General features: G+C 42.3%; 4 protein-coding genes and 1 long non-coding RNA gene across 6 annotated transcripts in view; all 5 read left to right on the top strand.

Moving 5' to 3' along the window:
• LOC124285215 (succinate dehydrogenase cytochrome b560 subunit, mitochondrial-like) overlaps positions 1-2,629 on the top strand; it is a 9,081-nt gene extending 6,452 nt beyond the window's left edge. The window contains exons 5-6 of the mRNA XM_046721406.1: positions 325-488; positions 1,626-2,629. Of these exons, the coding sequence (XP_046577362.1) occupies positions 325-488; positions 1,626-1,733 (272 nt within the window). The 3' untranslated portion in view covers positions 1,734-2,629. The remainder of the gene's footprint in view (positions 1-324; positions 489-1,625) is intronic.
• Positions 2,630-7,944: 5,315 nt separating this feature from the next.
• On the top strand, positions 7,945-15,445 carry LOC124285207 (succinate dehydrogenase cytochrome b560 subunit, mitochondrial-like). The gene is made up of 3 exons (XM_046721394.1): positions 7,945-8,061; positions 14,718-14,882; positions 15,338-15,445. The coding sequence occupies exons 1-3, from the start codon at positions 7,945-7,947 to the stop codon at positions 15,443-15,445; spliced, it is 390 nt and encodes a 129-aa protein (XP_046577350.1).
• An 11,314-nt stretch (positions 15,446-26,759) lies between these two features.
• Positions 26,760-76,055, top strand: LOC124285216 (protein capicua homolog). Its single transcript, XM_046721407.1, is given in 21 exon segments — positions 26,760-26,846; positions 31,761-32,376; positions 32,378-32,808; positions 32,810-33,182; positions 33,184-34,441; positions 54,013-54,198; positions 55,378-55,538; positions 56,247-56,432; positions 56,732-56,885; positions 59,230-59,429; positions 59,739-59,997; positions 61,084-62,866; positions 63,096-63,214; positions 63,505-63,675; positions 65,530-65,700; positions 66,368-66,903; positions 67,205-67,344; positions 68,582-68,727; positions 70,701-70,862; positions 71,245-71,388; positions 72,158-76,055. Coding segments are annotated over 20 exon segments (7,473 nt in total). The 5' UTR covers positions 26,760-26,846; positions 31,761-31,773; the 3' UTR covers positions 72,448-76,055.
• Positions 76,056-78,158: 2,103 nt separating this feature from the next.
• Positions 78,159-95,131, top strand: LOC124285226. Of its 2 annotated transcripts, XR_006900755.1 has the most exons (3): positions 78,159-78,291; positions 79,751-79,945; positions 94,304-95,131. XR_006900755.1 is itself a non-coding variant. In XM_046721426.1 (2 exons), exon 2 carries the CDS (start codon positions 79,751-79,753, stop codon positions 80,714-80,716), a length of 966 nt encoding a protein of 321 aa, XP_046577382.1. In that variant the 5' UTR covers positions 78,159-78,291; the 3' UTR covers positions 80,717-80,780. The 2 variants fall into 2 exon arrangements, 1 of the variants encoding a protein (XP_046577382.1); XM_046721426.1 differs by lacking the exon at positions 94,304-95,131 and having other exon boundaries at positions 79,751-80,780.
• Positions 95,132-98,042: 2,911 nt separating this feature from the next.
• Positions 98,043-113,620, top strand: LOC124285220. Its single transcript, XR_006900754.1, has 3 exons — positions 98,043-98,054; positions 103,324-103,327; positions 113,136-113,620. It is a non-coding gene; the product is annotated as an uncharacterized LOC124285220 (long non-coding RNA).
• The last annotated feature ends 4,382 nt before the right edge of the window (positions 113,621-118,002 follow it).

The raw sequence follows: 118,002 nt of genomic DNA on the forward strand, positions 1-118,002 counted from the left end.
TACCCCTACTCTCTGTCTGTCTGACCTCACTGTGTTGTGTTACAGTTGTGTCGGGGGTCTCTATCCTGCTGTTGTGTCTCCCAGGGGGCTACCCTTACTGTCTGTCTGTGTCTGTCTGACCTCACTGTGTTGTGTTACAGTTGTGTCGGGGGTCTCTATCCTGCTGTTGTGTCTCCCAGGGGGCTACCCTTACTGTCTGTCTGTGTCTGTCTGACCTCACTGTGTTGTGTTACAGTTGTGTCGGGGGTATCTGTCCTGCTGTTATGTCTCCCAGAGGGCTATCCCTACTCTCTGTCTGTCTGACCTCACTGTGTTGTGTTACAGTTGTGTCGGGGGTCTCTGTCCTGCTGTTGTGTCTCCCAGAGGGCTACCCCTACTATCTACAGATGATCAAGGACTTGTCCCTGGGCCCGGCTATCATCACTGGGATGAAGTACACACTAGCTCTGCCTGTCACATACCACTTCCTTAATGGAATCAGGCATTTGGTGAGTCATATGAGGCTTGAATTCAAGTAATTATAATTATATGTATTTTTGTCAGCATCAGTTTGTAGTAGAATAAATGGATCTTTAGACATGTATAACACATACAGTTTGACTTGTGTTAGCCCCTGTATAACACATACAGTTTGACTTGTGTTAGCCCTTGTATAACACATACAGCTTGACTTGTGTTAGCCCCTGTATAACACATACAGTTTGACTTGTGTTAGCCCCTGTATAACACATACAGCTTGACTTGTGTTAGCCCCTGTATAACACATACAGCCTGACTTACATTAGCCCCAGTATAACACATACAGCTTGACTTGTGTTAGCCCCTGTATAACACATACAGTTTGACTTGCATTAGCCCCTGTATAACACATAAAGCTTGACTTACATTAGCCCCTGTATAACACATACAGCCTGACTTACATTAGCCCCTGTATAACACATACAGTTTGACTTACATTAGCCCCTGTATAACACATACAGCCTGACTTACATTAGCCCCTGTATAACACATACAGCTTGACTTACATCAGCCCCAGTATAACATACAGTTTGACTTGCATTAGCCCCTGTATAACACATAAAGCTTGACTTACATTAGCCCCTGTATAACACATACAGCCTGACTTACATTAGCCCCTGTATAACACCCGTGAAGATCCGGATTAGAATGAACCTTCAGTAACCCATGTTTGTCGTAAGAGGCAACTAATGGGATCAGGTGGTCAGGCTCGCTGGCTTGGTTGACACATGTCATCGGTTCCCAATTGCGCAGATCGATGCTCATGCTGTTGATCACTGGATTGTCTGGTCCAGACTCAATTATTTACAGATCGCCACCATACAGCTGGAATATTGCTGAGTGAGGTGTAAAACTAAACTCACTCACTCACTCCCCTGTATAACACATACAGTTTGACTTACATTAACCCCTGTGTAACACATACAGCCTGACTGGTTTGAGTATGCTGGATAAAAGATAGTGTATTTGGTTTTAACTTGCATGTGATGACTGTGTTATCGATTTTGTTCTGTTGCTGTCAGCCACTGATCTGTCTGCTGTGCATTCCATACCAACATGCAGTCTAAAACAACATTCATTCACAGAATCAATATTGTGTTTTGCAGGCATGGGATGCTGGATATGGTTTTGCCCTGAAAAATCTGTACCAGTCTGGCTACTTTGTAATGGCCCTCTCCCTGCTCGTATCCTCAGGATTTGTTTTTGGAATGTGAAATCAACAGTAGGTTTTCATCTCAAGCAGCTGAGTTGACAAGTCATCACCGTAACATCGCTAGCAGCTTCACCAGATCTCAGCATTAAGTCATGCTTGCCTGCATGAAGACCAACCGAATACCGCCAGTTTGTTGAAAACAGATTGTATGTGTGATATGACCTGTGACAGATCTGTGTGCTGGACAGAACATGATGGGCACATGAAACCACTTGTGAAGTCAGTTTCGTTTAAACATAAGGTTTTGTCAGGGTTATTTTACACTGAAAACATTAATCATGGCACAAAATCTCTGAGTTTACTCAAACAGTGTGAATTCAGTAGAGACCAACTGTATGATGTGTCCATCATGCTCGTGTTAATGTGCAATTGATCAGACCTAAGATGGTATTGTGCCCTGCAATCTTCTTTATCAGTGAAGCTGTGTTTTGCTGTATTAATGTATTGCATGTTGTGTGTGGTTGAAGGCGAATGTATGCAAGGTAAGGCAGGTGATAGTATTCGGTAATTACATGTACATGTACACAGTAGTGCAATGTGCTTGTATCATAAAGGTGGGAAATGGTTTTCACAGCAGCTGTCTACGTTAAGTGATTTCAAAAGAAATTTGATTAAAGAAATTTGTGGCTATGTGAAATTTTCGTTTGTGCCTATTTGTCTTTTCGAATAATGTTCGAGGCTCTTATGGAATTCCATTTTGTGGAAATGTTGCTTTATGGTTTCAAAAACAGTGCCAATCATGGCCAAATATAGAAACACAGATTGCTTGAACAGAACAGATAGAATTCGACTGCGTTGAATAAAGTTAATTCACATGTGTGAGAAACATATGTAACATACGTGCTTACATTAAAATATATGTTTTGTTAAATATTTCCAGTAAATATATAATGGTTATTGAGTGTTATGTTATATTTTCTGCCATGTTCTTTGTGCAACAAAAGGAACTGTCCTAATACATGCAATAATTCAACACTACCATGCCACAGCCGGAATTAAGCTCAGGGAGCTGCAGACCAAGGTGCAATATTCTGGTTTTCCAGAACCATAAATACTTGCACTGCACAGCATGCTACATCGCTGTTTATCATTATTCTTCAGATATTCCCTGTGCATGGATTGGCCCATTATATCATGCGCCTACATTTGTATGTACAGATCACAGTTGGATATCATCAAACATGAAATTTACAAGCCCTGTTCAGCACTGATCCACATGTACTGAGGGAAACAAATAAAGGATCACAGGAAAATTCAAGCGTTCCTTTAATATTTTACTGTTTTCATCACCAGCTCTGAATAGCTGTGTCGATGAAAACTGGACAATTTTAAAGGAACGCTTGCATTTTCCCGTGATCCTTTATTTGTTGCTCTCAGTATATTTTCCCTATCAGTGATACGTAAGATCAGTCTCCATACTATACATACCAACAAGGGATCACAAAACGAATCTGAACAAGTGATTTAGTGTAAAACTGGTGGCTTTTACAGCTGTACCCATGCTTGTCGTAGGAGGCAACTAACGGGATCAGGTGGTCAGGCCGGCTGACTTGGTTGACGTATGTCATCGTATCCCAGTTGAGTAGATCGATGCTCATGCTGTTGTCTGGTCCAGACTTGATCAGTTACAGACCGCCGCCATAGAGCTGGAATATTGCAGAGTTTGGCGTAAAACTAAACTCACTCACTCACCCAAATGGTGGTCACACCCAGTTTCGATTGTGTTGAATTGATTAGACGATTGACCAACTATTATGTTATCTGTTCAAGAGCGTAAACTTACACCATTATATGTGAAGCACAATTTTCTTTTCAGAAGTGTTTATTAATGCGTTTTATATCAACAAAATAGAACTACAGCGTTGCTGCAATGTTGGAACATGACTTGCTTCCATATCTTAGTCAGCGACTGCTGAGCATCAATATTTGGTAGGCTAAAGGAACATTTTATTGACGTTTGATACACACCCCTACATACATTTACGTATGGTTTTATAAAACAAGGGACTGATTTAGCAAGAACAAGTGGGGCCATATGCCAGCTTTATTGGATTAAGAAGACATCTACTGTCATGATGCTCATTCTCAGACATTTTAAGACTATTCTAGTGAGATATTTCAGTTTTAGCCTACCAGCGATACTCTAAGCTTTGTGTCTGTTCCTAACAAAAACGGATATTTCTGATGCCAGTAACACGCCGTGTAGTTCACCACAGAACCTTGCAGGCGGCAAACAGAAGACCTACAATGCGTGTTTACATCGTTAGTGTACCACAGTAGTAGTATAGGGAGTGGGGAGAAAAAGACGTATAGGTACACCTTGCTTAGAAGCTTCCATACGGGCTAATTCTGCTACCAGCTTAGTAAAAATGAGTGTTTGCCCAAAAACTTCGACAAGACCACTTTCGTCTCTCCCAACGCAAGTGCACTCCCAATTAGAGCTAAGCGGGTGCATGGGTATAGAAACATGCCAGGAACCAAGCTATCGCGCGAAACCTATGCCGAGATCCGATCTGGTCGTTTGTCCCTTCCGGAAGCGAAGAGGAAGTACCACATATCACAAGCCCAATACACGCGAATCCGAGGTGGTATAGACCCCAAGCCACAGACGCCGAGTACTCCCGGCATATCCGAAGACTTCGAGGCCCTGCTGCAGAAGTGTCGCCCTGTGTTGATTTCCGACCGAGAGAAACAAATTCTGGAGCAATCCGGACACACCTTCTACGAGCGCTACCAGATCCCTCGTCAGTTTCTCGAACTCTACTTGCTGTGCTTTCGCCCACTAGTCATAGCCGGCAAAATAGTCAATTTCGTCTACATCTACCCACCCCACCAATTTCGCCCCTCGGCGGGCAAACTCCGAATCATTCTCGCCGACGACTGCTATCCAGGACCTAAGGACAGACACAACCGATGCACTGACTGCCTCGCCGCTCTATCAGAACTGCCTGCTCTCTTCGCACCCGACAACTCTACATGCAAGTGTTGTGCCATCGACCACTGCGTCGACAGCAAGAAATGCGTTCTCTGGGAAAAGAAAGCGATAGACTACACACCCCAGGAGTGACTCCCACTCGAGGTTCCAGAAGAAATCATGGGCGACAGCTGGGGTGTGTAGTCTATCGCTTTCTTTTCCCAGAGAACGCATTTCTTGCTGTCGACGTTGTGTCTGTCCTTAGGTCCTGGATAGCAGTCGTCGGCGAGAATGATTCGGAGTTTGCCCGCCGAGGGGCGAAATTGGTGGGGTGGGTAGATGTAGACGAAATTGACTATTTTGCCGGCTATAACTAGTGGGCGAAAGCACAGCAAGTAGAGTTCGAGAAACTGACGAGGGATCTGGTAGCGCTCGTAGAAGGTGTGTCCGGATTGCTCCAGGATTTGTTTCTCTCGGTCGGAAATCAACACAGGGCGACACTTCTGCAGCAGGGCCTCGAAGTCTTCGGATATGCCGGGAGTACTCGGCGTCTGTGGCTTGGGGTCTGTACCACATCGGATTCGCGTGTATCGGGCTTGTGATATGTGGTACTTCCTCTTCGCTTCCGGAAGGGACAAACGACCAGATCGGATCTCGGCATAGGTTTCGCGCGATAGCTTGGTTCCTGGCATGTTTCTATACCCATGCACCCGCTTAGCTCTAATTGGGAGTGCACTTGCGTTGGGAGAGACGAAAGTGGTCTTGTCGAAGTTTTTGGGCAAACACTCATTTTTACTAGGCTGGTAGCAGAATTAGCCCGTATGGAAGCTTCTAAGCAAGGTGTACCTATACGTCTTTTTCTCCCCACTCCCTATACTACTACAGTTCAAACAATGCTTGTCACATTCACACAAACATGACCACCGCAGCTTTTGTAGGTCGTTGTTCACTATTTCAACCTCTATCTTGTTTGCCAAAGCCTCTTTCGTTAAATATTGGAAGTCTTGTTTTCGATACATTCAAAATGGCGACACTACTGAGGTACAGTAGATTATTCATCGGATTAATTGCGAAAATCAACATACGTTGTTGAGCGTAAATTTTATGTTCAAAGACTTTTATTGCACTGACTTTGTGAATGATTGTTCTGCTAATCGGTAATACTTACACCATGAATAATAGGCTATAGTGGCATATTTTTGGTAGACTCAAGCAAAAGTGTAACACCGTAAGACCATATTAGATGAAAAGTGATTTGATTCTTCCAGTGATAAACAAAGCCAGTCTTACTGATGAATCTTATTTGCGTTAGATAAATCACTATTCACATTTTCAGTACGTTATCGTTTAAGAAATGCACGACTTCCCCTCTGAACAACCTTGACCAGTGAAGATAACTCTAAAACAGTTCCTCACAAACGGCTGTGTTCTAAGTTTTAAGCATGGCTCTGACGCGCATAGATAGCCGGAAATCAGCTTGTAAAAGCCGTTCGGCCTAACGCAAGTTACATGGTATTGTTCAACCCTTTATCGTCGGCCAAATTTCCTTGTTAGTTCCAAAATGTTCGGAAATTGAAGTTTAAAGAAGCAGAGAAGAGTTAAAAACGAAACTTTCATTTCTTCACCTTAGTACTTGTTGAGAAAATGTATCCCAATTGAAAAGCAGACAAGATGGACGAAAGAAATCCGTTCCTATCGGCCTTGCCCCAAATCGTAACGGCAGATAATAATTAACTGTACCAGTCATCGCCATCGTCTAAACACTTTTGTCTGAGGCACGGTAATGGAAGATGTACAGTAGAGTTACTTCCATCAGCCGTGTCAGGATCTGCTGCTCGTTAAACTGACTCCACGTAATAGTGTTCAATCTGACGCAAATGTTAAGTGGTAATTGTTGCTAGTGACACATGCACATCATTCTGAATTCATTAATTACAAGGAAGCCTTTTTTCCAATGTTTGTGTGATTCTACAACTATATAAGTCCCCCATATCGGACTGTGTATAGTTACACCATCAGAAGGCGGTGGCGTGATGTACCAGCGAGTGGTCAGTCAGTGACCAGTAATAATGACAGTCCGTCCCAACCAGGAATGGATGTATCCAAGCAATAACTTTGGAATCGGGTAGTGTGATTATGATTAACAGTTGATAACCCATGCTGTTTTCAAGACAACACTAGTTACCAGTAGTAGAGGACAGTCACCGGCGATCCTGATCTCCGCAAGGAGTCGTTATTCGTTTTTCTTTCTCTTTTTTTTGTACACTATCTTCTGTTTTGAGTAGACTAATAGTTCATTGAGTATAGAAATGGGTGTACTTCGTTGATTCAAACACCCCAAGCTATCTTAAAATTGGTTGGAGAAGTGAGGACTTCAGTCAATTTGGTCTACATCACCACTGCCACGGCTCTGAATGACTGTTTGTAACGATGCCTCTTTGTTTGTAACGTCATCAGAGCACTGAACAGACACAACCTTCTGAGTCTGCGGCTGCTTAGTATCAACACTTGGTAAGTTAACGGGACATTTTATGTAGAGGGTAATGTCCGAGTAACTCTCCATTCTCCATGGAGAGTTACGAGGATATTACCCTACTTAAATTACATTGAAAGTATTGGGAATACTTCTGTTATCAAAATAAAATGACAAAATGAAGGTTTTAATCTGAAACTGGTACACATTGCCCCATTCCTGAAAAGTAATGGAGCTAGCAGACAATGAAATGATGTCACAAATGTAATTTAAAGTAAGATGTTTCTTTTTTAAATCTACCAGTGACACTCCGGGCTTTGTTTCTGTTCAAAACTAAAACATATATTTATGTTGCATGAAACATGCCCTCAACAGATTTTATAAGCGTTATTTTTTCCAACAGCCACCGTCAAGGTGTTTTGCTTCCAGTAGCACCCTGTCGTCATAGAAGTAAATAGTCTAAGGTACATTCACGAGGCTATATTTCATATGTTGGCTGTTGACTGTATAGTAGGCTTTCTGGGAATCATTCCTTGGACCCCTTGATAATATCTCCCACAAACAGGGAGACCCAGGTAAATGCTGGATACGTGGTGTGTCATTGGACAGTCGCATTTAGTTGTGGGTCAAAGCCTAAGTTGTTTGAGCTAAACGCCCATGATTGTAAGTGTACAGGGCAACGGTGCAGAAACAACAGCATGCATCTTTCAGATCGACTGACTGGTTATTTGAAAACAATATCAGTTAATGTTTTCACATTTACCATTGGGGTTAACGAAATTAAAATATCTTGACTGATGTTTAAGTTACTATGGTGATGACAGGATGTCCATGACGTCATCGCGAGGATACGAGGAAATGAAGCAATACTGGGACAAAAACAGAGAGTTGAGACGCCCGCTGTCTCCCTTCCTAAGATACAAGCGAGTCCAAAGTGTGCATGTAATGATGTTACATCGAGGTATGTTACTGTGTCGGGGGTCTCTATCCTGCTGTTGTGTCTCCCAGAGGGCTACCCCTACTCTCTGTCTGTCTGACCTCACTGTGTTGTGTTACAGTTGTGTCGGGGTCTCTATCCTGCTGTTGTGTCTCCCAGGGGCTACCCCTACTCTCTGTCTGTCTGACCTCACTGTGTTGTGTTACAGTTGTGTCGGGGTCTCTATCCTGCTGTTGTGTCTCCCAGGGGGCTACCCCTACTCTCTGTCTGTCTGACCTCACTGTGTTGTGTTACAGTTGTGTCGGGGTCTCTGTCCTGCTGTTGTGTCTCCTAGAGGGCTACCCCTACTCTCTGTCTGTCTGACCTCACTGTGTTGTGTTACAGTTGTGTCGGGGTCTCTGTCCTGCTGTTGTGTCTCCCAGGGGGCTACCCCTACTCTCTGTCTGTCTGACCTCACTGTGTTGTGTTACAGTTGTGTCGGGGTCTCTGTCCTGCTGTTGTGTCTCCCAGGGGGCTACCCCTACTTTCTGTCTGTCTGACCTCACTGTGTTGTGTTACAGTTGTGTCGGGGTCTCTGTCCTGCTGTTGTGTCTCCTAGAGGGCTACCCCTACTCTCTGTCTGTCTGACCTCACTGTGTTGTGTTACAGTTGTGTCGGGGGTCTCTGTCCTGCTGTTGTGTCTCCCAGGGGGCTACCCCTACTCTCTGTCTGTCTGACCTCACTGTGTTGTGTTACAGTTGTGTCGGGGTCTCTGTCCTGCTGTTGTGTCTCCTAGAGGGCTACCCCTACTCTCTGTCTGTCTGACCTCACTGTGTTGTGTTACAGTTGTGTCGGGGTCTCTGTCCTGCTGTTGTGTCTCCCAGAGGGCTACCCCTACTCTCTGTCTGTCTGACCTCACTGTGTTGTGTTACAGTTGTGTCGGGGGTCTCTGTCCTGCTGTTGTGTCTCCCAGGGGGCTACCCCTACTCTCTCTGTCTGTCTGACCTCACTGTGTTGTGTTACAGTTGTGTCGGGGTCTCTGTCCTGCTGTTGTGTCTCCCAGAGGGCTACCCCTACTCTCTGTCTGTCTGACCTCACTGTGTTGTGTTACAGTTGTGTCGGGGTCTCTGTCCTGCTTGTTGTGTCTCCCAGAGGGTTACCCCTACTATCTGTCTGTCTGACCTCACTGTGTTGTGTTACAGTTGTGTCGGGGGTATCTGTCCTGCTGTTGTGTCTCCCAGGGGGCTACCCCTACTCTCTGTCTGTCTGACCTCACTGTGTTGTGTTACAGTTGTGTCGGGGGTATCTGTCCTGTTGTTGTGTCTCCCAGAGGGCTACCCCTACTCTGTCTGTCTGACCTCACTGTGTTGTGTTACAGTTGTGTCGGGGTCTCTGTCCTGCTGTTGTGTCTCCCAGAGGGCTACCCCTACTCTCTGTCTGTCTGACCTCACTGTGTTGTGTTACAGTTGTGTCGGGGTCTCTGTCCTGCTGTTGTGTCTCCCAGGGGCTACCCCTACTCTCTGTCTGTCTGACCTCACTGTGTTGTGTTACAGTTGTGTCGGGGTCTCTGTCCTGCTGTTGTGTCTCCCAGGGGGCTACCCTACTCTCTGTCTGTCTGACCTCACTGTGTTGTGTTACAGTTGTGTCGGGGTCTCTGTCCTGCTGTTGTGTCTCCCAGAGGGCTACCCCTACTCTCTGTCTGTCTGACCTCACTGTGTTGTGTTACAGTTGTGTCGGGGTCTCTGTCCTGCTGTTGTGTCTCCCAGGGGCTACCCTACTCTCTGTCTGTCTGACCTCACTGTGTTGTGTTACAGTTGTGTCGGGGGTCTCTGTCCTGCTGTTGTGTCTCCCAGGGGCTACCCCTACTCTCTGTCTGTCTGACCTCACTGTGTTGTGTTACAGTTGTGTCAGGGGTCTCTGTCCTGCTGTTGTGTCTCCCAGAGGGCTACCCCTACTCTCTGTCTGTCTGACCTCACTGTGTTGTGTTTACAGTTGTGTCGGGGGTCTCTATCCTGCTGTTGTGTCTCCCAGGGGCTACCCCTACTCTCTGTCTGTCTGACCTCACTGTGTTGTGTTACAGTTGTGTCGGGGTCTCTGTCCTGCTGTTGTGTCTCCTAGAGGGCTACCCCTACTCTCTGTCTGTCTGACCTCACTGTGTTGTGTTACAGTTGTGTCGGGGTCTCTGTCCTGCTGTTGTGTCTCCCAGGGGGCTACCCCTACTCTCTGTCTGTCTGACCTCACTGTGTTGTGTTACAGTTGTGTCAGGGGTCTCTGTCCTGCTGTTGTGTCTCCCAGGGGCTACCCCTACTCTCTGTCTGTCTGACCTCACTGTGTTGTGTTACAGTTGTGTCAGGGGTCTCTGTCCTGCTGTTGTGTCTCCCCAGAGGGCTACCCCTACTCTCTGTCTGTCTGACCTCACTGTGTTGTGTTACAGTTGTGTCGGGGTCTCTGTCCTGCTGTTGTGTCTCCCAGAGGGTTACCCCTACTATCTGTCTGTCTGACCTCACTGTGTTGTGTTACAGTTGTGTCGGGGGTCTCTGTCCTGCTGTTGTGTCTCCCAGGGGGCTACCCCTACTCTCTGTCTGTCTGACCTCACTGTGTTGTGTTACAGTTGTGTCGGGGGTCTCTGTCCTGTTGTTGTGTCTCCCAGAGGGGCTACCCCTACTCTCTGTCTGTCTGACCTCACTGTGTTGTGTTACAGTTGTGTCGGGGTCTCTGTCCTGCTGTTGTGTCTCCCAGAGGGCTACCCCTACTATCTGTCTGTCTGACCTCACTGTGTTGTGTTACAGTTGTGTCGGGGTCTCTGTCCTGCTGTTGTGTCTCCCAGGGGCTACCCCTACTCTCTGTCTGTCTGACCTCACTGTGTTGTGTTACAGTTGTGTCGGGGTCTCTGTCCTGTTGTTGTGTCTCCCAGAGGGCTACCCCTACTCTGTCTGTCTGACCTCACTGTGTTGTGTTACAGTTGTGTCGGGGGTCTCTGTCCCGCTGTTGTGTCTACCAGAGGGCTATCCCTACTATCTGTCTGTCTGACCTCACTGTGTTGTGTTACAGTTGTGTCGGGGTCTCTGTCCTGCTGTTGTGTCTCCCAGGGGGCTACCCCTACTCTCTGTCTGTCTGACCTCACTGTGTTGTGTTACAGTTGTGTCGGGGTCTCTGTCCTGCTGTTGTGTCTCCTAGAGGGCTACCCCTACTCTCTGTCTGTCTGACCTCACTGTGTTGTGTTACAGTTGTGTCGGGGTCTCTATCCTGTTGTTGTGTCTCCCAGGGGGCTACCCCTACTCTCTGTCTGTCTGACCTCACTGTGTTGTGTTACAGTTGTGTCGGGGTCTCTGTCCTGCTGTTGTGTCTCCTAGAGGGCTACCCCTACTCTCTGTCTGTCTGACCTCACTGTGTTGTGTTACAGTTGTGTCGGGGTCTCTGTCCTGCTGTTGTGTCTCCCAGGGGGCTACCCCTACTCTCTGTCTGTCTGACCTCACTGTGTTGTGTTACAGTTGTGTCGGGGTCTCTGTCCTGCTGTTGTGTCTCCCAGGGGGCTACCCCTACTCTCTGTCTGTCTGACCTCACTGTGTTGTGTTACAGTTGTGTCGGGGGTCTCTGTCCTGCTGTTGTGTCTCCTAGAGGGCTACCCCTACTCTCTGTCTGTCTGACCTCACTGTGTTGTGTTACAGTTGTGTCGGGGTCTCTGTCCTGCTGTTGTGTCTCCCAGGGGGCTACCCCTACTCTCTGTCTGTCTGACCTCACTGTGTTGTGTTACAGTTGTGTCGGGGGTCTCTGTCCTGCTGTTGTGTCTCCCAGGGGGCTACCCCTACTCTCTGTCTGTCTGACCTCACTGTGTTGTGTTACAGTTGTGTCGGGGTCTCTCTGTCCTGCTGTTGTGTCTCCCAGGGGCTACCCCTACTCTCTGTCTGTCTGACCTCACTGTGTTGTGTTACAGTTGTGTCGGGGTCTCTGTCCTGCTGTTGTGTCTCCCAGGGGGCTACCCCTACTCTCTGTCTGTCTGACCTCACTGTGTTGTGTTACAGTTGTGTCGGGGTCTCTGTCCTCCTGCTGTTGTGTCTCCTAGAGGGCTACCCCTACTCTCTGTCTGTCTGACCTCACTGTGTTGTGTTACAGTTGTGTCGGGGTCTCTGTCCTGCTTGTTGTGTCTCCCAGGGGCTACCCCTACTATCTGTCTGTCTGACCTCACTGTGTTGTGTTACAGTTGTGTCGGGGGTCTCTGTCCTGCTGTTGTGTCTCCCAGGGGGCTACCCCTACTCTCTGTCTGTCTGACCTCACTGTGTTGTGTTACAGTTGTGTCGGGGTCTCTGTCCTGCTGTTGTGTCTCCCAGGGGGGCCTACCCCTACTCTCTGTCTGTCTGACCTCACTGTGTTGTGTTTACAGTTGTGTCGGGGTCTCTGTCCTGCTGTTGTGTCTCCCAGGGGCTACCCCTACTCTCTGTCTGTCTGACCTCACTGTGTTGTGTTACAGTTGTGTCAGGGTCTCTGTCCTGCTGTTGTGTCTCCTAGGGGGCTACCCCTACTCTCTGTCTGTCTGACCTCACTGTGTTGTGTTACAGTTGTGTCGGGGTCTCTGTCCTGCTGTTGTGTCTCTCCCAGAGGGCTACCCCTACTCTCTGTCTGTCTGACCTCACTGTGTTGTGTTACAGTTGTGTCGGGGGTCTCTGTCCTGCTGTTGTGTCTCCCAGAGGGCTACCCCTACTCTCTGTCTGTCTGACCTCACTGTGTTGTGTTACAGTTGTGTCGGGGTCTCTGTCCTGCTGTTGTGTCTCCCAGGGGGCTACCCCTACTCTCTGTCTGTCTGACCTCACTGTGTTGTGTTACAGTTGTGTCGGGGGTCTCTGTCCTGCTGTTGTGTCTCCTAGAGGGCTACCCCTACTCTCTGTCTGTCTGACCTCACTGTGTTGTGTTACAGTTGTGTCGGGGTCTCTGTCCTGCTTGTTGTGTCTCCCAGAGGGTTACCCCTACTATCTGTCTGTCTGACCTCACTGTGTTGTGTTACAGTTGTGTCGGGGGTATCTGTCCCACTGTTGTGTCTCCCAGGGGGCTACCCCTACTCTCTGTCTGTCTGACCTCACTGTGTTGTGTTACAGTTGTGTCGGGGGTATCTGTCCTGTTGTTGTGTCTCCCAGAGGGCTACCCCTACTCTGTCTGTCTGACCTCACTGTGTTGTGTTACAGTTGTGTCGGCGGTCTCTGTCCCGCTGTTGTGTCTACCAGAGGGCTATCCCTACTATCTGTCTGTCTGACCTCACTGTGTTGTGTTACAGTTGTGTCGGGGTCTCTGTCCTGCTGCTGTGTCTCCCAGGGGGCTACCCCTACTCTCTGTCTGTCTGACCTCACTGTGTTGTGTTACAGTTGTGTCGGGGGTCTCTGTCCTGCTGCTGTGTCTCCCAGGGGGCTACCCCTACTCTCTGTCTGTCTGACCTCACTGTGTTGTGTTACAGTTGTGTCGGGGGTCTCTGTCCTGCTGTTGTGCCTCCCAGAGGGCTACCCCTACTCTCTGTCTGTCTGACCTCACTGTGTTGTGTTACAGTTGTGTCGGGGTCTCTGTCCCACTGCTGTGTCTACAAGAGGGCTATCCCTACTCTCTGTCTGTCTGACCTCACTGTGTTGTGTTACAGTTGTGTCGGGGTATCTGTCCTGCTGCTGTGTCTCCCAGGGGGCTACCCCTACTCTCTGTCTGTCTGACCTCACTGTGTTGTGTTACAGTTGTGTCGGGGTCTCTGTCCCACTGCTGTGTCTACAAGAGGGCTATCCCTAGTCTCTGTCTGTCTGACCTCACTGTGTTGTGTTACAGTTGTGTCGGGGTATCTGTCCTGCTGTTGTGTCTCCCAGAGGGCTACCCCTACTCTGTCTGTCTGACCTCACTGTGTTGTGTTACAGTTGTGTCGGGGGTATCTGTCCTGCTATTGTGCCTCCCAAAGGGCTACCCCTACTCTCTGTCTGTCTGACCTCACTGTGTTGTGTTACAGTTGTGTCGGGGGTCTCTGTCCTGCTGTTGTGTCTCCCAGAGGGCTACCCCTACTCTCTGTCTGTTTGACCTCACTGTGTTGTGTTACAGTTGTGTCGGGGGTCTCTGTCCTGCTGCTGTGTCTCCCAGGGGGCTACCCCTACTCTCTGTCTGTCTGACCTCACTGTGTTGTGTTACAGTTGTGTCGGGGTCTCTGTCCTGCTGTTGTGCCTCCCAGAGGGCTACCCCTACTCTCTGTCTGTCTGACCTCACTGTGTTGTGTTACAGTTGTGTCGGGGGTCTCTGTCCTGCTGTTGTGCCTCCCAGAGGGCTACCCCTACTCTCTGTCTGTCTGACCTCACTGTGTTGTGTTACAGTTGTGTCAGGGTCTCTGTCCTGCTGTTGTGCCTCCCAGAGGGCTACCCTACTCTCTGTCTGTCTGACCTCACTGTGTTGTGTGTTGTGTTACAGTTGTGTCGGGGTCTCTATCCTGCTGTTGTGTCTCCCAGAGGGCTACCCCTACTCTCTGTCTGTCTGACCTCACTGTGTTGTGTTACAGTTGTGTCGGGGTCTCTGTCCCACTGCTGTGTCTACAAGAGGGCTATCCCTACTCTCTGTCTGTCTGACCTCACTGTGTTGTGTTACAGTTGTGTCGGGGTATCTGTCCTGCTGTTGTGTCTCCCAGAGGGCTACCCCTACTCTGTCTGTCTGACCTCACTGTGTTGTGTTACAGTTGTGTCAGGGGGTATCTGTCCTGCTGTTGTGTCTCCCAGAGGGCTACCCCTACTATCTACAGATGATCAAGGACTTGTCCCTGGGCCCGGCTATCATCACTGGGATGAAATACACACTAGCTCTGCCTGTCACATACCACTTCCTTAATGGAATCAGGCATTTGGTGAGTACTCATGGAAGACTTTGTCGAATTCTGATTTCAGTCTTGCGAAACTTGTTCCGATGGGTCAAATCAACTGGCCAAATGCCACCCAACTCTTCCACCAACCTTCATCAAAATTGGGGCATTGATAAAACTACTTCTTCATAGGTCAGGCCCAGGGCGTCATCTTGTATAATAATGTCCCTCCCTTACTTGCCATGTTGACCTGAAATCAACAAAAACAATTGCGAGGTGATCACTGAATTGATGTTAACATACGCTTAAACTAGTGTGTTATGTATATAGTCAAAGAACCATTTATGAACTCTTTAAATCTGCCCAGTCTTATAACAAAATGTGTTTAAATATATACATAATGTTATAGATGCCTTACGAGGGTACAATAGTCTATTTACATAAAACAAGATAGTTTCACCGAATTGATGACAGTAAGACATAATACACATTTGTTCCAGGTTTGGGACGCTGGTTATGGATTTGGGAAGAAAGACATGTACACCTCGGGTCACCTCGTTTTAGTGCTGTCCCTCGCTATATCATCCATGTTGGTGTTTATGCTTTGATGTTGCCACCCCATCGCCTTCCGGCACAGCGCTGGCTTACTTCAAGTCGTGTACAGTAGGACACCAGACGTCGAAGGACATTAACTGCATGTGCTAAAATAAAATGTTCATAAATACTACTCGTTTTAGAAACCTGTCACACAGACTATCATAGTATGTAAACATATAGGACACATAATTGTGGTGACGATCCGTTTTGGAATTGATCTTCAGCAACCCATGCTTGTCGTAAGAGGCGACTAACGGGATCGGCTGGTCAGGCTGGGTTGACACATGTCGTCGTATCCCAATTGCGTAGGTCGATGCTCATGCTGTTGATCGCTGGATTGTCTAGTCCAGACGCGACTATTTACAGCCCGCCGCCACATAGCTGGAATATTGCTGAGTGCGGTGTAAAACTAAACTCACTCACTCACCTTAGGGTTAAAACGTCTCCCTACTCCTCCATCCAGCTTGGGTGACAAACTGTACAAACAGTTGGGTGTGAAAGCCAACAGTATATTCCAGGTGTACTGGACGACCAACACCCCGGCTGATGCTGGACTCAGGTCGGGATACTGACGGTCTGTGCTGTCAGGGCACGAAGACATCGGTTTCCCCAGGTCGCTCATTATAAGTACATGTATCTCTCAACACAATTGGTCTTTCATGAGTGAGTTTACCGCAACGTCGTCAACCATGAAAAGAGGCCTTATTCTCGAAAAAGACTCAAAGATATGAATACACAATGCCATTTAGTAAGTGGTCAAATGTAACGTATGTTATACTTGAGTTTACACTTTCTTAGTAAAGTACAGATTCTAGTACCGGATGGGACTCAACCCAATAAAAGTACTAGAATATGTACTTTAATGAGAAAGTGTAATCACAAAATATATATACAGTAGAACATGGTTATAGCGAACACGGATATAGCGTACAAACGGATATAGCGAACAAATTTAAAAGTCCCGTATATATATAAGTCACAAAGGCGTTTACGGTTTTGCAACAAAGTGGGGTAACTCGTGAAAAGAATGTCGTTTATTGATACGCACATAAAATATACTTTTCACCCGTTCTTTGTTCCGTCAGATGGAAACAGACCACAGACCTTCATCTGAAATGACGTGAATGCACACATTTGAAAGCCGCTGGGAACAGTTATACCATAGGGGTGGGGGGTTCAGACTGATATGATAGAAGAGCGGGGACTAATGCAGGTGTTAGACCTACACCACTTGGAGGAAATCCACCAACTAACTCGTATTCAAACACATGATATGGTTTCCAGCACGATTACGTCAGTCAGATCGTTTTACGCTCACAAAGGAGTATACCAACAAGAGGCTTTGCATATTTTACCGGAATCTTTGCTTTCGTCGTGACAAAGTTAAATTCCATTTCAGTCCTACTCTTATCCCATTTCAGAACTGTTTTCCAAGCACATAACTTAAAACTTCACTTTCTAAAACTTATGTTTGAATGTGCACTTGTCTACAATATGCACGAACATTGGTGGCTCTGACTACTGAAACTCAAATAAATTCAATTTCTACTAAGTTTTGTGTTTTCATGTCTGAACATCAGGTTGTTATGATTCTCCGCTAGAGCAATATCAACTGAAAGGGGAATTCGATTTGTGAATTCCCTTTTTATCAAAATACTAAAGAACATCATGTTGGTAACCGTTGCAGGGTTGTCGTGTACGTGTGCAGCAGCTTGTAAATCATAACAATCACTCGTATCTTAACGATATCATCAACAATGTTCGGTTGCGAGTTACTTTATTTCTAACAGTTAGCCTTTGAGTATGTGACGAAACCGCCGCCAGATGATTCAAGCGGTCTTTGCATATAACTGTACTGAGCCGACGTCCAGCTTTTCTATAAGAAAGTCATCAAAACCAAGCCATAAGTGTGTTTCCACTTGTGTGTCCCGCCATGCCTATCTGATAGGGCTGGATATTGCCCTGATTCTCATATTGTGATATATTGCAATAATTTAAGAGATATTGCAATATATATTGTGATATATTTTATGGAGGGTTTCTGCCCAAGTGCGTACATCATAACTTCATAATAGCTCTCTCTGTGCGACATTATCTTCTTAGTTGCTGTTACACCATACTTTCAGGCTCCGAGTCCTCATTGTGCATGGCTGTACGCCAATTATTTACAGATAAAAAAATGATATAGAACCTTAATGTGGAATGTTTAATTGAGGTATTGCAACAAAGGTTTGAGAACATAATGATACAGTATAGTAATAGTATAACATAAGTTTCATGGTCAGTGCTTCAACAGAATGCACTTCAATGCAGCTTGCAATTATTGTTACTGTATGTCAGTGATAAATTCAGATTCAACTCCAATATAAACATGTGTTGACATAAACTATTGCAAAATGAAACAAAAACAAGATTTAGGTGAACTACGTTGAGCTTAAACATCTCATGTGACCTCCAATAACTGTCATCCTTGACTACGATGTCATTATACAGTTAGTAAGGCTTAAATCTTTAGAAAGACTTTGTGATAAATTGACAACATATGTTTTATTATGAAACAAACAAAAAATAACAAAATAGTGGGAATCGTGAAATGGTCACTCAGAGCCAGAGCCTTTACTGAAGAATTGGTTAATTTGAGGCCACTTTGGGACCGTTCATAATTTATGGCTAGGGAGGGTGATGATGTTTTAATTTGGGGGCCACTTTGGGAGCTAAGGGGGCAGCAATTTTGTACACTATTGGGTGGGATGGGGTTTGTATATAATTTTGATTAAGATTATGCTAAGAAATTAGGTGAATGGGAGAGGGGGGGTGTCATTGATTTGTACATGACATATCAACGGGTTTTACTTTTAGTGGTGGGGCGGTGGGGTAGCCTAGTGGTTAAAGCGTTCGTTCTTCATGCTAAAGATTCCCCACATGGATACAATGTGTGAAACCACTTGTTTGGTGTTCCCCGCTTGGATATTGCTGGAACATTGCAAACAGCGGCGTAGAACCAAACTAATGTACTCACTACTTTTAGTGGTACTCGTACATGTTCAAGGCTGCTTGGGGAGGGTGATGATGATTTTGATTTTAGGGGTTGGGGGGTGTCCCACCCATTTACTGGGGAGCTAAGGGGGGCAGCAATTTTGTACACACGCATTGGGTGGGGTGGGGTTTGTATATAACAGTATGTTTAAGATTATGCTAAGAAATTAGGTGAATGGGAGAGTGGGGGTGTCATTGATTTGTACATGACATGCGGGGGGGTTGACTTATTTTGTACAAACATTTTACGGGTGGGGGGCTGGGGCATTCACTTGTTCATGCTTCTCCATACAAATCATCATCACCCCCAAGCCATAAAATATGAGCGGTCCTTTCATTCCTCCAAAATGTCACATATGAAACCATTCAAACCCACAAAACGTAACACATTTGGTAGATTTGGCACTTTTGGAGCCACTTATAAAGATTATCCCACTTGTAAAATGTTACATGAAACCAACAGAAATAAAAGTATATTTGGCACTTTTAGAGCACATTGTTTTGCTTTGGAAATCAAGGGCAGATAATGCAAAGGGAGCTAACTCTGGATGACCCAATATATTGCAGATTCTGAACAATATATCGCGATAATCGTATCGCGAGATACTGCACCGGTATATACCGGTAATATTGCACAGCCCTACTATCTGACCATTATGCTGTGACCCGTCATATTCTGAACATTTCAGTGTACACATCTTAAAACAACACCACTGTTTTGGTGTTCCCCGCTTGGATATTGCTGGAACATTGCAAACAGCGGCGTAGAACCAAACTAACGTACTCACGTACTCACTACTTTTAGTGGTACTCGTACATGTTCAAGGCTGCTTCAACAGTTACATGTACATAGGATCCTCGAAATCAAACAGATTTTGTTTTATTGCCCTGTTACTTCCAATAACAGGCTAGGTCTTGATGGTAATGTATTTATTTATCCACTGTCATTATTTTGTTTTCATGTCTGAAATATAGTCTTCAAATATACCAAATGATGCCACAACATTTTGTGCATGAATTCTCAAGCATGTATTCCCTATTGGTGCTGTGTGGTCCTGTGCATTGAGCTTAAGTCACAAGTTAAAGGTCACATGCAACGTAAAACACAACTTTGCAGATTCTGATACCTTTCGGTATGGACTTACCGAAACAAATCGTCAAAAATGCAAATTCAACTTATAAAGTTGAAAAATAACGTGATGAAAAAACCGCGCGAAATCGGAGTTCAAACGTTTCACTAATTTTCCCCCGACTTTTCGGGGGAAAACTGGTTTCAACAGCTGGACTGCGCTCATAGCACGTGCGCAGTGAAATAGGTTCGCGCAGCTTGGAAGCGGGTTGTCCGGTGAATACTCGGTGAAGGCTTTGGTGTGAGCTATTTTTCTAATGTTTCGTTGATATCTCACAGGCGCGAGCTTTTTATATGTTATGATAGTAAATTAACTGTTTATATAATTTCATTTGTCTATTTCACCACACGTTCTTCTTACCGAGTCACTTTCTCAGTTCGATACTTGAAAGCAATGTCATTATTTAGCGTTGACAGAATTTCTAACTGTGATATAGATATGTCGTTGTCACAGACAAAACTCAATGTCTTGTTTTATTGACACCTGTGTGTCTGCCTGTCTGTCTGCTAATGACAATATTCAATACACAGCTGCTATACACCATAAACAAAATGCATTGATTTATGGCCCGAGTTCGGTCTCTGTCACATTATGTGATTACACATACAGGCAGGTGTGATACTTGAACACATGACATGTTATGATGTCTGTTGATTGTAAAATGTTATACACAAAAAAATGAGCATGTATTTACAAAACCCAACATCTCTATATATACACACACAATGAGCCGTGAGGGCATCTGCAAATGAACCAGCCGTTACACTTGAGTGCACACCCACCCACTCTGACTGGGTTCGGTATCCCGGCTGCTTCGTTTCTTGGGAAGTAAACCCAAGTACACAATATTGCACTTTTGATTTGCGATTGTACGCTTATAATTTTGTTGATATGTTTTTTCATAACCAGCAATGTATATTATATGTCATGAATAAGTGATAATTGTGTTTTAATTATGTTTGATTTTTTTGGTTGCATGTGACCTTTAAGCAACGTTGAACGCGGAGAGTCCTTGGATGGGTGACCGTGTTTGGCAGGTTGAGAGTTTCTAGGACCTCAGCCCTGAACCACAACGAAGCACATGTGATACATGTGGTCTCACCTTAGGCAAGTGAGTTTGTTAAGAAAATGCCTCTGTTCACCAAGTAGAAATGGGTACCCGGTGGGATAAGTCATGTGACTATCAACCTTCTAGCGCCTCACAGGCAGTTTGGGTTATCTGGGATAATAGTGATCAGCTTCTTAGCGCTATGAGCATTCACGCAGTGAATGGAGTTTAGCCCATTATAAATGCACCTCTTATCACTTCAACAGACGATATAATATTAAAGGGTGGTAACTCGTGAAGGACTACGTTAAAGATTTCAAGTTTTACACAAAACAACACACATTAGTTTCTTCGAATGATGGGTGGGGGAAAACAGAAACAGATTGTGTTGGATACAGGGTATCCATTGCCGTGTATCGCTTTGCCATTTAAAAGACTATGTGGTTCTCAGGTACTTTTCAATCCATCATTCTCATTTAGTGGCAACCAGACTGCCATTTACTGACGCGCACATAAAATACTTCCGTGTGCCCCTGGCGTTGTCCGTTGAAACTACCGGTATCCGTATTCATCTGACTGACTGACTGAGTTTGGTTTTACGCCGCTTTTAGCAATATTCCAGCAACATCACGGCGGGGACACCAGAAATGGGTTTCACACATTGTACCCATGTGGGGATTCGAACCCGGGTCTTCGGCGTGACGAGCCAACGCTTTAACCATTAGGCTACCCCACCGCCCCGTATTCATCTGAGGTGAGTTATTGGATGTTCTGAACAGCATGTTAGTATCACGGCTGGGCAGCCTGGTGTGGGCGGACAGCAACAAGAGAAGAAAACACACGATCATCAGAACCTAGATTTTCAAAGCTCTCTTAGAGCTAAGATAGTCGTAAGTGCCATACATTAACATTAACTTACGACTATCTTAGCTCTAAGAAAGCTTAAGAAATCTAGGCCCTGATTACCAAACAACACGATACTAGCTTTGATTGTTTCCTCAATGTAATCATCACCAGGGGCGTGTCCCGGTTACCAAGGTAAATAATCGTCATGTTGACATCTGGTTTTCTTTGCAATAAAGAGATGTTACACAAATAAGACGCTTTGCACTTTAATGCTGAAGGGGTCGTTGTCGGCACGGATACTACAGATGTGTACCCTAGGTACGTTTCTGCATACAGACATGTACCCTAGTTGAAATCAGAATACAGAAACGTACCCTAGGACGATTCATTTCCGCATTGTATCGTTATCTTGATCAGAACTGTCATACGGTTGCATTAGATGCATTGATTGCTTTTACAAGAAACGACCATACACAACACCACTCGCAGTCGGCGGAACGGGAACAACTACATACCGTTTCAGTTTAGGGTTGCGGAATATGGACTCGTCCGCCGTGTAGGGTACCTGGTACATTTCTGTGGTACCTTTGCCGACAACGACCCCTTTAGTCTAACTGGTCAGGAAGTTGTCTTGGCAGAGCAAGGGACGTAATTCTATAATTCTAATTCTCCAATTTGTTTTATTACAGTGAATACGACTTGTGATTGCTAACACTTGCTTAATACCTATATCTGCACCGAAGGATCGTCCTAATAAGTTTCGGAATTAGACATTGTATATCCCTAGAGTTATCTCCCTTGTTCACTATAATCACCACTAAATGCTTCTACATTAAAAAACATTCGAGGAAGCGCGATCCGAAAGACAATCGACTTTCCTGAAGAAGCAAATTATAACCCATAATTAAGTCAATTCTATAGCTGCACACATTCTAATATGTTGGCATCGGGAACCAGTGACTGGATTACCTCCCTTTGTACTCGTGCAGTGAATCAAGTTCCTGAAACTTGCCAGTCGGGTTTTCAAACACATGTTCTCGAGTCTATCGTGTAAAGCTTCAAAACATAAGTATGCTTCAAACCTGGGTATATGCGCACTCATACCACTCATCCCTCAATCGGGCTTTTGGGGTCGTACCACAGATGTGTACCCAAGGTATCTAGGACGAGTCCATTCCGCATTGTGCCGTTTTCTTGATAGGAACTATCATGTTGTTGTATGGGATACATTTGATTGCGTGATGAAAGAAACGGGCAGTAAAGAAAATTTCGCGATGAACAATACTACTCACACAAGCTAACGGAAACAACTGCATACGGTTTTGGGTTGAAGAATGGACTCGTCCGCCGTCTAGGGTACCGGGTACGTTTCTGTATTTTGAGGGAGTAAGGGGAGTAACTCTGTACAGAGAAGTGCAGAGCCCATGTACATACCAACATGTGTCCGTCCAGCTCGGCATACAGAATGGGCACCCAGTACCGTAAGTCGCATGGACGAAAGTCTGGCCGCACAGTGCTCAAAGGGGAAGATAAACACGGCTTAGTTCAAAGGCTCTAACAAAGGGTCAAATGTTGCGCTGAATTTAGCGACATCCCAACCCTATGACGGCAGGGAGGGGAGGAAGGGCATTTTTCGATTGAGACACTGTTTGTGTTTGTTGGTTTTGAGACCGCAGTTAGCAGTGTGACTGAAACTGTTCGAGTCTGGACCAGACACACCAGTGATTTTATGATCTGGAAATGATAACACACAACCAAGTGACAAAGTCTCACCATCGGGGCCATGTAATCACTCGTATGACAAAATAGAGGTTACATTGATGGGCGCCTGCTGTAGTGTGGCATGGCGATTGAACGCTGTGGTCACAAGGCTACTTTATTCGCTACTTGGATATTTAAAAATATCACGTTTTGAAGTCAAAACGGTATGTTGATTAATCATTATGTTAGCGTTATTTGTGTGGATTATATCAACGTGTTGTTTCGTACATAGGCCTGTGATTGATCACGTGGTAAGTACATGTTTATTTCAGTGTGTTTCCCTCGTCCTTCCTTTGCGCGAAAGATGCACATGAACTCACCAGCATAGTTTTTTGGCGTGTCCCATGGGAAAATGTGCGTGTTTGCGTGCGTGCGTGTGTGTGTGCGTGCGTGCGAGCGAGCCTGCGAACGTGAGCGAGTGTCTGTGTCGCATAGAATTAAATACAATGATAGTAGTGGTATAATATGCCATCAGTAACGTGACAGTTTTAACTCCAGAAAAAATATAAGTTGAAGTAATATTTGTGTGTTAATGGTACCTCATTCACTCAATGTTCATTGGAGTCTAAGCCATATATTTTGCCAGCAAACAAGATTTCGCCGTAATGGTCCTAATCCATCCAAACTGTAAGATACGCATTCATACACCTTCCAGCTGCTATCCGTCAAATCAGTAGTTGATCTGTACAGGTTTACGCCGCACTCAGCAATATTCTCTGTAGCTATGTGAGGGCGTACTGGGAATAATGTAGTTTGGACCAGATTGGTATCACGACCAACGATCAACACCTCGCGATCAAGATATCCCGATCCAGTTGGTTGTAAAGGTAGTAACTTAGTAGACCTACTTAATATCACTGTATTCATAATGCTGTACCCGGAGAGCGGAAGGTCGCGGGTTCGATCCCCGACCGCGTCATGCCAAAAGAATAAAATACAACAAGGACCGGTAGGCACGGAATCAGTATAATGTGTCTGAGTGGGGTATTCATGCTTAACTGCGGCATGGTATCTCAGTGACCTAGCATTATCAATTCTGGGCTAGTCCAAGCATCCACACATACACGCGCATGCACGTCGTCATATGAGCGAAATATTCGTTAAAACCCCATTTTACCTCACCTATAATACTGTATCATACTTATACTCACCAACATATTAGGGATCACGCAATATTAATTTTCGAGCGGTCTTCTGAAGAAGGATCAGCTTTGTAAAATGATCACCAGAGATTATGAAACCAAAACCCTACACCCATTACAGCCGAAACATTGCTCTAGACTCCAGCAGCTCGCCCGTGCGTCTGTGTGAGGGGTCACTCTTGATTTGACGCTTTAGAGAAGGCTCGTGGAACAGCTCTGTAGCATTAGTACTTCCAGCAGCACGTACACTACATGGGCGGATCCAAAAAGCTGTATCCGCCCCTTCACTATCTAACAACGCTAGCATTAGTGGTCAGTTTGGTGTTGCATTGTCTACAACGTGATGACAATCTAAAGGCAAACTAATTGAAGAAGTTGGCGAGTTGCAGCCAATATGTTCAGTTTGTCTGTAACTTGTAAACTTTGAAACATGTTTCTGCAGTTAATGATGGGCACATGAAAGAGCACCACGGGTCAAGAAAGAAAAGCGACAAACTCATTCTATCAAATATATTTGAAAACAAAACCGAGTCAATTGTGAATCCACTGGGAACAGTCCAGGTTCGTGTGAGAAACCAGGTCATAGAGTATTGAGCCAATCAAATCGTCGTTCACTTGCGCCATATACGCAGAGTTCAAGAAACCGCCTGCATGTTCATTCCGGTGACCACATGCATGGTGTGCCAGCGTTAAACATTTGGGCACATTTGACCTTATACGGTGTTGCTATGGAAAAGATCGTCTATCGTCTCCTGTGACGTCTTCAGATGAGTCCAAAGACATTCCGGAAAGTGAGCGAGTTTAGTTAAACTAAATATCAGCAACATCATGGCGGGAGACATCAGACATGGTCTTCACACATTGTACCAATGTGGGGAATCGAACCCGGGTTTTCAGTGACGAGCGGAAACTTTAACCACCAGGCTAATAAAATGTAATAAAATCAGCCCAAAATATTTACTGGAGACATATCTTAATCATCTATCAACTGTCAATACCTCCTTAATTGGAACTAATATTTAAACAGGAAGGCATTTGGATACTTCCTCGTTGGTGATTGTCTTTTCAAAATAGCGTAACGTACCGGAAGCAAGCGAGAGACACCGAATGTAGTCACGTACTGTGATTCACGTTGTAAACAATCAGAATAACTCGGTATGATTTTTTCTTACTTTTTAGGTGGAGTACGTTGAGTGGTATAAATATAGACACTCGTGCATTGAACATGACCTAGGGTTTATCGTCCCTTCCCGCAAACTTCCATCTCTTGCGTTGGCGTCCGTGATAAAGACTTTCTCGTGGCTAAAAATAGATGTTTTAATATAAACTACGTTCCGCAGTTCGTACGTGGTGTGTTTGGGTCTTTCAAGAGATTATATATTTTGAGATTTACATTCTTAGCCGATGTAATTTGTTACAACATTATCAAACACGGCAGTGGTGGTTTGAAAGTTATTAGCATAAGTTTTGTTTCCAAGGTATTGATGAAAGCAAGAAAGGCCCTATCAAGCCACGTCACGATATATTTACGGTTACACGAGAACCGCCGTCATCGTTGTTGTTGAGAAAACTGTTAATAATCAGACAACATGTATCAACTGCCTGTCGGCGGCGTATCATCGGCTACTCTTATCCTCCCTGATCGTGTCCAGCTTTCAGGTAATATAATCAGGACACGGGGAAAAGACGTGTAGTGGATTTGTAATCATTACTTATTCGCCGCTAAATACTGTGAAAGTGGCATTTCATCATGTAATATGTTTTATCGCCATAGGAGGCACGCTATCTGCCTCAATACGACTGAGTCACTGCGTTTTGCAATCCTGTCCAGGAGAACGTGGGCCCGGATCGAGCCCAGCCAACAAGTGTAGTAACTCTCATAGTAACTGCATACAAATACACACAAATGTGCGTCCCGTGTTTCCATTTACAGCTGTTGACCCACATAGCTGTTATTTGATTGGCTAATGACGAGAACCCTGGATATGATCGTGCGCTCATTGGCTCTATCCAGTGTGACGTATTCATTATAACCCTTTGTTCGATAAATGGATTATAACCCTGGATTTCACGAGGACTATATTTTTGATACTGCAGCATATACTTGCATTTGCATATGTTCCAATATAAATGCACACTGTGTGTCTGCAATTTGCACCTACGTTAGAATGCAACGCTAATGCAAAATGTTGTTGTGGTAGTCTCTTCGCTGATAGTAAATCCCAGATAGTAAACGATGAATGTCAGCCACAACATTAGCTAGCCAATCAATGCAGTGGAATCCATCTATGAAAGGTCACGTGACTGGTTGGGGCTCCCAATTCAACCAATCAAACGAGAGGGCATAAGCTCATTCACCTTTTTTAGCTCAAGCCAGTTTCCCAGCTTCGAGTGCTGTGGAAATGGTCAACTCGAAGAAAGACTGCCTGTAATATGGTGACCGTTCAAGGTAAACCAATTGTCTTTTCTTCATCGTTGACTCATTTCGTAACAGTACTGTTACAATTTGTTTAGTTGTCTATTCAATCTTCGGCTCAAATTCCATGTACTTCCCAACTGAAAGGGTATGAAAGTTGCCGGAATGTTACAAACGCCTGTCCTCGATTCGTGATAAGGCGTTCACCGAAGACGCAATTTGTGGCAAATTTAGTCATATTATTGCCCGAACCATAAATCTCGTTCGAGCTGAGACCATTCAAAATGAATCATAGTTACATGTCCGTGAACAAAATATGAACTTGTGGTTCTAATAAGTCCAACTTTGGAGATCAAACGTGTCGCATATTTCCCTACCGGCGAAGCCATTTTGTTGTCATCGGTAAAGCTGAGCGAGGTCAGCGATTTGCACGGAGGCGAACCAACTGGGGTGACCGCTCTCTTTGTTGAAATGTTTCTCCCGATTTAGGCGACGCCTTAAGATGTCACTCGCATAAACTGTCATGTTGTCATTTTTTATATGTAAAAGTTGCGTTCTCTTATTGTAGTATTTACACAGGCATTTGAAACACCACTACTCCACTGTCTATGACAGTGCACACGACCTATTTGACAGTGAACTGGGTGAAGAAGGGTGGCTGGAGTTATGAACGACCAAATCACAGGCAGTCATAGGCGAATAAAATAGTCTGTCATGTTAAAACCTGAAATACGTTAATGTATGTTTATAATATTTACAGAAATATAACACCTTTTCAGTGATTATTAATATACTTTTACATCGATTATTTCTTGACTGAAACAGTTGATGGAGGAATAGATACTGCAGAATATATGTTTATAAACATGAGGTGAGGTGAAATGGGGTTTAACATTGTACTTGAGATTATTTCACTCATATGATGACGTGCATGCATGTGTATGTGTGGCTGCTTGTACTTGCCCAGACTGAAGCTGGTTTTACAGTACTAGCTCACTGATATACCGTGCCGTAGTTAAGCATGAATACCCCACTCAGACACATTATACTGACTCCGAGCCGAACAGTCCTTGTTGTATCCATTAATGCTGAGCGCCAGACGGGGACCAACAAGTACCATGTTCTAACGTCTTTTGGCATGGCGAGGCTTGGTATCGAACCTGCAACCTTCCATTCTCTGGGCGGACACTTAAGCCACTGCCCCAGAGAGGCGGTCTCATAAACATGAGAAGCTGGATTAACAGAAAGGTCTTTCTATATAGAGTATAGATATACACTAGATGTAATCAGTGATGGGTTAGTACGGTATTGTTTTTGAGCTTAGAAATACAAAGAGGTGGCATCATGTCTTGTATTGCGCTTTTCTACAGGATGAAGAAGGATGGTTTTAAGAGACTATTTAAGCCCACTCGATGTCAATTTTGGAAATACTGGTTTTAAAATTAACAGTTATGTTCATATGGCTGACAGCTAACCCTTTAATGGCTACATACTTGGCATTAGTATAAAATTATATGTGTACCTTGTTAGCATTCCCAGACCAACTTCTAGCACCATCTCACTGTTATCATTTTAGAGCCCAGAGCTTGACAATTTTGATGACAGTCCCAATTTTTTTCTGTGTAATTTGCTTAGTAACTGTTACGACATATTTGACTAGTTGTGTTTGGTTTTAATAAGCTACTACATTTTGTCAACTTTGTCAAATGATAGATCTTTTCTTTTATGATTGTTCCTAACATTACAAGCTTGGGTGAAAGACTTTAGCAGGTTCAAATTGTACAAAAGCTCTTCCAGAAAGTCGCTTAGATTGTCTGTTTTGTCACATTTTTACCCCACCTTAATATTGATATTTTCATTTTAAAGTATTGAGATAAACATGATAATTATCATGATTATCAGACATTCAAACAGCGACACAGTTGCTGTAGTGTGCTTGTATGTCTGTATGTATGCCAAGGGCCAAACAGCACTAATCACACATTAACCTATTTGGGCCTATTTGAAATGGACTTCTGTGTTATTAATATAGACTAATGCTTAGTTTCTGAAAAAAAATATAATTTGGATCAGAATCAATCACTGTTAAAATGAAAAGAGTCCCAGTGAGGGCTCCATACATTGTACCCATGGGGGTTTTGAACCCGGTTCTTCAGTGTGACAAGTGAATGCCTTAACGACTAGGCTACATCACCGCCCCACCTAGCTGGGATGGGATACACCATGTTACAGTAAAGGACTGAATTACTCTAAACATGAAGTATTTACCTTACATATGAGCAACCCCACTGTAAAGCATGTTCACTTACCCAGCTGTTGCAAATACACTATCGAGTTACTCTGTCTCACAACACAGATTGTAATCCTGTGGTGCTGTGGATCTGTCCTTAACTGGGTAACATGGCAACCACCCTACCCCATTGTAATCCTGTGATCTGTCCTTAACTGGGCAACATGGTAACCACCCTACCCCATTGTAATCCTGTGATCTGTCCTTAACTGGGCAACATGGTAACCACCCTACCCCATTGTAATCCTGTGATCTGTCCTTAACTGGACAACATGGTAACCATCCTACCCCATTGTAATCCTGTGGATCTGTCCTTAACTGGGCAACATGGTAACCACCCTACCCCATTGTAATCCTGTGGATCTGTCTTTAACTGGGCAACATGGTAACCACCCTACCCCATTGTAATCCTGTGATCTGTCCTTAACTGGGCAACATGGTAACCACCCTACCCCATTGTAATCCTGTGGATCTGTCCTTAACTGGGCAACATGGTAACCACCCTACCCCATTGTAATCCTGTGGATCTGTCCTTAACTGGACAACATGGTAACCTCCCTACCCCATTGTAATCCTGTGGATATGCCCTGAACCGGACATCTACATGATCCCAGAGATGCTGTTCTAATTAGGTCTGAAATCTTGTTTTCACTTTTCATGCAGTGTAGATAACTGTCATCCAGTCATCCAGGGGTTAATTCATTCTGACGTTTTTGTGATGGGCTGGATGAATTTTATTTTTGTTTGTTTGTTCTTTAATGCCCCACTCCGCAACATTCCAGCTATATGAAGGGGGTCTATAAATAACTTAGGCTGGACCAGACAAACCAGTGATCAACATCATGAGCATCACTCGACACAAATGGGTCAGCGAACCTGAACACTCGATCCCATTATTAGCCTCTTATGACAAGTATCGACTGGGAGAGTACGTGACTAGTACTAGTACACTGTCACAGCGTGCAAGACACACCACGACAGACACCATCACAGTGTACATGACACAACATGGGGGAGACACCATCACAGTGTACATGACACAACACATGGAGGGAGACACCATCACAGTGTACATGACACATCACATGGAGGACACACCATCACAGTGTACATGACACAACACATGGAGGGAGACACCATCACAGTGTACATGACACAACACATGGAGGGAGACACCATCACAGTGTACATGACACCACATGGAGGGAGACACCATCACAGTGTACATGACACAACACATGGAGGGAGACACCATCACAGTGTACATGACACCACACAGAGGGACAACACATCACCATCACAGTGTACATGACACCATCACAGTGTACATGACACAACACATGGAGGAGACACCATCACAGTGTACATGACACCACAAGGAGGGGAGACACATCACAGTGGACATGACACCATCACAGTGTACATGACACAACACATGGAGGGAGACACCATCACAGTGTACATGACACACAACATGGAGGGAGAGATACCATCACAGTGTACATGACACAACACATGGAGGAGACACCATCACAGTGTACATGACACCACAAGGAGGAGACACCATCACAGTGTACATGACACAACACATGGAGGGGAGACACCATCACAGTGTACATGACACAACACAGGAGGGGAGACACCATCACAGTGTACACCATCACAGTGTACATGACACAACACATGGAGGAGACACCATCACAGTGTATATGACACCACAAGGAGGGGACACCATCACGGTGTACATGACACAACACATGACACCATCACAGTGTACATGACACCATCACAGTGTACATGACACCACAAGGAGGGAGACATGACCATCACAGTGTACATGACACAACACAAGGAGGGAGACACCATCACAGTGTACACACATCACAGTGTACATGACACAACACATGGAGGGGAGATACCATCACAGTGTACATGACACAACACATGGAGGAGACACCATCACAGTGTACATGACACAACACATGGAGGGAGACACCATCACAGGTAAATGACACAACACACAGAGGGGACACCATCACAGTGTACATGACACAACACATGGAGGGAGATACCATCACAGTGTATATGACACAACACATGGAGGGAGATACCATCACAGTGTAAATGACACAACACATGGAGGGAGACACCATCACAGTGTACAAGACACCACAAGGAGGGAGATACCATCACAGTGTACATGACACAACACATGGTGGGGAGACACCATCACAGTGTAAATGACACAACACATGGAGGGGAGACACCATCACAGTGTAAATGACACAACACATGGAGGGGTGACACCATCACAGTGTACATGACACAACACATGGAGGAGAGACACCATCACAGTGTACATCACTACATGACACAGCATCGGGTTGGTGTGGGTGTGTGCAAAATGTTCCCTGATGAGCATTTCCCACTAACCTTTGGACTTGATGATTTATGTGCAAACACCCCACCCCCATTCTCCAAAATCCTGGATCCGCCCCTGCACAACACATGGAGGGGACATATTTTATTATAGTATGTATACATGCACACTACACAGAGGGGAGACACCATCACAGTTTACATCATAAGTTCTATGAATGATGTGTTGTGTTTAAATTATTCAACTGACTTTTGATGATATATTTTTTGCATTGCAGATCATGCCTAAAGATGACAAGACGTAGCGACAGTCGCCCTAGGCGTGGTCGATCTAACAGCTCTTCACCAACAGGCCCAAGACAAACCAAATCCAGGCGCAGAAATGCAAATCAGACATCAGAAAGCCCGGCCCCTGTTCCTGAGGAGTCTCCTGTTCAGGAAAACAGCACTGAAGTAGACACAAAAGTCAAAGACGAACAAATGGAGCAGACGGCCAAACGCCAAAGTCAAAGGAATGCTGGCAAAGATTCTGAGGCAAAGAAGCCAACTCCTGCAGCAAGTCTTAAAAGTACACGCACTCCTCGGGCTGGGAAGAAAGTTGGTACGGAGCTTGATCAGGAGGCAGCTTCTGAAATGCCGAAGCCGTCGTCTTCTGTGTCATTGGCCACCAGCTTGCCTGTCACCCCCAGCAACATGCCCAAACCAGAGCCCATGGATACCCCTGGCGATTCAGGTATCGAGAAGTCTCCAACTGAGCTGCAGGTTGTGAGAGCAATAGCCAAGCCTCCCAAAAAACGTAAAGCAAATGATATTGAACCAGAACTTGTGGTGTCTCCTCCACCCAAACGACCTGCTATAGACTTAAATGAATGGAAGAATCAACGTGTTCTTGCAAAAAAGAGAGACTGTGTTCCAGCCAGGTGTTGTGAAACAGATTCGCCAGAATCGACACATTGGAATTTGTTTTGATGATAAAACTTTAATCTATTACAACGATATCTTGAATGCCCCATTGTGTGACATCATATCAGACAACTCCCCAATGGGGATGCTGGTTTCCATAGGAACAAAAGTGTGTGTGAGAATCAGTTCTGAAGAAAATGTATTCTATGAAGGTTTTGTGATGGAGAAAAAAAATGCACCTGTTATGTATAAAATACACTTGGATAACAAACCTGAGAACAAGCCCGAAGACTGCTGGGTGACTCGAGCCAATATCCGGCTTCTCCAGCCTCCATGGTACGAGGATATGGAGGACACCTTCTCTGAGCCGGAACACATGTATCAACCCATCCCTGGTGGAGGAGTCTATAGACTAGAGAGACCTGCTTCAAGTGTTGCAAGTATTGCAAGCTTTGATAAAAAATGACTCATCTGAAGATGAAATGACGGCAGAGAATCTGAGCTTTGACTCTTCTGGAATGAGTACTCCTCGATCGGGCAGTGCAACACCAGGTGCTCGTTCTCAGAATGGACGCGAACGCAATAAGCAGCCTCCTAAAAAGCGTGAATCTGCTCGCAGTCGGAGTGCCCAATCTACAGAAAGTAGTCGGTCGAGTACTCCTCGATCTCCTCTGACTACAAAATACAAGAAAGGTGATGTTGTGTCCACTCCCAATGGAATACGAAAAAAATTCAATGGAAAGCAATGGAGACGGTTGTGCTCTAAAGAAGGGTGTACAAAAGAGTCTCAGAGGCGGGGGTTTCTGTTCAAGACATTTATCACTGAAAGGCAAAAGCCTTCGTCAAGCTCCAACTTTTCCAGGGTGTCGGAAAGGAGAGATGAAAGAGGGTCAGATTCAATGGACGGACCAGTCGAGAGAAGGTGAATTAGAACACGATAGACTGCATCAGCATCAGTTTGATATGGATGAGAAGGAGGCAGCCAATATGTTAGTCTCATTGGGAAACTCCCGATCAACAACGCCAGCCTTCTCTCCAACGCCACAGACACCCATCTCGCCCCGTTTGTCGGCCCAATCACCCCCAGGGTCAGCCATTTATAGAAGTGGGTCAACATCCTTCACCCCTATCTCCCCGCACACGAATCCCCAGAACCCTGGCTTCATCACCTCGCCCTCCCGATCATGGAGTGCTGGCACCTCCAAGTCCAGCACCTCATCCGAACATGTATCCCCGGTCACTCCCAGATTTCCTCCATCTTCAGGTGGCCCTTCAGCCTTCCAGCCCAAGATTAATGTCATTGACCCGAATGTTTTACCCAAACCCAGGAGTCTGACCATTGCTGCAAGACAAGACTCCATTGTGAATGAAGAGTCCGGAATCGAGATTCAACCCCCAAAGACACCAGAGCTGCATTCTGCACATACTTCACATACAAGACAAAACTTGTATCCAACTGGAGCATGTTCCATTCTCACCTCAACAATACAGCAGCGTCTTGCTGCCCACAATGCTGAGATGGCCCGGGAAACAGCTTTTGTGACAGTGTCTCAGCAGCAGGCCCACGCAGGGAGGGAACAGAGAGCATATTCTGAGACTGGAGTCAGGAACTATTCTGGTCTGGTTTCAGGAAAGAGTCACTCCATGGACCATGTGACTGATAGACATGTTGCCATATTGCCTGACCATATCAATGGTGGGAGACTGCCTCGACCTTCGCACCAGGAATATGAACAACAGATGCATCACGGGATGCAGGAACGTGTCCTTGATGCACATTCTAATGTTCCAATGGAACTGACCAGTCGGGCGAGTGTGAGTGTGGCCCGTAACACCCTTTCTCAGAATACGGTTGTTAGCCAAGCACATACCGGCCTGCAACAACAGCTCCATCAAGCTACACAAAATACTGCTCAACAGCAGGCTTCAAGTTACCACTCTGGAGCTGTACATCCAACAGCATCAACGCTGTTGCCAGTGTTACCAGTGAATGACCATCCAAAGGAGGCCGCCCCAGCAGAGCGAACCAATCATATGAGGGACGACCATTCAGAAAGTAAGTGTTCAGTGTTTCAGAGATTCACCTGACAGTGTAGTTGTCATTGTCAGTTTTTTACTGACTCAGCATGTCTTACTGCGCTGAGATGCATCTAGGATTGAAAACTCAATGCCGGTTAGAGCGGGTTATCGTTACATTTTGTCAGATCGATAATCGCTAGTGTCAGATCGATAATCGATCGATTATTTTCGTTTGGACGGTCATTTCATAGTCAAATACCTACGTTAGCGAACTAACTTCCGGGATGTTGTCAGCATGTGTCAATTGTTAACGCTTGCAAGGTACTTACATTTGCAGCGTATTTGGATCATCAAGTGTCCTATCGTGTTTCGTTTCCAATTGTTATATGTTTTTGATCGGCGATTACAATTCCCGATTATAGCGCAAAAATGCGAGAAAATCCATGAGAAGCATTCCGAATGACAACAAGGCGATCTCCGCTATCTTTCTGCCATTGATATGCTATGAATCAATCAAGTTTCCATGCGTAGGCAACAGTATAAAAAACCCACAAAAAGATTAATTTTAACTCAGGGATCCTTAATGCAATATCTACCTCATGATCAAATGCACAAAAATCCTAAATCTTTACTCCAAATATGCCATTAATGTTTCATCTGCTTAGTTGACATCCCACCTTACAAGATCACGCTACTAGTCATGTGACCTCGTTGGTAGATTTATTTTCATGGCATACCATTTTTTTAAAAACTATTAGTTTATGTTGAAGGGTGAACAAAGACATTTCCTTAAGGTTGAAACACAAAAATTATTCTGGGAAGTATTATGATTAAAAACTGTAACGAAAGAAAATAGCTCTATTTTTCCCGCCTCCCGTAAGTCACGTGTTTGTATGCAAATGCAACTCAAGGAATTCCCTTTTTCAGCCAATTAGAAAGTAGCTAACCTGTAATACCTGGGTCGTAATTGTGACATTTTGTTGCATGATTGGACGAATGAGTTTTTCTATAAACCACTATACAACTCATAGTATTTCAATGACGAAATAGGGCACCCCAATCTAAATATATCTAGCATTGCCATTGGCTGACAGGGGAGGCATGCGTACTTGTGTACTACACAGCTTCCGTTTAAGAGGTAAACAAGCAATGACAACCAGAGTGTTCAGTATAAGAAAACATGACAAGGTAGAATAAAATGTTTTAATGCATGTGCATCCAAATAATGATTATTTCCGATTATCGATCTGCAGTTTATTTGTAATCGACAATCGTTTATTTTGACTTAGATTGAACGATTAACCGATTCTACGATTAATCGCTCCAGCACTAATGCCGGATGTGGGCAAACAGGGGAAAACATTATTTTTTCTTCAAAATTAGAAATATTTGTTATTCTTGTGTTCCTAGATTTGCATATGAAAGGTATACATTCTCAGTCAAAATGTATAATAACTGAAACGGCTATTCCAGTACAGCAGCCTTTGAGAATGTCTAAATCAATCTCTTCCACGTTACTGTTGCTACATTTCTTCCCAAGCATAGGGAATTAACTAACATTAGCATGATTAGTGTCCAGTTTCTACTCTTGCCAAACAAGGCTGGAGTTTTTTGGCTCAAATTTTGTGCTCTTTTGAATTCTTGTCCCTACTTAGTCCCCAACTTGACCAACTTTTGTATCACCTGCATTTTCTTCAAATAAGATGGCTAAGCCCAGTCCAGATAGTGATATGATAGAAAATTAAGATCTTTATCACCATAAATGGGTCATACTTGACAAATTGTATCACACCATCTGAGCACCTTGATATTAAACACAAATAAAGGTGTGCAATTATTTATGTCTGGTTCAAGGTAGATATGATCTCCAAATTCCAGCAATCTACCTAAATCTCCAAGACATTTGCCATGTTTCTTATTATCAGATGTCATTTTGTAATGCAAAAATGTAACTCTACAATTCCAGCCTGTTCATCAAGGGAAGAAACTGGACTTTTGAAGTCAGTGAACTCCCTTGCGTTAGGAAGCTGGAGTGGACTATGCTGTCAGAAATAGGAAATAGTACACTGTATTGACCATATAGTATGATTTGTACCTAAATCTGATTTCAAACAGTGTTCTGTGTTAAGGGGATCCTGGGGTCGTTGTTGATGTCTTTTATCTGAACAGATTCCCCACATCTGTACAGTATGTGAAGCCCATTTCTGGTGTTCCCCACCATGATATTGCTGGAATATTGCTGAAAGAGGCGTAAAACCATACTCACTCTGTCTGAACACAGGGACACCCTAAGTCTTTCACTTTTAACATAAAGGGACATCTTATCTGCTTTTGCCTAATTTTGAAAACTGTCAGTGAAGAAAGTATAGCACCAGCTGTGGGCGTTAACCAGTGTCCGGTTGAAGAAATCCACTGAGGACAAGACTAGTGATACCTAGTTGACTCTTGTAGACTCAAGTAATTATAATTGTGAAACTACTATGTGTTTAAACAGTCACTGACTTTCAGTACCATATCCATGTTCTGACATGAGATGTATACAAAACATGTCAGTGACCTCCACTGGTCATGTTGCATTTGATGGACATGTTCATAAATCATGTCAAACGTTCAGGGTCAGAGTGATCAGTGGGCTAGCAACAATGGACATGGTTGAATACTTAAAAAACAGAACATTTCGGGACTAGACAGAATTACTTGTCTGTTATTTTGAGAGTAGTGAAACACTGGCGGGACAACTTGTTTTCTCCTGTTATCTAGATATACAAAATAAGCCATTTGTCAAAAATCTGCTGTGGACTATCTTCTGTGACCAGTGATGTTTAAGACAGCAAAATATTGTGTTTTTATCATGTTCATCAAAAACATGGCATCGCTTAATTGTAACAGTAACAGTGCCATTATTTCACTGGGATTAGTTCATCTTATTATGTGTGGGAAGATGGCCACTTGTTTTGAAATGTTTGCACAGATAGCCATGAATCTGTCATGGAATTCTTACAATGTTGATATGAATGGGTTGTGCCTTGCTGACTATTTGACTATGCAGCCCGACTGGTCTGCATCATAGACTGTATTGATGAAGCCATTCATCCAGTGCTTTGTGTACTGGAGCTGACTGCTCCAGTGTTGTAGGTTCTCGTCCCTGAATGAGCTCATCTCCAGTGCACTGTGGGCGAACTACTGCTCCAGACCTGGCATACAGCACCATGCTGTCCTCATTCCATTCTTAGTCCCCAGCAATTGATTATCTAGGATACTTTACTGGAAGATTCAGTTATATTGACAAAACCTCACATGTTAACATGTCAAACTGAACATAATTAGTGTCAGTTTACAAGCTTGTGGGAAGGCATAAGGACTGAGGACCTCAGATCCATGCCATGTAGATGCTGTATGTTATTGATGTGGGTTCTCTTGTGAGGATTCAGAGGACATTTCAGACCTATGTCTGTAGTAGTTGATCAAACTAGAGATATGTGAAGTTTGGTGTCCACCCTCAGTGGAACCATCTGGGGCTAAGAGGTGCAGTGCTGGTCGTTGCACTGCTGTTTGTTGTACTGCATCTGCATGTTCATGTATAATCATGGCAACAGAGACCATATAATAGAGCAGGGATTGGGAAAGACAACTTTGACAATGGTCCATTTTCAGGATTATTAGCCATTTTCTGAATTTATAATCGGCCACTGCCCTTGTATCAATAGTAAACTTCAAAATTTTAATGGGCCATTTTTTATTGTAATGTGCAAAATTGCCCATGACTCCTGCCTTTCCCAATCCCTGATCATGGTGATCTGACAACTGGAAGATCACAAATCAAAGTATTATATATTTAATGTTAAATTGTTGCCTTCAAGGCTAGCAATCTGAGCACGTCGAGCATGAGTGGGCCAAGATTTAGCTGTAGTTTTACTGCCACATCAACATTGTTGTTGCTATGCAAGACTGAGACAAGAAAATGAATTTTCTAGAATGTCACTCGTGATTGAAAACACATTTTATGTTACACATGTAGTTAATGAAAATGTCCAGTTACCACTATATGCCATATTTGTGCATTTTTGGATGAGACAGCATTTCAGTATTCTACTTCCTTATAGGAAACTGCATCAACGCAACAGTCATATTGAGGAATCCATCCTATATATTCAGGGGAAGCATCACTAATCACAGTCGTGTGCACGTATTGCGCAGGTTATGACTGCTGCTACAGGGGGGCTTGTCCTTGTGCTCACATAATCCAGTGTGATTTTTAAGCAAGTTGGTGTGAAATCTAACACTGCAGTTAGCCTCGTCTCTCCACAGATTCACAATTAGAGTGACCTAAATAACTGGTGAACACCATTTTCAGCAGTAGTTCCACCCTTGCTAATGTTTGTGTTTATTGAGTGTTATTTGTATCATAATACATTGTAAATGCACACGTCTTTGTTTTAGTTCAGTCTTTTGATTTGGTTGTGAAAATATGAGAGCTTGGTTAGCTGGCTCTGGCTGTAGTGGCTGAGATCAGCTGGGAAGACTCCATGCATTTCATTATCCTCACTCAGGGCTATCCTGTCACTTGATTGGCTGCTATATGCTGACATCACACTTTTCACTTGAGGGCTGAGTGCACAAGTGTAACCTGATTGGTCAGTTGTGTTCAAAGAACTCTTTTGATTGGCTGTTGATGATGTAGTCAGTGTTTCAGTGAGAATGCAGTTTGTAATCTACATAAGCCATCAGCAGGATGTGCAGACATTGCATCGCAGCTTAGGACTGGCCTAGTTACTGCTGCAGTGTAATTTTGCACTTACAGTGTGCATTGGTGCATCATTTGCACAACACTGGTGCTGCATCTGTCCAAATGCTTACAATAATTAGAGACATGTAGGTTTCAGCAGGCAGTTTTGCAAGGCACATTGAAACTAAAGGCATGTGTTAGACTGGGTTCCATGTAGAAAGTTGAAGCAGCCCACAACAAAAAACCACCTGACCCCAAATCACAATATACCTAAAGCACAGCAAATCACAGTTAATTACTTTAATAGATATTTTGGTAATCCTTGTTTGGTGAATGTTAGGCCTCCTGAAGCTTTGTGTTCAAGTCAACGATTCAAGTCATCCATGTACACAAAATGTGTAGCAGGTTTGAGCTCGTGTCAGCCCCTGTCATCTTGAGCAGTTTCAGAGAAGATACTATCAACATGACGGAAGTCTGAAGTGACGTTAGTTTGTGTTATGTTATTATTAAACAAGGAAATGCAAAATGTCAGATTAATGTATTACAAATGCGCACTTGAAATTCTTTTGGAAGTAGAAACAAGAATTGTTCGATTCCTAGTTAAACTTCCTCATGCCTCAGACCTGGTGTGTTTGATTAACATATTTGAAAAATCAAAACACTCTTGTAAACTTGATAAAATCCAATAATTTCAACAATTCATTCTACTCTTTATGAGCAACAAATTCATGTGGGTAATCAACTCTTTTTGAGATTGTGTTTGGTAGCCTTTAATACATTTTACTTGCTTTAGTTACTTTACACTTTATTGATTGAGTAAACGTTAGTTTGTACGAGTGATTGCTAATTAAAACTGCTGATGTACCTTGTTTATCCTGATGTATACACATAATGAGAATCAGACTGACGACAGACATGTCAAGTGTCGCCAGAACTAGGACAAGACATATGGACAGACTTGTCCACACCATACTCCACCTTCATGATGCTAACAGAACCACTGTCTGGTCATGTCTTGGCAGACTCGAAAAGTGCTTTACATTTAGAATGCAGGACTGTGCAGACACCATTGACTGTGTGAAATACAGAAGTCATTTTGAATCAGAATGTGGCCCTTGTTTTCAAATAAAATAAATAAATTCTACAGGAAATAATGCAACAATTGCTGTAAGGTTAAGAGTTTTAGATCTTCATTTATTCCTGTTTATATGCATAATATGACAAGACTCGGGTGAAATTCTGTAATTGTCCCTCTAGATCTGTTATTGATGACTTGTGACCTGTGGCCTTATCAGTCACTGGTGTAAGACTGTTTTCATGTAAGGATGACACAGATATAGGTGGAATTATATAGGTAATTGTCTCTGTTTATGAGCATTGTTTTTATGTTTACTGACTGGTGTGTTCCAGCTGTTCCTCTGTTCTCATTGTTTGTGGTGAGGCGAACTCATGGTCACAAACAGTTTGAGCTGACATCATACACTGGTTGATATCAGTCTTTGTGGGCTTGTTTGTCCTTCGTGGAGCAGTGTTTGATGTACCTTCCATCAATGATGTACCTTCCATCAATGATGTACCTTCCATCAACATCCCCCTGACAATAAAGCTAAAACAAGTTTCTCATCTGTCCATGTTCATCATTTACTGCAATTATGATGATGTGACATGGAGGGTACAGAGTGAGTGAGTGAGGTTAGTTTTACGCCGCACTCAGCAATATTCCTGCTATAAGGCGGCAGACTGTAAATAATTGAGTCTGGACCAGACAATTCAGGGATCAACAGCATGAGCATCGATCTACGACAAGCATGGGTGGTCTACTCCCATTTGTGAGAACTCCCAGTTGTGAGACTCCCAGTTATGAGACAGTGGAGTAGGTAATTAACAACGAAAACACACCATACTCCCCTGTCTGATAGAATGGATTCACCCTAGCTAATTACTGATTTGCTATGTAACTGAATCTTGTGGAGGTAACTTAATGAAACTTTAAATTGAGTAACATACTCATGTAAATGTCTTTAATAATACTAGTAATTGGTTTATTCAATAAAGGGGCCACAGGCCCATTATACAGTTACATGAGTCATATCATGAAAGTGGAAATCTGGAGCGCCATAACACTGTACAAGGTCAATAAATATACACTTAATGGGTTGTACAAGTTTTGTTAAGGTAATTGTTACGTTGTTTGAATGCAAGGAACAAAAACTTCGCTAAACGATTTAAAATACATGTACCTGAATCGTGTGATGTGCAAAGTAATACAAGTTTATCATAAGAAGGATGAGTACAATAGAACTCAGGCAAAATTGTATGTCTGAGATTATAGTAAAAAGGACATTCCAAACATATGTGATATTCTGTCGCAATTACAGGTATAACACAAAATGGACATAATCTAGAATTTCTTGTCAGACTCTTGTTTTTGTCAAATCGTTCATTGCTGCCTCAGGCTCGGATCTAGCGACTCAAACGCCGATATGTATAACATACATTTAATAGACAGTGCATGTTGCTCTTGTGGATATCAACTACCCGTTATAACCTGGATAATTTTCTGAACGGAAACAAAGAATTTACTCCTTGTGTAAACCAGAAAATAGTTGAATCCGTCCGACGATTATATCATCAAGACACAACCTTCAAATTTTCACAGGGAAATACTGAAATTAACTCAACAACCTTCTCGTGATTGAATTATATTTCTACAATAGCTTGTTAGACACACACAACTGTAAGTCTCTAATTATGACTACTAAGAGAATAGTTGAATTTGATGCAATCTGTATATGTTTATATGTACTTAAAAATATATTTATGCAATAGTCAATATCGATGACGTCAAATCCTCCATTTCATTATATATTTTACGTTGCATGGGAGCAGTGTTAACATAAGCAGTAATGCTTCACCAATCCCAATTCATTTTCATAAATAATAATAAAATATGTTTAAACCAAAATGACTTTCAAACTTCATAATAGTCAATAAAAATGTGTTATCATAATTACATATTCTTCTGAATAAATAAAATATTCAATGAACTATTTCTTCTGTGTAAATATAATCTTTGATAATCTACTTCATTAATCAACTCATCAATGAACTATGCCTCATCTGGGTACTGGGCTGGGGTGATCCCACTTTCATTGTAGGGATGTGGAAACACCACCTATGTGCACTGAACCATTAATTAATGTGTCTCACAAGTGGGAGTTCTCACAAATGGGAGTTCTCACAAATGGGAGGACACCAGCATGGGTTACTGAATACCAATTCTAACCTGGATCTTCATGGGTCTGGAGAGTACAGAGCTATATCTTGTGTAATTATGTGGCATGAAGGGTACAGAGCTAGATCAGGGGTAATTATGTGTCCTTGTTAACGTACTTTATACATTACATTTCCAAGATTGTTTTCAAGTAAACACAAAGTTCTAAATCCTCCTCAAACCAAACTGATCGTGGAGACAGTTGAAACACACCCTGGAACTGTGTGTGTGTACATGATGTTGCTGCAGAGGTCATCTGCTTCACTGATGCTGTTGTCACTCAGGTGAATCTGGTGACCATGTGAAACCTGTATCAGATACTACAGGTCTTTACAGCATGAAGTGTTGCAGGCCTACCAAAGAAAACTTTCCCACTGTGCAGAAAAAAGGAGAAAAGACCACATTAATCGTGGAAATAGCAACATAAACATAATACCTCGCTACTGAAACAGTAAAAAAGGCAACTTTAAATCGATAAAACTGCATAAAAAGACGAAGAGCCTGCAACTTCGATTTTGCGCATGCGCTCATGGAAGAGGAAGTCTCGATCGCATGTTGACATTTTCCAGCTTGGACAAAAGTTACATTCCCTTTTTAAGTATTTCTGTTGTGTTATTTGGCATTTATCATCATGATACTTGTGTGCACACTTGTTTAGTTTACTTTCCATTCATATGAAATGACTGACAGCAATTATTCCGACATATTTAATACTTTTTCTACGAGAGGCGATTTATGGTTGCTTGGAAATTGGAAAGAAGCACTGATCGTAATGCGCATGTGCAGTAGAAGTCAAAATTCGCTTATATAAAAATGTTGCAGTTTCATAGTTTTTCGTTGCCGTTTTTACTGTTTCAGTAGCGAGGTATTATGTTTATGTTGCTATTTCCACGATTAATGTGGGCTTTTCTGCATTTGTCTGCACAGTGGGAAAGTTTTCTTTGGTAGGCCTGTGTTGGGTTTGAGGACGACGTGATCTAGGGACACAAGATTGTACAGTTGTACTGTGATGTAGAGACACAAGACTGTACAGTTGTACTGTGATGTAGAGACACAAGACTGTACAGTTGTACTGTGATGTAGAGACACAAGACTGTATAGTTGTACTGTGATGTAGAGACACAAGACTGTACAGTTGTACTGTGATGTAGAGACACAAGACTGTACAGTTGTACTGTGATGTAGAGACACAAGACTGTATAGTTGTACTGTGATGTAGAGGCACAAGACTGTACAGTTGTACTGTGTAGAGACACAAGACTGTACAGTTGTACTGTGATGTAGAGACACAAGAATGTACAGTTGTACTGTGATGTAGAGACACAAGATTGTACAGTTGTACTGTGATGTAGAGACACAAGACTGTACAGTTGTACTGTGATGTAGAGACACAAGACTGTATAGTTGTACTGTGATGTAGAGAAACAAGACTGTATAGTTGTACTGTGATGTAGAGACACAAGAATGTACAGTTGTACTGTATTGTAGAGACACAAGATTGTACAGTTGTACTGTGAGGTACTGTGACTTCAAATGTACATACTTGGCCCTCTGATTTGATGTGAATGTAGTGGAGTGTAAGCAAGGTGGTTGTGGTGGCCCTGCTGGTTGACACTGCTGTTGCTACCTATATCCTGGTCACCACATGGTCTGGTAGACACGCCTGGCAACTGTGTGGCTTCCTCTTCACCTCAACAATGTGGCGTCACTAAACATCATCATAAACAACTGCTGACCATGTTTAATTGGTATAAACACCTGATAACAAGGGTGGCTTAGCGTTATCCCCTTGGTGGCAATTGATCTGAACAGCTGATCACCAGGCAGTGGTTGATTTCAGCAGAGAACATATATCAGTATATGGTCTCTGATTCAGTTAACAGTTAAAACAGAAGGTGTGCCCTTTCGATGTTTACGTTTGAATTACTCTCAGTTTTAATATGCTTCTGGTGTGAATACTGCAAATGTTATTGCTTTTCATTTCTTGAACCCTTTGGGTTAGTCAGTGTCATTGACCTTTAATGTGTACAGTTGTGTAAGGAATGTTAAATCAATGACCAGCATCACTAGGTGATAACTGTCGTACGTTACAGTGATATATTGTCCCATATCACATGGTGGCTGTAGCTGCCACTAATCAATAGCTCGCAGATTACACGTCAATAGCACACTGACATCACTTTCAGCCCATCTCATTGGCTGCTTCTTGCGTCATTCACAAGTATATTTGTATCCTTACATCACCGATGGCATTATCATACCTTTTTCCATAGATTGCAAATGTCTTTCAGGCTCATTCAGTCTTAATTTGTTACTGGACAAAATTTCATGTGCCCAAATCATGTTCAATAAATCTGTTAATTTAAAGAAGTTTATGATTGTTAAAAAACTGATTGTTAGTCAGTTCATGAGTTTAACTCCATAGTTTCATTGCTGCTTGGCAGTACTTGCTTCATTTCAAGTCAGTGCATGCATTTAGGTCTTGTTTTTTAATCCAGTGCACGTCGTTGAATCACTGAATAGTTGCTCAGACATTCATAAACCCCAAATAGGAATATGTAAGTGTATTGTATTACTAATCATTCTATAAACCCCAAATAGGAATATGTAAGTGTATTGTATTACTAATCATTCTATAAAGAATTTATTTTTCTTGCAGTAATTAATTCTCACAGGAGATTTGTACCTTAGTTGTAATTTCACATCGGATGATCAATATGTGTTAGCATTTAGCAGCCTCCCTGTGCTTCAATAATTGTTAGTGATTACCATGGTGATGGCTGCACATGTAACTTGGTGATGTTACTTCAAAGTATTTATTTAAATTCAACTTAACCGAGTGGACACAGTTCAGTTGAAGTAAAGTACTGTTGGAACATTTTCTCTCTTTATCATTCATACACATGTACGTGTCTGTCTTTGTGTTGGCTAGTAATATGTCTGTCTTGATAATTAGGGTTTGGATGATATTTAGGAATGGTTAAAAAGGAAGGAATTGCCATTTATGTGACAATGTCAGATTATGTGTAGTGGTTCATTAGCATTGATTAATTTTTAACAACAGACATTTTTGTGTGGAAAAAACTTTAGGGTTGTTACTGTTGCCATGGTTACAGGGTAATGAAAAAATTGACATTAAATAATAAAATATTGAGTGCTTTTACCATGTTTACTGGTTTTGGTTGGGTTTTTTTTCACTTAGTTTGTGAAAAAAATGTTGCATTACGTGATGAGGGTCATCCTGAAATCTGGCAAGCATTAAGTGATGGTAGTTGTGTTCAGTTCAATCAGTGCATGAAGAACTTCTCACCCCACTCCTGTTATAAATAAACGCTATTTGACAAATAATTTACAAATGGATGACACTGAATGTCTTGAGAAGACCTTTGAATATGACCACACACATACTAATGAACTGCAAGACACAGCATTGTTCATATCATTCACCACAGCCACTGGGGAACTCACAAAGATTAACTACCCAAGGTCTGTTCCTAAGTCAACCGTGTCTAGTCAATTTTTCATTGAAGCAAGGAAGCATGTTGAAGGCTCTGATTCTAGTGGTAGCAAGTGTTGACAAAACATTTTGGAGTAACCGAATGCTGCATCAAAATTTGACAGCAATGTTCTTGTCCCCTGTAAGAAATAGTCCAGGATTTCCATCAGCAGGGCTCCAGATAAGGGCCATATCGGTGTATGTACGAATATAAAATAAGCACGATACGGTAGGAAATAATTTAGAAAACGTAGCAGATACACAACAGCAGTGGTGTATGGTCTTAGAATCATTTACAGACGTATTTGTCTGAAAAAGTATTGTTTTATTGTTTATTGACCTGTTTACACAAGACTAGCAATGTTGTGGTGCATAAACGAAACACAAGATTACTGATACTCCATTAAATTCCATTCAGTACTCTAAATGTACTCTTATTGTTTTCCAGTACTCCTATATTGAAAAAATAAGGAGTACGTACTCCTGATCATGAAAAATTATCTGGAGCCCTGCATCAGCCACACATTTCTTGTGTCCCTGAATGTTGCTAAAACCGTAGAGCTGAACTCATTCATCCGCTCACTCACTAACTGACTAGTCACAAGGCATTGGCGTTGTGTTTATCTTTTACATTGTTAAATCTGTACAAATCCTCAAAATTTGTCACATGCTGAACATCTTAAAGGAAAAATGAAATAAAAATGACATGTTGCTAATGCCATTTTCAAATTAGCTTTGACCTGCAGACAAATATAAGTCCTTCAGCAACCCACTGACCCCTTTTCTAGCACATGCAAATGCCGGGGTTCTTGACCCGCTTGGCCCCAGGTTGGTGCCAGTAATAGTAGGAGATGAGACTCCATCTCACTGGAGTGGGCAGGCCCAGGAGCAGGGCTTGGCAGCCTCATCACATGTATTTATGGATGTCAGATGACGTCTATTTTCTTAAAATATATTTAAGAATGAGGACAGAAAAAGGCTTGTTAAATATGGAACCTGAGCTATAAAGAATGGCTGACGTTTTTGAGTTTATATGACTAGTGTGGATGGCAGCAGCCAGAGGACTGACGTATGATATGATCATCTGTATTGACATTCTAATTGGTTCATTAGATAAGAATAGAAGATATCAAGCGTTATAGACCAGATATTGATGGGGAAATGTTCTGTGGGAAGCAGTGGAACTGTGGAGAAGAGCAGTGTGGTGTCAACTGGCCTGTGTGTTGGCTTGTGTGTGTTGGCCTGTGTGTGTTGGCTTGTGTGTGTTGTCCTGTGTGTGTTGGCCTGTGTGTGTTGGCCTGTGTGTGTTGGCTTGTGTGTGTGTTGGCCTGTGTGTGTTGGCCTGTGTGTGTGTGTTGGCTGTGTGTGTGTGGCCTTGTGCTTGGGCTTGTGTGTGTTGTGTGTGTGTTGGCTTGTGTGTGTTGGCCTGTGTGTGTTGGCCTGTGTGTGTTGGCTGTGTGTGTTGGCCTGTGTGTGTTGGCTTGTGTGTGTTGGCTTGTGTGTGTTGGCCTGTGTGTGTTGGCCTGTGTGTGTTGGCTTGTGTGTGTGTTGGCCTGTGTGTGTTGGCTTGTGTGTGTTGGCTTGTGTGTGTTGGCTTGTGTGTGTTGGCTTGTGTGTGTTGGCTTGTGTGTGTTGGCCTGTGTGTGTTGGCTTGTGTGTGTTGGCCTGTGTGTGTTGCCTGTGTGTGTTGGCTTGTGTGTGTTGGCTTGTGAGTGTTGGCCTGTGTGTGTTGGCTTGTGAGTGTTGGCTTGTGTGTGTTGGCCTGTGTGTGTTGGCTTGTGTGTGTTGGCCTGTGTGTGCAGAATGTGTAGTGAGGCTACTGATAGGGGAAACTGGTTCTCATAAAAAGTGTAAAAAAAGTCATAAACATACAAATAAAACATTTTTTGCAATGTCCATAAACACTGTATTGTGCAAGTTAAACATATGATCCCAATCTTGTTCAAATCAAATAAAGGTCATTTATGACTGATTTATCAAATGACCTAACAGTCAGTGTGTAGTATATGAAAACATCAGTTGTTACCAAACCAAATCTGAACTAGCTGTCCTCATGATTCATACTGACTCCTGTGTGTACTGTGTGTAAGATCTAATGTGTGTGAGATGTGTGTGTGTGAGAGAGAGAGAGAGAGAGAGAGAGAGAGAGAGAGAGAGAGAGAGAGAGAGGCTGCTGTACCAATATTTCAGACAGTGATGATTGTGTGTATGTTGTGTGCTGTGTAGTGTGTCTGTGTGTGGTGTGCCATTTCTCTTGTGTGTACCTAAGTAGTTTCACTCCTAGAGTAAGTTCCACACATAGGAATCTACCCCTGACCATAGCAGGAAGTCAGTGTTGCTGACACTGATGTGAGGTGGTCATAGAGTTGACTGTCACATTGTGGTGTACTCAAACCTGCTTGTCATCAACACTGGTGAAATATCATATACATCTGCGACAAGTGCAGACTGGAGCCATGGCTTCTGTGTCCTCATGAGGACAACACCTGGCTGTGGAGTGAGGAGTGTACCTGGATGTTCCTCCAAGTGGTCCCCTGTCCATTAACTGTCCCCACATGCAATCCCTATAAGATGAAGCTCTGTTGCCAGCCATTCTCAGTTTCCTCTCTTGGTGACTGGAATAAAATAAATAGAACCTGTAGACACCCTCAGGCCCAGACAGAAAGACATGGATTGGCTTGGGTTGTTGCTGTGCTTGTTGGGGTGCCATCCATGAAGTCACCAGGGGGTGTGTGTGTGGGTGATCCTCTTTTTTGTGGGGTGATCCTTCTCTGTTGGGTGATCCTTTTTTGATTGAGTAATCCTTATCTATTGGGTGATCGCTCCCTACTGGTAAATCCTTCTCTGTTGGATGATCTTTCCCTGTTGAGTGACCATGTGCATGAGGTTGGATAGTGCTCCACCTGAGAAGAGAGGGTGGCCCACCCTTCATCTGAGGGATGGGAGACAATCATATACAAAGAACACGATGTATGTTTGCCTAATAAACCCCCTCCCAACTATGTACATGTAATCTTAGAAAGATGAATAGACCTAGAGCTAATTCAGTTCATGTGGGGTTACCTAAATTATATGAATTATGGTCTTTTGAGGATTGCACTTTCGGTGCTAAATGTAATGGAACTTGGTCTAGCCCAGATGCAGTGAGTTTTCCCTTGATAAACTAGGTTAACCTGATGCATTGTGTGCATATTCAGCTGATCATACCCTCAACTACAATATGTGTGTCCATGTTATATTCAGCTGATCATACCCTCAACTACAATACGTGTGTCCATGTTATATTCCAGCTGATCATACCCTCAACTACAATACGTGTGTCCATGTTATATTCAGCTGATCATACCCTCAATGACAATATGTGTGTCACAGTTGTGTTCCTCTTCTCTCCAGCGATAAATGATTTTTATTCAGTCTAAATATATTCATTTTGAATGTATGGTACTTGTCACGATACAGCTGAAATATTGCTGGTGTGGTTCAGTTTGAACTCACTCACTCACGGCACCACCACAGACTAGGCATCATTTATGTCTGTAGCACCTGTCTGCAATGAGAATAGTTGTGATTAAACCCTAGTATGGTATATTTATCACCAGAGGCTTGAATAACTGCTGTCACCATGTTTCTAGACATGAATTAAGTCACAAGTTTACTGAAACATCAATTCATGAATCCATATTGTGAACAGGTTAAATAACTGGACGCTACTGTTCATATAATGTAATAAAGGAATTTTAGTTTTCAAGTTATGTTTTGACAAATTGAACTCTCCCTGAACCTGCTTTCATCATGGCCAGTCTCCCTCCGGCCTACAGACCACCACCCAGTATTGTATGTGTCAATGTACAGTTATAAATACACTACTACCTGACTGCCATCCCTGGCCAGGTGTTGAATGTACATAGTCGTGATCACTCAAGTTGCTATGCTATTTATAGATCTGACCTGCCGAAAAGCCCATATCCAGTATAGAGCTGATGAAAGCTTTTAGGCTGATATTGCTGTGAAAGTGGCAAATGAATAATTATAATTTAGTAATAAGTTGTTTGAGAGGCATTCAGAAGTTAGAGTACTAAGACAGGATGAGGTACATGGATGAACAACTTCTTTATTATGACATTGCTCCAAACTGTAAGAGAAAACTTGTACATCCAGATATCTTTCCCTTCATTACATTTGGTTCTATATTCCCAGCTCTGCACATGGCTATTTGCTCTCTACCAACACCTTATATTTTGATTTGTTTTCTTGCTTTCAGTTTTAGTAGATCTGAGTCATAGATATACAGGCTGTTATTGACTACAATTATTAGGAAATTGATCTTGATGTAGCTGTTGAATTAGTCTGTCATACAGACCCTGAAGCAAATATATCCAAGAAAGCCCACGCAAGTCTAGAAAAAGTGGCAAGTCTAGATTTCCTCTGAAAATGAAGAAAGTCTCAGGGCTCATTTTCATTATATATTATTATTTTTTTACTATGAATTTTTTTTCAGTAAAATATGTTCATTTCAGAGACACGTTGTTAGTCTACTGTTGAATATGTTAATGTGGTATTAACAGTTTGATCCAATTTGATATTTCCAAGATTTCTAAGATTCTAATTGAATTATGTTGCAACATCTTGTCTGTGATATTGAAAAAATATTTTGAATGGTGGTTGTTGTGACTACAATTTATTAGAACATGTAAATACATTGAGTCATTAGACATAACTGCAGGTACATTACTATAATTATAGGTGTCTAACAATAGTAATGTAACATTTACTAGTTGGAGTTACGATACTATGGAGATGGTTGTCAGTGCAGAGCTGGGTTACCAGCTACTTAACTGCATCAAATGAAATTTAGGACCCAACTTGCAGGTTTGAAACATTGTTGGGAGTGAGTCTGAATTATGGACTTATTACAACAGCCTCTGAACAGCATGTGGGCTGTATGTCTTTTGCACCATGTTACTTCACTGGAACATATGATAGGCATTGAAAGCTTGTAACACAACATAAACAGCCCTGAGGAAAACTAAACAAGCCATATGACGTTTACACTGCTCGTCATGGTATCATCGAGCTCAGTGTGGCAAATGATAGTGCAGGGTTTTATGCGACACAGATGTGCGTCCAGTATGCCCAAATGTACAGAATGGATGCAGAAAACCTTAAATCTCGCATCCAGAGACACATACAAAAATACCGAGAGTGTACCTACAGCAAATCAACAGTAGTTATCTGTGTGTGTTATTTCCCCCCATCAGTCATGACCCGTGACTGTCCACGTGACCACTGATTCATTCCAGACACTACACTACTGTAGTACACTATTTCAGTCCTTTACAGGACTCTCATCATTACCAGCAAGCCGCCGCCATATATAGCTGGAATATTGCTGAGTGCGGCGTAAAACTAAACTCACTCACTCATTACCAGCAAGCCATCGCCATGTAGCTGGAATATTGCTGAGTGCGGCGTAAAACTAAACTCACTCACTCATTACCCGCAAGGACCTGTTAGATTTATTGACGAGGGTCCCCTGGCCCCCCACTGTTGTAAGGCCCTGTAAAGACCCACTGTCCATGACTGAGGGGCGGTGGGGTAGCCTAATTTGTTCAAGTGTCTGCTCGTTACACTGATGACCCTGGTTCGATTCCCCACATAGGTACAATGAGTGAAGGCCATTTCTGGTGTCCCCTGCCATGATATTGCTGGAATATTGCTCAAAGGGGCGTAAAACCAAACTGACTCACTCGCTCCATGGCTGAAAAAGACCTGCTTTTCTGTAAACATTAGCATTAGTGGAGATGTGTGTCTGATTTGCCAACCTCTAACTGACCAATCAGGATTCAAATTAATGTCCAAATTCCTTGTAGAATGATGTGTCCAAATTCCTTGTAGAATGATGATGTGTCCAAATTCCTCTTAGAATGATTATGTGTCCAAATTCCTCATAGAATGATGTTGTGCCCAAATTCCTTGTAGTATGATGTGTCCAAATTCCTTGTAGAATGATGTGCCCAAATTCCTTGTAGAATGATGTGCCCAAATTGTAGAATGATGTGTCCAAATTCCTTGTAGAATGATGCCGTGTTCATCACGTACATGAAGGTGGGGTAGGACTGTTTGGACTGTAGACAGGGGAAGGTTTGTCCTGGCTGACACTGGTTGTAGGCCATGGAACAGTCAGTACATTGTTAGGGCCGGGTTTGTTCCGTATGGCTGTGAAGGTGCTTGTCATGCTGCTGGAGGAAACACTTGAGGCCATACTGGTAGGATGATACTCTCCACTGCAGTGCTCAGAATAGCTACATTAACTGCGTCATTCCCTCTGAACCCGTCCCAATTACCACTAGTATGACTTTAGATTGGATTTCACTGGGAAGTTTGAATACATAGAGATGGCTGTTGAGGCTCCAAGCTTCATGGCAAGTTGATTTGAAATGTAATAAAGTGACTTTATCTTTGGCTGGTATGTGGAGTTGTTTACAATACTGACCAGGTTCACATGTGTGTAATGACTGCAAGGCTGGGACACACTTCTACAAGGCTGTCATCACACTCTGGGTGGCAGAAAACATATAATTTGGTGACGTGTAGCTAATGAAAGATGAAATGGATGGTTCATTTACACGTTTCTTCTACAAACTATCATAATGGTTGGTAGAACTGCAGTGCAACCAAATTATAATGCCCTAATGTCTCCATGGCCAGGTGTTTCAGTTGAATGCCAGACATGAATGTTTATTAGCTTATCTGTATTGAGCACAACGATCGTAAAAATTAGAGTTTCTCGTCAGCCACCCATGCTTGTTGTAAGAAGCAACTGATGGGATGGTCTGACTAGATGACTTGGTTAATGGTGCAGACAGATGCTCATGATGTCAATCACTAGACTGTCTGTTCAGAGTCGGTTATTTACACACCGCCTTCATAAAGCTGGAATATTGCTGACCGCCTTCATAAAGCTGGAATATTGCTGACCGCCTTCATAAAGCTGGAATATTGCTGACCGCCTTCATAAAGCTGGAATATTGCTGACCGCCTTCATAAAGCTGGAATATTGCTGACCGCCTTCATAAAGCTGGAATATTGCTGACTGCAACAAACACACAAACAGACATGCAAACAAATCATTGAGTACGGCGTGTACATGTCTGCATAGACTATAGCCTGGCCAAACACAAAAGTTCAATAGTATCTTGAAACAAATCTGTTATGTTCATATACTGTTCCTGAAAGCAGTGCTTGCATAAGTAAAGAATGAGAATTATCATGTGGAGACAACAGTGCCTTCACAGATGTCCTCAGTTGAACCAGTTGAGGTCTTTGTTGTAGCGTGTAATAAACATTAATGGTTGTGGAGACAACAGTGCCTTCACACATGGCCTCAGTTGAACCAGTTGAGGTCTTTGTTGTAGCGTGTAGTAAACATTAATGGTTGTGGAGACAACAGTGCCTTCACACATGGCCTCAGTTGAACCAGTTGAGGTCTTTGTTGTAGCTTGTAGTAAACATTAATGGTTGTGGAGATATTTGCAATTTGTATTTTTGTGAAAACTATTTGAAGTAATGTTTCAGATGGCAGAAACATTTTACGTACATTGGTGAAATAATAGCTATATTATATAGGATTTATTAGGAGTATTGTAGTAAGTGCTGACTTCACTGTGATCATCTCCCTCTAGCTGGCTGATTGTGTCAGCTTGACAACATCCATGCTACTTGTGTATGTACTTCAAGAGGGGAACTGGATGGCCTAGCTAATGTTTCTCCCAGGCCGGGGTCTGATGGCCTCAAACTGAATTTGACAGAGACATGATTTAGCATGAAGAGGAGTTTTTATAATTTTATCATCTTTTTATAGGAGACTTCGTCTTTACCTGTGTCTTTACCAAAACTGAAAAAAACCTCTCTAGTATATTTTCATGATTTCAGCACATTTTGATACTTTTGTAAAGTTATTAAAACAAAACAATGAAATGTCAATATCTTTAATGTGCACTAATGTCTACTGTAGAATAGCACAATGACATTCAACTCCGATATAGAAGCAATATTTCATGGTTCTCAGTATTTCAATTTTCATGGCAAATAACTTCTTTTTTTATCTTTCAGCATCTCGGAATGAGATCCGTGTATACCCTTGGCACTCACTCGTTCCTTTTCTGACCAATACGGGACCAGCTGTTCCAGCAACCCCCCCCAATGGAGCAAGTCACTCACCCCCTCAGCCAGCCACTCCACCCCCTGTTGTCAGCAAACAGGAACCTCCTCAAACAACGCAAGGAGTCGGGGAAACTTGTGAGTAATTCACTTGATTATCTCTTTTATTGTCAGCTACATAGCTGCTCAGGATGTTGAGATGGTAGAAAGTAGAGATGGGTATCTCAAGACAAGTACCTGATAATACCTGAGAATTGTTGAAGTGATCTTTTTTGGTCAGTATTGGTCAGTGCTGCTCGTGCTGATTGTATTCAGTGAGACCGGACCAGTGGTCCGTGATGCTGGTGTTGATTGTATTCAGTGAGACCTGATCAGTGGTCCGTGGTGCTGGTGTTGATTGTATTCAGTGAGACCTGATCAGTGGTCCGTGGTGCTGGTGCTGATTGTATTCAGTGAGACCGGATCAGTGCTGCTGGTGCTGATTGTATTCAGTGAGACCGGATCAGTGGTCCATGCTGCTGGTGCCGATTGTATTCAGTGAGACCGGATCAGTGGTCAGTGATGCCTGTCCCTAATTCCTGTCTGACGCCGGTCATGGATGCTGGTCGGTGAGGCTCGGTCACCTGCAAAGCGAAATCAAACATCCTGCTCAGTGCTACAACCGGGGCGGTATGGTAGCCTAGTAGTTAAAGCGTTCGCTCATCACGCCAAAGACCCGGGTTCGAATCCCCACATGGGTACAACGTGTGAAGCCTATTTCTGGTGTCCCCCGCCGTGATATTGCTGGAAGATTGCTAAAAGTGGCGTAAAACCATACTCAGTCAGTCAGTCAGTGCTACAACCAAGCAATTTCTTTGATTAGCCATTGAGCAATATCCTTGAATTGTTTGCTTCCATAGCTTTGCCTTCAAGTCAAAGTACACTGTTCTTTCATTTTATTGAAATGTAAGTACAGTCCTTGACATGCCTGGCGGACCACATCCCTAATACTGCTGCATCCACCAAGCAGCAGAAATAAGTCCTCCTGTCTCAGTACTCACATGCCAGGCGGACCACATCCCTAATACTGCTGCATCCACCAAGCAGCAGAAATAAGTCCTCCTGTCTCAGGACTCACAAATATGTCTCCACCAAGCAGCAGAAATAAGTCCTCTCCTTCTTGACTTTCATTCCGAAGACCATTTTGATCCATTAGACAGCTTCCATTAGAAGCAGAAAGTGTGTTTATTGTACTCCTGGCAAGTATCCAATAGCAACAGTAAGTATTTGTTGTGGGTATATGACTGAAATTGTATACTGTCCACACTTTGCTTCCAGCTTTCAAGGTGGATGATGACATTGATGAGGATGATGACGATGTATTTGAACCTGCACCAACTGATTCACCAAAGAAGTCGAATGCCAGGTCCCCAACCAAGAGGCGAACACAGTCCCTGAGTGCTCTGAAGGACAAGGAGGAGCCGCGGAGCCCACGCAAGGTAGGTGTACACAACATTTCCCCCAAAGAAGGAAACGAAACCTAATTGTAGTTTCTGGACTGGACTGAGTATGTTGTTTCTATGGACAAAACACCAAGGTTTGTGACAGCCATGTTTGAGAAAGTATGCTTCAACTGAAGGTAATAAGAATATCCTGATATTGTTGGGCAAGGACTTAAATGTTTCTTCAAATCATGCCCAGAGTTTTTCTCAAGCTTTGTTCATGATTACAGAATTGACTGATGAAATCTAAACAATCAGAAAATATGTAAAAAATGTCTGAAAATTAGAGTCATGAACCAAAACAAAAGGAATGATAGAATGTATCACATGCATTGTGGCTAATCTCTCTCCACTGCACTTGCCTGTCACACAAAGATGGGGGCGGTGGGGTAGCCTAGTGGTTAAAGCGTCCGCTCGTCACGCCGAAGGCCCGGGTTCGAATCCCCACATTGGCACAATGTGTTAAGCCCATTTCTGGTGTCCCCCGCCGTGATATTGCTGGAATATTGCTAAAAGCGGCGTAAAGCCATACTCACTCACTCACTCACACAAAGATGACCAACCCTCACAACTTAAGGCCAGGTAGAATTGTTTGATTAGTATTGAGTCAGCTAATCAGATTTTTATTCCCACATACCCAGGCTAATATCAGTAAACCATGAAATGTGTAGAATGTAACCTCACTGTATGCATCCTTGTGTCCAGTCTCGGGACAAAGACCACATCCGCCGGCCGATGAATGCCTTCATGATCTTCAGCAAGCGGCATCGAGCTCTGGTTCACCAGCGCCATCCTAACCAGGACAACCGCACAGTCAGCAAGATCCTCGGGGAGTGGTGGTATGCCCTCGGGCCCAAGGAGAAGCAGAAGTATCATGATCTTGCATCACAGGTAGGCACTCTCACCGTGATTACGGGGAATAGAAGAAATTTGTTACTTTGTAACAAAGAAGTTTGTTACAGGGCCCTGTCATTCTCACTACTGATTCTGGCCATGTTCATTGGAGACTGGTGTAGTTGGAACGTTTGAGTAAAGGTCTTGTGTGGATTTGTGTGTACAATTTGCTGATGCAATTGGTTGTGCTTCAGCAACACCAAATGTTTCAAGCAGGTGACTGAACACAAAATCTTTGGTTGGAGGATATTCATCATCCCATTTAAAAGTAGTCACCATTATGTTGTGTTTTCCAGGTGAAAGAGGCCCACTTCAAGGCCCATCCTGACTGGAAGTGGTGTTCCAAAGACAGAAAGCGGTCAAGTACAATTGCAGCAACATTGAAGCAAAGGGGAGGTAACCGACGTCTGAGTTCAACTGATGACCTGTCTGAAGCAGTTGGGGACATAGGTGAATATTGGAATTTGTGTCCTGGGGAATGATTGTTGGTAACTGTAATGGAATAAGAGATCATATGTTCCACAGTAAGCCAGTTGATGATACCATATTGTACATCAATCACTTAACTACAATATTGTATTCGTGAATAATTATTCGTATTTGTTACCCAATATTCATGATACGTATCATATTCACCACATAGTGTATTCATTGCAGCCCTAGTGTACAGCTGTGTGGGTGTAGTGTGTACAGGTGTGTGTGGGTGTAGTGTGTACAGGTGGGTGTAGTGTGTACAGGTGTATGTGGGGGGGGTAGCGTGTACAGCTGTATGTGGGGGAAGTGTGTACAGCTGTATGTGGGGCAGTGTGTACAGCTGTATGTGGGTGCAGTGTGTACAGGTGTATGTGGGTGTAGTGTACAGGTGTACAGCTGTAGTGTGTACAGCTGTATGTGGGTGTAGTGTGTACAGCTGTATGTGAGTGGAATGTGTACAGCTGTATGTGGGTGTAGTGTACAGGTATATGTGGGTGTAGTGTGTACAGGTGTATGTGGGTGTAGTGTGTACAGGTGTGTGGGTGTGGGTGTCTACAGGTGTGTGGGTGAGTGTAGTGTGTATGTGGGGGAGTGTGTATGTGGGGGTAGTGTGTATAGGTGTATGTGGGGGTGTAGTGTGTGTGTATGTGGGGTGTAACATGTGTGCAGCTGTATGTGGGGGTACTGTGTGCAGCTGTATGTGGGTGTAGCTTGTACAGCTGTATGTGGGTGTAGCATTACAGCTGTATGTGAAGTAGTGTGTACAGCTGTATGTGATAGTGTACAGCTGTGGGTGTAGCTACAGCTGTATGTGGTGTAGCATGTACAGCTGTATGTGGGTGTAGCATGTACAGCTGTATGTGGGTGTAGTGCGTACAGCTGTATGTGGGTGTAGCAATGTACAGCTGTATGTGGGTGTAAATGCACAGCTGTATGTGGGTGTAGCATGTACAGCTGTATGTGGGTGTAGTGTACAGCTGTATGTGGGTGTAGCGTGTACAGCTGTATGTGGGTGTAAAGTACAGGCTGTACAGCTGTATGTGGGTGTAAGCATGTACAGCTGTATGTGGGTGTGCATGGTATGTGGGGTAGCATGTACAGCTGTATGTGGAGTGTCAGCTGTATGTGGGTGTAGCGCGTAGCTGTATGTGGGGTGTGAGTGTGTACAGCTGTATGTGGGTGTAGCGTGTACAGCTGTATGTGGGTGTAGCATGTACAGCTGTATGTGGGTGTAGCATGTACAGCTGTATGTGGGTGTAGCATGTACAGCTGTATGTGGGTAGCATGTACAGCTGTATGTGGGTGTAGCGTGTACAGCTGTATGTGGGTGTAGCGTGTACAGCTGTATGTGGGTGTAGTGTGTACAGCTGTATGTGGGTGTAGCATGTACAGCTGTATGTGGGTGTAGCATGTACAGCTGTATGTGGGTGTTAGGGTACAGTATGTGCAGTGTAAGTACAGCTGTATGTGGGTGTAGCGTGTACAGCTGTATGTGTGGTGTACAGTACAGCGTAAGTACAGCTGTATGTGGGTGTAATAGCGTGTACAGCTGTATGTGGGTGTAGTGTGTACAGCTGTATGTGGGTGTAGCGTGTACAGCTGTATGTGGGTGTAGCGTGTACAGCTGTATGTGGGTGTAGCGTGTACAGCTGTATGTGTGGGTGTAAGCGTGTACAGCTGTATGTGGTGTAGCATGTAAGCGCAGTATAGCGTGTACAGCTGTATGTGGGTGTAGCTTGTATGTGGGTGTAGCATGTATGCTGGGTGTAGATAGCATGTACAGCTGTATGTGGGTGTAGCGCGTGTACAGCTGTATGTGGGTGTAGCGTGTACAGCTGTATGTGGGCGTAGTGTGTACAACTTTATGTGGGGTAGTGTGTGTACAGCTGTGTGTGAATGCTGTGTACAACTTTTGGTGGGGGTAGTGTGTACAGTTGTAGGTGTGGGTATGGTGTACAGTTGCATTTGGGGTTAGTGTGTACAGCTGTGTGTGGATGCTGTGTACAACTTTTGTGGGGGTAGTGTGTACAGTTGTAGGTGTGGGTATGGTGTACAGTTGCATTTGGGGTTAGTGTGTACAGCTGTGTGTGGATGCTGTGTACAACTTTTGGTGGGGGTAGTGTGTACAGTTGTAGGTGTGGGTATGGTGTACAGTTGCATTTGGGGTTAGTGTGTACAGCTGTGTGTGGATGCTGTGTACAACTTTTGGTGGGGGTAGTGTGTACAGTTGTAGGTGTGGGTATGGTGTACAGTTGCATTTGGGGTTAGTGTGTACAGCTGTGTGTGGATGCTGTGTACAGCTGTCTGGTGTGTCCTGCAGATGACAAGCTGGACCCAGAGGTGCTGGACCTGGAGGAGCTCGATGCAGTCAGCAGTCTGGAACCTGAGTCCTCCATGCCTCTTCCCCAAGGAGCCATCAGCAGCTTAATGAAACAGAGATCTCTCAGCTTCTCAGCTGTGCCACAGGACGAGGTCCGTGGCTTCCTGCCTCCTACCTGCAAGTCCTACCAGCAGCCAGAGGTCAGTGTTCACGCTAGGACAAAATTCTCCATGTTTGTGTTTTATGTGACTAGAATGATGATTGATTGGCCACAGATGCCTCTGAGAATCACAAATTGCTTAAGAATGTTAGGGTCTTTAATGTAAGGATTAAAAATGAAAACGATTTGAAGAAGGGTTGCCCCAAGTTATGACGTTGACAAATATCAACCAGGCTTCATCACACATTCTGAAGAATAATGACAATGTTATTTTGATTCCCATGGCTAAAAAAGAACATCTGAAGAACAACACAAATGAAATAAATGTGTTCCTTCCATGTTTCTGCAGACCATGGCAGTGGAATCGGGGGGCATCTCAGTGGGCAGACCACATCAGCTGTACCAGCAACCAGGCTCTTCCAGCAAACCCCCTCGCACCACTGTACCATTTCATGATGGCCCTTCCACACACACCTCGCAGCCATCCCAGATGACCCAGCAGCATTACAACTTCACGCAGGAACAGGTGCGGCAGTTTCATCGCAGCCTGGGCTCAAAGGGGGATGATGATGACAGCGATGATGAGAAGATGGTTATATGTGAGGACGGTAAGAAACTTTTCTTTCCATTTTGAATCTTGGCAGGATGAAGTGTTGACTGAATAATGTTGCTGAACATAAGTACACTGTTTTTGCCCTACAACTGTACACATTACCAGAATCAGATTTGAAATGGAAACAGATGCCGGTGATCCACAGCTTGTTTATTTCTGTATCTATATGTAACACTGGATTTTTGTTAGAACGATCTGGATTTTAGAAGGTTTACAAAGTACAGCTGAACCACATTTTTGCAGTGTCTTGTCATGCAGTTAGTTCTAAAGTGTGATCATGTATGTGTATTGTCGGGAGACAACATGAACAGCAAAATTAAAAATCATTGTTTGGAGTAATACTCTTAAAGCAAAATGTTACCGCTGTACATGGTATAATGAATCATGTTGCATTGGGATTTTGTTGTGAAGGTCCCCAATTAATACATGGTATTGGAGACAACGTAATTCCCATGGTCCCGTTTCACAACGCGATCGTAGTGCTAAGGTGATTGTAACTCCCATACTTTAACATATACTTACGACTGTCGTAGCGCTAAGGTGATCTTAACTCCCATACTTTAACATAGACTTACGACTGTCGTAGCGCTAAGGTGATCTTAACTCCCATACTTTAACATAGACTTACGACTGTCGTAGCTCTAAGGTGATCTTAACTCCCATACTTTAACATATACTAACGACTGTCGTAGCTCTAAGGTGATCTTAACTCCCATACTTTAACATAGACTTACGACTGTCATAGTGCTAAGGTGATCTTAACTCCCATACTTTAACATATACTTACGACTGTCGTAGCGCTAAGGTGATCTTAACTCCCATACTTTAACATAGACTTACGACTGTCATAGTGCTAAGGTGATCGTAACTCCCATACCTTAACATAGCCTTACGACTGTCGTAGCGCTAAGGTGATTGTAACTCCCATACTTTAACATAGATTTACGACAGTTGCTACGATCGCTTTGTGAAACGGGCCCCAGAAGATTATTTCTATTTTGCTTTGCTGTGCTGAGGATACTGGTATAAGCTGATGATTGCTTGATCTCTGAATCTTACAAGCTGTTTTCTGTGTGCCCAGAAGGTGGCGGCAATGCTGGTGGTGAGATGGGCGGAATTGACCTCAACTGTAAGGAGCATGTGTCTGACAGCGAGACAGACAGTCAGACAGAGGAAGACACACTCATCGAGAACAAGGCCTTCCCCCAACAGCGCTTCTCCCCAGTCATGAAGAACATCACCCCTGCAGACATTGCTTACCGTCCCAAACCCATCCGTCGCATGCCCGATCCTCAGATGGAGATGGATGTGAGCTTCCCCATCAACAAGCAGCTGGCTGAAGGGCTGCTTATGCCAAGACCCTCAAGCACAGGCTCCAGCTTTCAGCCAAAGGGAGCCGTGTTTAAAGCCAAGTCTCGTGATGGCCGACTTATGTCGGCCAGTTCTCTGGACATACTCACTGAAGCCCGTGAGGACGACGGGGGCATGTACAGCTCTAGTTCGCGTATGCCTGGCACACAGCAGCAGACTGTCAAGCTTGGTCAGATGAAAATCCACAACATCACCATGACCCAGGACAAGCAGCAGCTGATTGTGTCCTCCAACATGCAGACCACTCTCGGCAAGCAGAACGGGCGGGGTCCAGTGATGGGGAAGATGACGCAGAAGTCCCGAGCTGCGAAACCCGTGCCTCAGAGTCCTCTTTCATATTCTCCAAGCCAGGCATCTCCCGTGTCCTCACATCATGCCACACGGCCGCCCATGGCCAGTACTGTCCAGTTTCCCTCCACACCGCAGGTGATGGTAACTCATGCAGGGCATGTTGGTGGAAGTGTGGCACCAACCTTTTCCACAACGGACAAACCCATCACAACTCCCATCCCCATTGCCTCAAAGCCTATTCACAATCTACCGCAGACAACATCATCTAAAACTGCCTCTGTTAACAATGTATGTATCCCCCAACAGACTCTCTTGACCAGCAACAATTCTAATGGCAGCATGAAAAACGTGAGCACAATTCTGTTACAGAGCATTCCAAGCAGCCCCTATGGTATGACAATTCTCAACTCCCCAGCTGTTAGTGCTGTCACAGCAAATAAACTCAACAATAGTGCTAGTGTGCAGACTTCGGTCAACTCAGGTGGATATGTTACAACATTACGCAACATCGCGCCTCCCCAGAGCGTGCAGCAGCAGCCGCAGCAGCAAGTGCAGAACCTGGCCTCTCCAGCGTTGCTGACTAATGTGGTACTGAAGACGAACCAGTCAAGTCCTGGCACTGCCACCATGGCCATCCAGCAGCCCCAGACACCCACACAGCCCACCCTGCAACCCACGCACGTCCAGTACATCCTACCGTCAGTCCGAGTCCAGCCTGCTCCCCTTGGGGGCAAGGTACAGAATGTTCTGCAGATGGCGCTGCCAGGAGGTGCTGTGCAGCAGAACATTGTTGCTGTGGCCAGCAATAATGTGGCCCAGCCTGCACAGGTTCAGACCAGTAACTTCCAGATCAGCACAGCACCTGGAGGACTTCGAATGACAAACTCTCCTCAAAACAAGATGTTGCCACAGCAACAAACACAGACTTTGATGGCAGCACCCAAACAGCACCCTCAGCAAACAAAGGCTGTTGCCATGGTTACACAACTCGTGACTGTGAATCCGTCGCCAGCAGTGCTGGCCACATCCCCGCATCACGTACAGCTGGGTCAGCCCGTAGTGTCCCTCACTGTGCCACATCCCTCGGTGCAGCATCAGATGCAGCCCACACAGTCGCAGAGTGTCATATCACAACAACTACAGCAACAGCAACAGCAGCAGCAGCAGCAACAACAGCGTATTCTCTTGCCTTCTACACAGAAGTGAGTAAATTCCAAACTTCAATAAAAATGTCGAGCATGTTGATGCGGTAAAGTGTTGCCCATAAAGTTACTGAGTATAACATGCACAAGGAACAGCATAAGCAGACATTTGTTATCAGGATGATAATATTTTAAATAAATACAAAACATATTTTCAAATTTTCCAAATCAAATCTTGACACTTTTGTGTAATGTTGCTGTTATCAGGTCATCTTTGATTTCCTTCCAGAATTGCGTACGTCCAGCAAGGGACGGGCCTAGCCGTGCCTGTGGCAACAACTCCCCCAGGAAACAAAACTGAGGTGTCCCATGCGTACATCCCTGCCTATGTTGGCTCTGTGCCTCAAGGTAGGTCACAACACTTGACCGAAACCCACACCAGCCAAGTAATTTGTGACCTCTGCAATCATTGATAGTTCAGATGGGAAGTAGTGAAATAAACGTTAACCCCCATGTTGTTAGGTCTGGTGGATACAGCTTGCTTCCTGCTTTCTTTCCAGCTGTGACCTTTCTCATTTGGCAAGGCCAACACATTGTGTGTCCGAGGTTTAGGAGCCTCTAAAGCATACTTCTCAACAAATGTTTAGTTACCTTCCCTTCCTATAATTCTTAAAGAAATGGTCTGGTTTCGCCAACAGTGAACCAGAGCACCGTACAACAGGTCCTGATTCAACCACAAGCAGTCCGATCTCCATCACTGGCCACCAGTCCAGCACCTGCTGCCCAGCCAAACATTGCCCCCAAACCTCAGCTGTCTGCGCACAAGACACAGCAGAGCCCACCACAGGCTCAGAGTCCCATGTATTACGGTATGTAGACCAAGTGACTCGGGTGTCATGTCATGTAGACCTAGTGACTCGGGTGTCATGTCATGTAGACCTAGTGACTCGGGTGTCATGTCATGTAGACCTAGTGACTCGGGTGTCATGTCATGTAGACCTAGTGACTCGGGTGTCATGTCATGTAGACCTAGTGCCATGTGTGTCATGTCATGTAGACCTAGTGACTCGGGGGTCATGTCATGTAGACCTTCTGATTTGGGTGTCATGTCATGTAGACCTTCTGACTCGGGTGTCATGTCATGTAGACCTGATTCGGGTGTCATGTCATGTAGACCTAGTGACTCGGGTGTCATGTCATGTAGACCAAGTGCCATGGGTGTCATGTCATGTAGACCTAGTGACTCGGGTGTCATGTCATGTAGACCAAGTGCCATGGGTGTCATGTCATGTAGACCTTCTGATTCGGGGGTCATGTCATGTAGACCTTCTGATTCGGGTGTCATGTCATGTAGACCTAGTGACTCGGGTGTCATGTCATGTAGACCTAGTGACTCGGATGTCATGTAGACCTTCTGATTCGGGTGTCATGTCATGTAGACCTTCTGATTCGGGTGTCATGTCATGTAGACCTGATTCGGGGGTCATGTCATGTAGACCTAGTGACTCGGGGGTCATGTCATGTAGACCACGTGCCATGGGTGTCATGTCATGTAGACCTAGTGATTCGATGTCATGTAGACCTTCTGACTCGGGTGTCATGTCATGTAGACCTAGTGACTCGGGTGTCATGTCATGTAGACCTTCTGATTCGGGTGTCATGTCATGTAGACCTAGTGACTCGGGTGTCATATCATGTAGACCAAGTGCCATGGGTGTCATGTCATGTAGACCTAGTGACTCGGGTGTCATGTCATGTAGACCAAGTGCCATGGGTGTCATGTCATGTAGACCTTCTGATTTGGGTGTCATGTCATGTTGACCTTCTGATTCGGGTGTCATGTCATGTAGACCTAGTGACTCGGGTGTCATGTCATGTAGACCTAGTGACTCGGGTGTCATGTCATGTAGACCTAATGATTTGGATGTCATGTAGACCTTCTGACTCGGGTGTCATGTCATGTAGACCTAATGATTCGGGTGTCATGTCATGTAGACCTAATGACTTGGTTGCAGTTGCATTACTGCATGTATTAATTCATTACTGAGCAGGTCATGCATACATGTATGTATCATAAAATGTTAATTTATCAATTGAATAAATAAAATATATATAAGATGTATAACATATATTCATTAATTCTATCACACTGAGTATGTCATTCTTTTTCTCCGACATAGTTGCAAAACCCCCTCTGATCACAATATATGGACTCATACCCACTTCACCTAATCCTGAGTAATCAACAAGGCATGACATACCCACTTCACCTAATCCTGAGTAATCAACAAGGCATGACATACCCACATCACCTAATCCTGAGTAATCAACAAGGCATGACATACCCACTTCACCTAATCCTGAGTAATCAACAAGGCATGACATACCCACATCACCTAATCCTGAGTAATCAACAAGGCATGACATACCCACATCACCTAATCCTGAGTAATCAACAAGGCATGACATACCCACATCACCTAATCCTGAGTAATCAACAAGGCATGACATACCCACATCACCTAATCCTGAGTAATCAACAAGGTATGACATACCCACTTCACCTAATCCTGAGTAATCAACAAGGCATGACATACCCAGATCACCTAATTAATTTCCGAACCAAATGGGTAAAAGTGGATGTTGGAGGTGAAGTGGGAGGACACTGTCCAAGAGTGAGTCTTGCCCAGTTTGTATTTGTCTTTATTTCTCATTGTTTCCAGGTGTGATGAATGTGCGGTCTTCCAGCTACATCACTTTCCCCACAGATGGGAAGGGAGAGATAGGCTACATCAGCAACCCTAACTTCCAGACTCGACCTACTAAGGTGAAGGCCACCCTTGCCAGCATCCCCGTTGCCACGGAGAGTCTGCAGAGACCACCGGTCTCTCAAGGTCAGCCATACTTGATAATTTACCCAAAGATGTACTCCTTGAGAATTCAGTAATTCTAAGTGTTCTGTACCAGTGTTCTGTATCAGTGTTCTGTATCCTGATTTTCTTTTCCTGGGGCGTTTTTTTAGCCTAGTTGTTAGAGCGTTCGCTTATCATGCCAAAGACTGGGTTCTAATCCTCACACGGGGATAATGTGTAAAGACCATTTCTTGACCCCCAATGTGATATTGCTGGAATATTGCTATAAGCGGCGTAAAACCCTTCTTGCTCACTTTCTTTTACAGGGCGTTGGGGTAGCCTAGTGGTTAAAGCATTCACTTGTCATGCCGGGTTCAATTCCCCACATGGGTACACTTTGTGAAGCCCATGTCTGGTGTCCCACCCCGTCATATGGCGGGAATATTGCTAAAAGCGGCGTAAAACTGATCTCGCACACTCACACTCTTTTACTTGTGGAGCGGTGGGGTAGCCTAGTGGTTAAAGCGTTCGCTCGTCACGCTGAAGACCGGGGTTCGATTCCCTACATGGGTGCAATATGTGAAGCCTATATCTGGTGTCCCCCGCCGTGATATTGCTGGAATATTGCTAAAAGCGGCGTAAAACTAAACTCACTCACTCACTCACTCTTTACTTGTATCATTGTAAATAGTTACCTTCATGTCCACAGGTCGCCAGGTGTCGGTCAGCTCTCCACGCCCCTCCCCCTCCCCAGGATATCACCTGTCTCCTAGTCCTGGTACCCCAATACACTGCAGCCCTGCCCCTTCCCCTACCCCCATCCACAGACCACCTCCACCCCCACAGCCTGTCATGACGCAGGTAGAGACTCAGCCGCCACCACCACCTCCTCAGCCTCTGCAGTCAGCCATGAGCCAGGGGCGGACAACTGTGGACACCCGTGAGGTCACATTCAGCTTTGATGTAATGAAGGACTCGGACAGTGGGGAGAAACCACAACGGGCCTGTAAGGGGAAGAAATACAGTCAGCTTCGCGAGTCTGAGATGAGGGTGAAGAGGAAGAAGCCGAGCCCCCTGTCTGACGTCCATGAAGACCAGGGGATGCTGTCACAAGAGTCCTCCCCCAACAGAGACCAGGGTGAGGGGGATCACCCATTGATGGAAGCCATGTCTGAGACACAGTCCAGTCCTGCGCCATCAGCAGCATCAGCAGCAGCAGCAGCATCACCGGAAACACCGTCACAGGTGGGGCATCATCATCATCATCATCATTATCATCATCATCAATCCAGTGTTGATAATTGGTTTGCAGAAGCAGTTGATGAAATTGTAAAATTGATTATTTGTACTATTCTTCAAATCGGAATGCAAGGCTATATTCTCCACTAAAAGGGAGTATCAACAAATTCATGAGATATTTTCAACATCAATACCCTTGTCAGAAATACAGTTTCTTTCAGGAAAACTGATATGTATGATTCCACTTATATAGCAGACATTTTAAAGATTTCTTTTGCTGTTGACATCCTTGTTGTGTTTGCTCCAGCCCAAAGCCAAGCACAAGCCCCCACCTCTGTCCGTCCCTCCACATGTACTGCAGACCTCCAGCGCCCCGATGCCTTCACCCAGTCTCAACAGCCCACGCAGGAGCTTCTTCAAGAAGACGGTGGATGATGGCATGGACAAGTAAGTGTTGAAACATGGCTCAGGTGCCGCAACACAGGTCACCTGTACATGGTTCCCTGGGGAGCAGGACAATTGCCACCCGGACAATTGCTACCCACGACAAAAATGAATTATTATTTTATGTTGTGGGTGGCAATCTCCGGGTGGCAATTGTCCTAGACCTGGTTCCCTGTAGTACTAGGGTCTGTTTTAGGATCTGTTCACTATATTCACCTGTAGTACTACAGAGGGACAGTGCACACATGACACTTCTCTGTACAAAATATTTCATGAGAGTTGATTTTTTGTGTCTTCCAAGAGAGGTTTTCATTTTATTCTTGACCAGACTGCTGTGCTGTTACTATTTACAATAATGCTGTGCAGTAGCTATTTACAATAATGCTGTGCTGTTACTATTTACAATAATGCTGTGCAGTAACTATTTACAATAATGCTGTGCTGTTACTATTTACAATAATGCAGTGCAGTTACTATTTACAATAATGCTGTGCAGTAACTATTTACAATAATGCTGTGCAGTAACTATTTACAATAATGCTGTGCAGTAACTATTTACAATAATGCTGTGCAGTAACTATTTACAATAATGCTGTGCAGTAACTATTGACCAGACTGCTGTGCTGTTACTATTTACAATAATGCTGTGCAGTAACTATTTACAATAATGCTGTGCAGTTACTATTTACAATAATGCTGTGCAGTTACTATTTACACCTGTGCAGTAACTGCAATAATGCTGCAGTTACTATTTACAATAATGCTGTGCTGTAACTATTTACTATTGCAGTAACAATTTAAATAATGCTGTGCAGTAACTATTTACAATAATGCTGTGCTGTTACTATTTACAATAATGCTGTGCAGTAACTATTTACAATAATGCTGTGCAGTTAACTATTTACAATAATGCTGTGCAGTAACTGCTGTGCAGTAACTATTTACAATAATGCTGTGCAGTAACTATTTACAATAATGCTGTGCAGTAACTATTTACAATAATGCTGTGCTGTTACTATTTACAATAATGCTGTGCAGTAACTATTTACAATAATGCTGTGCAGTAACTATTGACCAGACTGCTGTGCAGTAGTTGTTGACCAGATTACGATGTATAGATTGTTTTACCGGCAGGCAGGATAACAAGGCTAATGAAAGGGGATGATTCCTTTGTGGCATCCCTCTGTCAACATAGTATGTAAGCAGCTGAGTAATAAGTATTTTCTAAACGGTCCCTCAGGGTGCTGGAAACCGTCAACTTCGAGAGGAAGTTTGAATCCCTTCCTCAGTTTGTGCCTGAAGAGACCGAGTCGAAGACTCCCATCCCCCAGAGTCCCAGGGCGATCATCAATGTCTACAGGAAGAGGAGGAAGGTCTCCGGACTGGGTGTGTACTTCATGTTGTCCACAAAGTTTATTTGGCCTATACTGTGGGGGGATATAGCAGTGTTAAAAAACTCCCAAAATTTCAAGCCAGACAGACGGACTGGTAACTTAAAAAAATTGCCAGTCTGGATACAAACTTGCCTGTCCGGTTTTCAACAATTAAAAACTGTGAGTGCCATTTCCAACTCGCACAAGCTCCATTCACTGTTTGTAGGCATCGCAATGAACTACATAGCACTAACAAGCAATGCACCGAGTTTAGGTAAACTGAATGTACATGATTGTGATTGGTTATCGTAACATGAACTGTCCAATCGGAAGTAGTTTAACACAATGATCATAATACCTTAATCACCTCAAACTGACGACAAGAGAACCTGTCTGATATTATGAAATATTTACTCTTAGGTGGGTAAAAATATCTACCAAACCACCGGACAGGCTGCTTTTGAAATTTGACCGTCCGAGATGAAAATAGACCGTTCCTGACGGTCGGGCAGACGGGAATTTTAAACGCTGGATATAATCACCGCCTCGTCCGTCTGTCCGTAATCATTTGTTTCCGGAGCATAACTAAAAAGACATTCCATATTTTTCAACAAAAGTGGTGCTTTTTGTTATTTACAGATTTTTGGCATTTTGGTTTTTCTGGATTTTCATGGAAACAATTTGGACACATTTAGGGGGTGGATTTCGTTTCTGGAGCTTAAGTAAAATCTTGCTCAATATCTGTCAATAAAACTTGGCAGATATATGAGACAGATCCCAAAGTGGTGCCTTTTGCTCTTTCTGGATTTTGACTTAGTTACTCTCAGATGATTTGTCTTTCAAATTAATGGGGGATTTGTCATCTTCTGATGACTTTTGTTATTAAAACCTATAGCATGGATTTTGTTTTGATTTTATATAAACTACTACAGTAGAACACGGATATAACGAACTCCAAGGGACCAAGAAATTTAGTTCGCTATATCCGTTGTTCGTTATTCACATTTGACCGCCATCTTGGATTGCTGAGATGTAGACATTCACAGACATTACCTATATCATGTTGATAAATATGAAGTTTATTTTTATAATAAAATTGAAATAATACAACTACAACTTAAATAAATTTATTTTATTTTTTAATGAAAATGCAAGCTTACATTTATAGTGTCCAGATAAACCACGAAAGAAGCAAAAACTGTAGCGATTTTTTTTTCCATTTGTGACATGTCCTAACATGCCCGTGGCTTTTTCTTTTATATTTTCATTTTTATGTAATCAGGCTTTCCGTTCGTTAACATGACACAACAACGGGAAATACCTCCGTTTTCGAAGCTTCGTATGAATAACATGCGAGGCGAATCGTTGGTGTCTGGTATCGTTCGACAGCTCTGGAACATCAACAATATCACTGTACCCTCGCCGAGAGTATTTTCACAGTTGTAAAAAGCGATTTTATTGGATAAAGATTGGTTTTTAATGAGGCTTTTTCGCCACAGTATGCTATAAGGCTCGTGATTGGTGAAAATCAGACAAGTGACCTAAGGCAGCCAATCATACTACGGTTGTTGAATGGGTTAAACACGATATGTTTGTTTTGTTAATTAATTAATGACCATCAATCAATGTTGATTCACCGCCAACAAGATTGATGTATACTGTACCGCTAAGTGGCTGAGCTGACACTGAGTGAGTTCGCTAATCACGTCCTTAATTGGGTCTTGGGGGTAGTAAATCAGTTCGCTATAGCCGTTAATTCGCTACTCACGAGTTCGTTATTCGCGTATAATTTAATGATATTATAAAGGACTGTTGACGGGACTTTTAAATTTGTTCGCTATATCCGTTTGTACGCTATATCCGTGCTAGCTATATCCATGTTCTACTGTATATGATATATCTAATGCTTTCCAGTTTTTATACTTGTGCTCTATGACTCTTGTTGAATGTTGCGGTGCTCATTGATGTATGTGTTTCTGTGTCCAGTCAAAGGGGACATTGGGGAGACTGACAGTAACAAGTTCTCCAGCGAGTCCGAGACGACCACACCCAAGACTCCTCACAGTGCCAGATTTGAAGACACCAAATTCTTTGGGTCCAACTTTAATCTTGAAGCTTTAAAAGATCCAGATTTTGTGAACAAAATGAGTGAGTGTATGTTTTTTCTAGATCTTATTTCTTAAATTGAGTTTAATGAATGTTGTACTGGGCAACACAGCCTAACCACACGCAGACTATTCCAGGCTGTCCTCGTGTTGCAGCATATTTCTAATGTGAGTGGATGTTGCACACTGCCTGTAAGGGGTTGCCCTTCAGGATCCCATTAAGAGACCCAGATCTCAGGGCTAAGGTGATAAGTCAGATACACTGGCTTACAATGGTCATAGTACTAAGATAGCTTTGTGGAATGAGGGCTAGTAAACAATGTCTTGACATAGTAATGGATGGTATTTTGAATGTAATTTTTATGTATATAAACTGGACCTCAGAGGTTGTTTTTTCACAATTTCCTGTCCACCTCTGTTCACAGGTTTGTTGGAATATGAGGATTTGAACTCCCCTCGCACTCCGAAGACTCCGAGTTCCCCGGGTGCGTTCTCCAACCGCCGATTGCTGGACCAGAGACGACAGCTTGTCATGCAGCTGTTTGAGGAACAAGGGCTGTTTCCTACCGGTAGGTGGACATCATGGCAGGACACATACAAACAGGCGGCAGTTGATTACTTGTCATCTGAAAGTGTATTTAGTCACTGTATTTGAAAGCTTTCCACTTGAGAAAGCACTGTCAAAATATTTTTCAAAATACTAGTTTCTGATTCCACTTAGAATGAGGACTTAGTGGTGAAAGTAGCCTGATTCTTATGTTAGATTTAACCCTGCTTGATGGCAACAAGGACAGGTGGTCTGTAGCCATGGGTGAAATAGTGTCATGCCCACCTGTCTAGTTACTGAAGTTTTGTTGTGATTTTTGTTTGTGCATGAATAGATGATCAACAAAGAATAGTCCTCCCATTTCTGTAGATCAGTGCGACATCTGCATCAATATCTGTGATGTCTCCAGGCTATGTACTCATTGATATCTGACTCATGGTTGGCAATTTGAGTTTACTTTTTGCAGATTTCAGAATCAAATTTCTGAAAAATTATACCGGTACCGACTGATTTTTTAATAGTATGAGAAAAACTCCTTGAACGAAAAGTCTGACTGTTTGGACCTATGGTAATGCTGTTTGAGGGTTTTACAGTTCACTGACCAGAGTTAGCTTAGGAAACAGTTGGGAATATTGTTACTTGTAAGTGGGATTATCAGGCTCTGAAGTAATTAAAAACAAGTTTAAACTGGAATTATGTTTTCTTCATGGTTTCTTATAACTCTTTAGCAGGTGATGCGAAATTGATGTAAGATCACTGGCCCTTGGATGAACTGTTTTACATTGTTCCAGCACAAGCAACAGCCGGCTTTCAGTCCAAGCACCAAGACATCTTCCCCACTAAAGTATGTCTCCAACTGAAGATCCGTGAAGTCCGACAGAAAATGATGGCTCAGTCTGCTGCAGCTACGAAGGATTTTGAGGAGGGCCACGGCCCCCTGACCCCCAACGCCCTGGAGGCCCAGTACCTGGCTGCTGTAGCAGCCTCCTCCACGGCCACCACCTCCAGCTCGGCCACCGCCACCGGACCCAACCCTGTGTCCAGCACCGGCCAGATGTACCCCCCAAACACCCACCCCTGAAGCCAGCAGGGATGAGCCACGCCTCACCAAGCCTCCTCGGGGGAAACTAGATTTTAACACTGGGAAATGTTTGTTTGCTCAAACCCAAAATTGTAAAATCTATTTTTGACTTTTATGAGTGAGAGAACTGCTTTGAAGTCAGACTGATTTGAGAGGATTATCAACTGGGTCTGCTTGTCAGTTGACTGGTTTGATGGTGTTAGATCAGATTTGCCTTTCTGAAAGGGAAGGTATAGTGTATATCAACGAACATTTGAAACAAATTATGTCCAACTTTTTAGATGGAACATTTTGTTTGATAAGGTGAATGCATGTGTTAGAGAGAGTTGAAATGTATTTGGAAAAGTGCGAAACATTTTACGCATTTTAGTTTGGTTGTTGCTTCATCTGTTCGACTAGGTTCTGTTGCACTTGTTGGTGAAACATGATTTCACAGTGACATTCTTCAGGCCGTTTTACCATAGAAGGGAAAGAAGAAGATGTTAGTGATGTATTTGAAACTGATAACTCGGTGTCACAACTACTGAAAGACGTAGTCCTTTAGTGATGTTTTATTTGAACTGAAGTAATCCTGTTTATTTTCCTATATAAGTATTGGAAAAATGTGCTTATAAGTAGTGCTTTTAAGAACTTTCTTGAAAGTTCCCGGTATTTAAAGGTATGAGATGATGAATCCTTGTTGAGTTTGCTGCTGCTGTGTTGCAATAAAAATGTATGTTAACTTTTCTTTCCAATGCTTCAACAATAAATTATGTTCAGCCCTGTGATAAGGTGTTGACTGAGGTATGGAAAGTGTTGTTGATGTGATATACTACCCTGGTGCGGGCTGTTCATACTGGCAATAGCTGTCACTAGTAATACAACGCCTGGCATGAATTCTGGTAGATTTTACAGGGCACAGTCAGTGGATAATTCCACACACTAGTTAAAGAGATTCATGTAAGTGTTTATGAAATGTTGGAAATGTAATGTTCACCAGAACACCGACGGTTGAAAGGTTTGTCTTTGTTGCAGCAATCAAAACAGTTCTTTGTGAAATAGTGCTCGCCTGTTTCTGTAAAGTGTGCAAATGCATGTTGTAGCTGAACTTTAACACTAGACATAAAATGTTCCTTATAAATTCCTGCCATATAGCTGGAATATTGCTGAGTGCGGCATAAAACTAAACTCAACTCTTTATAAATTCAGTTTCTTTACGAAATCTAATTGATTTGTTATGTTAGTGAAGGCAGTTTTCATATGATCTTGCTGCAGTAGATGGTGCTTGTTAACAATTTGTGGGAGAGGTTTCTGTGCAGACCTTCATGTACACAGTAACTCATGATTAGCATCCACCACCTTTGACACGGTGTCCAAGTCAGTGAAAACAATGGAATTTTTCGAAAGGTACAAATCACTGATAAGTGGTAATACTGTCACGAAAGTATTATGTGTTGGCTTTGAATGGTACTGAATTAGACAGTAAATATGATTTCATAATTGTTTTTCTGGAAGATATTTGGTGAATTTGAGCTTGTAGTTTGAGCAGTGAATATTTGGAAAGTTTCCGTGAGGGGAACGTGTAAGCAGTTTGACTGAATGTTGAAAGTATGGTGCTCACACATGCTGAATGATTCATTTTTCAAAGACAAACTTTGCACAGAATACCTCCTGCTGATTCTGATATGAATTTGTACACTCAAATACAATGTGAAAGGAATTTTGTTGTTGGTGGCTAGCTCTGATATAAGGGAGACAACTCTAGCTGAATGTTTGGAAAGGAATATTTTTGCCTTTAACTGTAGGCAGAGTGTTTTTATATGAAATATATCAACCATTTCTATTTTTGCACCAAGAATGACTTTAGCACCTGTATATCCACTAATCAGAGGCTATCATGATATAAATGTTGCTAATTTTATACTTGTCAGACCCTAATGTCTTGGTGAAATCACTTTCTGTACCATAGTGTCATGGTCAAATATATTGTTGGAGTTTTTATGAAGAAAAATGGGTTCATGAAGAGTATTCTTTAAATCAGACTCAAAATGGCATGGAACTGTGAAAAAACAAAGATATTATTTGGCATTCTTTCTTTACCAATAGGTTTCTAAATATCATGTTTTAATTTGTGTGCTTCAAACAGGCCGAGATATTTATTTATTAAAAATAATTTAATGAGGAGATGATATACCAAGACATTCCGGTTGATGTATTTATCCATTGTAGATTCACAGGATGTGAACATTGGAAGAAACTGTGATAGTCTAGTTGGTTTACTTAAACACTTGCTACGTTGTTACATGTGTATGAATCAGTGGTTAGTTTATGACAATACATTTTAAACATTGTTGAATTTGTTAATATGTACATTTCTTGTAAATATTTCTGTGTAAAATAGAACATCTCTCATCTTTATAGGTCATTGTTACCTCTTCTGAAGTTGATCAAGAGTGAAACTCAAAGCATTTATTTCTGAAATCTGACACTTTGTGAAACACTGGATGCTGAGGTGACAGTGATGGACAAAATCAGGACGTGGGGGAGGTGTTTTGAACGCCCACATTGTTTTGGCAGTTGCAGGTTGGTTTTGTCTACTCATCGATGTTATTTTTCTTTTGTATTTTCGTGAAGTCAAATTTCTGTTATTGTTCTAGAGGTTATATTTTTGTCTCCAAAAAACTTTGTATCTTCCAGTTTGATAGCGAACCAGTTCCTGGACTGTATTTGAGGTTATAAACATAAATGTGTTTGTCCTAGTTTGTTTCTGATCACTTTAAAAGTTTGTCTGTTTACACACTATCCCCTTCCACAAGTCCGCCTGTGGGGTGTACCCCTTATAGATGTATGCCTTATGTAACACTGGGAACTATTGTTTATGTGAGATGTTTGACCCACATTGCTTATCTGTAGGTTGAATGTGATGTTACCGACTTCACCAGCTGTGTATTTCTGTCTGACAATGGTTTGTGTCCAAGTGGTCAGCTGTCAGACTGTCCTGGAGATCTGTATATTTTCATGTATGATGATTTGCATTTATTATCAGTCACAAGTCAGTCATGTTTTGTAAATTTGTCATTTCATTCCTTTGTTTTTAGAAATAGCTTAGTTTATCATAATGCACAAACGTTGCCAATGTTTTACAAAAAAAACTCTTTGTATTCTTTGAATATGTATTTTATCAAGATTTTCGCCTGAAGAGGCACTTGTTTGGTTCTTATTTCATCATGTCCAACAGAGACAAAAGTGTTTTCTGAGGAAGTAAAATTTTCTTTTCTGAACTAATGAAATAATGATGTTTCCAAACAGTTAAGCTGAAAGTGTTAATACTTTTTGAAGGCTCTAGAAACCGGAAGGCATCCACAAATTCAAAATTCTGACACGACTTTGTGTACATGCATTTTTCAACAATTTTGAGGTATAAAAGTGTGTTCTTCAAGAAATGCAGATGATGCTTAAATGCCCTTAAGTGGAGGTGAATCCAAACGTCTGTTACCCTACTAAAGTGAACACGGTATGTATACAGTTTGTTTTGTACATAGTGTATATGTTGGTTCTGGGTCGCCACCAGATGGCTCCAGATGTCAAGGTCAGTGCAAGATAATAAAACATGATTGTACCAACTGTCAGGGAGTGTGTTGTGCTTTCTTTACTGCCCTCCATCTTGAGGTGAGCTTATCATGCAAGACTTTTCACTTCCACCTTTTAGTTCTGAGAAACAAAGAATCATCTTCACCCATCTGGGGTTTGATCAGTGTTCAGCATATCATGAAATCAAAATCAAATGGATGTAACCGTGCACCTAATACCCTGACAACTTGGTTCACTGTCCCAAGCACTGAAGATGATAGCAAGACAATCACTTGGTTGTGTTTTTTCTATGACAAAGCCCGGCTGAGTGTTGGTGGTCGTTCTTGGGAGCTTCGCGGTATGAGCCATGGTATGGCTTTTGTTATAAGGTAAAACTGCATCCCTAAACCATTTGAGAATTACATCAGATTCCGTATGTAGATTTGCAGTTTGGCTCATGAGTCATAACGGTTAGGTATGGAGACAGAAAGTCTCGAGAGAATGGCGTTTAGCCGTAGACTATGGAAAGTAGAAGCAGAACACATTCGTCGGAAAGACATAACAGATTCAGCTTACATGAAAACAAATAACAAATCAATGAAAAGGGGTGAGTCACCGAGCGGTGCTGCCCGATATTCATTCAATCACGAGACACAATATTCATCCTATCACGAAAGACGTGAGTGCAGGGTCGTAATCAAAACGATGAGTTGAAGCATGTGACCACAAAGTCAGGCTAGGTTCGAACCGTTTAAAAAGACATGTTTGGCACTAGGAGCTCAGTGTATGCGGGTTGTCTGCTCAATATGTTGGAAGCTAACCAACGCCACTCAGTTCCCCCGCGTGGTACATGGAGACCTAGTCTTGTATTGAAGTTGTAGTTAGAGAGATGGACTGAGACAGAGTAAACATATGTGAGTATAGAACCTGGGGTTGCGGTTATCTGTGAATGTATGTGTGCCAGTACATGATTGAAATGTGCTTAGTTAGGAGTCACGGTCGCCCGACCCCTCACTCCGAGACTTAGCATCCTGCAACGGACCAAGCGAGTAGAACGCCAGAGCTAAGATCTCCCCTGACAATGTGGAACGGCCATAATTAGTAGGTAACTGTACATGTTGTAGGGTTTATTAACCTCCAGCTACGACACTTTCAGTAGGCATCCAGTCCACACTGGGCAGTGCAGTAAGCTGACACGCCCTAAACACTCATCAGAAATACCCCATAGTGTCAAGTGACATATAACTCTTTATTTAAATAACATCGCAGGGGATAAATCCAAAACAGCGTGACCTTGAAACTAGTAAACATTAAATGTGCCAGAAAATGATTCAGCCCAAATCTATGTTCTCTGTGACAACGTCGCCAAAATGTCAAACATGGACGACCTTTTGCATGTTCTCCAAGTGGTCTCGTAAGCTCAGTACATTGACCAGATAACAGCCGAATATTTTCGTATCGTAAATAATCTATGTTATACGAATAGTAGCAATACTTTGGCGAACACAATACCTATTTCTTTTCTTCAAATGCAATATTTACAACACCTCAAGTCACCTGCCAAATAATCACTTCACGATCAAATGTTGTGTGAAAAACTCCGAAGTTCGCTGCATATACATTCCATTGGCGGATCCAGAGGTGGGGTTCAGGGGGTTCGGGAAAATGACTTAAGACCACATTGAAGAAAATTTTGCGTTGCAGTGTGTGTATGTGTGTTCAGGGGGTTCGAACCACCTGAAACCACCCCCACCCCCACACCCCCATCCCCCTTTCAAAATGAATGGATCCGCCCAGAATGTACCTTAAGCTTCAGTAACCAATGCTTGTCGTAAGAGGCGACTAACGTTATCGGGTGGTCAGGCTCGCTGACTTGGTTGACACATGTCATCGGTTCCCAATTGCGTAGATCGATGCTTACGCTGTTGATCACTGGGATGTCTGGTCCAGAATCGATTATTTACAAACCGCCGCCATATAGCTGGAATATTGCTGAGTGCGGCGTAAAATTAAACTCACTCACGAACTATTCCAAATCAAGATGTAGTGCAGGAAACTCTCTACGCCGCACGCTCAATCAGCGAGCCTTTCTTTGCTGTGTGGAGATGGAAATAGAAGTTAGGAAATCCCAACAGCATCCACACGTACTCCAACAGCAGTTACCCCCCTTCTGTAAATGACAACGCATTAGATTGTGGGCTCTTCCTTTGAAGCCTACTGAGGTTTTATCGCCATCTTCGAGGGACTTTCGATTTAACACCGTTACTTTGTGGCCGCTGTTTGTGATTTTTAAAGGTTGGTGTCTTGAACTGTTGTGTGATTACTAGCTAAATATCTCCCAGCAAGCGCCAGGGAAATATCGGCTGCATCCAGTCTAAAAGGTCTACCCACCTTTGTCACACGTTCTAACGAAACTCATGATCAGGAATGAGGACAATTTGTGTGGATATACAACTTCTTTATTCTGTATAGGCGACGTTTCGACATAGGTTCTAATGTCGTTGTCAAGGTTGTCAACCCATGATGACAGTGTTAACGTGTAATACAACCTGTATTTAAATACAAATCGTGTCGTTTACAATAACAAATTAGCTCTGTATAACCACTGGCCTGTACATCCATCTAACCAGTCCAAACGGCACCTGTATCAGCGGGTTGTATATCGTTATACTGACTTGCTCAGCTTGGCTACCGACTTGTACAGTGAATACAACGTATGTGAAAGTCTTTTACTTGGAGATATAGACCAACACTCTTGGATTATACTCGTGAATCTCCTTAAAACTATAATGTAAACCATTTGAGAATATTTACTTTCATTTTAATACGATGTGGTTTTACCGCGAAAATGAAAGTAGAAATGAGGTTGACCTTTCGGCCTTGAGCATGCACAGCTGATCACGAAGAAGTACTCTTGATTCTATTTTTGTTGGCATGTAGATGATACATTGTTCTCGGAGATGATACTTACATCTTCGTAGGTGATAACCACAATGATACTTTCATCCATACAATATAATTTCATTTACTCATGTGATATTATAATCTACGTGGAAGAAATATCATCAACACTTGACTCTGGTTATTTGGCCGATTAAGTAACAATAACTATTGTTCACATTTATATAATCTCTGGCTTAATTAATTATGCACGATTTGTTTTACTTCAAATTCGACATGATTTGGGTACAATCTGAACATCAAATAAAGCAACTCTACAAGAGTGTCGGATTTTGTAAAGTTCATTTTTGTTTCAACGCTTATGATTTGATAATTTGAACTGATTTCGAAAGTTGTAAAAACAAGGAAAAAGTAAGAACAATGATATGTGTTTGGATAAAGTATATTCAACGTGTGTATAAACTACACCCATCCAGGTTTGCATCTTCACAAGACAATGTAACGATTGTTGTATGTTTGGGATTACACTTTTTAAGTGTGTAGATTCTAGTGCTTTTTTGGGTCCCATCCGGTTTTCGAACCCACACAGTCAAGTGAGAGGCCAAATCATCAGTACACAGAGCCATTGATCTACTCCCTCAGCCACCGCAGTTTCCCCCAAAAGCGCCGTCCCAATGTAATTCACTTTCTTAAAGGCATGTCTGTTGTCAAGACAATGTCGCAACCTGAGACGTAGATGTAAGTGACCTCTGGTGTCCCCCGCCGTGATATTGCTGGAATATTGCTAAAAGCGGCGTATAACCAAACTGACTCACTCACCCACTGTAAGTGACCTTGTGATTTGATGTTTCAGATGGCGACAAATATTGCGTCTCATGACGTCAGGAACATCGTCCACATCCCCGAGGAAGGGTCGAGCGTTGACGTTGAGATGTCGGACACCGATGGAATGGAGGTGGATGACAACGTTCCACGTGACGGTGATATACCCAGGTTTTCCCTCCTAAAAGAGTTTTCCTGTACTGTTGAGGGTGTAAAGGGTGACGAGGTGCGTCCAGACATCAGGTCGGTGTTGGTACTGAAATCAGGTGTCATATTGGCCGCGGATTGGGCCAATTGCTGTCTGAAGGCTTTCTGCCAAAAAGGAACTTTTCTAGGGGATCATTACTTCGATAAAATCGGCAAAGACGCTGGTCGGATACAAGGAATTTGCCGTAAGGACGAAGACACGGTCCTTGTCACGCTGCCGTCTTTGAAAAAGATCGCCACGATCACTGTCAAGTTACGGGGAGGTATAGTGAAGTTTTTGACAGTAATGCATACGACCAAAAGGAGATATTTCGGCATCGCGCATCTATCGGAGATCAAACAAATCCTGGCCGGGACAACAGATACCGTGGACATTTTAGGCTACAATAATTGCTGTTACATTGAATCATTAAGAAACAGTTTTGAGAACCCTTATAACATGGCGACCGAGTCCCCCAGCTCGGTGTTAGTGTCCGACTCGGGACGGAACTGTTTGTTCCGTATACATGCGGACCAACGAGTAAAGAGAATACCTGTGGCTGATACGACACTTCGGCTCAGAGGGGTCACTGTGGATGGCAATGGAAATGTATTTTTCTGCGGACTGAAGAACGGAGGAATCGGATGGGTGAACAGCCTGGATGAGAGCATGGGCGACGTGATGCCTGACGGGTCATGTCTCCGGGATGGTGTGGGGATCTCCTTCCAGAAGACTGACCACGGCCGATGGTTGGCTGTGTCGGTCAGCACGGGCAGCGTGATGGTCTACAGGGTCACATATGGCGCTTAGAGACGCCTAAACAGTGAATTGTACTCATTAAAAATAGATGTTCAATTGAACACTTGCCCATTTCTTTCCCGTTATTGAATTTCAACTTAATTAGCCCAGTGTCCCCATACTGTGTAGATACATGTTTACTATTATAAGGGTAATGCTATTTTTGAGGGCATTATCATTTGCAGAAGCCCGAGGTCTTCCATTAACTGCCCTCCTTCGTCGGGCAGTTGAAAAAGACCTAGGGCTTCTGCAAATGATAATGCCCTCAAAAACAGCATTACCGTTATTATTGCTAAAATACATGGAATTTGTGTTGAAAAGAAAAAGGAAACAATGAAGGAATTTGACTGTAAGTTTACTCAAAACCAACTTCTGACGGGGTTGACTGCCCGAATGCAATTACGTCATCGAACAATTCAAGTGACGTCACAACAGAAAGTGACGATATTCGACCTTGGCCTTTGACAAGACCATAGCCTGCAACATGTCAAACTATGTCAGTGTTCGGTTTTGGTCCAACAACAACGTTAATAGTGGAATTGTTGAGGTTAGCACCAGCAAGAAAGCCAATATTACTGCTATTTAAAGCGGGAATTCGGGTTGCTTTGACTTGTTTCACCCAGAATATCTGCCAGTCCAAAGCCAATGTCGAATGAACCGTAAGCCCACGCATCCACTATGACGTTACTGGACAACAAAACTGATAGTGGCCCGTCATTAAGGTTGAGCGGTCCAATATCATTTGCAGCGGCCAGCAAATTTCTGATAATGGGAGGGCCGTTTCATGATAATTCCATGTATTTTAGCTATAAAATGTGGTACAGGTATTTACAGAAATGACAAACTGAGTTAACATGTGTTAACATTGTGCGAAATAGTTTCCAACTTTTGTTTCAACGTTGAGAATAGGTTGGTCCTCAACGTTGAAATTAGATTGAAAATAGGTTGTATATGAAAGTTTTTTAGACGTAGATGTCCGACGTGGAATCAACGTTGAAGTTTGACCTATTATCAACGTTGAAAAAAGGGTTGTATATGAAAGTTTTTTAGACGTAGATATCCGACGTGGAATCAACGTTGAAGTTTGACATATTATTAACGTTGAAAATGGGTTGTTCCGTGGTTGTATATGAAAGTTTTTTAGACGTAGATATCCGACGTGGAATCAACGTTGAAGTTTGACATATTATTAACGTTGAAAATGGGTTGTTCCGTGGTTGTGTCTGGGAGGTATTACGCTTTCCTGTAAATAGACTCGCACTTCATCTTTAAACTACACTAAAGTAGCACCAAACTCATGCATCCAGCTAAAATACCCAAAAAGCTACCTGCAATAAACAGTGTTCAAACATAAAATTGCAGTAAAAATATTTACCTGATAAAATACTTGGTTAAAATTCCACATTCAATATAATGTTCATTTAAGTTTTATGTCAGTTGGACGTATAATTCCAGTAAGAAGAAAAGAGTATTCCAAATTAAGAAAAACTATTTACTGTTGTATTGTTATCTTGAAAAGGTGGAAATTGTCCCGAGAAGACATTTTGTCTGAATTTCAGCTATTAGACAGACCCCTGAATAAACACAATGCAATTACTTTCACCATGAAAGGGATCCAAGATGAACAGGAACTATACCTGAAGACAGCACATAAAACCAGTCACTTTTTATGAAATCTTTATGAACACAAACGCACACAGAGAAACGTGGTTTAAAGCATAATGTAAAACATCACACATGACATAGTCTGTAGGTGATCTCTGTTGTGATAATAACACAATATCATCTGCATATAGCATTAAACTGACATACAGCTTCTCTTCTTTCTGCCACTCCCTGCCTGGCGGTCAGGTGGATACTTCAGAAACGTTCCTAACTCTTTCTTGAAATTTGCTTCGGATGCATTCCCATCTCATTCCCATGAGATAGGACACATTCTGAAATTTTATATTTAAATACATGAATAATTTTATATGGAAGATATATTGTCTTAAATGATTCAAGTATTTGTTTAATCAATCACTTGAAAGGTTCATTTCACTGCTGTAACTTGCCATGTGAACATATGAACAGCATCAATACAAAATGTGACGAAAAATGTAAACAATTTATATTTTCAACTAAAGGAATGGAAGTTTTCTTAAACATTTTCAAAGAAAATCCTCAATTGCAAGTTGATTATTCAATTAGACTATGAATTAGGATGAATTAGACGATGCTTTACTGTCATATATTATTTGCTATGGTCATGATGAAAATGCTGCATTTGGTAATTAAATTACCAGAGATGATTGAATACAACCTTGTATTCTTAAAAGAAAACTTGCCGTTTTGCCCATCAACATTCATTCTTGACATCAAATTGTTTGACATTGTCCTGCAAAACAATGGAAGATTGTTGTTATTCTGTCAGATTTAGTTTTCTTTAGAGATTCTCGGAAACGATTATTTCAAATTAAATAGGAGTTGTACTGATGTAGCAATTTTGCTAACAGGAGTCATAAATTGTAACAAAAGCCATTTTACATTAAATGATAAGAAAACAAAATGGGTGGTGGTTCACAGGTCAAAGAACAAGTCTATTGTGGGAGGTCTTCCAACACCATTTATTCCCAAACACAAGGAAGTATGGATCATGGAGTTCTGAAAACAATAATGAGCTCTCATAAGTATACAATATATTCCCTATTATCTACTCTGTCTCTCTTTGTCATTTGTACACTCATAAAACTCAGATAAATAACTTCTTCATAATTCAGAAATGTTTACACTTAATCTCTTATAGGAACGCTTAGAAAATCTCTCATATAATGAATTATGTGTGCCTATAATATCTGCGACGTCATAACTATGCTTCTCTGAATCATGAACAATAAAATAATGAGATTAAACTCTACACTGCCAGAAATAATCTATCATACCCTGAATAATAAGACACTGAATAACATCTCTTACAACTCCAATCTACACTCAAAAAGACTTAAATGTACTCGTAAACAAACATCGCTGGCACACGCAAATTCTTGGAAACAGTGTATCTCTGACTCTCAATTCCAAGAAATGGAAGTCCTACTCTATTTGACCAAAGGGGTGACAGGTGGCCAAAACATATTGAAATGTAGGTCATACACTGAAAATAACTCTGATTTAAAACACTACAAATATACACCTCTCTAATATACTCGATAGATGATCTTGACAAGGGAACATGTACATAAAATGCTGATATCTAACAATACCTGTACTCTAAATAATGGACTCTTCCAAATCTCAGTATGTTTCACTGCACACACATTTAAATGCAAAATAATGAAAAACCTACACTTTGACAATAATAAAGAAACATCATATTCAAATTCTACAGCTGACCAAATACCTGAAGAGTGTGTCTCCCAGCAATAAACATCTATATATCTCTATAAATTTATGACTTCTGTCCTCTCATGTGCTTTCTCGCATCCAGCTCTTTACGGCGAAAAACAATATGGCGCCAAGCAAGGGAGTGCTCATTAAACTAAACATCTCCGGAGAAATCATTGTCAAATTATTCTCTTACATGATCAACCTTTGTGGTGGATATACTGGAAACAAGTGAAATGTTAAAAACTTGTTACCTTAGCATTGCTCCTTTTATGTGATCCACAAAATTGATGCCACCCAGTCTTCGAAGATGAGATTTCTGCAAATTCCATTAAAATTATATCTTATTTCATAATTAAATGTTCCTTACTAAATTACTTCTTTTGTATGTAACATTTTAACCTTTAAGAGACATGAATCATCACATCCCTTCCAAACAAGTGTAAGAATGAAAGTCTGTGAGTGCAGTTTTGTTAATTGTCCCATCAAAGAATCATTAGTGAAGTTACACATTTTGTAAATAAATAAAAGTTCAAATAAATTATATGCAATTTCATCCTTAACAAAGACTTGCACAAGACATTTTGATGTGAATTTTCGTTGCATGATCTGAGAAAGATTTCCTTTCGCCATTCTCCACCCCCACCCCCAAATAATATGCATATGTTGACAGGGTTCAGAGCGTGCTCAATGCATAATTTACTGATAGACTTATTCAAACGAACAAATGTTCATAATAATGTGATGCAATATAAAATGTTGATAAATTCTATTCGATTTTGTATAGCTGCCCTTAGGGACCGTTCATAATGTATGGCTTGGGGGTGATGATGATTTTTATGAAGAAGCATGTACAATGTGAATTACCCTCCCCCCCCCCCCCGTAAAGTGTATGTACGAAATAAGTGACGCCCCACCCTGCATGTCATGTACAATATCTATGACGCCCTCTCCCCTTCCCATAATTTCTAAGCATCATATTAAACATAGTGCGTGTGTACAAAAATGCTGACCCCTTAGCTCCCCTGAACAAAATGGGTGACACCCCCACCCCACCCATACAATCATCACCCCACCCGCAGCCATATAATTATGAATGGTCCCTTATATTGATGTACTTCATTGATTATTTGAAAATGTATATTTGCAAAATTCAAATCAGGTGATGGGTACGAAAGGAAATCTTATTCGATTATATAATAAAATGCCAAATATATGCATGCAAATATATTGAAAAATAACAAAACAAGTTCATGGAAAACACGGGCTTCCACTAAATTTTGAGAAACATGTACGTGACATACCGGTACCCTTGTGAGATAAAACATGAGCCCTAATTCGGAGTTTCTTGCTACATTGACCTGCTAGATTTAAACAACATTCCTACGTTTTCATTATACATGAAGGACATACTTACCAAATAAACACCAGCATGCCGTGAAGATGTTGAAAATAGAACGATATTGCGTTGAACTTCGCCAAAGTAAACTGACAACGATCAGCTGCCTTTGCGCGCGCGATAATTGTGCGCATGTCCGGATATGGCCAAACGAGGCGATCTGGCATGTGTTTGAAAGCAAATTGTCGGGAATTATACAATTTTGACAGTTTTGTGGGAAAATATCAAATGTAATGCAATTCGGATAACTGATGACTTTATACCTAAAATCATTGATGTTTTCATTTTCAATTGCGATTTACGTAATATTTCCGTCCGTTGATCGATGCACAATCAAACAATATATAAGATTATATGTGTCACTAGCTCGATCTTGATCTTTTATGAAATTAATGTTCCGAAATGATAGTTGCTAAGTTGGATACCTATTACCAATATGAATTATGTATCAAATTTGCCAAGGAAACAATTAGTTGACATTTTGTTGGTTCCTTACGTTGAAACAACGTTGACAACTAAACGAATCTCGACTAACTTTCTTTGGTCGCATGATAAACGTTGAATCAACGTTTATGAAAGGTTGATCAACCAAACAACCAAAATTCAACGTTGATTCAACGTTGTGGCAGGGTCATTAAGGTCAAGGTCATTTGTAAAACCCGTGTAGAGTGCCACATGACTGATTTGACAGGGTGCCTACGTACGGTTCGTTCACCCTGGCAAATCCGCCTACATGGTTTCGTATGCTTTGGCTATTGACCAATCAGAATTCGACAAATTCATCGTAAGGGTAATAAATTTGTGTACATGGGCCGATGGAGAAGCTTGATGGCACCGCTGCGCTGTGGAAGCCTACCTCTAAACCTAGAAAAAGGACGGTATACCATCACCCCAATCCATGAGAGATCATGCACAATGTGTGCTACAAATTCTGTTGAAGATGAGGTACATTTTGTGATATTATGTGCCCATTATGAAGATATCCGTTAAAAACTGTTTTATAAGTGCATGCAGATTTATGATAATTTTCTTAATCTTCCTCCACAAGAAAAACTCTGCTGGCTGATGGAAACAGACCATATCCAATATGACTTTTGTAAATCTCTGCAATTCATGTATTATAGGGGGTTATTGCAAGTCTAGCTTTGATCTATATACCACTATAATCTATGTAACTTGTATGTGAATGAATGTATTGTGAATGAGTGATATTTTTATGCATATTTGAATGTATTTTATTCCTTCTGTGATTAGTCGTATATTACCAACTCTCTCTTAAACGGGTGGTAAATACTGTACGAGAGATGAGAAAGTTGATATTAGTAATATAGCTCCCTTTTAACATTTGTGAGAGAGCATGAAGTGTGAATGGATGTGATTGATGTATATATATATATGAATATTTTTATAATACTCTTTGATTCAATTTTACTGAAAAATATATGTATTTATCTGGTGTCATTCAGGCCAAAACTGGCCCGGTGTTTGTATAAGGTATACTTCTCCCAGGAAACGCTGCCTAGTCGAACCCACCAAGAACTTTCCGGAGAATATGAAGGCTCCCCAACACTGCAGCCTTCTGCATTACCCAGAGTGTCAGAAGGGCTGTACTCCCGGTGGAGAACCCGGGCACTCTCCTGATCTGCGCCAAGAGATCAGGAGGTACCAAACCAAGGGCACCGAGAACAATGGGGAGCCTGGCGACAGTGTACTTGGGATGCAAGCGAGACATTTCAAAGGCGAGGTCCGCATATTTATTATTATTATTATTATTATTATTATTATTATTATTATTATTATTATTATTATTATTATTATTATACTGGAATAAACAAACTGAACCCAGTGTTGTACGCGACGCACAAATGTAAAAAAAATTGACGCAGAAAAATTTCACTGCGTCCTATAGTCCGTTTGGCTCAAAATCGGACCGATGAATTGCAATCTAACTCGAAAACTACTAAACATATAATACTCAATGAAACACTGATCATAATCAAAACATCAGACCAACTCTGTGATTTTTTTGGCAGAATTTAGGTCCTAAAAATAAAAAAGTTGTTTAACAAACTATAAACATTTTCCCTCAGTTCACTATTTGTTTCGAGAGAGGGGTACAAAGAGAGGAACAGCCAGGTGTGCGAGAAAGGATGGAGACAGCACAGCACAGGTAAATGATTCAATAACTTTGTCGGCACTTGTGCACGTGCTCCGCGTACACCTGGCTGTTCCTCTCCTTGCAGTCCTCAAGGCATACAATTCTATAAGGGGTACACCACAGAGGCAGACTTGTGGCGCCTTTAAGATTCAGTACTTAGATTTGCAGTTTGGCTCATGAGTCATAACGGTTAGGCACGGTATGGAGACAGAAAGTCTCGAGAGAATGGCGTAGACTATGGGAAGTTAAACTGAACACATTTGTCGTGAAAGACATAACAGATTAAGCTTACATGAAAACAAATAACAAATCAATGAAAAGGGGTGAGTCACCGAGCGGTGCTGTCCGATATTCATTCAATCACGAGACACAATATTCATCCTATCACGAAAGACGTGAGTGCAGGGTCGAAATCAAAACGATGAGTTGAAGCATGTGACCACAACATCAGGCTAGGTTCGAACCGTTTAAAAAGACATGTTTGGCACTAGGAGCTCAGTGTATGCGGGTTGTGTGCTCAATATGTTGGAAGCTAACCAACGCCACTCAGTTCCCCCGCGTGGTACATGGAGACCTAGTCTTGTATTGAAGTTGTAGTTAGAGAGATGGACTGAGACAGAGTAAACATATGTGAGTATAGAACCTGGGGTTGCGGTTATCTGTGACTGTATGTGTGCCAGTACATGATTGAAATGTTGATAGGCCGTCCGTATTTTTTTCTGTGTTTCTCATCCCCCGACCGACCAAAAATTTTCCTTCCGACGGAACCAAATTTTTTATATTTTATTCTGCAAAATGTCACCGACAGCAATAATTTCAGCCCGATCAAAAGAAAAACGTGTCTTAAAAGTCAACTTTAAAAAAATAATAAATATTTTGAAAAGTCTCTCAATTAAGCATCTACATGGGCGATCTTTTTGAATTTATCTTCCCTTCACTAATTCGCTAGGAGCGCTGATCCGGACGGTCCAACCTTAAACTGACTCCCGGGATAGCCATGACTGCTTATATTGCAATAACGAATCGCAAAATGGCCATTCGAAGCGAGGCGGAGGAATCAGCTGATCGTTTTCAGGTCATGTTTTGTCGTTTTGTTGACGTTTTGCAATCGGTAATTTAAGTCTGGCACTAGATGTCTGAATATCACACTTTTAAGCCTGCGGTGTATATTCATTGCATATGTACACAAATCTATATGGTATTATGCCGATTAGGCTGCATTCATGTAATTCAGTAGGGCCGGGAGCTGATGCTGTGCGCGAAATGTGAAAGTATTGTTATGCAAGGTGTGAGTTTTATCTGATATTTTTGTATGATGGTGCGTGTGTACTTTAATAATACATTACACATGCATGACTTTATTCAGTCATTGTACATAAGTATTATCTGTTAAATTTGTAAAACTATAAATAAATGCATACACATCTACATGTAAAGATTGGGGGTTAAATTCAAATTCATGTCATCAAAAACATATTTGATTTTACAAACAGACATAACGCTTAAGTGTTCTTCGAGAACAGTTGAATGAAAATCAGAATATAAAGCTATAGCTAGGTAGTATACGGTCTGTCATATAGCTATAGCTAGATAGTATACGGTCTGTCATATAGCTATAGCTAGATAGTATACGGTCTGTCATATAGCTATAGCTAGATAGTATACGGTCTGTTATATAGCTATAGCTAGATAGTATACGGTCTGTCATATAGCTATAGCTAGATAGTATACGGTCTGTCATATAGCTATAGCTAGATAGTATACGGTCTGTCATATAGCTATAGCTAGATAGTATACGGTCTGTCATATGAGATATTGTATCAACATAATATTATCAAAACAAGAAGATACATATGTCATGTATTTCTATCATACACATCCCCTTGGGTGGTCAGAATGATCTGTTGTTTGTTGAGACAAATCTCTGTAAATGATTACTTATGCTTAGAGGTTAAATGGTGTTAAACTTTTGTAAGAAATGAATCAATAAATTAACATATATAATGAGTCACAGTACTGACTGATGGGCACATTTTATAAGGGCTAAATCTTATATTTGATACTATGATGACTGGTATATATGCTACAACCGACTAATTAGATAATAGGTGTATGGTACATTAAGTATGCGTCAGAAACATAGTGTCAGAATTTAAAAACAAAATGAAATGTGTGTGGAACTGCTGACCAAAACGTACTATTCATATTTATAACTAAATGTTACATTCTACACGGAATTTCTTCAATTGTCAGGGATGTGTAATATTACAAATTTGCGATAAAGGCCTTCCAAGGGGATACAGGTCCGTTGGTTGGAGGTGTATCTCCGATTCTTTTTACATTGAGGTCGGTGGTAGTATGAGCACTATTTGTTAAATTTGAATGCGGCAATAGTTGAAGAATTGCTGTCGGAAATATCATACGGGCTGATATATAAAGTGAGTTTTCATTACACTGTCTCGTGTTCTGTCGTAGGAAATGCCGTGACAATATACAGATTTTTCATGGCGTTTCCCCCGTTATCGTATGCCATGTCAATTCGTATTGCACTTGGAAATAAAACAAACTGTGCATCTGCAACCACTGTGCTACCAGTGGACGACAGCCTTTGTTTGACCCATGGCACAAAAAAACTTCAAAAAGCGATAAATCTCTTAAAAATATACGAAGTGGCAGTCTTGAAGAACTGACTTTGTTGTTGTATTCTGATCCAATGTGACATTTAAAGAGGCTCTATCAAACGTTTCTAGCATAACGTATTTAGTTAATTTCAGGATTTCAATATATACCTTATATCTAATGTTATATGAACTGTCTAAAATTGAGAAAAAAGGATTCTCACAATAAGAAAAGCCCCTTTATGGTCTGGGTACTGTAGTAGGGTACTTTTCTGTCACCAGCTTGTAAAGAAGATGGCAAACTGCTCTTTTTTTCTTTTTTCTTTTTTCGTCCGTCCACCCCTCATCAGCACACTAGTTTGGAGATGAGAAACATAAAAAATAAATCTGGATGACCTTAGTTAGGAGTCACGGTCGCCCGACCCCTCACTCCGAGACTTAGCATCCTGCAACGGACCAAGCGAGTGGAACGCCAGAGCTAAGATCTCCCCTGACAATGTGGAACGGCCATAATTAGTAGGTAACTGTACATGTTGTAGGGTTTATTAACGCCCAGACGCCAGCTACGACACTTTCACTAGGCATCCAGTCCACACTGGGCAGTGCAGTAAGCTGACACGCCTGAAACAGCGTCAATCTCACTCACCTACCCACCCATGCACCCACTCACTCACTCGCAGACCCCCAGTAAACAAGATCTCAAGACAACGGCAATTGAGTCTTTACGAACACTTTAATTACCCACCACTCATCAGAAATACCCCATAGTGTCAAGTGACATATAACTCTTTATTTAAATAACATCGCAGGGGATAAATCCAAAACAGCGTGATCTTGAAACTAGTAAACATTAAATGTGCCAGAAAATGATTCAGCCCAAATCTACGTTCTCTGTGACAACGTCGTCGAAATGTCAAACATGGACGACCTTTGCATGTTCTCCAAGTGGTCACGTAAGCTCAGCACATTGACCAGATAACAGCCGAATATTTTCGCATCGTAAATAATCTATGTTATACGAATAGTAGCAATACTTTGGCGAACACAGTACCTATTTCTTTTCTTCAAATGCAATATTTACAACACCTCAAGTCACCTGGCAAATAATCACCTCACGATCAAATGTTGTGTGAAAAAATCCGAAATTCGCTGCATATATACATTCACTATAGTCCGTTTGGCTCAAAATCGGACCGAAGAATTGCAATCTAACTCGAAAACAACTAAACATAGAATACCAAATGAAACACTAACCATATCCTCCCATTTGTGAGAACTCCCAGTTGTGAGACACATTAATTAATGGTTCAGTGCACATAGGTGGTGTTTCCACATCCCTACAATGAAAGTGGGATCAGCCCAGTTGTTGAAGAGTACCCACAGGAGTCATTGATGAGTAGATTAATGAAATAGATTATCAAAGATTCTATTTACACAGAAGAAATAGACTATTATGAAGTTTGAAAGTCATTTTGGTTTAAACATATTTTATTATTATTTATGAAAATGAATTGGGATTGGTGAAGCAAGCATTACTGCTTATGTTAACACCGCTCCCATGCAACATAAAATACAAAATGAAATGGAGGATGTGACGTCATCGATATTGACTATTGCATAAATATATTTTTAAGTATACATCAAATACAACTATTCTCTAAGTAGTCATAATTAGAGAGTTACAGTTGTGTGTGTCTAACAAGCTATTGTAGGAATATAAATCAATCATGAGAAGGTTGTTGAGTTAATTTAAGTATTTTCCTGAGAAAATTTGAAGCGTTGTGTCTTGATGATATAATCGTGGACAGATTCAACTATTTTCTGGTTTACACAAGGAGTAAATTCTTTGTTTCCGTTCAAAATGGTATCCAGGTTATAACGGGTAGTGCCGGGTAAAAAGGATTTGGCATAAGAGGCAGTTCGACTGTAAACTTGTATTTCAGAGTTATTTCTTAAACTATATCTTGTAGTTTCGGAGAAGGATGTAAATCTGAGTAGGTAAATTAATTTCTCTTTCAAATGATCACGAAGTTACCTACACAAAGTGTATGTTAATCAATTTATCTTATAAAGTTTCATTAAGACTTCCACAAGATTCAGTTACATAGCAAATCAGTAATTAGCTAGGGTTAATCCATTCTATCAGACAGGGGAGTATGGTGTGTTTTCTTTGTTAATTACCTACTCCACTGTCTCATAACTGGGAGTCTCACAATTGGGAGTTCTCACAAATGGGAGTAGACCGGGAACAATTACATACGGTTTCAGTTTTGGGTTTCGGAATATGGACTCGTCCGCCGTATAGGGTACCGGGTACATTTCTGTAGTTTGTCTTTGTTTAGGGTACATGTCTGTATACAGAAACGTACCTGGGGTACATATCTGTAGTACCTGTGCCGACAACGACCCCTTCAGCGACAATTTGTGTGGATATACAACTTCTTTATTCTGTATAGGCGACGTTTCGACATAGGTTCTAATGTCGTTGTCAAGGTTGTCAACCCATGATGACAGTGTTAACGTGTAATACAACCTGTATTTAAATACAAATCGTGTCGTTTACAATAACAAATTAGCTCTGTATAACCACTGGCCTGTACATCCATCTAACAAGTCCAAACGGCACCTGTATCAGCGGGGGTCGTATACTGACTATCGTCCTAACCAGTACTGACTTACCTGTATCAGCTTGTATACCGACTGACTTGCTCAGCAACACCGGCTTGTGAATACAACGTATGTGAAAGTCTTTACTTGGAGATATAGACCAACACTCTTGGATTATACCCGTGAATCTCCTTAAAACTATAATGTAAACCATTTGAGAATATTTACTTTCAGTTTTAATACGATGTGGTTTTACCGCGAAAATGAAAGTAGAAATGGGGATTGACCTTTCGACATGATCACATTACTCTTGATTCTATTTTTGTTGGCATGTAGATGATACATTTCTTCATCGGAGATGATACTTACATCTTCGTAGGTGATAATCAATTGATACCTCATCCATACGGCATTTACGCATGTGATATTATAATCTACGTGCGAAATCATCAACACTTCGACTCTGTCAAGCCGATTAAGTAACACTAACTATTGTTCACATTTATATAATCTCTGGCTTAATTAATTATGCACGATTTGTTTTACTTCAAATTCGACATGATCTGGGTACAATCTGAACATCAAATAAAGCAACTCTACAAGAGTGTCGGATTTTGTAAAGTTCATTTTTGTTTCAACGCTTATGATTTGATAATTTGAACTGATTTCGAAAGTTGTAAAAATAAGGAAAAAGTAAGAACAATCGACCAACATTGGCTGCTTTGTATTTAAATATGTGTTATATATAGATTGATATGTGTTTGGATAAAGTATATTCAACGGAGCATCGAACAATGTAAACGGTTGTATGTTTGGGATTACACTGCAGATTCCTAGTTCCATCCGGTTTTCGAACCCACACAGTCAAGGAGAGGCCAAAATCCATGAGCCATTGATTTACTCCCTCAGCAAACGCGGCTTCCACAAAAAGCGTCGTCCCAAATGTAATTCACTTTCTGTTCTCAAGACAATGTCGCAACCTTAGACGTAGATGTAAGTGACCTCTGGTGTCCCCCGCCGTGATATTGCTGGAATATTGCTAAAAGCGGCGTAAAACCAAACTGACTCACTCACCCACTGTAAGTGACCTCGTGATTTGATGTTTCAGATGGCGACAAACATTGCCTTACCAGCAGCAAACACATCCCACTGTCAGGTGTGCAAACAGCGACCGAAACACGTGCTAGCCACGTGCAGGTGTCACGACTGTGACATGACCATGTGTGTGGACTGTGAGTTCACGCATTCTGTGACGTGTGCGTCTCATGACGTCAGGAACATCGTCCACATCCCCGAGGAAGGGTCGAGCGTTGACCTTGAGGTGTTGGACACCGATGGAGCGTCGGCTGCTTCCAGTGTGTCCGGAATGGAGGTGGATGACAACGTTCCACGGTGGTGATACTACCAGGTTTTCCCTCCTAAAAGAGTTTTCCTGTACTGTTGATGAGGGTGACGAGGTGCGTCCAGACATCAGGTCGGTGTTGGTACTGAAATCAGGTGTCATATTGGCCGCGGATTGGGCCAATTGCTGTCTGAAGGCTTTCAGCGAAGAAGGAACTTTTCTAGGGGATCATTACTTCGATAAAATCGGCAAAGACGCTGGTCGGATACAAGGAATTTGCCGTAAGGACGAAGACACGGTCCTTGTCACGCTGCCCTCTTTGAGAAAGATCGCCACGATCACTGTTAAGTTACGGGGAGGCATAGTGAAGTTTTTGACAGTAATGCATACGACCAAAAGGGAGATATTTCGGCATCGCGCATCTATCTGAGGTCAAACAAATCCTGGCCGGGACAACAGATACCGTGGACATTTTAGGCTACAATTGTTGTTGCATTGCATCGTTCAAAGACAGGTTTGAGAACCCTTATAACATGGCGACCGAGTCCCCCAGCTCGGTGGTAGTGTCCGACACGCGACGGAACTGTTTGTTCCGTATACATGCAGACCAACGAGTAAAGAGAATACCTGTGGCTGATCCGACACTTCGGCTCAGAGGGGTCACCGTGGATGGCAATGGAAATGTATTTTTCTGCGGACTGAAGAACGAAGGAATCGGATGGGTGAACAGCCTTGATGTGAGCATGGGCGACGTGATGCCTGACGGGTCAAGTCTCCGGGATGGTGTGGGGATCTCCTTCCAGAAGACTGTCCACGGCCGACGGTTGGCTGTGTCGGTCAGCAAGGGCAGCGTGATGGTCTACAGGGTCACCTATGAGGCTTAGAGACAGAATAAACACCTAAACACTGCCATGTACTCATTAAAAATAGATGTTCATTTGAACCCTTGTCTATTTCTTTCCCGTTATTGAATTTCAACTTAATTAGCCCAGTGTCCCCCTAATGTTACATGTATACATGTTTACTATAATGTGGTACTGGTATTTACAGAAATGACAAACTTCATGTGTTAACAGTGTGCGAAATATAGTTTCCAAATATTATGCGAGCCAGTCGGGCTGGCTATGCCTGAAAGTTACTAGCCAACAAAATAATTCAATAGCCTGAAATATGAATGTAGACAGGGGTTTCATCATTAAGCTGCTAATATGATGAACATTTTTATCAGGCCATAATCTTGCACACCCGTGAAGGTCCGGGTTAGAATATTGATCTTCAGTAACCCATGCTTGTCGTAAGAGGCGACTAACGGGATCGGGTGGTCAGGCTCGCTGACTTGGTTGACAGGTGTTATCGGTTCCCAATTGCACAGATAGATGCTCATGCTGTTGATCACTGGATTGTCTGGTCCAGACTCGATTATATATAGACCGCCGCCATATAGTTGGAATATTGCTGAGTGCGGCATAAAACTGCACTCACTCACTCATAATATACCATGATTTAAAAGTGTATTATAACTTAACAAGTCGGAGAGAGGGATGTATTTACAAAATGACCCCATGAAAATTCACTAGCCAGTCGGGCTGACTGTGGAGATTTACTAGCCCGATTGGATTTTTACTAGCCGCGGACTAGCGGGCGAGTGGCAATTTCGCACACTGTTTAAACATGTATCTAAATAACAGTCAAACAGACACAAATAAAACCGAGCTGTTGTTGCGACCGTTGTAAGGAGAGATAGTTTGCTATGTGTTGCCAGCATGGCCATAACGTGTAGATGTGATTCCTCCAACCTGACGCTCATCACCAGTATCAACAGGGAGACAAACAAGTAATACACTGTTATTCTCCGGATGTTCTCTAATTAAGTGAGTGAGTTTAGCTTTACGTCGCCTTTAGCAATATTCCAGCAATATCACGGCGGGGAACACCAGAAATGGGTTCACACATTGTACCCATGTGGGGAGTCGAACCTGGGTCTTCGGCGTGACGGCCGAATGCTGTAACCACTAGGCTACCTCACCGCCCCATTAAGACTATGAGCCTAAATATGATTTTGATAAACACGTGTTGCTTCCTATTTTCCTGACATACAACTTATTATTAGTTGTTGTAGGGGACTTGCATGCAATAGGAGGGTCCTGGGAAGTAATGGTCGATCATATTGACCGAATGATGCACGTAACTGATCTGCGTCCATTCTCTGCATTTGTGCGTCGCGTACAACACCGGGCTCACTGTACACCCCTTCAAATCTGTCACGTGACACACTACACTAGTTGTACAAATGACCTCGACCTTAGATGGAATGTCCATGCCAAACGGCTGATCGCTTCGAAATTTTAGAGTTGGCGTATACAATGAGTTATACAGAGTAATAAGATTGTTGCCATAATTTCTTATTTGTTTGTGTCAATAAATATGTCCAAAACATAAGGACTGTAAGACTCTTGAAAATTCCGTATTTCCTGAGATTAACATAAAGGATTGTTTTTCTTTTAAGATGTACAAGTTTTACAAATTGTGCAAAGTTAAAGAATGTATTTGTACAGGAAAATAATTGATAGCAAACAGAGATGTTAACATTTGCAAGTCAGTGTTTGGGTAGATGTAAAGGTCTTAAAGTATCATAAGCTGGGCAAACAAAACAGTGTTTTGGTAGATGTAAAGGTCTTAAAGTATCATAAGCTGGGTAAACAAGTCAGTGTTTTGGTAGATGTAAAGGTCTTAAAGTATCATAAGCTGGGTAAACAAGTCAGTGTTTTGGTAGATGTAAAGGTCTTAAAGTATCATAAGCTGTGTTTTTGGTAAACAAAGTCATAAGCTGGGCAGTGTTTTGGTAGATGTAAAGGTCTTAAAAAATTATCATAAGCTGGGCAAACAAGTCAGTGTTTTGGTAGATGTAAAGGTCCTAAAGTATCATAAGCTGGGCAAACAAAACAGTGTTTTGGTAGATGTAAAGGTCTTAAAGTATCATAAGCTGGGCAAACAAGTCAGTGTTTTGGTAGATGTAAAGGTCTTAAAGTATCATAAGCTGGGTAAAAACAAAACAGTGTGGCTGGGTAAACAACATGGGGTACACAAATGGCATTTGTCTTCAAAGCTATGGTAATCACAATCCTATTCTTTCTTCGTATAGTAAACCAAGGGTTCTGATGGTTACAGTGTGTGGCGTATTTGTTATCAACGTACGGCGGTGGTCGTTGCTCGTGCCATCAAACTCTGGTTTGTCACGTCCAACATGAACATACCCGTGACGGTGTCGGCCCAGGAAAGCGAAATTTCAATATTCCCTATTCTCGGTAAAGCGAAAACCAAAGTTGTGCTAGAAGTGCCGCGAAAGCGAATTGCTATGAAAACATCGGATTATCGTACTTCAGATTAGCGCGCGACCCCAATACTCGATCTGTGAGCCGCTTAACTGAGATGAAGTTTCAGTTGTTTCAAGTTTCAGCACATACGTCACCCTATAGGTCACATGCAACGTAAAACACAACTTTGCAGATTCTGATACCTTTAGGTATGGACTTACCGAAACAAATCATCAAAAATGCAAATTCAACTTATAAAGTTGAAAAATAACGCGATGAAAAAAAACCGCGCGAAATCGGAGTTCAAACGATTCACTAATTTCCCAGCGACTTTTCTGGGGAAAACTGGTTTCAACAGCTGGGCTGCGCTCATAGCACGTGCGCAGTGAAATAGGTTCGCGCAACTTGGAAGCGGGCTGTCCGGTGAATACTCGGTGAAGGCTTTGGTGTGAGCTATTTTCCTAGTGTTTTGTTGATATCTCACAGGCGCGAGCTTTTTATATGACAGTAAATAAACTGTTTATATAATTTCATTTGTCTATTTCACCACACGTTCTTCTTACCGAGTCACTTTCTCAGTTCGATACTTAAAAGTAATGTCATTATTTAGCGTTGACAGAATTTCTAACTGTGATATAGGTATGTCGTTGTCACAGACAAAACTCAATGTCTTGTTTTATTGACACCTGTGTGTCTGCCTGCCTGTCTGCTAATGACAATATTCAATACACAGCTGCGATCACTGACCACATGCAATTTGAACTTAACACCAATCAGGCTATACACCATAAACAAAATGCATTGATTTATGGCCCGAGTTCGGTCTCTGTCACATTATGTAATTACACAGACAGGCAGGTGTGATACTTGAACACATGGCATGTTATGCTGTCTGTTGATTGCAAAATGTTATACACAAAAAATGAGCATGTATTTACAAAATCCAACATCTCTATATATACACACACAATGAGCCGTGAGGGCATCTGCAAATGAACCAGCCGTTACACTTGAGTGCACACCCACCCGCTCTGACTGGGTTCGGTATCCCGGCTGTTTCGTTTCTTGGGAGGTAAACCCAAATCACACAATATTGCACTTTTGATTTGCGATTGTACGCTTATAATTTTGTTTATATGTTTTTTCATAACCAGCAATGTATATTATATGTCATGAATAAGTGATAATTGTGTTATAATTATGTTTGATTTTTTGGTTGCATGTGACCTTTAACTATAGTTTTATTAATTCATATAATGAATTATAATTATTATCATTGTTAAAAAAACCTTATTGTTCCTGGCCGAATTTATCAAAGTTCCGTCAACTTTTTTCAAGTAAAATATCTACTCTTAAAATGTATCCAAGTTCATTTTTAGATTGTTTATTAAACACTTTAATTGATGTATTATTTAATCATCTTGTACATTTTGTATGTACTCCTTTGTTGTACTCGTGTACCACTGATATCTGTTTTTCTCATAGTGAACTACCAGGGGGAAGTTGATCTGTATCATAAATTGTAACTATGTAATGCGAATAACGAAGTGAGTGCCTTTGAATTAAGTGCTGTTACATTTTCTGTTTTTAAATAACAATGTCATGAATAAATATGTTTTTAAAATAAAACTCATGTGGACTTGGTACTTAAAATGTTTATGAATGCAGACTTGATTTCGTCACTAAATGGCTGGAATAATGCCGATGTGACCTAAAGCCCAACTCAACCCAACCTTTCTGGCACTCCACGACCAAGCATAAAAAATCTCTGTATATATTAAGAAGTGAATAATTTCAGTTTGGTTTAAACTTGCTACTAATGTACATCAAAATAAAATGTCAGCGATAATTCACAATGTTTGATCACAAATGCATGAAAATAATATGTATGCTCCACCAGGGCTTGCTAACGTTAAACGTAGTTAGTTATATGTATGCTCCACCAGGGCTTGCTAACGTTAAACGTAGTTAGTTGGTTAGTTGGTTAAACGTTAGTTGGTTGGTTAGTTAGTTGGTTGGTTAGTTAGTTTTTGGTTATTTAGTTATTTTTTATTTTTATTTATTTATTTATTTATTTTATTTATTTATTTATTTATTTATTTTTTTATTTATTTTTTATTTTTTTATTATTATTATTTTTAAAAATTTATTTATTTATTTATTTATTTATTTATTTATTTATTTATTTATTTATTTATTTATTTATTTATTTATTTATTTATTTATTTATTTATTTATTTATTTATTTATTTATTTATTTATTTATTTATTTATTTATTTATTTATTTATTTATTTATTTAATGACTACGGTATCAGACGACGACTCACATTTCTTTGTTTTTCTTGTGTATTGAGAGTCCCGGGACCGCTAAATTCAGGGTTCACTGTAGCTTGACCGTTTCGCGAAAGCGACACCTAAATTGAGGAGGTTTGGTCCAGATATGGCAGCGGTAATCGACCATGATGACACCCGAGATCTGCCAGGGTACAGTACTGACTTAGAGTAAGTAGATGTCATGTAGGCTTTAATCTTACGGGAAGCTGTCCTCAGGTCATTTAATCAGCTCACGGGGTGGAGACAAGATTCACCCTCGAATCGATTAACCTGGTATTTACCTTAAACCGTTCGGTTTATTACCGGGAAGTAGACATTTGTGATGTTTGTAACAACAAATAAGAAAATATTCGCATATTCGTCTGGAATTACGATCTCTTGTCGTGATTTTGGGATCAGTGTCAATCAATGTCAGTCAATGATTGTCAAAAAAACTATGTGAGTTCATATCAACTTTATTGATTTCAGTCATGTAAGTGAAAACGGGGTGAGTTTATATCATCTATTTCGTTAGGTAGTTCAGAATTTAGTATAACCCGGAAAGTAAATCCCTTAAAACAACATGCACAGTCAGCCCCCCAACATCAAAAGGATTTTACTGTAATAACAAATGTCTACTTCCCGGTAAGACACCAACCGTTCGCCTACCTGGCTTTCGGAAGTGACGTCACAAACCCCCTCGCTCCGATTCAGCTCGTGAGTTGATTGAACAACAATGAAGTGGATCACCACATGTCGGTCAATAGGTTCAAAGTGTTGATCACAATGACAAGCCGGATGTTGGTTGGCGTCCATCTTTGTGTCATAACATTTACTCAGAAAGACAGCCAGTCGGTTGCTTTCAACTTGGTCGTGTATCTGCGACCCAAGGGGCGGTGAGGTGCCCAGTGGATAAAGCGTTCGCTCGTCACGCCGAAGACCCGGTGTCGATTCCCCACTTGGGTACATTGTTTGAAGCCCATTCTGGTATCCCCCGCTGTGATATTGCTGGATTATTGCTACAAAGCGGCGTAAAACTAAACTCACTCACTCACTCTACGACCCAAAATGTCACTGCTCATTTTAATTCTCAGTAAGGATCATAGAGATCGATAATCGTTTACCAAATATCGGTCGATGATCGATAAATATCGGAGACGTAACTTTGAGCAAGAATGCACCAAACAAAAAAAGTCTGAAAGAAATGAATATATCTCACATCACTTGTGAGTGGTGACATGTTTTGCATGGACGGTGTCCTGCCAAAACTTCTACATGCCAAAACTTGTAGATAAAACAGACTAAAACAACAAAATACATGGTCCAATGCATAGCTAATCCTCTGTCCCTTACCTCAAGTGCACTGGATGGACTAGTCCGACTAGTTTGGCTTAATTAGGCTTAAGATCAAGTTGAATAAAAGTACAAGAGGTAAAAGGTGTATGATGAAGCGTTTATTGACATATAAATATCATAACACGTAATATCATACATATAATATCATATGATTTTAAAAAAAATACATGGTATTGTCTTATAACAACGTCAGCACTGATTTCAATTTGAAATGTCACAACATAATGTCTGATTGTTCTAATGTCATTAGGCAAGTTTTAGGAGGTGGCCGACAGCATCTAGAAATTCCAGTGGTGTTTTCTGCCTGGTGAGCAGCTTGTCCTTCAGTCTCATCAGTCGATTCTCTGTCTCCCTGTAGACACGTCTTCTTGTGGGTGGGGCTGCTCCAGATTCAAGTTGAGCAATCTTTTCCTTGTCTGCAGTCTCATCAGTTGATTCTCTGTCTCCCTGTAGGCACGTCTTCTTGTGGGTGGGGCTGCTCCAGATTCAAGTTGAGCAATCTTTGCCTTGTCTGCAGTCTCATCAGTTGATTCTCTGTGTCCCTGTAGACACGTCTTCTTGTGGGTGGGGCTGCTCCAAATTCAAGTTGAGCAATCTTTGTCTTGTCCGCAGTCTCAATCTTCTTTATCACTTCAGTGAATCTGAAGATATTTGGATGGCGATGGGGCAAGGTCTGGTTGAGTCTGATGTGGAATCCCTCCACGTCCGACTGTCAGGTGAAGATTACAAACTTGGATGGGGAGTCTGGTGTCATCGTCACGTGGAGACAATGTAGTGGAGACAATGTAGTCGTTGAAGGCAGTAGCTCTAGGCACATCTGAGACTGACTCCATGACAGCAACCCAAGTGTCCTGGACGACATCTACGGGGAGAAGGGCAAGACCGGCAGCTCTTCTGATCCATGTCTGGACAGCAGGGTCTTCCTTGTATTGAACGGCCAGTCCGAGGTCCTGAGTCTTGCGCCAAATGTCCTGGCAATAGTGAAAGAAGCATCCCTTCGCTTCGATACCAGGAAACTCACTTTCCACTGCACGGATGGCACCGATCTCAAAGTCAGTTTGAATACGGGCGGGTGCTAGGGAACGATTCAGCCTTTGTTGCACTTCAGTCTTGTGGGGTCTTTCTGCGCGGTTACAAACTCTACTTTTCTCATGCCAGCCATTTTGCATATTCCTACTTCATCATCAATTGGAGTTTAACGTCGGCTTCAGACTGTAGCCTATGTCGGCGACTGCAGGTTGGCATAGGTTATATACTACAGTTTTAATCTCTCAATTTGTAATATCAACTTCAATCAAGTTTTTATTAGCTAATTTACTATATTAAATGTTTAAAATTATAACTGTTGCATGTCTCCACTGAATTGGTGGGCTTGGATCATGTTACTGTATGCACATAAAACTCTTTCATCTTACTCAGTAAGTACATCATTCTCTTCCCACAGAGGTAACTTGTCATATCTTCCTACGAACCTCTGTTCTAATACGGCCATATTTCCCGGTTCTCGTAAAATCCCCTAGCGGCAAAAGATCGCAACAGGAATTATCTCCCTTCTTTCTATCCAATCAGAACACGTGTTACGTCGGCTTAGATTCAACTTGACTAACACAAGCAAATGTGAGGCCACAAATATCCCCCCATCTGCCGGGGACTTGTGTTGATGTTACACACAAGACGTTTAATGGCTAGCTTGTCCGTTGTCAACGAGGGCGATGGAGACACCACTGATCCGCCATAACATGACTGAGTTCTGTCTAGAAGAAACGTTTGCGCATCGCGCAGGGGAAGAGGTTTAGTTTTCTCGAAGTATGCGGAAATTACCGAGGCCTTGCGAATGATCACTTTTGAAACAACGTCGCTGATTGCACAACTAAATCTGATTGGCTCCAATCACGAGTCTTGAACGCTCACACCATGAAAGGGCCGTATTAGAACAGAGGTTACGTAGGAAGATATGACAGGAGTAACCTCTGTGGGAAGAGAATGTAAGTACATGTAATAAGTTGTTACTGAAAACTGTTTTATTCCTCTACTTCTTGAGTCCTCTACTCCCAACTTCTCCCTCTATTATCTCGCCCCTGGGCTGTTCCATTATACCCATAGGTACGTGCATAATTCTGCCTTGACTGTTTGTAGAGTGAGTGAGTGAGTATGGTTTTACACCGCTTTTAGCATATATTCCAGCAATATCACGGCGGGGTACACCAGAAATTGTCTTCACACATTGTGTCCATGTGGGGAATCAAACCCGGGTCTTCGGCGTGACGAGTCAACGCTTTAATCATTAGGCTACCCTGGTCTTTTGTAGAAGCTTTGGCATGTAGAAGTTTTGGCATGTAGAGGTTTTGGCATGTAGAAGTGCTGGGAGATAACCTCATGGACTACCAACAAAACAGTGTCCTGAACATAATTTAGAAGCAGTCCATGAATTGTGTCCTAAATTTGTATGTTATGTGTGAAAATTAAAACTTGTTTGTCTGTACGATATTATCGATAACACTTTTAATATCGAAATAAATTGATAATTTCAAAAATTTAAAATCTAAATTTATCAAACACATAAGGATTCAAACTTAGAGATTAGTGACATGTATCCAACATGCATGCACGTGCCACGTTCCGTGACGTCAGTGGGTTCGCCCTTGAGACGTGCAATACGTTGTTGCACGTGCACTCGAGGAAAGAGAAACAGTGCAAATGAATGCCACACAATAGTGTCACTTTGGAAAGCTCAACCCCTGCCCTTGCGATCGTTCAAAAAATTAAACGGCTATTGAAACGCATAGCATGCCAAGGCTCACGTCTGCACAACGTCATGAGGCCATTGGGATGGTCCGTGGGGGAATGTCTCAACGACAAGTGGCTGCACATTTCCACTGCCACCGGAACACCATTTCTGCACTGGTGAGACGCTACCAGAACACAAATGACGTCATCGATCGGCCACGTTCTGGACGTCCACGTGTAACAACACCAAGACAGGACATATGGATAAGGGTGACCCATCTTCGCCACAGGTTTCAGACTGCAGTGATGACTGCCCGAACCATCCCAGGACTTCGCCGTATCCATCCCAACACAGTTCGACAACGTTTACGTCATCACGGGATCAGACCACGACGTCCCGCCATACGGCCTATCCTGACACAACGTCATCGACAAGCTCGCCGAATGTGGTGCCGAAATCATGTCCGCAGACCCTTGTTTTGGTGGAGAAATGTTGTTTTTACAGATGAGTCCAGCTTTAACATTTCCCATAGTGATGGACGTCAACGTGCCTATAGACGCGTGGGAGAACGTTTTGCACAGGCCTGTGTCTTGGAGAGGAATCGCTTTGGTGGTGGTTCCGTGATGATTTGGGGTGGAATAACAGCACGCCAAAGAACTCCTTTGGTGATTGTTTAGGGCAACTTAACTGGTGTGGGCTACAGGGATCAGATTCTTCGACCTGTGGCAATTCCTTTTCTGCAACGTCATGGCCCTGGGTTAACATTCCAACAGGACAATGGGTTGCTATGGATTTCTTGCAACACCACAACGTTGACTTACTGCCTTGGCCTGCAAATTCACCGGATCTCTACCCGATAGAGCATGTTTGGGACGAGATGGATAGACGTCTAAGCCGTCCTCCTCATCCGCCAGATAACGTCCTTGACCTTGCAACTGAACTTGAGAGAATCTGGCGTGACATCCCACAAGCCTTCCTTGCACGTTTGATAGGCTCTATGCGTCGTCGATGCACTGCTGTTCTCAATGCCGATGGTGAACATACCCGTTATTGAGCTTGTGACATGGTCGTTTGACCCCTGTCCCGCTTGTGGACTCGTGACGTCATTGTGATTGACTTTTTAATTGACATTCTCCCGACTTGTAATGGTCTCATGATCCCTCCATTCAAGTTTATATGTACCTTTGACATTGTTATCGTACTTATCAACTGGGATAATATTTTGACAATGCACAGTTTCTTTATGTGGCTAGTATACGATAATTACATTATCAAGAATTAAAGTAGAGGCGAGGTGCATATCGGACGTGTGATATACATCACTCAAAACGGTAAAACAAAAGGCGGGGCGGGTATACTGGATATGTTGGATACTTTACTGAGTTGGATTTGACGTTACATAACATACCCATTGTATTTTGGGGTGGAGTAAAGCATGAACAGATTCAGGTGTGAAACGATCACCACTTTGTTGAAGCCCATGGACACGGTTATGGAGCTGACGCCCCGAGATATATAACCAGTTATGCACAGTTTCTTGATGTGGCTAGTATAGTTTCTATGAAAATTATACCAATGATATAGACCAACGGGATAGCGGAGGAGGTAGGCTTTAGAGCTGATCTGCAGACCAGATTATGCAGGATGTCCGATCCTGGCCTAGGCTCCGTGTCACGAAGCCACCAAGTAGCGATTACACTGTCGTGTTTAATACAGGAAGTACAGCACTGCCCTGCTTTATGCAAGGGGTCTTGTCAGTAGACACTGTCCCGGAGTTTCTGTACGTCACTGGAGAAGATAGTGTTGTGTGACGCTACAGTGACACGCTGTAGGGAGTATCTGCAAATACTCAGCAAATATGATAAGATTGATTTTACATTTCTTGTAGAAGTTTTGAAATGTTAATATATTTCATAAAAAGGAAAATATAGAACAGTTATGTTCAGGGAACAACCCCTGGCAGGGTTCCTACATGGTAAATATTAAAGTTCTAGATATAATGAATAGAAATATACATCACCCCCGTACTTGTTCGGAAGTAATATCGGGCAGATTATATCATGCATGAGGCTCCGGAAATGAACTCACTTACACACATCCAACGTTTGTTTGGAAATGTAACAATAATCTGATTTGAAGCATTTCGAAAAATACACTCTTCCTTTATCAGACATTAAAACCAGAAAGTCAAAAACTAACAGTACTCTACCTTAAATTAAAACAAAGTTCTGTTGTAGCAGAAACCTATTTCAAATTCGAGCCAAAGCAGTGCAAGATTCCATACGAAATTAGCATCATATTCAAATTGGGTCGAGCGGTAATATAAGTTGTATGCTTCTCCCTCGGGTAATACGGTCTGATGTACGCCTCTTTGTACAGTGTTACCGGAGCCGGTATGTGAGGGATGACACTGCTACAAAGAGGCGTACATCAGACCGTATTACCCGAGGGGGGAGCATACAACGTATTTATCTTACCGCCATGTTAAATGGACAAAATGTCATTTCATTTAATTTTGAAGATTGCTTCCGACTGTATGACATGTAAACAAAATGGCGTCTGTCTCTCAACTGGACTTTTAACATCAGTGAAACATATTCCGACAAGCTTAAAACTGCTATAAAAATGGCTAATTATGTTTAAGTTGAGTGTGCAAACGATTCAATGTATAAAATAGGTTAACTAATGCAGTGAAAGTCGGTAAAATAAATGTGTACACAGTGAACTAAACAACAGCTAATCGAACGGTTTTCCAACTCCTGCACGCGTCATTTATGACGTCATACGAATTGTTAGCGATACAGTTTGTCGGCGGAGAGTTTAGCGGTTACTGTAGCAGCGGGTAATATTTTTTCCAGTTGTCACCCTCCTGGGAGGGGTGACACGGAAACTTGTTAACGCGTCATTGACCCATGAAATCAAAGTATTTTACATGAAGGTAAGATAATATTTCATTAACGCACCTTTCAAAACCTTTACGCACATATTTTTTCGAAAGCTATACATGTATTGGAATCATGTCCTGTAACCATGCTGTATACTATATACTGCCACCAATGAACGTAGGTTTATAGGGAAACAGTTTATGCTGTATTTTGGTCCGTGACATGAAAACTCCATTTGCTGAATAGAAAACATAATCAGATTAAAATGTTAATTTGCAAGTATGTTCACGAGTAGATAATAACTTACGCATTTCTCCATTCCACTAGATCAGGCAAGTAGTGACACAGATCAGCGACCACATAGCCACTGTGTATGTCGGACAATAGCACACGGCCTCTGTTGTGGTCAACATGTGTTTTATTGTTTCCCGCAGAGTAATTTTCAGGGAAAGGAAATCGAAGTCCTGGGTTCCTAGATGACAGAAAATATGTCACATGATTAATGCTTACAGATGATGTGATATTATTGCTTGCAATATATCGGAACATATCACAATGACATAGATTTTTTTATTAAAACCACTTTTAAAATGTCGTCCATTGTTCACTAAATAAATACATCTGCAGATTACAGTCAGTAATATTGTTCATTCACGGAGCAATCATATCGTTTAGAACAACATCTGCGTCTGAAGCAAAACAATTAGTCAATATAGTTATTACTGTTAATCTACATGTATGACTGACAGCAATAATAATAAAATTATGAAGCGTTTTACTCAAAGATAATTTCTTAAATACTTACTTAGATAATTTCTACATAAATGCCTACCATTTTTAAGTATTTGCCAAAATAATGCGATGCACTAAAGTTACTTAATGAAAGCCTAAACATTTTCACGGTCTTAAATTAAAAAACAAATCCCTTAAATGTCTTCCGTCTCAAGGCTTATTCTTTAGTTTTTTTGTGCACTAAATATTGTGTTTCCTTGATTTAGGGGAATATTTTTTGGACATCTATTTCCTGCGTGCACATTCAAGCTTTACTTGCAGGTGAGGTAGTATCGGCGTCACATAATGGTGCAGACACTTCCCAATGCTTCTCTCAGACTGCTCTTGGTTGTGTTCACAGTCTGCATCGGACTCCTGGTTTTCTACTGGACAATTATTACGTGGTAAGAAAAAGTTTTCTTTAAATGGATGAAATTCTTCTCAACTATTATTTGAGCTTTTCTAAAAAAAAATCATTGAAGTTTTGAGCGAGTAGGACGTAGTGCGCCGTATGTAATTTAACATGCTATATCTGGGATTACAATTTCTCAGTACAGTACAGATTCTAGTACTTTTTGTTGGGTTGAGTCCCGCTCAGTGGAAGTCGCGGTGGCTGAGCGGGCTAGGCGGCTGACTTTGTGTGCTGGCGATCAGGTGCCTGACTCTGAGGGTGTGGGTTCGAATCCCGGATGGGACTCAACCCGACAAAAGTACTAGAATCTGTACTTTACTGAGGAAGGGTAATACCAAATATAACATATGTTACATTTGACCACTTTCTAAATGGTATTGTGTATTCCTATAGATTTATTTAAGACATAATTATGAAAACTGAAGCCTTAGTATCAGTGAAACGAACGTAACTTGCCGTCTTGAAAGGGAGACCAGAAGGCTCGGCCAAACTCAACACAGCTGAGGTTGTCCAGCGAACAGGTTAGAATGTGGATCGATCAGTAAATTATTACCTTGAATAACTGCAACACAACATGTTTCAGTTCCACACAGGACAGAATCTCAACGTGTAGACAGACACTGTAGGCAATAGACTGTGCCCCTTTATACACCCATAAAGTCTTGTATATACGTGTATATCCAGGTCTACACAGGACAGAATCTCAACGTGTAGACAGACACTGTAGGCAATAGACTGTGCCCCTTTATACACCCATAAAGTCTTGTATATACGTGTATATCCAGGTCTACACAGGACAGAATCTCAACGTGTAGACAGACACTGTAGGCAACAGACTGTGCTCCTTTATACACCATAAAGTCTTGTATTTACGTGTATATCCAGGTCCACGTGTTCGCTTACTACGTTTCATAATAAGATCACATATTTAACCCCTTATGGGCTGTATACACGTAGTAACCATCTAATCCCCCTGACGTAGCAACAGGAGTCTTTATCTCCAACGGGACTGCATGTGAGAAAGTGGTATTTTGGTGACGTACATTCCTAGCCCCCATTAGCCCCTACAACCCATATATCCTTGTCCAGTGAGACATTCAATTTTCAGAACTTGACGGGTACATATTTATTTGCCCAGCAGTTTACATGAGTACTGATTAATATATATAGAACCCAAATTTGTCGGACGATTTTATCGCTAATCCATGTAATCTGTTTGGTAGGCCATTTTAATATACTCTCCAAAAAAAGAAACGCATATAGGAATTTCAACTGTATTTTTATGTTTATTTTGAAACATCTTGTAGGCTTTATGTGTCAATGACATATAGCGAGATTGCACACCGGGAATGCAGACTTATTCGTCTTTGGCACCAACTCGAGGAAAGTCAGTTTGAGTGTCACATGGAGACGTGTGGTGGTGCTGAAGTCAATACCTCGTGTGACCACCGCGGGCATCCAGAACTGCACGGCATCGCCTCGGCATCGAACGAACAAGTCTCAGAATCTCGTGTTGCCCAATCGCAACCCACTCTGCCTGTAGTGTCTGTTCGAGTTGCTTAAGTGTCTAGGGCTGAGGGTTACGGCGTCGCACCCGTCTGCCCAGGGCATCCCACAGATGTTCGATCGGGTTTAAGTCCGGTGATCTGGAGGGCTAGGGGAGCACATTGATGTTGTGGTTCTGGAGGAAGTCTCTAGTGTGACGTGCTGTGTGGGGCCTGGCATTGTCCTGTTGAAACAACTCCCTCTGGCGATCAATGATTGGAAGGAGGTGTGGGCGTAGGATTTCGTCACAGTACCGTTGAGGTTGCCCTGGGTCATCACCAAATCACTTCTCCTACGGCAGGTTAAATCCTCCCCACATCATAACACTGCCCCGGCCGAATCTGTCCACCTACGAGGGCATCTGCTACTGCATTCTGCCGGCGATATCTCTCCCAGAGCCGTGAAATGGTGCTTTGGTGAACATTCATGCGTCGGGCAACTGCAAGTTGAGACTGGCCAGCTTCAAGCAAACCAATGGCGATATGACGGTTGGCTTCACTTTGACGTGGCATTTTGCGTTCGTCAACAACATTCCAAATGCAGTGAATAATCGACAGACAGCGATCAACCTTTTATACCCATCATTGAGACTATCTGATAACCATCTTTCACGTGCATTGCATGTGAATTGTGTATTCTGTGACACTACACGCCGAAATTGAAAATCATGCTGTTAAATAAGGGTATTTTACGGATGGTGCGTTTTGTTGTGATGTTTCAAAACATAAACACCATAGGACTCATAATCAGAGCAAAACCTGTTGTAAAATGAATCACGTTTTAATTCATTGCTACATGAAATTGCTATTTTCATGATGCGTTTCTTTTTTTGGAGAGTATATAAAGAACTAACAACAAATATGTGTACTATGCATAGCCAAACCTGAACTAACACAGACAGTCGAAGATGAATTAAACATGTATGAAATTCCTGTATGATTACTAAATCCCCAGTCCCAACTGACGTGTAACAGAACTTGTACAAATACAGCTGTAGAGCGCGGTTGAATATCACAATATGAGTAACCACTTGAGTCTGTTGTACATAACAGCTGTCGGTATTACAGATCAGGAGATTAAAGTTAATGAACACAGATTTCGGCACATTTAAGTCGACACATTTCTGAAACCACACGGCCCTTGGAACAAATGCTTGTAAGAAAGAGCATATGTTATATAGGATCTCATGTGACATTCTGTGTCGCTAGTTGCCGGAATGATCGAACATATCCGAAGTGTGTGAGTGAGTTTAGTTTTACGTCGCTTTTACCAATATGCCAGCAACATCACCGCGAGGGACACCAGAAATGGTCCTCACAGATTGTACCGATGTGGGGACTCGAACCCGAGTCTTTGGCGTGACGAGTGAACGCTTTAACCACTAAACGTGAGATTGTGGGCGTAGACGATCGCGACATCGTTGGGCTGGCAGAGATATCACACCACTGGTAGGACCTCTGTGACCCCAGAAATCCCGTTGCTATGCTGCGGTCAAAGGTCTTGTTGTGGACGTGTTATGACGTGTATGAGACGAATTCTCAAAGTAGGTCAAGTGACGTAATCATTGACAGATGATGAAATATTATTTACAAAAATAATGCTAGTTTGTATTACGTCAAGAAAAGTGTCTGGATTGCGGTGGCGGGTAAAGCACATTACTTGAAGTGCATTTATTGAGTTTCAAATGGTTCTTTCCACAGGTCAATTTTTCCAGCATACCGGGGACGTCTTGGGAACCACGCAGATGCACCAATAGGGTCTCTGTCGGACACTGCCACAGATGACACAGACGTTGTGTTTCCCGAGCGTCTTCAGAGGCTAAAACACGAAGATCTGTTTACGGAATTCGACGATAATGTCCTGAATGGGCTATACGAGGACGGTGAATATGTAATCGATTATAGATTCGACGGAGATCGAAGTATCAATGAGTTGGCTATAGCGAATGCTTCCTATTCGAGTCTTACACTTGTGAATCCCAAACCATATTATGAAGTGGGTGACGTCATACACGTATCAGTCGAGTTGCTGAATGGATACAACAAACGCCTACTTCGAGGTGGAGACAGGGTCAGGGTTTGGATAAAGGAAGTAAGTCAAGGCGCATGCGCAAGGGGATATGTCGTTGATCACCGAAACGGAAGTTATACTGGCGTTGTTCGTGTCTTATGGCCAGGGCGGGTGGAGGTTCTCGCGGCAGTGGCCTTGTCCAGGGAGGCTGTGAGAGTGTTGTATAAGATCCACAGAGAAGGTCACTTAGTGAGGCAGCTGTTTGCAATATTTCAGAGGAGGTTTATGTATGAGATGACTCTGTGTGGCCCCTCCCCGTTTTTGACCGGGTACTCGCGAGTGTGTAACCTCACGAGACGACATTATGGCCTCCCCTGGTTCTGTGGACATCCGGAAGTGCTGACATGCGCAGAGTGGACCCGGATAGGTGGTTCTCAGCCTCCATGGCCGATGTTAGAAGAGGAACGGAAGCTGTTTGAAAAGTATATCAGCTAAAGCACATTACTGCAATCATCCAAAATACATACAAATGCAATGGGTATTCATTCCATAACAACGAAATTCCAGTCAAGCTATCGTATACTTTATCATTATCAACACAGATTCATGTGCATATTGATCAGATTCATAACATAACTTCCTATTGCAGACATAATGCACAACAAAATGTTCGCACGCACGTCACCACGGAGGCTCATGGTAAGATTTATATTACTGTCATATTAAAAATACATGTTATTACCCCAGTCAGTAAATTATTCATACAGGCAAAATGTTGTACTGTTGTAAATTTTATCTCTCTCAATCAAAATGCAAAGTAAACGGCGTACTGAATCCTAGAATCCTCTTGAAGTGCTGTAGTAAATAATTTTCTTAACGTCAATCGATGATCATCGTCATTCTTCATCAGCCACTCATTTATGTTCTTTTAACCAGGTAGAGACCCGTTCACTGTACAGACACCATGCAACCAAATTCCAGCACTGGTCACGTGGAGACAAGCGCCCCCTGTCGGCTACTTCCTCAACTGGAAATGGCGTTCTACAGCCTGCACCAACACCCTTCCTGACACTGTACGGAGCTGGGACCTGTGTCTACGTAACAGAAGAATATGGATGCACGGAGACTCCACATTGCGCCAGTGGTTCTCATACCTGAAACAACGTCAGAATGTGACTCTGGTGTCCGATGTATGGCGCTACCCAGCATGGCCACTCCCGTCGACTCTATTCAACGCTGCCTACAACTACGCTGTATTCTGGGGCACCCACGAGCTGCCGTTTACAAACTCTGGTGAATTTACTCCCCTGGAAGCCCACAAGGCAACCCATGTCTACATAGACGAGCTTCCGAGAGGCAACAGAGACATCGTCATCATCCACTTCTACCTACACTTCACTGCCTACCCTCCGACGTTGCTAAGGACACACGTCAGACGGACAGTCCAATCAGTGAAGGCGCTTCTGGAACGAGCTCCCAAAGCGAGGGTGTTCGTGAAAGGTCCCCACTCGTTCCGCATCACTACGTACGCACGTGGTGTGATCGAGGACTACTGGGGGAGTATTCATCAACAGATACTGAAGAAAGAGTTTGAAGACATCCAGGACAAAGTGTATTACCTGGACTTCTGGGACATGAGTGTAGCATCAGAAAACAACGACGTTCATCCCAACATGACACTAGTAGGTCAGATGTGGCAGACGCTACTTGGGTACATATGTCCGAACTGATCTCTTAGACCCTCGAATCCACACCTTTCATCTGGTGTCATGGCTTTGGTGGTTTGGTCAGGCGGTGAGGTGGCCGAGTGGTTAAAGCGTTCCCTCCCACGCCCAGGTCACATTCTATGTTTAGGTACGTTGTCTGAAGCTCATCTCTGGTGTCCCTGACATGGTATTGTCTAATACCAGTGAAAACGGCGGTACTTATAAAACGGCGGTACTTATAAAACGCGTACCTGGCTTCAGACTTGGCGCCCAAGACACCCGAGATGTGAGGAGTACTATTGTTGATCTTTGTTGTAAAACAATAGTGTTAGATGATAGTTATTTCTTCTTACTCAGTGCAGTGTTATACAGATAATATTTCTTCCCTTTCCGTCACATTGACATCACTCCCAAGGTATAAACGTGCTGATGCGTCTGGGAAACCGAGCAATGCACCACGAGGCTGTGGGCGGCGTCAGAATGTGGACCTGAGATTAGGAGACCCGCCCTATTTGGCGTTGTGTTGAGCGGTCGCAGCTGTTCCATGCACTTGAACTATCTTTAGTTGAAGTTAAAGGTAAATATTGAAGTTGATCCTTGCTACTGTCATAACAGCACACCTACTAGCAAGAATGTACTGTGACCAGTTATTCAGTCTTGTATAAAAGACTGAAATGGACATAAAAAGATCGAATTAGTTCTACAATAATGGCTAAATAAATCAGTAATGACTTGATAATTCAAAAGGTCATTGAAATAAAACTGTACAAAATGTTTAAGCTTATTTAGACATTCTAATATGAAACAAGAATGCATTTAATTCATGGAAATGATTCCTACATCAATAATTAATAAAGGGAGAATTCAAATATAAAATCATATTTTCAGTGAAGTAAAAATGTGTGACCTCTGCTAATGGAGCCAAAACACAGAACAAGTTCAAAACATTTAAAATTTCATTTAATGCTCATTTCCTGACTAAAAGTAATAGTGAAAGTGGCAAAAACCTTACAGAGATAAAAGGGAATAAAACTTCCACTGTGGGGACTGTGTAATTGTCTAACCTTGGTTAATTGGTTCCTAAATATGAGCTGCTGAAAGCAGACGACATCATGTTGTGAGGGATCACAAGTCTATCTCCTCCGGAAGAGTCCCACCGGGGGAGGTAACTCTATTAGGGTAAACTGACTGAAGTGCTCATAAAATCATTAATGGGCGTAACAGAACAAAGAACCTTTGATTAATGTGTGTACACAGACATGTTCACATCGTCCATGTTTGAGCGTATGCTTCTCTATGTTATTGATGACCTTTTAAGGAAATAATCTAATCGAGTGCATGTGTTGAGATAACCACAGTCAACATGGCGTGAAGTCTGTGGTCTGACATGACAATGACTAACAGCATGTGAGCAATAATCACTCAGATGACATGTCAAAATTAAAGTATCTGACCGAAATTGAAACGTCAGCAAATCACAGAAATAAACCCATATTTCAAAACACACAAGATTACATCCAGTGCTGTTGGAACCCGTGAAGACCCGGGTTAGAATTGGTTTTCAGCAACCCATGCATTCCGTAAGGGGCGAGCAACGTGATCGGGTGGTCAGGCTTGCTGACTTGGTTGACACATGTCATCGTATCCCAACTGCGTATATCGATGCTCATGCTGTTGATCACTGGATTGTCTGGTCCAGACTGGATTATTTACAGACTGCCGCCATAAAGCTGGAATATTGCTGAGTTAGACGTTACATAACAAAGTAACAAACCTGAACAGTTGTTGGGAGACAGGATGTCGGGAGAAGGCGATCTGCAGCTCGTTCATCTTGAAACTGAGGTCCAGTAGGGGTTACCTGTCATCGTGTACCGGGATATTTTAATCTTTATCTGCTGGATGATTGTTTGATATCATCAAAACTTGATTCTTAGCAAACGTTGAAAAGTACATATCAATATTCATACGCTACTGGATTTGCAACAGTACATGTATTTCATTAGAGGTGAGGTGAGGTGAAATTGGGTTTTACGTCGTGCTTGAGAATATTTCGCTCATATGACGACGTACTTCCTTGGAACAAACAGACATTGTCATATATATTTACATGTGTCATTTGAATTGGGTGATCAAACTAACACACCCACCCATTAGATACCGTGTTAACGGAACTCGTTTATCTTCCATGGTATCCCACGAGTACAGTATTCTCTGTTCATACACAATTACAGTTACATTGTGACTTTCTCTGTAACCAAGTGTAGCAGCCAGAGATGACGAAACGTTATGCATGACCAACTTCTTTATTTTCACAATGGCGACGTTTCGGTATAGATTCTTATACCGTTTTCAAGCATATGATATATCCTAAAGTTGTGTCATCTCTATACCACCAACTTCTAGAATGCCACTCAAACAAATGTAACAACCAGGCTTAAACGAGGGTGGAACGCAATTCGTTCATTGATACATTTGTTACTAAGACTTCAGAGGAGTATGCGTTACTGGTTCATCTAAAGTACAGTCTGGGTGCTCACACTGTTTCACATCGTAGCACGAGAGGGGATCGCAGAATATATACACGTCCCAGTGTAACACAGGTTTGTCATCCACAGGACTCAAACTGGTTCACACAAGTAGATAACGGGTTAGGAAGTGGGAGTTTGTTACCGTTCACTGGTATTGTCGATGTCAATATCAACATTGACTGACCTTTTTGAAACATGCTTTTCAAACTCGCAATCTGCACGTTTCCAACAACTCTTATTGTTTGTAGTACAAACATTTGGAACTGCATCAGTGTAAAAGCAGCAATGAAAGCATTGTGTGATATACCATTGAGAGAGAGAGAGAGAGAGAGAGAGAGAGAGAGAGAGAGAGAGAGAGAGAGAGAGAGAGAGAGAGAGAGAGAGAGAGAGAGAGAGAGAGAGAGAGAGAGAGAGAGAGAGAGAGAGAGAGAGAGGTTTGGCATGAAATTGTGAATGGTATGCAACATGACTTTAACATGCCCACATATCAGTGGGTAGATCAAACCGCATCCCGGTCGTGTTGAGCCTAAATCATTGAACGTACTTCCGGGTTGGAAAGATTCACGCCCTAGTTACTATTTACAATATTGTGACTGAAATGCGCAGCTCTAGTCTGCAAACTGTGAGTGACAAAGCTCTATGAATCTGCAAACTGTGAGTGACAAAGTAGCTGCTATCACTCTGGGTGTATCCATATGCTATACAGACTGTTGGTTGGTGTTGTCAACACTGACGGTGAGAAGAGGAAACTTCAGTTGTCACAGTTTGTCTTCCGTCTCGTGTTCCATTGTAGGCTGCACAGACTAACATTGGTGAGTACACGTCCACCAGGCTAAGTTGGTAAGTACTTCCGTATAATACACTTGTCGCTGTAACGTGAAACGCATACATTGTAAGTTCTATATTGACATTCACACTGTAAGACTAAACGGGGATGCTGTAACTATGGTGACATTCCATGTAGGAATACAAGGACATACCTACACTTTTCCAGTAGGGCAACACCTGGTGTCATCACTGATTTTCAGTGATCCATTCACGTGATTTTCACAGCTCTTTTGTCTTGTACACCAAATGGTATCTCTGAGGAAAGCCCTAACTGGTTTATCTTTTACATAACATACAACAAACATTGGTACATTATGTTACTTATCAAGTTTACAAACTATTTTAGAATGAATAATATAATGTGATTAAGGGAAGGTATGCATGTATCTGTGAAGAGGTACGGGAACCTGAGCACATAGCGTCTGACCCTTACACCTTAACAGAACCAGGGAATGAAAGTAAAACTCATCAGACCGCTGAAATGATCTCGCATAGATGAAAGTCATCTTCGATAATCTCCAGGGTATACGTTACGATAACTCTCCAGTGGAGATTATCGAGGATGGGATGAAAGTTAGCCTGTTGTACTCCCGCAGATGGCGAGTGAAGATGGCAGAGGGGTGTATACGCTGATAATAATAGCGTGGTAATATTTGCACTGTAATGAGTGCGTAACAACAACAACTTCCTTGTTTGAGAAAATAAATACCAAGCTGACTGTATAACATTATCTTATCTTGTGACGGATAGCTTACTGACTACGCCACGGAGACTCCGGAACGCCCGTGGCCGTCCCATGTTATGTACATATACAGGTTAATGCAGCTCTGTTGACACGAAGCTCTTGAAGTACAGATAAACACCGTTGTGTGGAACTTTGATGTATGGAACCAACGGTTGTCTCGAAGTAAATGCCTCCGAATTTGTTTCAGCCGTTATTTAATGTTGTGTTGAACCTTGTGAAACTCGACGTATTTACGTGTTTCTTCAACTTCAACACAACGATGTTCGGCTGTTTACAGGGTGTAAGGATAATTCTGTTATCTTTAGATAGGTCATAGCTGCAGTGCTAGATGAGGATGGTGACACTGACCCGGACAAATCCCTACATCTCACTTCCTTTGTACAAGGGGCGGTGGGGTAGCTTAGTGGCCAGAGCGCCCGCTCGTCACGCCGAAGACCCGGGTTCGGTTCCCCACATAGGTACAATATGTGAAGCCCATGTCTGGTGTCCCTCGCCGTGATATTGCTGGAATATTGCTAAAAGTGGCGTAAAACCATACTCACTCAGTCACTCCTTGGTACATTATTCTGGAATATTTCGAAGGTATTCTGGCATTCACATTAGGTCAACGTATCAAATATTTATAGGAATGAGGGCCCTTTTTCGCTTGGAGAAAATACATACCTTTGCCC

Source organism: Haliotis rubra, unplaced genomic scaffold, assembly GCF_003918875.1.
Source record: "Haliotis rubra isolate DU_JTF1 unplaced genomic scaffold, ASM391887v1 Scf355, whole genome shotgun sequence".
Classification (NCBI taxonomy): Eukaryota; Metazoa; Mollusca; class Gastropoda; order Lepetellida; family Haliotidae; genus Haliotis; species Haliotis rubra.

Bases quoted from the DNA above. Each gene is read 5' to 3' on its own strand.
- LOC124285207 (XM_046721394.1), top strand. From the start codon at position 7,945: ATGTCCATGACGTCATCGCGAGGATACGAGGAAATGAAGCAATACTGG. The intron at 8,062-14,717 runs GTAATGATGTTA...GTTGTGTTACAG, and splicing joins AGCGAGTCCAAAGTGTGCAT to TTGTGTCAGGGGGTATCTGT. The intron at 14,883-15,337 runs GTGAGTACTCAT...CATTTGTTCCAG, and splicing joins TTAATGGAATCAGGCATTTG to GTTTGGGACGCTGGTTATGG.
- LOC124285226 (XM_046721426.1), top strand. From the start codon at position 79,751: ATGGCGACAAATATTGCGTCTCATGACGTCAGGAACATCGTCCACATC.